The sequence below is a fragment of the Dioscorea cayenensis genome, chromosome 10 (genome assembly GCF_009730915.1).
Source record: "Dioscorea cayenensis subsp. rotundata cultivar TDr96_F1 chromosome 10, TDr96_F1_v2_PseudoChromosome.rev07_lg8_w22 25.fasta, whole genome shotgun sequence".
Classification (NCBI taxonomy): Eukaryota; Viridiplantae; Streptophyta; class Magnoliopsida; order Dioscoreales; family Dioscoreaceae; genus Dioscorea; species Dioscorea cayenensis.
The window spans coordinates 3,353,823-3,496,627 of record NC_052480.1 but is presented as its reverse complement, the minus strand read 5'-3'; the positions used below and the strand labels follow the sequence as shown (position 1 = coordinate 3,496,627).

General features: G+C 33.1%; 16 protein-coding genes and 2 non-coding genes across 25 annotated transcripts; 5 read left to right on the top strand and 13 right to left on the bottom strand.

Annotated features, from left to right (window-relative positions):
- Positions 1 to 7,745: 7,745 nt before the first annotated feature.
- On the bottom strand, positions 7,746 to 9,239 carry LOC120270093 (acidic endochitinase-like). The gene is made up of 2 exons (XM_039277106.1): positions 8,761 to 9,239; positions 7,746 to 8,347 (listed from the first exon to the last, which is right to left on the bottom strand). Exons 1-2 carry the CDS (start codon positions 9,179 to 9,181, stop codon positions 7,908 to 7,910), a joined length of 861 nt encoding a protein of 286 aa, XP_039133040.1. The 5' UTR covers positions 9,182 to 9,239; the 3' UTR covers positions 7,746 to 7,907.
- A 15,337-nt stretch (positions 9,240 to 24,576) lies between these two features.
- Positions 24,577 to 25,647, top strand: LOC120270097 (endochitinase EP3-like). The gene is made up of 2 exons (XM_039277110.1): positions 24,577 to 24,979; positions 25,088 to 25,647. Exons 1-2 carry the CDS (start codon positions 24,607 to 24,609, stop codon positions 25,501 to 25,503), a joined length of 789 nt encoding a protein of 262 aa, XP_039133044.1. The 5' UTR covers positions 24,577 to 24,606; the 3' UTR covers positions 25,504 to 25,647.
- A 4,017-nt stretch (positions 25,648 to 29,664) lies between these two features.
- On the bottom strand, positions 29,665 to 34,108 carry LOC120270089 (probable membrane-associated 30 kDa protein, chloroplastic). Of its 2 annotated transcripts, XM_039277102.1 has the most exons (12): positions 33,874 to 34,108; positions 33,026 to 33,147; positions 32,816 to 32,926; positions 32,588 to 32,652; positions 32,418 to 32,499; positions 31,396 to 31,470; positions 30,988 to 31,058; positions 30,819 to 30,901; positions 30,466 to 30,530; positions 30,306 to 30,380; positions 29,945 to 30,086; positions 29,665 to 29,867 (listed from the first exon to the last, which is right to left on the bottom strand). In XM_039277102.1, exons 1-11 carry the CDS (start codon positions 33,998 to 34,000, stop codon positions 29,967 to 29,969), a joined length of 996 nt encoding a protein of 331 aa, XP_039133036.1. In that variant the 5' UTR covers positions 34,001 to 34,108; the 3' UTR covers positions 29,665 to 29,867; positions 29,945 to 29,966. The 2 variants fall into 2 exon arrangements, with proteins under 2 accessions (XP_039133036.1, XP_039133035.1); XM_039277101.1 differs by having other exon boundaries at positions 29,665 to 30,086.
- Positions 34,109 to 34,214: 106 nt separating this feature from the next.
- LOC120270098 (protein TIC 20-II, chloroplastic) lies at positions 34,215 to 35,017 on the top strand. Its single transcript, XM_039277111.1, has one exon. It carries the CDS (start codon positions 34,318 to 34,320, stop codon positions 35,002 to 35,004), a length of 687 nt encoding a protein of 228 aa, XP_039133045.1. The 5' UTR covers positions 34,215 to 34,317; the 3' UTR covers positions 35,005 to 35,017.
- Positions 35,018 to 36,171: 1,154 nt separating this feature from the next.
- LOC120270101 lies at positions 36,172 to 36,842 on the bottom strand. Its single transcript, XM_039277114.1, has one exon. It carries the CDS (start codon positions 36,828 to 36,830, stop codon positions 36,339 to 36,341), a length of 492 nt encoding a protein of 163 aa, XP_039133048.1. The 5' UTR covers positions 36,831 to 36,842; the 3' UTR covers positions 36,172 to 36,338.
- An 800-nt stretch (positions 36,843 to 37,642) lies between these two features.
- LOC120270083 (TBC1 domain family member 22B-like) lies at positions 37,643 to 43,291 on the bottom strand. Its single transcript, XM_039277091.1, has 10 exons — positions 43,059 to 43,291; positions 42,376 to 42,532; positions 42,116 to 42,299; positions 41,635 to 41,705; positions 40,740 to 40,877; positions 40,551 to 40,642; positions 39,298 to 39,569; positions 38,736 to 38,821; positions 38,554 to 38,655; positions 37,643 to 38,026 (listed from the first exon to the last, which is right to left on the bottom strand). Exons 1-10 carry the CDS (start codon positions 43,202 to 43,204, stop codon positions 37,865 to 37,867), a joined length of 1,410 nt encoding a protein of 469 aa, XP_039133025.1. The 5' UTR covers positions 43,205 to 43,291; the 3' UTR covers positions 37,643 to 37,864.
- A 630-nt stretch (positions 43,292 to 43,921) lies between these two features.
- On the bottom strand, positions 43,922 to 47,245 carry LOC120270086 (F-box protein SKIP16). Its single transcript, XM_039277095.1, has 5 exons — positions 46,979 to 47,245; positions 45,776 to 46,492; positions 44,684 to 44,893; positions 44,356 to 44,462; positions 43,922 to 44,209 (listed from the first exon to the last, which is right to left on the bottom strand). The coding sequence occupies exons 1-5, from the start codon at positions 47,168 to 47,170 to the stop codon at positions 44,131 to 44,133; spliced, it is 1,305 nt and encodes a 434-aa protein (XP_039133029.1). The 5' UTR covers positions 47,171 to 47,245; the 3' UTR covers positions 43,922 to 44,130.
- Positions 47,246 to 60,378: 13,133 nt separating this feature from the next.
- On the top strand, positions 60,379 to 64,450 carry LOC120270099. 2 transcript variants are annotated; one of them, XM_039277113.1, is made up of 6 exons: positions 60,379 to 60,533; positions 61,148 to 61,243; positions 61,427 to 61,532; positions 63,092 to 63,173; positions 64,014 to 64,087; positions 64,245 to 64,450. In XM_039277113.1, the coding sequence occupies exons 2-6, from the start codon at positions 61,167 to 61,169 to the stop codon at positions 64,344 to 64,346; spliced, it is 441 nt and encodes a 146-aa protein (XP_039133047.1). In that variant the 5' UTR covers positions 60,379 to 60,533; positions 61,148 to 61,166; the 3' UTR covers positions 64,347 to 64,450. The 2 variants fall into 2 exon arrangements, with proteins under 2 accessions (XP_039133047.1, XP_039133046.1); XM_039277112.1 differs by having other exon boundaries at positions 64,014 to 64,450.
- On the top strand, positions 60,489 to 60,620 carry LOC120271399. Its single transcript, XR_005540009.1, has one exon. It is a non-coding gene; the product is annotated as a small nucleolar RNA snoR86 (small nucleolar RNA).
- Positions 64,451 to 65,600: 1,150 nt separating the features above from the next.
- Positions 65,601 to 70,252, bottom strand: LOC120270085 (calreticulin-3-like). Its single transcript, XM_039277094.1, has 14 exons — positions 70,086 to 70,252; positions 69,292 to 69,399; positions 68,973 to 69,165; positions 68,386 to 68,644; positions 68,218 to 68,274; positions 68,078 to 68,125; positions 67,806 to 67,892; positions 67,659 to 67,716; positions 66,800 to 66,867; positions 66,590 to 66,685; positions 66,449 to 66,505; positions 66,242 to 66,343; positions 66,011 to 66,043; positions 65,601 to 65,921 (listed from the first exon to the last, which is right to left on the bottom strand). Exons 1-14 carry the CDS (start codon positions 70,219 to 70,221, stop codon positions 65,910 to 65,912), a joined length of 1,314 nt encoding a protein of 437 aa, XP_039133028.1. The 5' UTR covers positions 70,222 to 70,252; the 3' UTR covers positions 65,601 to 65,909.
- Positions 70,253 to 80,386: 10,134 nt separating this feature from the next.
- LOC120270091 (dehydrogenase/reductase SDR family member 7) lies at positions 80,387 to 84,963 on the top strand. Its single transcript, XM_039277103.1, has 12 exons — positions 80,387 to 80,570; positions 80,695 to 80,750; positions 80,880 to 80,913; positions 81,675 to 81,773; positions 81,869 to 82,017; positions 82,292 to 82,330; positions 82,406 to 82,498; positions 82,589 to 82,687; positions 82,991 to 83,092; positions 84,041 to 84,124; positions 84,276 to 84,341; positions 84,619 to 84,963. Exons 1-12 carry the CDS (start codon positions 80,495 to 80,497, stop codon positions 84,706 to 84,708), a joined length of 987 nt encoding a protein of 328 aa, XP_039133037.1. The 5' UTR covers positions 80,387 to 80,494; the 3' UTR covers positions 84,709 to 84,963.
- Positions 84,964 to 85,157: 194 nt separating this feature from the next.
- On the bottom strand, positions 85,158 to 86,922 carry LOC120270102 (60S ribosomal protein L38-like). The gene is made up of 3 exons (XM_039277115.1): positions 86,844 to 86,922; positions 86,001 to 86,184; positions 85,158 to 85,373 (listed from the first exon to the last, which is right to left on the bottom strand). The coding sequence occupies exons 1-3, from the start codon at positions 86,844 to 86,846 to the stop codon at positions 85,351 to 85,353; spliced, it is 210 nt and encodes a 69-aa protein (XP_039133049.1). The 5' UTR covers positions 86,847 to 86,922; the 3' UTR covers positions 85,158 to 85,350.
- Positions 86,923 to 91,066: 4,144 nt separating this feature from the next.
- LOC120270087 (protein SHORT-ROOT-like) lies at positions 91,067 to 92,619 on the bottom strand. 2 transcript variants are annotated; one of them, XM_039277098.1, is made up of 2 exons: positions 92,333 to 92,619; positions 91,067 to 92,242 (listed from the first exon to the last, which is right to left on the bottom strand). In XM_039277098.1, exons 1-2 carry the CDS (start codon positions 92,550 to 92,552, stop codon positions 91,257 to 91,259), a joined length of 1,206 nt encoding a protein of 401 aa, XP_039133032.1. In that variant the 5' UTR covers positions 92,553 to 92,619; the 3' UTR covers positions 91,067 to 91,256. The 2 variants fall into 2 exon arrangements, with proteins under 2 accessions (XP_039133032.1, XP_039133031.1); XM_039277097.1 differs by having other exon boundaries at positions 91,067 to 92,619.
- Positions 92,620 to 99,258: 6,639 nt separating this feature from the next.
- On the bottom strand, positions 99,259 to 104,969 carry LOC120270088. Of its 2 annotated transcripts, XM_039277099.1 has the most exons (10): positions 104,786 to 104,969; positions 104,561 to 104,707; positions 104,277 to 104,486; positions 103,472 to 103,714; positions 102,913 to 103,015; positions 102,661 to 102,726; positions 101,397 to 101,475; positions 100,494 to 100,567; positions 100,178 to 100,236; positions 99,259 to 99,570 (listed from the first exon to the last, which is right to left on the bottom strand). In XM_039277099.1, exons 2-10 carry the CDS (start codon positions 104,605 to 104,607, stop codon positions 99,447 to 99,449), a joined length of 1,005 nt encoding a protein of 334 aa, XP_039133033.1. In that variant the 5' UTR covers positions 104,608 to 104,707; positions 104,786 to 104,969; the 3' UTR covers positions 99,259 to 99,446. The 2 variants fall into 2 exon arrangements, with proteins under 2 accessions (XP_039133033.1, XP_039133034.1); XM_039277100.1 differs by having other exon boundaries at positions 101,415 to 101,475; positions 104,561 to 104,969.
- Positions 104,970 to 108,628: 3,659 nt separating this feature from the next.
- On the bottom strand, positions 108,629 to 109,676 carry LOC120270096 (endochitinase EP3-like). The gene is made up of 2 exons (XM_039277109.1): positions 109,286 to 109,676; positions 108,629 to 109,208 (listed from the first exon to the last, which is right to left on the bottom strand). Exons 1-2 carry the CDS (start codon positions 109,656 to 109,658, stop codon positions 108,793 to 108,795), a joined length of 789 nt encoding a protein of 262 aa, XP_039133043.1. The 5' UTR covers positions 109,659 to 109,676; the 3' UTR covers positions 108,629 to 108,792.
- Positions 109,677 to 115,970: 6,294 nt separating this feature from the next.
- Positions 115,971 to 120,324, bottom strand: LOC120269942. Of its 4 annotated transcripts, none has more exons than XM_039276923.1 (6): positions 120,167 to 120,324; positions 119,681 to 119,786; positions 118,068 to 118,128; positions 117,196 to 117,269; positions 116,876 to 116,943; positions 115,971 to 116,135 (listed from the first exon to the last, which is right to left on the bottom strand). In XM_039276923.1, exons 1-6 carry the CDS (start codon positions 120,289 to 120,291, stop codon positions 116,114 to 116,116), a joined length of 456 nt encoding a protein of 151 aa, XP_039132857.1. In that variant the 5' UTR covers positions 120,292 to 120,324; the 3' UTR covers positions 115,971 to 116,113. The 4 variants fall into 4 exon arrangements, with proteins under 4 accessions (XP_039132857.1, XP_039132858.1, XP_039132859.1 ...); XM_039276924.1 differs by lacking the exon at positions 115,971 to 116,135 and adding an exon at positions 116,651 to 116,689; XM_039276925.1 differs by lacking the exon at positions 115,971 to 116,135 and adding an exon at positions 117,880 to 117,947 and having other exon boundaries at positions 116,927 to 116,943; positions 118,050 to 118,128.
- Positions 120,325 to 133,723: 13,399 nt separating this feature from the next.
- On the bottom strand, positions 133,724 to 133,855 carry LOC120271400. The gene has a single exon (XR_005540010.1). It is a non-coding gene; the product is annotated as a small nucleolar RNA snoR86 (small nucleolar RNA).
- A 679-nt stretch (positions 133,856 to 134,534) lies between these two features.
- On the bottom strand, positions 134,535 to 138,858 carry LOC120269943. Its single transcript, XM_039276927.1, has 6 exons — positions 138,711 to 138,858; positions 138,228 to 138,333; positions 136,526 to 136,589; positions 135,634 to 135,707; positions 135,287 to 135,354; positions 134,535 to 134,748 (listed from the first exon to the last, which is right to left on the bottom strand). Exons 1-6 carry the CDS (start codon positions 138,725 to 138,727, stop codon positions 134,727 to 134,729), a joined length of 351 nt encoding a protein of 116 aa, XP_039132861.1. The 5' UTR covers positions 138,728 to 138,858; the 3' UTR covers positions 134,535 to 134,726.
- Positions 138,859 to 142,805: the final 3,947 nt, after the last annotated feature.

Genomic DNA, 142,805 nt, shown 5'->3' with positions numbered 1-142,805 from the left:
AAGGGATTTAGTGTAAAATTGTTTTTAATTAAAAAAAACTAGTATGATCCATCCTAGTTTTAAAAATATAAATTTTAATATTAAAAAACTAGTGGGACCTGCCGATTTAAAAAAAATAAAATTTTAATATTAAAAAACCAGTGGAACCCACAGCTATTAAAAAAATTTTAAATTTAATATTAAAAAAATAAAAATGCCTAGTTTGGTAAATAATTCTAAAAATGCCTCTTCTAGTAATTAATTAAAAAAAAGCAATATTTTTTTAAAAAAAAGCCACAAAAATAATAAAATAAAATAAATCTTACCAATAAATTTTTATTGCCATTTGCCAACGTGTTTATCTTCACAGATTAACAATATACTCCCCTTACAAAATGGCTTATATTATACTACTCTGTGTGAGAAAATTTTAAATCAGCAAAAATAATCTTATATTATGTACAGTGGTAAATCTTGTTGGAAAAAATTTGGTTTGTTATTGGAGCATAAGCAGGAACGGGATGACAGAATAGGAAGACTGAGGCGTGCAAGAGCACTGTCCTTAAGAACAAATTCGCCTCCTTTTTGCAGTGCAATAGGAAACCACAGACGGCGTTGTTCTCCAGGATTCAACAGTCAGGTTCTCTGGTCGCGCACCAAAACAGAGAAACCAACGAGCGCTCAGATTTATGTTTAAGGGGAAAGAGGAAGAGGAAGAAAAAAAAAGTAAAGAGATGGATCAGGTTTTATTATTGGCGGACAGGCGGCAAGGCAGAGGGGCGCGGAAGACGAAGAGGTTCAGGAACGGCCGGTTCTCGAAGAGGCATGGCGACCGGAACTAAACACAGGGAAAAGGCGCAAAAAATTAAATATGATGAAAGGGGTAAAAAGGTAAAAACCCATTATGTGACTGCACCCACTAAATCAGGTGCATTCGTGTCCGCACCATGCGTCATGCGCCTGCGCATAAGAGAGCATAACCACTAAAGCAAAGTTAAAGAATAATAAATAGTACTATATATAAAGTGGATGAACTTCTTGTAGCTAGGTAATGTGGTACTAAATTTTTAGTAGAAATGTTTTGAAATAAATATGGGCCTAAAGTATATGGGCCCTCTAACAAATCTGATTATAAAAATAAAACCATTTCATAATAAAAATTTGTATGGTGTTTAGCTTCGACAATAATTAACTTATTTTGAAATTAAATTTTCTCTTTCTTAAAAAAAAAATTGTGTGGTCATGATTCACAATTAACATAAATTTAAAAATTAATATCATATAATTAATTCCAATAGAAAAAATATATATAATTTTAAATTTAAAAATTTTCAAATGTTTGTTCAACTATCTTTATCAAACAAGTCAATCAATCATCAATCACCATCAAACACTGCCATCATCATTATCAGGGGCAGGCCACTGGAAAAGCATCAATCTCGCATCCCACTGGCAGCCAATTAGATAGAAAAGCATAAAAATCCAAAATTAAATAGAAACTTATGTATTGAGGCAACCCCTTAAATTTGAAAAAGAATAGGCTCATTGAAATTCAATATAGTTTGGAAAGACGAGGGCCTTTTCATCTTCTCGATCAGAATGAGATTAAAACTAAGGGGAAAAAAAGAAAAAGAAAACGAAAAAGCTACGCGTCAAATTTCATCATCGAAACGTGCATTTGAGGGAGTTTAAAATATGTATGCGACCAAACGAATTCTGGCTCTGAATTGATGTGGCTATCTGGCATGGAGGATACTTACGAATCAGTAGACTATATTACAAGAGATAGGATACATAACTAATTTAAAAAAAAATCATATTTGATAAAATGAGCAAGCTGCAGGTAAAATTCAATTAAAGTTTTTATTTTTTTAACGAAAGCGACAAGTGCTATATATATCAGGGCGTGCGCACGATCTAGAATTAATTGTCTAACCTATGCATTCTCAGTCGGGAACGAGAGGTTTGGGCTACGAGGCCGCACTCACAACCCATGACTCATTAACATTATTGCTTCCAATGAGTTTTGAACTCGAGAACTTTTGAACATCTCATCTTTTTGTTCTGTAATAAGACCAAATAACGCTAAGCTATGAACCCTTTGGTAAAATTCAATTAAAGCTATAAAGCCATCTCTCGCCAAGGTTGCACTAACTCTGATTCATGGTTCCCATGAGTGCTACACTATCTAAAGTAATAATAGTTTACATAAATGCAAGGTTGATCCACGAAAATAAAAAAGTACTAGTACTAACTATTTATCAATTATCAAGCTGAATCAGAACAAGATTGATGTACAAAGCTAAAACTGAATTAAAAGCTAAAACAAACACAGAAAATTGGTAAAGATACCATAATTAAGCATAGAAAGGAGGCATCCAGACAATGAATCCCTTAGGATGTTTAGTGAAGATCTATACTAGAATATCATACTATTTTCAAGTTAATTGGACCGCAAGTATTCCTAAATTATGTCTACCCCTTTCTCAAGATGATGAGCAACTGATCACCTACCAAGCTAGGTCGGAATATCTTCCTTATTTATATATATGATTGTATGAACACTCTATGAGCACTGTAAAATGAATTAACCCGGACTTCCTAAATCACACTAATCCCTTTCTTAAGCCAATTAGTGATTAATCCCCTACCAAACCAATGTTCGGAATCTCTTCCCTACTTAGGCACAATATGATTGCATAAACCTTGGTGAAATCTGAAGATAAGGTAATCCTCACAAGAGAAATGAGACACTCAGACCTCTACTCCTAAGTCTATGTTCAATTCCCTTCAATTGTAGTAAACATATGTATAGTGATTTCTTAATCCCCTGCACATATATTAAGCATAAAATCGAACCCCCTCTATAAGGAATTCATAACATTTAAACACATAATTAAATTATTCACAATCAAAATAAACTCAAATATATACCCGATATCCAAAGTTTAATACAAGATTACATCTTAGGGTTCCTCAATGTCTGAATGCCCTAGGACGTCTAGCTCCCCATATAACAAAAAGGTGCGGAATGTGATAAAAAGGAATACAAATGACATCAAAAACATAATTAATTAGAGCCCCCTTGTACTCCATGATTCTTCCTCCTCCTAGATGCAAATATCTTCTCCAACTAGCCACCAAATGAATTGACTCTATATCGGAGTCTTCAATATCCAAGGGAGATTATCAAAATCTTGTCCAAGGGTTGTTGGAAAACCATAAAAACACTCCTTAAAACCTTGGCATAAACCATGACAGGACGCTAGAGAAAGGCATGGAAGAAGTCCCCTCCATTCCCTTGTGTGTACCGTTTTAATTTATTGTCTAGGTATTGGGTGATTACCTGAAGTCAAACACATGAATGTGTGTCAGGGTGTGTAGTCCTTTGTGAACCAAAACCCTTTAAAGCCCTAGGATTACACAGCTTTGAACCCCACTTACATGGGGCCGTGTGGATTTTATACTGGATATATAATGAGTGCATGAAATACATATTTTGCATACTATAAACTTGTGCACTTAGCTTGTATTTTAGCATTAATTTCTCTATATTTGTACTATGTTGTGTATTTTTATGTTAAACGAGCAGGTAATTAGATACTTGTTATAATAATGATGAAAATTAGAGCGAATCGAGCATCAAAGCACAATTCTAAAGAAGAGCACATGTCACGCCCCGAACCCAGCTCTATGGACCTGGGACGCCGACAAACGGCCGTACACCTACAAGGCCGAAACCATGTAGGCATACAAGGCCTCAAAACCTGATCCAAAACAGAACAAAGAATCAAACTCAGTGGATTGCAAAAACCAATATAAACTTATACAAATAAAACATAGCCACACAAAAAAAAACGGGACTTAATACATGCTAATACTCGACGATTGCCTAACGATCCCTGCTAAGCTATCCGCCACTCAACTCTACTCTTGATCTGAAAAGATATTAAACAATAAATTATGAGCTTTACAGCCCAGTAAGCACCCACTAAAAAATTATAGGGATCATTTGCAAAAATAAAAAATTATCAAAATCAAAATCAGAAATCAAATTTATTTCAAATAAACATAGATGTCAAAACCAAGCATATAGGTCCCCCAAACAACTATTGCCAAAACAAAATAACAGAACTCATATATTTATCCTCAGTGACCCGAGCCAGAATATCAGAACTCATAAGTTTACCCTCGGTGACCCGAGCCAGATTTATCAAAGGCCGTTATTCTTCACCGACGGAAAGCGGTGGGAAACTATAGTTTCTATATCAGAGTACATGTCGACACGGTCAGTGTTTAACCCGGCCCCAGTGACAGGGTTATTGCAAAGTTAGTTTGGGGACTACGAGTACTTTGTCAAAATATTTCATGTTCACAAAACAATAAACTATCAAAATTCATACTGGGCAAAATGCAAATAATTTGCAGTCACATGATCCCATTTTTATCATATGAAAATAATCCAGTTAATTGAATCCAAACATGAACAGATAATAAAGAAAAACACAATAGTAATTAATCAGAAAATAAATAAATATCTGGAATTCAAAAATTAAGTAATCCAAATGTAAATAAATAATTTAAACCTTTCAGATAATTATAATCCAAAATAAAATATCATTAACCGGAACTTTAAAATAATTTAAAATAATTCCAAAAATAATAATAAATAAATAATTCAAAATATAAATAAATACATAAAATCATTATTTTTCTCAAAATTTTCAGATGCTCAGAAAACTAAAGTATATACATATAATATGATTTATATGTAGGATACTTACCTGATTAACAACCAGATTTTTGAATTCTACACCAATCGAGTATTTCTTAGGAAGTCCAAATTTGGGAATAACCCATCAGAATTACAAGTAAACAAATTCTAAAATTCACACGAATGCAAAAACAAATCAAACACTAACAAAATTACCAAGGTCAAGACCAATAACCAACTCACCTACAAACCTTAAGATTAAAATCAGCGTAGCTTTGCAAATTCTAACCCAAATCAAAAATTTCAAACTTATGAGAAAACTAGGCATCTTCATCTAAAACATATCCAAACCTCACAATGATTTGAGACCTACATAATTTAAGCCACCAATATTAAAAATCATACTTATGTAAACCAACAGTTTCAGACATGCTTATTGCAATAAAAAAAATATCTCACAACATATAACTTCAAAAGTAATACAATCTTCATGATTATCAAAAATGGCCATAATTCTTCAGGTTATGCACAGAAATATCATCTGAGACACTTATACCAATATGGCTATATCTCACAAACTACAGATGCATAAAATCTGAAAATTTTCAGGTAATTAGGTAACATCAAAATATATAACTTTGTTATATTACTCTTCTCCAAATTCCATTTACAAGACTATCAAATTGTCTAAGAAAACGTAATGTTCTCTGCAGAAATAGTATTGAGCACACCTATAGAAATCTGCTCATATCTCACAATTTACATGGCTAAAAATTCTGAAATTTTGCAGAGTCAAATATAACATCGCCCTATATAACTTTATTATATAAATATAAATCTAAAACAGAACCTACAATTACGAAAATAATCAAAAACTGTTCAAGGGCTGAACAGAAATCCTGTCCGCATCACCTGCGTATAAAAATTTATAATTTGCAGGATACTACTCCAAAAATTCTAAAATTTCGTAGTAAGCTAAACAAGATCTCGATCTACAATTTTTCTATTCTGATCTCTTCCAAATTCCATCTCTAGATCTTCGAAATAAATTAGAGATCTCTACTGTGCTAACAGGGACTTTCTTAATTTTATCCTCAAACTAAAATCAAATCAATTCTCACCAAACCCTAACCCTAACTAGTAACATGTCACAAACAAGCATAAGAAAGAGCAATAATAAAAACTCAGAACCTTACCTCAACAATAACAGTGAAATGAAATCCGTGACAATGAGACCCTTCTCCCGTCCTCGTCGCTGACACCACCCGCAAAAAGGAAGAGAAAGAGACGAGGCAAGTCTCTCTCTCTCTCTCTCTCTCTCTCTCTCTCTCTCTCTCTCTCCCCCTATGATCTAAAACCCAAAAAAAAACTGAAGAGACGGCTAGGGTTTTGAAACTAAACAAAAACAAAATCAATGGCTAAGACTGAAAGTAAAACCAACAGCTAGGATTAAGAGATAAAAGCAATGGCTAGGATTTGATTAAGGGGTGGGGCTCACAGCACAACTGCCAGATCACAGGCTTGCTTAAGGCACACTAATCACTAGTAAAAAGAAATTAAAGAGCACACTCATAGCACATTTACTCTAATCAGAGCACGACAGTACTTAAAGAGTACGGGGGTATGCTTTGGCCATGCTGATTGTTGGGAATCCAAAATCATGAAGATTCGAGTCCCGAGTGAAGCCAATAAAGAGCATAGCTAAATAATCCCCTCTAAAACACTTGAAAGCCCTATATATATACCTTTTTGCTTATAGGAACTTCTTACGAGCATAACCCTGAGTTGTATGGAACTAGAGCTGCAAAAACTCGACCCTTATAGCTAGTTGTAAAGTCACTTATGGGTGTAAGACGACCTGTAACATCTTCTAACTGGGTGCTTCTGTCTGGTGCTTGCAACCATGCTTACAGGCATAAACCCAGCCATTGAACTCCACTGCTTGGTCATTACGACCATGCATACAAGCGTAAGACCTGCCAGTATCCTTCTCTATCTTGCTCTTTTGCTCTGGCTTACGTCTGTAAGTCCACTCGAAAGCTCTTCTGTTTGGAACTTATGACCAAAAATAAACCGTAAGTCTGGCCAAAATTTCCTTGTCTTGGGTCTTCAATCTCTTCAGCCTTATGGGGGCAATAAATTTGTATAACTATCTTAAATGCCTTGAATTGCATCAAAATATCCTAAAACTCTTCCCTCATGGCCCATACACTCCATTAGTGCCCTAATTATGAAAAAATCAATAATTTAAGCATCAGTTGTCCAACAATCATCGAACAATCATGCCAAGTATAAAAAATAATAGCAACAAGATAAGCACACTCAAGCATTTATTAAAGCGCAACCGCAAGCTAGATCAATAAGCACAAATTAATACCTTCACCTTATGTGGGCTTTGGAGTTCAATCTATTTCACTTTTTCCCTGAAATGAACACCCTACACAAGAGAAACCATGCTGATAGACCACGTGACCATTAGCTAAATGAACTTTAAATATGTAATATAAAGGTAATAATGCTTTATTCTCTTAAATAGAAAGATCAAAGTGATGGATAGACTGATAGTACAACCAATAATACAACCAAGGCGTCATTTTGTGATAATCTTTGAGATGAGTTACAAACTCTTGTTTTTTTTAGAAATACAAGCATATCCTATAAAAATAAGGACTGTTATATATATATATATATATAGATATATATCACAATAAAATGCTTAATAACATTAGTCATATATTAAATTTCATCCATCATATATTAATTCCACTTATAATTTTTTTTTTTTAAAAAAAAAGAAAAATCCTCTCAATTATCACTAGTCTTTTACTAGTTAATTTTTATTGAAAAATGTTACTAACATAGTATGACAACCTCAATTATTGTTGCAAAAGGAAGTTGAGTTAAAACTTTCATATGAAGGTGGTCAATAAAATGACAATATAGTTAAATAAGAAAATAAAATAAAAATAAAAATAACATAAATATATATTTTTAGCACATTTAAATATCAATTGCTATTTCTGCAATAAAAATAAAAACGCACTCAGTCCCCTTTAAAAAAAAATTAAAATAAAACACAGTCATTCTACATAAAGATATTTATTCACCATCGGCATTTATTTAGGGATGTAAATACACAATACGAAACTCACACTAGTGCATCTCATCAACCACCGATCTAGTAACATACATACGTGCACGTGCATGCACGCACTTATTTACTAAAAGCCAAAGTTCTAGTGAGACAAGTGAGATCATTTCCAGGGGACACACCAAGGTGGGCACAATAGGACTTATAATATTCCACACGCGCCATCATCTGGGCTGGGTTGCCGCCGTCACACTCAAGGCCGCCGTTGATGATTCTGATGGTGGCTCCGAAGCCCTGGCCGGAAATTATGGCGTTGTGCACCCCTCTCTTCATCCAAAACCAAAGAGAAGTCTTGAAGGAGATGACCGGGTCGCGGGCAACAATGTCCGGATCATTTAAGCCGTCGAAGCCGATATCCTGCCCGGCGGGGATGTAGTTGTAGTTCCATGAGAGCTGCAGAGGCCCACGTCCGAAGTACTTCTTGTTAGGATTGCATGGATACTCTTGGCTTTCTTGGCAGTAGTTGTAAGCTTGTCCATTGATTTCTTCTATGTAACAGAAATCTATGAAACAGAAAATAGTAACCAACCCTTTAACATCTCATCTCTCATATTATATATATATATAAATCATGAACTATATATATATATGACCGCATTGACCGGTAATCTAGGGATATCCACATATTATTTAATTGTTGTAATCATCATAAACAGTATAACGTTGTAATCATCATAAACAGTGCAAAACATGTTCTATAATATTTTACAGTAATTATAAATAATAAAAAATATATAATATTTATATAAACAAACCGTAATAAATAATGATCCAATAACTATAAGTAAAATGTTCCTAAATAACAGTAATCTAGGGACACCCACAATATTTCCATTATATATATATACATACATTATAGATATAGTAGAGATGCATGCAAGCATGTACGCATGGATGAATAAAAAAACGTACGTACGTCCAGTTTCATGGGTGACATGGGCAAAGTAAGCAGCAATCTCTCTCTTTCTGTCATCGTCGGTGCAGGTGGTGCCAAAGTCAGGGAATGAGGAAGCGGCTTCAAGGAATGCAGACCGGCTGTAGAAGCCGTTACCGGCGCAATCGGCACTGGCTTGCGATGTAATTCCATCCAGAAATTCCTGAGTTACAATATCACTTACTGTTAAAGTGCCAGTACCTTCGCAGGAAGTTTCGCAAGGACCTGCTTGGCATCCAGGTCCACAGTAGTCGTAGCCGTTGCCACAGTAGCCCCACTGGCTGCAGCAATAGATGGTGAGGTCGCAGTCGCAGTTTTGCGCCTTAGCAGAGCTAGAAAATAAGCCGGAGAGAACTCCGGCCAGGAGGAGAGTTTCAAGGATTTTTATTGTAAATGCATGCATGGTTTATTGCGGTTAAATATTTCTACTAATTTTTGGTTGTGGAGATTTCCAAGTGAAGATGGGAGGGTATTTATAGATGCATTAATTAATGCTGAGTTCATCCTTTGCTGGCAGGGTCATTAATTTGCAAAGCTGGAAAGTAAGACACAGAACGCATTAACTGATTAAAGAGCTGTGTGTGAGGCTTGTTTTCTTCTCATTGATGTTATCAAGGCTAGACTAGACATTGATGAGACGTTTGTACGAGATGCACGTGGCTATGAAGAAAATCGAGATTGGATGTCGAAGACTAAGGTGTATGGGAGCTTAATATCAAAGAGATTATGTATTTAAGAGCAACTCCAACCTAACGCTGAATATAACGTTTCTTAGCAATATTGGGGCAGAATTTGGTCCAATCCGGCGCTAATTCTGTAGCAGCATTAATTCTTTTTTTTATTATTTTTTTATTTTTTTCAGTTTTCATTTTGATTTTTTTTCTCTTTTTTTCAGTTTTATTTTTTGTTTTTTTATTTTCAGTTTTATTTTTTGTTTTTTTCATTTATTTTTTTTATCTTTATCGGTTTTTCAGTTTTAATTTTTCATTAATTATTTTTTAATTTTTTAAGATTATTATTTATCCTTTTTTATCCTTTTTGAATTCACATAAAAACAACACCATTTTTTCATTCATAACACACATACAGAAAGAACACAAAACTTGCTTGTTCCTTTCATAACTTTTTTTAAAAAAAATAAAAAAACAGGGAAAGACAATTTTAATTTAAAATAAACACTATAAATTATTTTCAGTTTTTTACCGAACGTCTATTAAGATTTCATTTAATCTAAATCTTATTACACAAATTCAACATAATTTAATTAATAACTATCTTTAAAAAATCATATATTATTATTTATTAGTGACCTCAACAAGATCTAATAATACCGGCTGACATTTTAAGGAGAATAAAAAACCTCAAACCAACCAAAACCATAAATAATAATTTAACGACTTTCATATTTTTTAAAAAAATATAAAATTTTGACAAATTTAGATTCCTATAAATCTCAAACCAAACCAAATTACCTTGTGAACCCAAATAAATGGAATATCATAAAGTGTTGGAGGATCATGAATCATGATAAACACAATTACATATTTATTGAATTATTTAAAAATTAGTTTGAGTTTGAGTTAGTTTATTAATTTAATTTAATTTTATTAGGGGGGCCAATAATTTTTATATGGTTTATGACTTTATATACAACATTTTCTATATATGCAAACTTTGTGAATGCAAATGATGAGAGTCTGGTGTGTCTAATTAATTTGGAGAGTGGTACTATGTTCGCTAATCTATCATGATTCAAAGAGTTTGTCTCATCGGGTGCTTGTTTTTTATCAATTTATAATTATATATTTAATAAAATTATTTGTTTTCTTCCCATTTTTTTTATTTATCCTTTACCTTTGAACAAGAATAAATATAACCCACATATCTCAAGTTTTTTTTTTCAAACATAGAGTGCATCTAAAAAAAATTTAGTAGCTAAAATGTGGAGCAATTTTTTCAATCTTAACTTTTTCTGTTTTGATCTGTTATGAAAATATCCACACTTTCAAATAAACAATATATATTACATATATATATATATATATATAAACAAATAAAAGTATATGTTTAAAAAACATATGAATATTCCGACAATTTACTTAGTCATTGGACTTCCATCTGTTTTTTGCTTTATTGGAGGAATGGATTTGATTTTAACTAGTAGAAGTTGTAAAAGCAAATTGACAGGCATCGGAAAGGTTTATGTATTTAGATTAAGGAGAAGTCAGATAAATAATAAAATGTTAAATGAAAATTTTAAAAAATTTCCAATAACACTGCCATCAATAATTTTTTCACAATAATAAAAATAAATCACCATAGGGGCGGAGCTAGAAAAATTTTTTAGGGGGGCCAAAATTTTTTAAAAAGGAATAAATATTTTTTTAGAAGATAAGTAGGAAGGCGGCAAATTAATAACAGTTTTTTTCATAAATATATATATATATATATATATATATATATATATATATATATATATATATATATATATATATATTAATAATATGTATACTAATTTATAAAAAATCAAGTTTTCAACTAATAAATTTTTAAAAAATATATTTTTTGTTACTATGTAACCAATTTATTAAATGTCAAAAGACTAAAGAAAATAAAATTGTACAAATATATTTAAAAAATAGAATATTTATAGACTATATAATTAATTTACGAAAAAACCGACTAACCAAATAATAGATTTTTGCCAAATATATATATATATATATATATATATATATATATATATATATATATATATATATATATATATATATATATATATATATATATAATTAAAAAAAATAAAAATAAAAATAAAAAGCCAAAACCAGGTGGCTATGCACCCTTAGCTTCGCCCCTCACGGCATGGCTACGCATTAAGATAAACAATTACATAAAAAATCACATCAAATTAAATAACTCTTATGACAAACATTTGGGCCATTTAACCAAGTAGCCCCTTTTTTTTTTTTATTAAACTAAATGGCCCTAAATGGCCGTAGGACCATCATATCACTCATGTGGGTGATGTGATATGCTGACTGAGTGCTGACTCAGCGCTGATGTGGCATTTTTAAATAAAAATCTTGATTTTTTTTCATTTTAACCCCTGAATTGTTTTATAATTAATAAGTTGGCTTATTCTTGGGTTTTTTTAACCAATTTTTTTTAAAAAAAATTTATTAAACTTTTAAAATTTATTAAACTTTTAAATAAATTTTTTTAAAAATTTATAAGTGTGATTTTTAATTTAAATCCCTTATTTGTTTTATAATTAACAAATTATCTTTTTTCTTTGATTATTTAACCCAAATTTTATTTTAAAAAAATTATGTTAATTTATTTAATAAATTAAAAAAGTACATAATTTTTTTAAAATAAAATTTGGGTTAAATAATCAAAGAGAAAAGATAATTTGTTAATTATAAAACAAATAAGGGATTTAAATTAAAAAAACACACTTATATATTTTTAAAAAATTTATTTAAAAGTTTAATAAATTTTAAAAGTTTAATAAAATTTTTTAAAAAAAATTTGGTTAAAAAAACCCAAGAATAAGCCAACTTATTGATTATAAAATAATTCAGGGGTTAAAATGAAAAAAATCAAGATTTTTTATTTAAAAATGCAACATCAGTGCTGAGTCAGCGCCCAGTCAGCATATCACATCACCCACATGAGTGATATGATGGTCCTAGGGCCATTTTGATAATTAAAATGGCCCTAGGGCCATTTGGTTTAATAAAAAAAAAAGGGGGGCTACTTGGTTAAATGGCCCCAAACATTTGGATTATTTTTTTTATTTTTTATTTTTTGTTAACGTAGGATAGGATGTGAATCTAATTGACACGCCAACAATCACCAATTTAAATATAAGTTAGCATGTGCGTTATTTGGAGGAAGACTGAGACTAGATTTGTCTGAGCCGTCCATGAAAATGATATATATGTTAAACTAAAAATGAGTAAACAAATAAGAGGCCCTCAAAGAAATTTATAAAGTTTAATGAATGTACTAATAGTCATAAAGTTTGTTTGTTTCTTCCCAAAGTAAACCTAATTTCCATTATTGCTTGCTTCATCATGACAGGGTCTTTTCATTATTGCTTATGTTTTTGGAGTCTATCCTAACTCCTAAGCAAAAGCTCATATTGAATTAAAAATTTTAATTTGAGTTAAAATTTTAACTTTTCTGAGATGATGTCTCCATAAGTCCTCATCTGTTTGTTTAACAATGCCTAATAATTTTGTCACATAACCTTGCACTGAATCTGAATTCATATATATAGAATTAAGAATTTTAATTCGAGTTAAATTTTAACTTGTCTGAGATGCTGTCTCCTTAAGTCCTCATCTGGTTAACAATGCCTAATAACATTGTCACATAATAACCTTGCACTGAATCTGATCAATTCTTGATGTATATGTATAGTGTTTCAAACTCTTGGCAGAAAGTCTTGCCGAACCTTGGAACTTGGTTTGAAGGATTGTCGACCAAGCTTGCTTGCTTGAATGTTGTTGCTCCTGCGATGCGTGAGAGCACCGAGTCATGATCCAGCCTGCTTAATGAGAACAACGTTTTTAAGTCCCGCTTTTTATTCTCCTTCACTCGGTTCACATCGTCTGATTCTGAGTAGCCGTTCTCCCCCAAATCCCATAAGTCTTGAGACTTAAATAAAGCCCTCATTTTGATACTCCAATGCTCATAGTCATAGCATTCTTTAGTGAATATCGGTAATGCTGGTTGTGAGACACTCACAGAGTTGATATTGGACGTCATGGGACAAAGATGGAATTTAATTTAAAAGCTCTGATATCACTATTGTAACTCAAATAAGTATCAAGAGGTGCAAGAGGTGTATATTTTCTAGAGAGAGATGAAGACCATCACTTCTATATTCTCATAACATCCATTACTATCATACACTATCATATAAGAACACCACGTTAAGACGTACTAGAGTCTAGAACAACTAAGTGAACTAACTAAAAAAACCAGCCACTAACATTCAACATTCAAAGTTATAAACTAAGCATCTTGTGTCTATTTCGGGCTAGTATGTTATAGTATTTTGTTGGGCTGAGAATCCTGCGTTGAGTCTCACTCGACGTCGTTTGTTCTTCCACTTCTCGTGGAGTTTTGTTGGTCTTTGGTTGGCGTTTGCGCCCGGTTTGTATCCCTTCCTTTTTATTTAATGGTAGTGGTTTATCCACCTTTTCAAAAAAAAAAAAAATAATAAAAATAAAAATAAAAAAATAAACTAAGCATCTTTTAACACTTATCAAGCAAAAGCTCAATGAGCGTTTAATGTTCAAATGCCTCATAAAAAGTGCGCTTTTTAGTGATTCACGGTGTTTTTTTAAGGAGGTTAGTGTATAATTTTTTTATACTATGCAAATTACAAAATTATCCAAATTTTATTATTAATGTAATTTAATTAATATGTAATCAAAGTGTTCTTTTTCTTTACAACGTTTTGTTCTTTTTTTGTTAAGAAGGAGGTTAGTGTATTTTTTTTTTAATTTTTATACTATGCAAATTACAAAATTATCCAAATTTTATTATTAATGTAATTTAATTAATATGTAATTAAAGTAATATAATTTAATTTAAATTAACTTGTTTCTTATTTCTTCATCAATTAGATAAATTACTTTTAATTTTGATAGCAACAAAAAATTAAATAATTTTTTAAAAAAATACTATTTTATAGAATTTCATATATATTTTTTAAATATTTAAATAACTTATTTTAAAAATATAAATTTTTATTATATAATCTAATTATTTTATTAAATAATAAAATATTTTTATTAGATAAACATATTGATAATTAAATTTATATGGTGAATAATTGAAATAATTATGGATTCTATCCTATAATAATTATAAGAGATAGTTTAATAAATAAAAATTTAATGGATTGATTATGTAGTTAAAGAGACCCTACCTCACACTTTGCCACTAGTCAAATTAGAACTCCTCGGAGACTGCCACATAAGCGGCTTCTAGTTACTTTCAACAAGCAGCTCATCTCTCACATAATATATATATTTATTCACACATATAAATATTGTTGAGATGGATGTCTGCATGTATGCATGAATGAGAAAATGAACTCGTACGCCACGTCCCGTTTCATGGGTGACATGCATGGGGCAAATTGAATTAAGCAGCAATCTCTCTCTTTCTGTCATGGTCGGTGCAGGTGATGCCAAAGTCAGTGTATGCGGAATCTGCTTCAAGGAATGCAGACCGGCTGTAGAAGCCACTGCCAGGTCCTTCGCAGGGAGTTTTGTATGAAGGACTGGCTTGGCATCCAGTCCACAGTGTTAATCTTATTATTGCATTTAGGATCTTATGTTATTTATGTATTACGTTTAGGTATTATTGCATTTATGCATTTAAATTTACAGTCATGACCTTTCTAATTTTATAAATTGCATTTGTATTTAAAATTATGTGAAGATTATGTTTAGATAAATTTGTTAGTTTGAATCTGTTTAGTTTCTTGGTGGCTAAGCAATTTAGTTTGAATTCAATTATCAATATCAATATAAAAATATAGAAAAGACTTAAATTGGTTGACTCTGTCATATATATATATATATATATATATATATATATATATATATATATATATATATTTAGTGTTTTTTTTGTATGTTTTTCTCTGATTATCCTAACAAGTAGTCATAGCATTAGACCCACTTGCTGCAGCAATAGATGGTGAGGCCGGTCACAGTCACAGTTTTGCGCCTTAGCAGAGCTAGAAAATAATTAAGCCGTAGAGAACTCCGGTGATGACTAGAGCTTCAAGGAACATTATTATAAATGCATGCATGGTTTATTGTTACTATTTTTTTTTTTTAAAATCCAGTTTGAAATGAAAATCGGAAGGTATATATAGGCCTTCTTTGGGTTGGCTTCTCAAAAAAGTACTTTTTTTAAGTTTAGTAAGGGCATGTATGGGTTGGCTTTTTTAAAGCCCAGAAGTGCTTTTTTATAAAAAAAGCACTTCTTGGTTTTAAAAATCATGTTTGTGTTGGCTTTTGGGAAAAAGCTGAAGCTGTGAAAAAAGCTGAAATACAGCTTTTTTCATAAGCTGCTCAACTGGTGCTTTTGAGAAAAGCACTTTTCAAAAGCTGTTTTGCGGGTTGTAAAATTACTAAATTGCCCATGTTCTTTTCTAACATTTCCCTATCTCTAGCCCTAAGTTGCTATTATAATCATAATACATTAAGTTATAATAATAATAACAATAATAATAATGATAATTAATAATTATTATTATTACAATCATAATACATTAAGTTCTAATAATAATAATAATGATGATAATTAATAATTATTATTATAATCATAATACATTAATAATAACACTCAAAATAATAATAATAATAATAATGATAATTATTACTTATTATTATTTTGTTCATAATATATTAAGTTATTATTATAATAATTATTATTATTAACAATGTATAATAGTAATTTAATAAAAACTTAATGAATGCCCATTTTAGTAATTTCTCACCCCTAAAAGCACTTTTAAAAATCTACATCCAAACAATTCACACATATAAAAGTGCTTTTGCATTAGCTTACCCAAACATAAAACATTAAAAAGCACTTAACTTACTCTCCAAAGCACTTAAAAAAAAAGTGCTTCTACAACTTAACAAAAAAGCACTTTTTTTTAAAAGCCATCCCAAACAAGCCCTAAAAGTACTTCTGGAAAAAGTGCTTTTCTAGAGTAAGTTAAGCACTTTTTTATATTTTGTGTTTGTATTAGCTTTGCTGTAAAAGTAAAAACTGTAAAAATAATCTAAAAAACAGTTTTTTTAAAAAGCTGCTTATAACTAACTTATTAAAAAAAAACTGTTACAATTTCTGCTTTTACAAAAAAAAGCAATACAAACAACTTTTTTTGAACCCAGAAGTGCTTAACTTATAAAAAAAACACTTTTGGGTTTTCCAAAAGCTGATCCAAACAAGCCCATAGATGGATTGCATATATAGCATTATTATATACTTCAATCTGTATATCTATAGCTCTTTGCTGAGTCATTTGCTGAGTCATTTTTTCATTGATGTTATCGATTGAGAGGTTGAGGCTTAGGCTGGAGATTGATGAGATAGCAAGGATGGCCTTAAAATTACAAAGGTTTGATCAGATCGTTCAAGACCTCATAAATGTAGGACCTAAATAAACCCACAAACATTTTCTTAGCAGACATCGCACCCTGAAAACACATATATATTAAGACGCATTGGCGAGCTAGAAAATTTATAAAATAGGGACAATATACAAATATAATATTATCATCTATATATATATATATATATATAATATTTAACAATTACAGGTAATACAATATAAAAAAATCAATTAAAATCCATCAGCACAAAAAAATTATATTAAAAATTTTATATTTAAAAAAAAATACCCAAACAACTGAAGTTTAAAATTAATTTTAATGTTTAATTTAATTTTTTGATGTAGCTCGAAAGGTGAGATGAAAAATTTTACTTTTTTAAGATTTTAATTTTTAATCAAAAAGAGTGTGAGGTGCCATGGTAATCCTATTTGTATAGTTTGATCAATAAAAAAGCTATAAATTTTCAAAAGTGAAGAAGCAAAACCGTAGTCTTTGTTTTAGATTTTTTAAAGATAAAAAGAAAAAAAAAGACCAAAAAAATTGCCAAACCTAGAATATAGGTCCTTTAAAACTTTAACATTTATAAAATGACCTATATACTTCCCATAAAAAAAAAAATTAAATATTATATATTTAATCTCTATTTTTCAATTTAATAAGGTCAATTTAATAATTTTTTTTAAAAAAATATACATACAAAATTGTTGTAGATATTTTTAAAATTTTTTGTGGGGTCAATTGACCCCACGCAAAATGCATGTAACTCCGATCATGTTAAGACGGAAAATTCATGGAAGCTCTAACAACATGAAGAATAACACACACAAAAACTCTATTCTATTCTCTAGAAAACAAAAGCAATAAAACTAACAAAATAATTAGACTAGCTTTGATGAGTCACACCCAAAATAATTAGTCTTTCACTGCCTTGAACTAACTCCATCTCAAATCTTCTAATCTTAGCCATTCATCTTCTTTCTCATCACTTCACCAAGCTTGCCTAGAACTTAAACTACAGACTCTGATAAACTTCATCTCAGCCGTCCATCTAGCCTCTCTGAACTTCGAACAGTCTTGCCTAACTTTAAAACACCTACAATTACCAAACTGCCCTCCATTCATCAGAACACTTCACAGCCTTTCAAACACTGCAGAACACTTCACACCTTCCTAGAAATCAACTATGAACTGCATCCATCTACCACAATCTTCCTTTCAATCACATCTCAACAATTAATAAGGTTTAAATAATGCTGGAATAGGAGTGAGGACAGCTAGGGAGACGAGCCTGATCTAGGGTTGAAGCCATATTGGGGAAGAGTCACAGGGAGGTTGCATCCACCACCGTCCGTAGCGCGTATGCTCTATGGATACAGGATCTCACCACCTTAACCTTTGAATCCTACAAGAAGAATGACAATGGAGTAGTTCACCATTTAATTGTGGGAAGAAATCCTCCCAAAGAGATACAGTACCGGTAAGAGGGGAGAGAAAAAGCGAACACTCTCGAAAAGTTTTCATCCAAAGTTGTCTTTACAGACACATAACAAATTACTTAAAGTACGTACCCACTACGTTGGGAACCCAAACAAAAGTAAACATAGTCAACTAATACATGTTCTAAGCTAATTAGAGACTTAATGATACATAACATCAATGTTAGATAATCTTGTCACATTGAGTAAGTTATGTTAGCCTGCATGTAGGAGGAAGTGTGTTTGAATTAGTCAAAGTAGGAGTCAGTTAGTTAGTGATCCACTTTTATTGGATTAGTGGCGTAGGTTGTAAGGAGTGGTTTCCCTCCTACATGTACTGTGAATTTGTTATAACAAAGACATCAGTTCTCATAAAGCGTTAAGTGGTCAAAAGGAAATCTCTTCCCTATCTATAATAGAGCATAAAAGTTTGTTTGTTTTACATTTGGTCTCAGAGCCTTGCGTATGCCAAAGATAATGCCACAAAACAGAAGCACCGCCAGGGATGATGATGAGGTTACCATGACAGCGCTAACGAGGGAGAACACCGGTGTCTTTCTCCACTATCCGATGCTGTCCAAAACGGACTATGCAATGTGGATGATAAAGATGCGCATGTACCTACAAGCACAAGGCGTGTGGGACTCCATCCAGCTGGGGACTGATGTGGATACAAGGAAGGACAAGATGGCACTCACCGCCATCTATGAAGCTATTCCAAATAAGAATCTTCTTCTTATAACAGAGAAGGAGATGGCCAAGGAGGCTTGGGAGGCTCAAAAGACGAAGTACGAGGGTGCAAATTGAGTGAAGCAGGCGAAGCTCCAAACTCTAAAGAGTGAGTTTGAGATTCTCCGCATGAAAGAAGCGGAAACGATTGACAACTTCACAGGAAGGCTGACAGCCATAATCAGTAAGTCCACTGGCCTTGGCGGAAAGATCGAAGAAAGCACCATCGTTAAGAAGTTCTTGCGTGCTATCCCCAACAAATTCCTACCCATTGTAACGTTGATCGAGCAATTTGCCGACTTAACGACGATGACATTGGAGGAGGCAATTGGTCGCCTCAAGACCTACCAAGAGAGAATTCGTGGTGCTGGTGGCGATGAGGATGAACAACTTCTACTCACAAAGACAGAGTGGAAGGCACGCTGGAAAGACTCCAGTGATGGCTCATCATCAAATATGTCCAAGGGATGTGGCAAAGGTACCAGATGTGAGCGCGGCCACGGCCGCGGCATTGGTCATAGAGAGGAGTATTATGATGGAGAGCATGTTGAGGAGAAGAAGAAGCTTGACAAGACGAAGATCAAGTGTTTTAATTGTGGTATCAGTGGACACTACTCAAGAGACTGTCACAAGCCGCGGCGAGAGCGTCACAATCATGTGCATCTTACATAGGCTCAGAATGATGAGCCCACGTTGTTGATGGCGAAGGTTTGCAACCTTACGGAGGCTACGAAGGTCCAGACCAGGAACATCATGCTCAACGAGGTTCACACACAAGTACACCTTGACTGTACAGAAGAGTACCATGATGACGCATGGTATTTGGACATCGGGGTGAGCAACCACATGTCCGAGTGCAAGGCAATCTTAACTGAACTAGATTCTAACATAAAGGGCTCAATGAAGTTTGGAGACAACTCTGTTGTCGATATTTGTGGGCGCAGAACAGTGTTGTTCATGTGTCACAATGGCGAGCACCGTGTATTGACGGATGTCTACTGTATTCCAAGGCTTTGCAATAACATAGTGAGTCTTGAGTAGCTTGACAAAAACGGTTCCCAGGTGCTTATCAAGGATGGTACGCTGTTGATCCGCGACCACCAATGACAACTTTGGCCAAGGTGAGAAGAACCAAGAATCGCTTGTATGTGCTTAATCTAGTTTTGGTACAACCTGTGTGTTAGCAGCTAGATGCAATGAAGATACGTGGCGATGGCATGCACGCTACAAACATATGAATTTTCAAGCTCTCCATAAGCTGGTGCAACATGGCATGGTCCGTGGGCTACCACAGATTAATCAGGTGGATCAAATCTAAGATGGTTGCCTTGTCGGCAAGCAAAAACGAGCTCCATTCCCACAGAAGGCAAACTATCGCGCAAAGAACATGTTGGACCTGGTACATGGCGACTTGTGCGGGCCCATCACGCCAACCACACCAGGAGGCAAGAAGTATTTCCCGCTCTTGGTGGATGATCTCAGCCGTTACATGTGGGTGACACTGCTAGAGTCTAAAGACAAGGCAGCGGCGGCCATCAAGTAGTTCCATGCGAAAATTGAGCTAGAAGCTGGCCGCAAGTTGAAAGCCCTTCGTATCGATCGCGGAGGCAAGTTCACATCTACGGAGTTTGGTAAGCACTGCACGGACCAGGGCCTTAAGCACTATCTTATAGTGCCATACTCACCACAACAGAATGGTGTCGTCGAGAGGCGAAATCAAACAGTAGTTGCAATGGCCGGTAGCCTACTTAAATCCAAGGGGATACCAGGAAAGTTTTGGGGTGAGGCTGTCACGACGGCGGTATACATCCTCAACCGAGCTCCAACCCGCAGCGTTAATGACAAGACGCCTATCGAGGCATGGTACGGGAGACGTCCGAATGTACACTACTTCCGTACATTTGGATGCATTAGACATGTGAAGATGATGAAGCCAAACCTGAAGAAACTGGATAACAGGAGCATGCCCATGGTGCTTATTGGCTACGAGCCCGGCTCTAAGGTAAATCGAATGTATGATCCAGTCGGCGTAAGGGTAAATGTGACCCGTAATGTTGTGTTCGACGAGGAGGCAAAATGGGAGTGGGATGTATTAATGGGTGATGAAGAACTGACTGCTCGTGGTGAAATATTCATAGTAGAGTATACTTCCCATTCTATCGCACGTGGTGGTCATGATGACATGCCAACACATGGGAGTAACGAAGATCCAGTACTTGCTACTCCACTGATGGTGACGCCAACTTCACCAAGTGGCGTTGAATTTGTGATGTACTCCACTAAGCGACATTCTACCTCGGATGGTGCATTGACACGGCACCGCATGTTGGCGAACATCTGCGAGAACACATCCGAGGTTGAGCACAAGTACGATGGCTTGTGTCTCATGGCAGCTGAAGAACCTGGGAGTTTTGCAAAAGAAGAAAAACACAAGTGCTGGCGACAAGCGATGCAAGACGAAATTAATAAAATCCATTGAGGAAAATAAGACTTGGCATCTCACCAATCTGCCGAGTGGATGTCGACCTATAGGCCTAAAATGGGTTTACAAAATCAAGAAGGACTCACATGGTGCTGTGGTGAAGCATAAGGCACGGCTCGTCGCAAAAGGGTACGTACAATGGCAAGGTGTGGATTTTGAGGAAGTATTTGCTCTGGTTGTTTGTCCGGAAACGGTGCGACTGCTCATAGCATTGGCAGCTCATGAAGGTTGGGAAGTGCATCACATGAATGTTAAATCGGCATTTCTTAATAGTGTTCTTGAAGAAGAAGTCTATGTAGCCCAACCACCCAGTTCCGTGGACGAGAACAATAAGCAAAAGGTATTGAAACTCAAAAAAACACTCTATGGCCTACGTTAAGCCCCTAGAGCATGGAACTCGAAGCTTGACAATAGTCTCATGTCACTAGGGTTTGAGAAGAGTCCATTGGCCGGAGCATACTGTGTACAAAAGAGGTATTGGTCATCTAGTTTACTTGTGGGTGTGTACGTCGATGATTTTATTATCACATGATCACATCCTCAAGAAATCAACAAATTCAAGGAGGAGATGAAGAAATTATTCAACATGGGCATAGAGGTGCAACAGATTAACGACGGTATCACCTTGAATCAGTCGACCTATGCATTGAAGATTTTGGAGAGGTGTCGCATGGTTGGCTGCAACCAATGCCAAGTTCCTACGGAATCAAAGCTCAAGTTAAGTAAAGTAAGTACCAGTCCTCCAACGGATGCCACGTTCTATAGAAGTGTCGTGGGAAGCCTGAGATACCTGGTACATACACGCCCGGACATTGCTTACTCGGTTAGTATGTGAGTCGTTTCATGGAGGCTCCAACCACTGAGCACCTAGCAGCCGTGAAACACATTCTGCTGTACATATGTGCTACTCGAAATATGGGCTGCTACTATGAAAAGAGGAGTGAAGAAGAACCACAACTGCAGCATGCCATGAAATGTCAATGACCGCAAGAGCACAACAGGTGTGTTGTATCTGCTCAGGAGGAGTCCTATCAGTTGGCAATCGTAGAAGCAAAAGGTGGTGGCAATGTCAACCTGCGAGGCAGAGTACATTGCTGCCACACCTGCAGCATGCCAAGGAATTTGGCTTGGACGTCTACTCGGTGAGTTGTTGAAGAAGGAGCTCAGGAGTGTCACACTCAAAATGGACAACAAGTCAGCTATATCCTTATGTTAGAACCTTGTTTTCCATGACCGAAGTAAACCCATCGATACCCGCTATCATTTCATTAGGGAGTGCGTTGAAGGAGGCAAGATTGCGGTTAAGTATATCAGCTCAAATGATCAACTTGCTGATATTCTAACAAAATCACTCTGGTGTGTCAAGTTCCTGGAGATGCGTAAGAAGATTGGGCTGATGGAAGTCAAGCAAATGCAACAAGATTTTAGATAATCTTGTCACATTGAGTATGTTAGTTATGTTAGTATGTATGTAGGAGGAAGTGTGCTTGAATTAGTCAAAGTAAGAGTCAATTAGTTATCCACTTTTATTGGATCAGTGGCGTAAGTTGTAAGGAGTGGCCGTTTCTCTCCTATATGTACTGTGAGTTTGTTATAACAAAGACATAATTTCTCATAAAGCGTTAAGTGTTCAAAAGGAAATCTCTTCCCTGTCTATAACAAAGCATAAAAGTTTGTCCGTTTTACATTACCTAAGAAAAGGAGATGCAGGAATTCAGTAAAACTGGAAGCCTAACTCCTTCTTCATCAAACAACAATATTTTTTGATAGAAAACTCCAATTAAGATGATATCTACGGCGTTGGAGACTAGACATTCAGAGCATCCTATACTTGGCTTTACATGGCCTGCTACTGCATTATAAAATAATTCTGACTGACTAAGAAGGTGCCCTAGGCAAGGCTTTGCAACAACGGTCTGAACCATTAAGTTGTAAATATAAAGACTATCGCAATGAGCTTAATTGGTGTGGCCCTGGGAAATTATCTTACTTGTTAGATATTCAAAGAATTGTGAAATCAGTAATTAATAATGCATATGGAATTTATGTTTTCATTTTGTTGCAACTATCAATTCATTGCTAAACAAAACATTGGCTGAATTGTCTCATTGTACCCTTTGTGTGAGATTTAATTATTTGATAATGTAATTAAAAATTTTCAATATATTGATAAATATGTATAGTTAATAATTTTAAAATAAAATTTAATTTAAATAATATTAATTAAATTAAATTTTGATTATAAAACTGATATTATTTAAAAGAAATAGATTGAAGTTTGGTGGGTTTGCCTCTTGGTTTATTGGCATCACACCCCTCACATAGGGTGTTCATTTCGAGAAGGACCCAAAATTGAACATCAAAATAAACTAAAATAAAGTGATCAAGGCACATATATATTGAGATATTAAGTCCACACCTATACATTTCTGTGACTATCCTTAAATTTAAGTGTGTTTATTACCTATTTATTAAAAAAAATATACATGATTAGTCATGCATGGTAGTCTTTAAAGGTGATCTATGAGGAAGAAAATATCAATTTTTCTTCACCATAGGTTGACAGCTCAACCACACAAGGATTTCACACACATAGATCAAAAGTATACCATCGGTTTAATAAAGAAACAAAATTCATATATGATGATCGATCACAGCAGCGTATGAAAAGAAGATTATACAACATGGAATGATCATGTATGAACACAACTTCTTCAATTCTTTACTTGTGGTCATGCATATTCCACCATGTAAGTTCCGGGAAAACAACCCTAAAGTGTAAAGGACTCTCGCCTTTCCCTTACTTTCTTCACAAGAGAAAGAATCAATGAAACTTCCCCCTTCTAATTAGCAAGTCAAGAGTCAAGAGTCAAAGCGTCAACGTAATAATCACAACCCTTCACCATTTTCATCCATAAATACCCACCCATTTCTCATCAAACTCCTCACAACAACAAGATCAAAGCTAAGAAATTAAATAATGGCACCATCCATCCAAACCTTCATGCAAGCTCTCCTAATATTAATGGCCGGAGCTCTGCTCATTGTCACAGCCCAGAACTGCGGCTGTGCGAGCAACTTGTGCTGCAGCCAGTACGGCTTTTGCGGCACAGGAGAGGCCTACTGCGGCTATAAGTGCCAACGAGGGCCATGCTACACCCCCACCGGCAACGTAGGTGACATTGTCACTGACTCATTCTTTAATGGCATCGCCCAGTGCAAACAGTTCTACACTCGCTCTGCCTTCCTTCAAGCTGCTGCTAAATACCCATACTTCGGTCGTAGTGGGACCATTGATGACAAGAAAAGGGAGATCGCTGCTTATTTCGCTCATGTCACCCAAGAAACTGGACGTAAGTTGATTATATATATATATATATATTTATTATATTTTTAAATATATGTATATATATATAAATACTGAAAAGAAGAATATTTATATGGTTGAACTTTGTTCACAGACATGTGTCTCATTGAAGAAAACAACGGTGCAAGCAAAGACTACTGTGACAGAACAAAGACGCAGTACCCATGCAATCCAAACAAGAAGTATTACGGACGTGGGCCACTTCAATTGACGTGGAACTACAACTATGGTCCCGCCGGAGGAGACATCGGTTTTGATGGCCTGAACCAGCCGGAGAAGGTGGCCAATGATGTGGTGGTCTCTTTCAAGAGCTCACTTTGGTATTGGATGACTAACAACGCGCACAGGCACATGGTCGTCGACCAAGATTTTGGAGCCACCATCCGAGCCATCAATGGCAAATATGAGTGTGATGGTGGGAACACGGCCGCCGTTAATTCTCGGGTTGGGTACTATAAAGACTATTGCAACAGGCTTGGTGTGGATCCAGGGAATCATCTTACTTGTTAGATGTGATTGAGTGTGGCTTTAATCACTGAGTGAGTTAGTGGGTCTTGTGTTATGGTTGTGGTTTTATTTTAATAAGTTGACGCTTTGGTCCTCTCTATATGTACTTGTTTTGAGTGGAAATTAATAAAGCATATTTTAATAAAATAATTATTTTTGTGTTGATTTTTCTTTTTAATAATTGGGCATTTGGTCCACTATGAAAAGTATAATTTGGAAAAAATTCATAGTCATGTTTAAAATTGGTTGGATACAATAATATTGAGTACCCACTCCCCAATTGTAAGTGCAGATTTATAATTCAATTCTCATGTTAATTGTGTAAATATGTATTTATGAACTTATATTTTTGTGCGCATACCCTTATGATAATTGTGCCTATCACATTGTGTTTATTAAAAAAAATTGATTTGACACTACAATAAACCATATATATTGGGTTTTAGAAGTGTTTATTTGCTAATTTACTTTTTACAAAAAATTAATAATAGAAGAAAAAATTACAAAAAATTCAACATATATATAGTCATGTTTAGGAAGAATTTAGAATAAAATATCACCTTCATTGTTTGCCATACACAAACATAACCAGACAGGGTTTCAATTTCTTTTGCTTGTGTCTTTTGTTTACTTCCAAGTCAGGCTTCACAAAGACAAAATGTGTGGAAACGTTGAAATTCTTTTACCTAATTTTCCAATTCATATAAAAAAGCAAATGTCCTTCTCTCTGATTAAAAAAAAAAAAACATTATTCACATTTCTAAAACTTATACGAGAGAAAGAATTACCAAACAGAACAATATGTTCCCTTTAATTCTGTTTGAACACAACTAAAAATTCTCTGGCATGTGCATGTCTGCTGACTTTGTGGTAGGAAGGAAAAAATAACTCTTAATTTTTTTTTGACAAAAAAAAAAAAATTCTTAAGTTGATATATTCGGACCTATATACATATATTTTTTATTGGTTTCCTTAATCTAAATTAACAAAAAAAAATTATCTATAATTTTAAGGAAAATTTTCACATATATATACCCATAAGAATGTGTATATGATTTTCTTTTTTTTAAAAAAATAATATTTATCTATACTTAAACCTCACAAAATAACAAAATTTATATATATAATTTTATAATTTAAATTTAATATTAAAAATTTTAAAGAAAAAATCAGTTAATTTTTTCATAGCTCTTTTAAGGAGAGTAAACTTTAAAAAAATATACTAAAGTAGAATTATTTTTTAAATTTATCTCATAAATTAATATAAATTAAAATACTCTTAACAATCACATATAGTGATGCATCTTAATTAATTGCATCTCCACATAAGTGTACATTTAAAGGACAAATCGTTGGTTGTGGTTTATGTGTATAAAAATGGCAAATATTTTTGGAAATAAATAACCAATACATTAGATATACTTTCATAATTATTTTTTTTTACTATTTATTTTTTAATAAATTTATGGTTTATCCATCATATTAATAATAATAATTTTTTACAATAAAATGTGTCAAATCCCAAAGTTTGTTTCATTTTTCTGTAAAAAAATCATGAAATATATTTATATTCAAAAATAAAAAAAAATTCATAGCTTTTTATCTGACTGTCCAACCGCATAGCGTAACACTTTATAATAACTCTGTCAATAAATCCATTAATTTTTAAAAAAATCTTATAATTATGGAATATCCATATTATATATGTTGAAGGGAGGCGAAATCAAACTAATGTCAAAGTACAAATATAAAAAAAAAAATACGTTAAAAAAATATAATAAATAATATAGCTACCAAACTCATTAATATATATATATATATATATATATATATATATATATATATATATATATATATATATATATATATATATATGTATTTCTGATAATTTTTTCCACCCAAGATGATGGTTCACCTTTAATTAATTTAGTGCCTTAAAAAGAAGAATGCTAAGTTAGTCCCCCTATTAATGTATTAAACAGTCATATATAGATGGAAAATAAATATTCCATTATAAACAACAAGAACACAAGTCAAAGAAGAGAATTGTCCTTCGTTTGAAAAACATGCATAATTAATAAATTTGATTCCTACAAACAAATCCAAACTCTAAATTTAGTTTCTTTACTCCAAATGTTTCTTTTAATAAAGAACTAATCAAAGTTGGTGAAGCATTAGAAACAAAACTCTCAACATTAATTCAACAACATGATCAACATTCAACAACAGCATTTAAAACATTGTTTATATAAATGATTGTACATAAGAATCAAAGAACAATTTGAACATAAAATCAAACAAAGATCAAAAAGAAAAAAATAAATAAAGAAAAAAGTTTCACTCTAACAAATATAATATATTCTATGATCATGTATCTATATATCTCTCTAAATATATTTATTACTTGACAAGAAACTAATGACCAGGGCCTTTAGGACTTGGCCCTGCAGGTAACCTTTCCATCCATGACACCATTGTAGACCTTGCCTTCTCAAAGAGATCAGTAGGATAAGCAAGATGAAAGCTTGAGCCATCAAAGCAATCAGCCGGTAACCGGTTCGAAACATCGCTTTCGTCGTTGGAGATCTCCGGCGTCGATCTCACCGCATGGGCTACATGCAAACATGCAAGAGAAATGAAGATGATGAGGATGAATGAGATAACAAAGTTTGGTGATCTCCAAGGACTCATGGTTTGAGAACTTTTTTGGTGTTGTTTTTAGGGTTTGAATGGAGAAGAGGAGGGTGTGAGGACTAGTGTTTATATAGAGTTTGAGAGTGGTGGCATTTCTGTAATTTTGGTGATTGTAAGGGTTGAATATTGAGTTGACTGCGGGATTATTGTGCAAGCGCCGAGTACTAGTCTGCCACCTTTTTAGTATTTCGAAATGACTAAAATGCCCTTAGAGAAAGGTCTGGTCTATTTGAGCCTAATCCTTTGAAGAGTTCCGGTCTAACTTTTTTTAATGACTTTTGTTAGTGGATTAGTTAGTTAATTAGATAAGTAACTATAACTTTTTTTAGTTGCTAATCAAATAGGGTGCACATGATTCAAAACTTGTTATTTATTTATTTATTTATTTTATATTTTTAAGAGATGCAAATCTAGCTAACCCTAAATCATGGTAGGGTTTTGAGCGAACTTCATCAATTTCCATGAATTCTATTTACTAGCTTTGCATGGAAGAATGAGGACCATCCAAGAATTAAAAAAAAATATATATATATATATAGTTATAGAATTTGGTTGGTGGAGTTTGCTTGAAGTTGAAGGATAACAAAGAATGGACTTCAAAACCTTGAAAATGGTGGAGCACATGAGTAAATCTTGAAAGTGGAGACTAGGTTTTTGCCTTGTCCCTTTCTCAAATAAAATTTTAAAGAAAGATCATTATTTAATCATTAATTTAAAATAATAATAATAATAATAATCTATTTATACATGCAAGGGCATTTTGGGCAATTTAATTATTTGAAAAAGCTTAATAACTAGTCAAAATTTTCACAAGATGCATGACGAAAACATGGTAACCTACAAATGCTTAAGTTAAAACATGCTGAGGACCAACACATGGATTTTGTGTATGTTAACCAAAAGTCAAATACCACGTTTACATGGTCAACCTGTTTGACCAGTCAAATGCCAGTTGCTTGTTGATCAGGGTTAGGTGGTGTTGTTTGGCTTCTTGTTCTTCATGTTCATCAATAATTCATTAAGTATGAAACAAAAGTTACTAATTGATAACATAATCACATCAAATTAACAATTAATTGAGTTCCAACTGCTCTGGTTCTCTTGATTAATATTAATTGCAAACAAACACCATAATTCATAACTCACAAGAGATTCAACTTAAAAACAAAGAATTTTTCTGAAACTTAATAATGATTTAGAACACAAAGAACATGCCTCTGAATCACAACCAAGATTTATTTCAAGCAGGGACGGAACCAGGACTTGATAGTAAGGGGGGCTGAAGCCTAAAGGCAAAACAAAAAAATAAAAAGTAAAAAAATAGTCTAACAAAATAATTATTTTAAATGAAGAATAATGGGCTAATATAACCAAAATTTAAATAGACATATTAAAAAAATATAAAATGTGAAAAAAATGCTCCAAGTGGGATTTGAACTTGGGTAGATCAAGAAGAGATCACATACCCTATGAATAATCCACTAACCACTCAAGCACACCCACATTTCACATTTTTATGTGTCCAGATATTGTATTTTACATGAAATTAAGTATAGAAAAATCGAAAACCACAAAATCTTATATTGTAGGTTGACAGAAGCACATACACTATAAAGTATATACACAAACAAAGACTTGATACGCTGCCATGTGTTTCCCTTCACAATAAATCACTGCATCAAGAGAAACATTGAGTTTAGGTAGATCTTCATTTTTTTTTTTTTAAGGATAAGTACTTAAGTTGAAGTACTTTGAGGGATAAGATTGGCAGCCTAATATTCTTTAGCCTTGCTCCGGAGTTCATTGAGTTCCTTCTCAATCTCCATATCTCGGAAAGAAAATGAGGCATTTGAACTGCTTGCCGCTGCGCTGCTGGCCGGGAGCTCGCCTTTCTATTTAGAGAACATATATATGGTGAAACTCAGTCTTGATTCGGTGCATAAGTCAAATATGTTTGCAGAGGAGAGTTTACAATCTAATGGATAAAGATTTGTGCTGAATAAAAATGGAATGACATTATATCAAAAGGAATTGTGAAATTACTTGAGCTCTCAGGTTTACTTAAAACAGTCATGAAAGAATAAGCTGAGCAGGATATGATTAGGACATACCAGAGAGCTCCCTGAAATCTCCTTTCTCAGTTTTGCAAGATCATCATCCACTGATGATGTCTCAAGCAATGCAAACTGCAAATAACAGTGATTTGAATAAAAAATCATGCACCTTCTGTATCATACTCTAGAATCAATATGGAAGAAATGAATCACCTACCTTTCCTTCTAGATCATCAGTTGTTAACTGATTGAGAGCCTCTGCTTGAGATTCCATAGCCATAACTGTTTACAGGAAAAATTTGATAACTAAGGCTCAAAGCATATTTTCTTACAAGCATTGCAACTTCATGCTGAAGGCTGTCCTACATCCTTGGACTAAAACATGCAAAGAACTCAACCAATTGAGCAAAAGGAAGCTTGTATTTCCTGGCCTAGTGATAATGTGGATCTAGTTTGCCACTAATTTAACCATTTTATCTAACATGTGATCCTTAACTAGGAAAATTCATAACATAGGTTTTGGAATCATTTTTTGATTAGATATTCTACATGGAAGAGGAAAACCCAAACCTTTTTCCTCCATCTTTTCAAATGCTGAAAGGGCACTGCTTGTATTGACATTTCCCAACATCTCGTTCACTTTTGTTGCAGTTCTACACCAAAGAAAATTTTGCATTTCGCATTTTAGGAAATGAATAATAAGTTAAAGCAAAAATTATGGTCGCAGAAGGTCACAGACTTTGCTGACTGAGCACGAGCTTTCAGAGTATCTTTCTTTGACCTGGCCTCTTGTATCTTGCTCTCCAAAAGCTGTTAAAAAATTTCAGGAATATAAACCACAGCATAATTAATGACTCTCATTTGAAACCTCCACATAAAAATAGAAACAAAATTAATAACAATGAGTTTGACAAACACATGTACAGTTGGAACTCTGAATGAAAGATTGGAATTAGAAGTGACATCCTCAGAGAGATGAAAAGAAATGTTCTCATAGAAGAGAAAAAAATGATGCATGTAGTAAATACCATTAGTTCTATTATGTCCAAACCATAATTTAGGAGACAACAAGGCCCACGCACTAGACACAATGAGGAAGTGGGACTATATGAATATATGAGAACCATATTAGAGGCAATGGACTTACCCGAGTATTGGACACGAGATTCTCAACCACACCTTTCTGTTGATCCAACTGAGATTTCAAAGAGGCTGCATTATCCTGAGATAAATGAGAAGTTCAAGTAAATATATAATAGTTATAACTTTTGACTTTTGACTCCGCATTTCACAAAAGTAAACCTAATAAATATGTTTCTAAAAGAGCAAATCACAGGTAATGTAGTAATTTTCAAATAAATGTGTTATCATCAAATGACTATATATAACATAGGATTTTTGGATATTTTGCATTCAAATGATTTAGTTGCTATTTCCTTGATCTTAGAAATAATACACTTTCCAAGTAAGGTTGAGTTAAGGCAAATAGCAAATGAATCTTCCATTCTATCTCCAACTGAGGCAGAAGCACCTTGTGTCCCAAATTATGCACTTCCTCTATCTCAAGTAATGGATCATGAAAAGTTGCGCTCAAAGGTCTAACATGAAAAGTAAGCTCAATGGATGTCTTGACAATATATTCAAGTAACTGACTAAGTTACAAACTATACCTGTGAACTAGCATCAGTTGTATGCTCAGAAAAACACATTTTTCATAATTATGCAGATAAAAGTGAATTTGCTTCATACTAAGAAGAAAATGTCTATCAAAACCAAAAGAAAATGGTTATGAACTCAATTTCAGGCTTAGATGTTACTCTCAACTATTTTAAAGGCCAACAGGCAGCTATAGATATTACTCAGGTTAGGTATACGGGCAAGGCTGTTTAATGTCCAGTATGAGTACATTCCCACCAAAAATAAAAAATAAAAAAATGAAACTCGGTTGGGCAAACTGCACATTCAGGCCATTAAATTTTAGAAGATCATGTAAAAGTTCCCTTTCAAAAGCACAATAACAATCCCAGGTCTGCCTTTGGGACATTAAAATATCCAAACAAACAGAAGTGATACAAATTACATCTATCGCATCAAATAATATAAAAAAGGTCAATAAAAATGGTCAAGAATCAATTTGCTAGCTTACCAAAATTTCAAGGAGATACCTACAGCATAAGATTTTCGCCTTTTGAGTGCCTCACGAGCAAGATCCTCATCTCCTTTTCCTAGAGCAAGTTGAGCCCTACGATACCTGCATTGACAACTGAACTAGTAAGCACACAATAAAGGCAAGAACATTAGGATCAGTAAATAGTTCTGCGTTTCTAAGATTCTATTACCAGTCCTCAGAAGCTTGTTGGGCAGCTTTATACTTGTTCTCCATTCGCTTTTGAGATGCTAAAACCTTGAACATAAAATTAGAGATCAAAAAACTTCTTTTAGAAGATGAATTATGATAAAATTCCAAGGATAATCATTTTACTATGAACACACAAACAAGGGTGTGGTGGAAGGGTGGTCAGCAAATATGTTTAACGAAAGCATAAGTAAAAGCTAGAGATATATACCTGTGCTGTGGCTTGACGCATCTTAGTCAAGTCATCATTCATTTCCTGTACAGCTTGTTCCAAGATTTTCTCTGGATCTTCCAGTGAACTCACAAGTGCATTTGCATACGACTAATTATACAAATCAGTAACATTAAAAATACAAAAAGAATGAAATGACCAATAATAATATATCAACTTCATTCATGAATTATATTTCACAAAACTTACTTTAATAACCCTAGCAAATCGATCAAATAAATTCATTTGAGTACCAAGAGCTCCACCACGCCCACCACATCTCAATCTATTAGAGGTAGATAGCTTTATCCCTTTTGTTTTAAGACCCCCAACTGCCAAGGATACAGATATCACACACAGATTAAGGTTATGCAATGCAGCTCTCTGATATTAGACAAGCAAAACATTGTGGTTGGTTGATGAATAAAAACATTTAGAGAAGAGCATTCAAGAAATAAACAATCAAAAGAGTGAAGGAATTGAATGTTTAACGCTATCCAAACGGGCATCCTATGGCCTACAAGGTAACATCAGCAGTTTTCTTGCAGATAAATGAGATAAAAAAATTTCTTAAGATTAGACAAATTTTAAGAATTTCAAAAAGGAAGCTGATCATAACATATATTTGCAAAAATGCATAAATGAAACTATACAACATTTACCACACTATAATCAAGTCTAATATAAAAAAAGGAGAAACCTTTTATCATTTAAAAAGAAGAATAAGAAGAAGAAACAATCTTTTACTCAATTAGTCCTCACCAAAAAAAAAATTACTTACATAAAACTTTATAACATTTTCCACCGAAAAAAAAAAACAGAATCATTTACTCAAATTACTCCCCACCAGCACAATATAAATTCGATTACCATAATCAATAGAGCAAAATCTTACTAACTAAGTAAACCTAGACTGCAATAAATACAAGAAAAGTATAAAATCTGGTCCATTCGCTGAAAAAAAAAACACTACAATTCAATCCAAAATATAAAAAATTCGCGATCACAACAAGAAAAAAAAGGATAAACTGCAAAGAAATCGAAATCGATCATTATACCACCGCCATTGAGAAAAGAGGTCCCAAGGGATCGCCCAGTGACCGAAACCCGCCTCGATTGAGCTTCCAAACAACAAGAAGGTGTGGGCGCCAAGTTCAACCCATTAGCAGAAGCCTTCATCGCCATTGTTGAGCAAAAAATCCACTTCCAAGATCGCAAAGAATTCAACCAAAACCCCCTCCGAGAATAAAAAAAAAAAAGAAGGGTTTTTTTGGCTAATTTCTCGTCCCCAAAATCCAGGTTGAACAAGAAGCACAAAAACGTCTCCTTTTATCCACGAGAAAGAAGATCCCACGATGAGAACCACTAATTCTACGGTTGTGATTAAAGAATCCTCCACATCGAACGGTTTACAATCACTATATCTGAAGAACTACTGTAAAATTTCAGAAAAACCCCTTTAAAATGTACTAATAATTAACAAAAAAACTTTAGGGTCTTGGATGCAAATAACCTCTTCAAAACCCTTGCACTTCTCTGCCTCGCCATTCACCTTCGAATCCCCAAAGCTCTCATCAATGGCGGCGACCCTCATTCTCCACCGCGTCTCACCGCTTCCCCTTCTCCGCCACCACCGCCCCTCCCCATCACTCACCATCAATCTCCCTCTCCGATCACCGCCGAGTACCACTCCTCTTCCCCGGATCTCAATGTCCTACCGCTCCGCCGTTCCCGCCACCGATCGCTTGATCTCCACCGCCTCCTACGCCCTCCCCTTCTTCAACTCACTCCACTACGGCCGCTTCCTCTTCACCCGCTTACCCATTCTCGCCACCGCCCTCAACCCCATCCTCCCTCTCATCGCCGCCTACCGCTCCATCCCCTACGCCGCCTTCGTCGCCTTCTTCGCTCTTTACCTCGGCGTTGTCCGCAACCCTCAGTTCAGCCGCTACGTCCGCTTCAACGCGATGCAAGCCGTGGTGCTGGACGTGCTCTTGGCTTTGCCGTCGCTCATCCAGCGAGTGTTCGGCGTGCCGACGAGAGGGGTCGGCTTCCAGGTGCTGGAGATTGGGTATAGCTCTCTCTTCGTGTTCAGTTCCGTGTGCTTCGTTTACGGCTTGATTAGCTGCGTTCTCGGGAAGACGCCTTACCTGCCGTTCGTCGCCGCCGCCGCTGATCGCCAGCTCTGATGAGGTTGATGATCTTTTTATCCTTCTGAATTGTTCGAGTTGTTTCTCTATATAAATTAGAGTGCATTTTCTCCCCCAAAAAAAAAAATTTGAAAGAAAAAGAAAATTCATAAATTTATTTTTCTGTGATGTTTTGAAATTAGAAAATAGAAGAGAGGTTTTTAATTCAAACGACTATTTAGTCTATTGGCATCGGGTCCCTTGCGTAGGGTGTTTGTCTCGAGTGTCGAGTGTGGCTCCTCGAGTTTGATCCCCGTCTCGTGTAAGGTGAGGGTACGGTTTAGTGGTGAGCGTTGCTTCTCTACGTGTTTGTCTCTAGGTTCCGGTGCTTGTCGTCTTTCTCAAAACAAAAAGAGGTTTTTTTTTTTTTTTTAAATGTGGAGTTTGGGTTTCATTTATCCTATAATTATTATTTGTAAGGTCGTTTTGTATCTACAAAGTGCAAAATGCTGCTATTTAACTAATGAGTTAGATTTTTGAGAAATGATAATATTCAAATATATAAATTGTTACATTTATATTAATTTTTATTTAAATACTCAATTTATTTAGTGAGGAGGTTTAAAATAATTTTTTAGATATTAAAATAATCACATCATGCAGGGGAAGATCGAGGGTGTTTACTTTCTCTTACGTGTGAGTTATTTCTTATTTCTTCTCAAATGTGTGGTTATTTCTTCTCAAGAGGTGGTTAGGATATAAATAAAAATATTTTTTTTTTATAAATTAATGATAAATATATATTATTTTTTTTACATTGTGTTTAAGAATGTCTCATTTTAAATATAAACAAGATAAAACCACTAAATTATGTTTTAATTTATTAAATAAAATATTATTGTGTTTGTTAAGATTAAGATTTAATGACCTGTTCTTATTATATAATAATAAATTTAAGGTAAATGAATGATATTTTGAAACAGGTTTAAAATTATAATTTTACTTATTAATTAATAAATTAATGAGGTAAGTTAATTTTACCCTTTTTTTCTTATTTTGTTAACAAATTTCTATTTATATGTTATTTAATAATTTTTTAATGGTTCGATTGCTTAAATAAAATAAAAGAATAAAAAGTTCAGTTTTAATTATACAATTTTTTTTATAAAATTAATTAAAAAAAAAACAGATACAGAAATACACACCAATTACAATAGATTAGCATATAATAGGGAGAACAACTCAAAATCTCTTAATCACATATACGAGTAATTACCGTACACCAACTATTATGATTTCTTTTTAATTTTCTAGAAATATATGATAAAATATAACATTCAAATTATATATAAAAGAAAAAAAAAAAAAGGGTCCAGAATAATATATAGAGTTTTTTAGGACAAGTTAAGATAGACAGCGGCGACAACCCCAACGGCGTAGACTCCGATGATCCTCCCAACAAACCCAGCTCCGGCGTGGCTCGCGATACCAACTCCGGCTATGCCCGCTGCGCCGATAGGCACCCCCTTGATCACCGTCGAGCTGGCACCACACACCACTGCATCCTGGAACAGCTCCAGCGCGAAAGAACGGAACTGGTTTGGATAGAGATCTTCCCATCCGCCGTGCGGATCCAGCCGGTGTAGCGCTGCATCGACCTGGGCTTGGCTTGGGGGTGAAGAAACCCAACGGTGGATGAGGGGGACGGTGGTGGAGAGTGTGGTGTGGAGGTGAACGGCGGCGTCAAGGAGCTGGTAGCGGCGGAGGCCGGAGAAAGCGTGCTGGGCTTTGGACTGGCAATCGGCGTAGATGGAATTGCAGGCGGCGGTGAAGGCCGGAGAAGAAATGAGGGTTTTGTTGATCCGTTTCGAAACGAAGAGACCCATGGAAAGATGACTTTGTATGGGTCTTTAGTGGGGGTTGGGGGTGGGAGTGGGAGTGGGGTATTTTTGTACATTTCAATTTTTGAGTTTTGCTTGGGTATCCAGACAAAAATAGATATTTGTTGTTGAATATCATATATTTATATTTATATAAAAGTTAATTTAAAAAAAAACCTTCATTTTCTTACTCTATATATATTACTAAATATGAACAAAACGACCACTTTTTAGTGTCATGCAATTAATCTTTCAATGTACCTATGTCCTCATTTTGTATGTGCTAAATTTTAAATCTTATTATAAAATTTTAAGGGAAATGAACAATCTTCTATAAAAAATCTAATATTAATAAATCAAGAGATTATTAAGTCAAGAGATCATTGATGATTCAACATAATTTTAAATTAAATTTAACAAATTAAAATGCATAATAAAAATAACATAAAACCAAATATTATCTCATTTTGATCTATCACCACTAAATCCCTTATTTAGAAATATTCATGTCCTTACTGAAAAAGTAAAGTGAATTTAAATCTCAACTCACACAATCTGAAATACACAAATGAATGATGAATTGAGAAATTAATTCTTTACCAGTGTATGCCCTTCCAAAAAGTCATACTTGTTAGTATAATCCACAAATTAAAAAAAAAAAACACGAAGGGAAAATAAAAAAACAAACAAACAAACAGTCAATGATTGATAGAATAATTACTGTTAATATCAAACAAGAGAGCATCCTCCATTCAATGACTATCATGGCTCAAAACCAATTTTTGTATATACAGTCCTCTAAAAGCAAAAATCAAACATATACAAATAAGAATATATTCAAATATGAAGATTTTGGTGGCAGGTTATCTATTTTCTTTCATTTGGTAGATACATTCATATTTCTCTCACATCTCCCCAGAGTTAACACAAGTGCAGTATACATATGGAGATATATTAAACAAGCAGGAATTCATTGTTTAGTTAAATAAAAAACAAAAATAAAAGGAAAAAAAATAAAAAATAAAAAATAAGAAACTTGATTAGCTGGCAAGGTGGCTTGGAGATCTATTAAACATAGCATGCCACATGTAGGCTCTTGATAAGACCATCTCCAATTCATGGTGAGTCCAGTTCTCTGTAGGAAGGTGTTGAAGGAACATGACCATCTCTTGAAATTCAAGCTTTTGGAGCTTATCTGACCACTGGATAAAGTTGGTAACATCATCAGATTTTTTTTAAAAAAAATAATCATTGAACCCGAAGAAATAACTCGATAAAGTAGTGCAATAACTTGGAAGATGATGAAATGAAGCTTTAATAAACAACATCATAGTTTTCATCTTTAATCATGAAGACACAATTCAACCTGAGCATTCTCTGTTTTTCAAGAATGTATGCCAATTCTCTTGGATGGATCTCTCAATAATAGTCCTAAGAAGATGATTTAGTAATTTCTGGTAGAATTACTTGAGTGGATTTCATAAACAAAGGTATTCCTATCTAACAAATTACTATCGGAAAAATATATGGTCATTGTTCCCAACCAAAGCCATAAGTAAAATTCTTCATTAGAGCTATTCGGATTGAGCATCACAAGATAAAGTATAGAAAAGAAAAACTAGACAACAGAGAACTGTCTAGATAACCAATCTAAATTTATCAAGTTTATGTTATTCCATACGTCAGCTATGAAATTTTGTAGTAAATAATAGAGAAAGAGACAACTCACTGTCAGTAGAAAACTGGCACATATATAGACAAGGAAATCCGGCAATGAGTCACCTTCAGCAAGATAAGTATCCCATAAACGCGTAACCAGATGGAAAGGGATCTACAAAGTTATGAAACACACTTTAGCTTTATCTGTTAACATTCAAAAGCCTCACACTTCTAAATTTACTTAATGACTACCTCACGATTTAAGAGACAATTGAACCAACGAAAAGCAAACTGAAGAAACTCCAGCCCTTGCTCCTCCATGTGTCTGGAAACCGGTTCTTGCAAAAAAATAAAATATAAAATAAGTCAATGTTTGAATTTGCAGAAGCATGAGACTAATTAATTGAACAGAAAGGCATAGCAAATCAAATATTAATATTGCATGTGCAATTCAGGGAGCCAGAAGAGCAGGAATAAAATAAAATAATGATTTTTATGCTTCCAGGAAATCTAGTGTAAACATAAAATAAAAATAATGATTTTGCACGACGAGAATTTGATCTAAGCAAAGTGGCAGGTGAAGCATAAACGAAAGAACTTTCTACAGTTTTTAAGTTACACAATGGCCTTCAATCGTGATTATAATTACTTTATTTTTCACAAAGCAACTCAATTGAAAGGTGAACCCCCTTCATTCATGTGCATGGTCCGTGTGATAGTCAAATGGAAAAAATGAAAGATATAAATGTTAACTGCAATATGTTGCTATAACATAAGTATTGGAAAATTCATTTACAAATAATTAAAATGATACCATCTATCCGTCGAACCAGCTCTTTCAATTTGAAAACAAGCCGCTGAATTCCAGGTTGAGCAAATGTATAGTGATCTTGCATACCATCAAGAAGTTTTGAGAGGCACCAATAGCAGTCAGCTTCTACACAAGAGATAACTTCTCCAGATAAATCTGAAATTGACCAATTTTCCATGTTTCCATCTAGATATTCTGATAAAAATACTATTAGAAATGGTGTAACAAGATCATTTATTCCTTGGACATATCCACTTGCTGGATGGCGAATAGCCCTGAAAAGAGTTTTAGGGGCATTTAATCATGAAGGAAAAGCTAAAAAGTTGTTCTAAAGAGATCTTTAGATAGAAATTTGAGTTGCAGAAGCAGCACAATTATATGAATGGGTCAGAATCAAATATATTCATAAATTGAAGTACAAAGCCAATGTTTTGTTTACAGGTAAACCACATTCTCAGGGTTTTTCTTTATTAACAATTATACATATGCATGAATATTTTCAAAAATATGCTTAGACTATATGTTAATGACTCCTGGCATCGAGAGTACTAAATATTCAGGCACAAGTTTTACAATTCCCAGTTGGATTTGTTCAATGGTTCACATAACAAGTGGAAACAGTATGCAAACCCTTTAATCATAAAAATGCAAATGTTAAGTGCAGTAAAGTAGAAGTAGAAGAATGATCTAACAATATTCCTGACCAATAAATAGCTACCATAGAATGACTCCCTGTAAAGAACCTTCATCATACATTACACATTTAACTAACAAAATTGAAAAGTTATAACCACAACTATATAGGAAGGGCTCTGCGTGGTAACAAGATTTTCATCTAAGTTTCCATGTCAAGAAAAATTGTAAATTCAGGAAAATTCACAAATGTCCTACGTACCCATTTGTTAGAGTATTGTTGGTTAATACCTCAAGATTTAAGCTACTTACAAACAAGTATCTACATTGCCCTCTATCTGGAATGAGGCAAAGCTGAAAGAGGATAAAGCTGGTGTCTATCATTTGATACAAGGGTAGATATACCTTACAGCACAATTCACAAATTAAAGAACCAATTGAGATCATATCCTAGGTAACACATAAAAATTGAATAATCAATGAAAGTAATTTTATAATATTTGAACTGGTATGAACAATTCTGAACATATCTCTTCAGGCAAATAAGTATTCAAAATAGAACCTTTTCAGGCATAAATATAATAATAAATAAAATAAAAATAAAATAAAATAAAATGCAAGACCATGTATAGAGGATGCGCTCCAAGGACTTTTGAACTTGTTCTTGCTGAAAGAAAGTAACATCAGGCACAGTCCTTGGGCAGTCGATGGCAATCTGACAACCAAATCCAACAAGATGCAAAGTTAAAAACAGACAGTATGGCTTGGATGCAAAGAGAAAAAAATGGTTGACAACTCCACTCTTTAAATACCTGTCGAAGCATGTTGATCTCGTCATCGGAACGCTCACTTTGAGGAATCTCGTAATACTGAGAAACACAGTCAAGATATTCCAGCCGTTTCCTTCTTAAAGCTCCCTCTCTTCGATCTGAATTAGGTGATGCATACCCCTGTTGTCAGCTAACACTTAAATTACAAAAAAAACAGTAAAAAATCTATAATCGATCAATGTTAGCAAAGTTTTGTAAAGAAACAGAACCAAGGAATGCCTATTGATCATTCCAGTGAAGTTGGGCTATACATTGCTCAAAAGTAAGGACACATACCAAAAAGAGAATTATATATCAAGAAATGAATCAGAGCTAGAAATAAAGCTTTCAGAAAACATATCCAAGCCATTATCAGCATAAATTCTACATGCTTTTTCCTTAAAATCGCATTATGTTAAAAAGAAGATATGTCCTTTCGATCTTAAATTTTGAGATAACAAAGATGAGGGAAATATAGCAGTAATGAAGCAATACAACAATATCTCTTTCTTCCTGAAAAATTGCAGTATGACTGCTTGAAAATAACATCAACCACCAATCTATACTCCACTCAACTCACTGCATGAAGGGTTAGTCTCCAAACTTTTGGGAATCCATATATTTTTAAAAATTAGTAAATCCACAAATAGGGTATAAAACGTTTTCCTGTCTATTGAAAATTACTGGGACAATCCAAGCACCTACTGCATGAAAATGAGACACTGTTGGAACCCTATAGCAACTGATAACCATGCTACCAAGAAGAAACAAAATGAGAATGAACCAATCATGCTAGCCAACAAGTACTAACTTCCAGTACAACTTTAATATTAATATGAACAAAGCAATTTATAATAGCCATAAATAGTACATAAATCATCATCAAGAGGTCATTTACCAATAGAAGCCTCCATACATTAGGGCGCATATATGGTGGGGCACCACTCCAAGCCAATTCTCGCAATTTTTCTGAAAGAAATTGAACATCATTAATGCAGGACACAGAAAAACAAAATGCACGTAGGCTAGTAGCCATAAACTTAGTTTAGACCTGTACTAATAACATGAATGACGTTAGCAAAAAACCCGACCTTGAAAGTTAGCACTTAACAACCTAATCAATGCAAATTATGAACATAAAAACATGTGACCAGTATAGAAAATGGTGTCTTATATATTAATACGCCTTTATGCTGTTTTTGAGCGATTGAGGTTTCCATTTTTGTTATGGCATCATCATCTAAAGCTGCGGGCTTCACCTTTCCAGTCTCTTATAGGCAAAAATTGTAATGAGAAAATTTTATTGGCAACAAAATTAAAAAAAAAGATCTATAGATTATGTAACAAAAATGAGTAAGTTGCTAGCATGAAAAGTTTACCCAATACGACAGAATTAGCAGACAACTCCTTTGTAAATTTCGCAACCCTGGCAGAATCCGTTGCTCTAGCTCCAGAAACTGATTGCTGAGCATCTGGGGATAAGCACTTGCCCTTTGGTGGTATTGATTGAGATTTCTGAAGGCTTGAATTTCTTACTGTGTTGCCTGAAATTTGAAATTCCACCTGTATTTTAAGCCCTTCAGTTCTTTTACTCAAAACCTAAATGCATATTGTTTAATACAAGTACCATTAATGTTACCTCAGAAGAATTATCTGAATGATAACTTGGGTCAAGATCATTTTCAAAGGTGCTTTTCTCAAATTCTTCACTATGCTCATGTGAAGTAGACACATTTGAGGGCTCATATTTTCGAGTGAGCATAACTTTCCCTGGAAATGTACGACCTTTAAGTAACCTGGATAAAGAAACTAAATTATAAGATATAAATAATGAAGAAGTGTGATACAAGCACGCATCTGTCCACACAATTAAATCAGGAGAGTAGAAAAAATAATTATGATCATGTCAAACATTTTAACTAAAATATTTTTACATGTACAGGCATCAATATAAAGTTAGATTGATTGTTCATCAGAAGTACAAAATTAAACTAATGAACTTCAAGAAGACACAACAACAAAGCCTGAAAATAGACAAATTAAAGCTTTTTTTTAGCCACATATGAATCATTTTGCGCTTCTAAGTGCAATCTTATACTCACTAATACCAGATCTACTAATGAAATTCCAACATAACTCGAATCAGCAAAAATAAACACATCTATCCATCTAATAACATCAGAAACAATCACATTAACCACATAAGCACTCAATCCCAGGCGACAACATAGCAAAACCAAAAAGAAGCAATCCAAAATTTCCAATCCAAGATCTGAAAAGCACTAATCCAAGAGCAAGAGAAAGAGAAGATCAAGTACAAACCCCTGGACACTCTTGAGTGTCTGGTTGAACCGCCATTCAAGATTAGGGCTTCCACTGCTACTTCCGGCATGGATCTCGCGCCTCCTTCCCTCATCCCCGTTTCCGCCATCTCCGGCACCTTCTCCGGCGCCGGCGCCGCTCCTCATGGCTCCTCTCACGGTCGTTTGACGACCATTTGCGTCGCTCTTTCTTCCTCTTTTCAACGCCAAGAGAGAAAGCAAGCGTTAGCTGAAAGTCTGCTCTAAAGTTGGTACTTTCGCAGATAACCCCTCGTTTTATAAAAGAATTGCTTCATTTTCATAAATGTCCCTCCAAATATTTTTATTTAGTACAATAACGGCTCAATTGCATTTACATTTTCATGATCATGATTGTATTTCTTCTCAGCACTTTATGAAATATTAAATCTTTAACCATTTTGTTTTGTTAAAAAAAAATATGTATAATTATTGGCAAATTATTTATTGAGGATATGTGAAACCATGAAAGTATATTTTTAATTTATAAATACATGTGAAACCAGTGAGTGCCCAAAAATTTGAATAAATTTCGTCTGCTTCAAAGTTGTTCAAACACTTAAGTCCTAAAATCAATTGAAAAGAGTTGCAACTTGGAAAGACCTTTTTTAAAAATTCAAATTTCCCAAAAAATCCACAACCAAATTAATCAATTCTTCATACATGAATTGATACATTGGAATACTTGCTAAATCACTCAAATAAAATGAACATTAACAAAATTGCACAACCTCGCAGTATTTCTGTTAATCTGTGTACACCATGGAAATCATACAGAACTGTCGAAACTCTTGCAGAAAAAATTTCTCATCATACATAAATGAGTTGTATAAAAGTTAATAATCATTCAACACAAAAGATATCAATGATTGATAGAAATACAGGTAGCATTTATACAATCTAAACCAAATAGTCATTGATTTATTGAGCAGCAATTTTGAATCAACAGCAAAGCCAGACACCCCCTTTTATGACAAAGCAGGACTCAAGGACAAGAAAACTAGAAATAAATAAATACATAAATAATTACATAAGTGAGCCACTTCACATGATGATTAAAAGATATACTCCGGCACCTCAAGGTGAAACCTTGCTACCTGCACCTTAAATTGCCTGCCTTCGGGTTTTGTCAACCTATAATCCAAGAACTAAATTAATACATGACAAGGAGATGAAATGATGAAGACAAAGAGTAGTGTGAAAATTGATAATGAATGCCACAACTAATATTGTTGTTCGGTAATTCAAATAACAGTCATATTCCGGTTAATTAGGCATACCTGCCAGGAACAAATGTAAATGATCCTTCAACAAAACCAGGTGATGCTGGCAAAGGTGTGCAACTTTCATATACAAATTCATCTCCATTTGGGAGCAAGAGAGGGTACTGCAACAATCAAAACAAAAGAAGAATATATATATATAAGCTTTTAAACGAATCTTGTCTTAGGCTGGGAAAAGAATGCATTTAGATAGAAAGCATATAAAAGCTGCAGGAAGCAAGCATTGCTGCAACTATTAAGCAATGTTCTAAATGGTACATGAAAAATTACTCCCAAAAACTAACATAGGTATCAAATGGAAACATCCAGGTAGCAAAACATTTACCTTCCCTATCACTCCCTCTCCGTTCACATCAGCTACAACATCATCCTTAGATTTGATAATCCAATGCCGTGAATAAAGTTGGCAAGATTGGTAGTACACGCCATCCAGTAAACATCCCTCAGGCTGGAGGGACATACGAATTGAGTATGCATAGCAGTAATCTCCAGTAGCACTGGAAACTTCAGGAACAAGAACACTAGATGCCCGAACCTAAAGAATCCAAATTGAAACCCACCTAAATTAATTAAACAGTTCAACAAAATGATAGGCAGCATACCTGTTATCTGTGATGGGATTATCTAATTATCAAGATAATACAGATGCCAATGACAAAGTCACTGCATTTCTAGAAACAGCACTTCATTCAGTAAACATCTAAAAAAAACTGATGTCAAATAAGATCAATAAAGTAATAAGGAAACTGCATGTGATTTCTCATATTTCATGATGGCAAACCTGGCAGAACTGGAACAGCATTAATAACTTATTAGTTAATTTTACTATTTATTATACCAACCTTAACCTTAACTAATGAAAAGTGATTATAATGGTAGGAAGTAGATCAGATTCGGTTCCTATAAGTAAAAAAACAACGAATCAGCTAAAATCTAAAATAGTGCCTGAGCCTCAAAAGTAGGATGCGCCTCTGAAGTTCGAAATCCAAATTGAAGGTAAAGACAAGGAGGGATAATAAAAGCATCTCTATGTACTAAAAGAAGGGTGCAATACATGACATGTTGACCAGTTGAAATCCAAGCGAAACCATTGTACTGTATTATCAAAGGAGGGCTAATAAAGGCATTGCTATACGCCAAAAGAAGGATTCAATACATGACCCGTTGATTAGTTAAAATCCAAGTGAAACTACCGTACAGCATTATAAAAGGAGGGGATAACAAAGGCATCCATACATGCTAAAAGAAGAATTCGATACATGATCCATTGATTAGCTGAAATTCAAGTGAAACCATTGGAATGCAATATAAAAAAAATGGAGTTGAAATTATTAAAAAGCATCAGGCACTCCAATGTCAAAAATCCATAATAACTAATATCAATGCAAGGCAAGGCCAGGAGATACGAAATTCATACCTTAACACCATTAGTGATGGCCACAGAACAGGAAGGAGGTTCTTCTGGAAACAAATTGATAACTCGAGCTTTCCTAAATTTACGTACTTGAATCATACCACTATGCAAGCGTCTGGAATACTCCTCTAGCCACAACAATAATGCATCTTGTGGTACATCCCTGGTGTCATCAACCCTTGGCCTAATCAAGGTGTGAGGTACACATGGAAATGCTTCTCCATTAATAGATACATTATTAGAGCCGACATACAGTTGCCCATCAACAGAATCAAGGAAAAACCACTTCTCAGCGTAGTATGAAGCTGCCACAATAATACGCTTGGATTTGACTGAACCAAGTGCTGCTTCAAATTCTCTAGTTTCAACAACAACACGGTCAAGAGGTAACAGGTGCACATTGACCACATGGTCATAGAACTCATAACCTCCAATAATGCCTAAAGGCGCCAAACGCCTGTGCTCGGAAGTATCTCGAGGTACAGTTCCTTGACCATCACAAAACCGGTATAAAAGTCTCATTGCCATCGGTAATTTCAACTCAAGTGTATCTTCCACTAGTTTTAGTTCAGCTTCAGAAGCACCTTTCCTCAATGTATCCTTGGCCTCTGGAAAGTTTGTAGCTAACCAACTACTAATCCCTTCCCAACATTGTTTAGTCCTCTTCACCAGAGGCAATGGGTACATACCAAAAGATTCATTCCATAGCTCATAAGTCGCCTGTACATTAGCATAAAAAAATAAACTGAGCATTTGTGGATTTGTATATATATACACAAGGATCACATGAACCTAAAAAAATGGCATCGAACGAGTTCACTAGCATCTTATTCATTGCTTTTCTATCTTATTTTCTCTATGTTATCAATAACAATAAAACATTTTCCTGTCTTCTTATACCTCCTTTTCTTCCACTCCCCCTCAAACCAAACACACCCACAAAGAGCTAAGGATTTCACCAAAATTCCAGGTAATCTTGAAGGGCAGGAACCAAAAAGCCTGGTTTTTGAAACATTCAATTTCCTAAAAATTTAATCTTTCAAAAAACCGACATTCATCTACATCAAAAATCCTCAAAAATCAAATACCCTAACACCAACTCAACCAAGCAAGATCTCATTAACTATTTTTTGTTTCCCAAATTTAAAACCAATTCAACACATATCAATGGACAAAGAGACCTAGAAAATCGATCACGATCGATACCTTGAAAGACAAGCAGGCTTCTCCATTAGGAGCGACAAGAGAAGAAACGCCAAAGTCGCGAGCGCAGAAGCGGCGCCAAAGGGAATCATCGAAGGCGCAAGAGCGCAGTCTAGTGCTGACGCAGGCAACCATTACTACATCGCGAGCGTCGAGCTTCTCTAAGATCGCATCGAGGACGACGAGGCCCTCCATGGCGTCCACCACCACCGCTCCCTCTCACCACTGTTCTCGATCTCTCGCAGTTCTCCGCTCTGGTTTTCGCGATTCCTCGCTACTAACTCGTTGAATGCAGTGGAATGTTTCAAGACGGTAAAATGGGTATGTCAAGGTGGAATCTTATTTCCAAGGACTGTGAGAGAATGTTATTTTTTTTTCCCTTCTAAAATTGAAATTGCATAACAGATTAACAGGGGATAAGGGGATAGTTACGTTCAACCAAATTAATAAATTTTTTAAAGGTCATTAAGCCACTATAACTAGTATTAATACTGTTTATTTACTGTTTATGGACCCATTGCGAAGGATATCATTTTTTTTTCTTTATAGTTGTGTGGGCTCCTTTCTTTCCACCCGGCCTTTAATTAGGATTATGACCGGTTAAAAAACATGGATCACAAATCAAAAAATTTTTATATTTTGAGACGATTGTGGGTTCATGACTCCTATTAGAGGTGACCCTAATATTAATCTACCCGAACAATGTCGTGGGAACCTCCGATTAAGAAACAAGTGTGAATGAGAAGTAACTGAGTAAACATAATAATTTTTTTTATTAATTTCAAAGATACATGTGAACACATGATCATAAACAAGAATACAAGAGTAAGAGAAATATTATCTAAAAGAGCTTAACAAAAGATTTTTTTTAAAAAAAAAAGAGCTATTTCTATCATGTTCTTCAAACTTTTTTTTCTTGGCTGGTGCTCTAAGCTCCTTCACTAAAAGCATGTCGGACGACCCTTTTTGGCTCTGTGGATGTGGCCCTCCTCGATTTCTTTTTCTTTATGTGGGTTTGTGTCTTGACACATAGCTTAGTTTAAGCTACGGCCACTCTACATTTACGAGTTGCCTACTTGGTCACGTTTGCTTCTTTTATCGCTAAAAACTTTGGCTCTTTGTGCTTGTAAAATCTCCAGCTCCTTGACTTGTGAAACTCCTCAAGTCTTCAACTTCTTGGTGTCTTGAAACTTCAGAGTTGCATTTGTCGCTTACATGAGACATTTAGGTCTTGACTCTTCAATGCTTTTGAGCCTCGACCATTGGATTGTTTAAGTTGTGACCCTCAACATGGTTAGGTCATTAACTTGACAATTTTTACTTTGCTTTTAAAAAAATGGATTTCAAGCGATAATTATGAACTTGATTTCCGTTTGTTAAGCCACAAATTGAGTTCTCTACTTCATTTTCACTAAAGAGACCTCATAATGAGCTTTAAGAAAATTTTTGTCAACTCCTTTTTTTATGAATGTTGGCGAGAGATATATTTTTTCTGTGAACTTTTCATTTTTTCCTTTCTCTTTTTTTTTACTCTTCTTTCCATTCCAAGAAATTTTTTTTTTTTTATTCTTCTTTTCATTTTACTTTTTTTACTCCAATGAGTGTCAAAAGACCTCAAAGTGAGCTTGAAGAGAGGATTTGATTTTTTTATAAAAAATTTCTCTTTACCCCAAAAGTGTCAAGACTTCAAAGTGAAATTAGAGAATTTAAAAAAAACTTCTCGTTGCCCCAATAAAGTCAAGACTTCAAGGTGGAATTAGAGAGAATTTTATGAAAATTTCTCGTTACCCCAAGAAAGTCAAGACTCGAGTTGGAATTAGAGAAATTTAAGAAAATCTCTCGTTACCCCAAGAAAGTCAAGACTTCAAGGTGGAATTAGAGAGAATTTTATGAAAAATTTCTCATTACCCCAAGAAAGTCAAGACTCAATGTGGAATTAGAGAAATTTAAGAAAATTTCTCGTTACCCCAAGAAAGTCAAGACCCAAGGCGGAATTAGAGAAAATTTTATAGGATTTTCCTAGAGAAGGCCCTGCAAAGAAAATTACCAAAATACCCCCACTCAAATTCATCCTTCATTCATTCATTTTTTCTTCCTTCATTTTTTCCTCCCTTTCATTTTTTTCATATTTTTTTCTCTTCCCTTTTTTCACTCACCCTTTCATTTTTTTTTCCATATTTTTCTTCTCTCTTCTCTTTTTTCACTCACTCTTTCATTTTTCCATATTTTTCTTCTCTCTTCTATTTTTTTCACTCACTCTTTCATTTTTCCATATTTTTTTTCCTCCCTTCTCTTTTTTTACTCACCCTTCCATTTTTTCCATATTTTTTCCCTTCTCCTTCTTTTAATCTTCTTTTTTTTTCTTCATTTTTTTTCTACTCATTCCTTACTTTTTCCCAGAAAAGCTTGTGAACTCTATCCTAGAATAAATCTGGAATTGTGATACAACAAGGGGATATGCGACGATAGTAAAGATAATCAATAGAAAACCATAGTCAACAAACATAAAAATTCTAAAACCACACATATTACCTTCACCATGGTCACTGTATTTGTTTTCACTGCCCTCAGAAACAACTTCTTGCTCTCTCTCTTTTCAGAATCCAATCTAGAATTTGAATTCTCCATGGATAAGATATAGGTCACTGTAGCAACAGTAGTTTTACTGTTGAAGAGCATGCTTGTAATTAGTAGGTTTGGTAAGTGTCATGTTTGTTACATGACAATTAGGTAAGTGTCTTGTTAGCTATAGTTAAGTTTGGTATATGTCTTGTTAGCTATAGTTGAGTTTGGTATGTGTCTTGTAACAAATAGATGAGTCTTGGAGCCTATATAAGGCCCCTTAGTTTGTAAGGTGTGGATATCCTTCACACACCAATCTTTGGTCATTCCTATCCCACATCCTTAGGGTCTCATCCCTTCCCTTGTATCCACATCCAAGGTTTATGCAATAAAGAAGTCCTTTCTTTGTGATTACATCTCTCTCTCTCTCTTTCATAGCTCTCGCATCCCATGCATCCCTCTCTCACTCTCTATAATTAGTATAAGCTTCCGCCCTAACCGTTACTTCACCCGGATGACCCGACAATCCGAGTAAGTTGAACGGCATCCCCAACATCCCCTTCGGCGTGGCTTCACCAGTGGTGTGATCTAGTGGTAGTATAAAAGAAAAAGGAAAATCATAAAAATGATATAGATGATCTATGTAAACAAGTAAAAAATATTCAATTAGGAACAAATCAAAAAATTAGAAAACCAACAACACCATTTAAAATTTGGACTAAGGAAGAATTATTAAAACCACTAGAATCTAGACTAAAATTTCCAAGAAATGAAACACTTACTTGAAACAACAGAATATTATAAAATACAATTAATAAAAATAAGATATTATCCTTCAGAAGAATTAAATACATATAATTACCAAAATAAAATAAAATATCAAAAACTATTATGGCTTAATGAAGTAGAAGAATATATAACAGAAAAATTAAATATTACAGAAAATGGATCAACAAAAGAAGAAAAAGAATCATTAAATAAATGGAAACAAATACTATCTCAAAAATTTGATAATATAGAAATTCAATATGTCTAGAGAAAACCAAGAAAATACAGAAGATAAAACTATAGTAAAAAATATGGATAATATTAGAAGATTATCTATTCTAAATCATTTTAAATATACAAATCAAATTAATAAACATCAGAAAAGAAAAGAAGTAACTTATACAATTGAAGAACAACAAAATAAAGCAAGAAGTATGAATGCAAAATTAATCCCAGGAGAAGAACTGTATAAATTTGGAATATTTGAAACAAAAACAAAAATATATGAACATTATGATGAAACAGAAATAAGTTGTACATGTGATGATAAACAAATTATATTAGACTTAATTTCAGAAGAATCATATGAAAAACTTATATCATCAGGTTATACATTAATTCATTTAGGATTACTAATGATAGGAGTAATAAGATTACACAGAAAAGGATTAGGAACAAGAATTTTAGTAAGTTTAGTAGATATCAGGCAACTTAAAAATATAACAAAAGCAACTATAGAATCTATGGAAGCAGATATGAATTGTGATCAACCAGATATAATTTATATGTCCCCAGACTTTGTAGTTCCTCTTGAAACATTTTATAAATATATAAAACTAGTAATAAATTCAAAAGGATACTCAATGATTAATAATATAGCAAACTCAATAATAACAAAAACATTTATTGTTTTTATAGGACAATTAACAAACAGCTGTAGAATTCAATACATCTTAACACCTAAGAGAATTAAATCATTATTAGAAAATCAAGGATTAAAAGGAATAGAAGGTAAATTTTACTCATCAGAAGAAATAGAAGAAATTGAATGGAACATTCAACCTATAGCCATCCCAATAACAACAAATAGACCAAGTAATGCAGAATTTTATGAACATACTGATGGCAGTACAAGTATAAGAATGATAGACTATAAAAATAAAGGAATGAAAATTGAAGAACTCCAAGAATAAAATGGAACTAATGTATACAACAAATCCAGAATTTATTGATCAACCATTAAAACCTTTAAGAAAGTATTTAAGCTATTTACCTACAAATTTAACAGATCAGATAAAACAAAGAAAAGCAATGTGGTTATTATGTGTTAAAGATTATATAATAATGAAACAATTTTATCAGATAAGCTCAGAAATTTTAATAGAAACTAAAACAGTAACATATGATAATCAAGGAAATTGGATATGGAATATAAAATATATACCAAGAAAAGAATTATATCCATTAGAACATCAACAAAGAACAATCAGAATAAAGAAATGGAAAGAATCCTTAGAAGAACAATTCAGATCTATTGAGAGTTGTTATACATGAAAAATTTAATAGATTCAACATATATAACCTTAATTGATGAATTAATTAGCAACTCGATCAATTAAATATACAATAAAAGAAAATAGAAATCTAAAAGAAGAACTAAAAGCAAGACAATGCATGTGGCTAAAAGAAGTTAAAAGATATATAACTATAAAAGATAGAATCAAGTATCAAGCTGAATCATTAATAGAAGTAAGATTGAAATCAAAAGAAAAAGATGAAAATGGTAAATCTATATGGAAACCAACAAAAATGAAATATAAAGATTTCCACCAAGATGAATATTTAAAAGATCAAAAAAAGACTAAGGAATTACAGATCAATATTAAGAGTAGAATATGATTCCATAAATATTTGTTATGAGTAAACAAACTTATAATTTAGATATAAATCCAAAATACCTATTAGGACAATATAATCAAATTGAAAATTTTGAAACAGGTAAACATAACTTTGAACCATTTAAAATAAACTATAAAACAAAGTGTGATAAATGCTATAGATTCCATATAACAAAACATAAAGTAACATGTTTAAAATGTGAATTATCATTATGTAGAAAATGTGTATTAGAGCTAAGTAATTTTACTTTTGAAGAACAAAAACTAGAAAAGCCAAATAATATATTAAAACCAGATAAAGATATAATAGAACAACTTCTAAAAAGAATAAAAACTTTAGAAGACGAAATTGATGACTTAAAAGAGAAATTAAGAAATGAAAAAGAAAAACAAAATAAAGGGAAACATATAATACATGAAGAAGAAAATCCAATATTACAAGATGACTAAGAAAAAAACTAAATAAGGAAAATGTCATAGAATTAGAAACAATGATAAAAGAATTAAAAAAAATTTAAAGATAAAATAATATTCAAATATCACATAACCCATTCTAGAAGCAAGATTGTAGATTCAAAACACTATAGATTTAATTACAAAAAGAAAAAGAAGAATGACTGGAGAAGAAGGTAAAATAAAAGAGAAAAAATTAACAATCTCTCAAAAAATTACAAAGATAGAGAAAAAAAATAAAAGAAATACAAGATAACATAAAACAATGGAAAATAGACAACTACTTAAAACAACAAACAATAAACCTCCCATCCTTACAACAAGAATCTAATTTCTGCTCATCTCCTTCTCTACATTTAGGAATAGAAGATTCACAACAACCAACTGAATCTCCAATAATTTTATCTCTTTGGGAAACATGTAATTCAAATATTACCCCATAGTTTGTCCATTCGCATTAGAGAAAACTGTGACTGCAAAACCAGCAGGTTCATATGCGTTTTCTTTAATTGTGGGAACTATGTAACCATAATCTTGAAAAGATAATAAACAAACAAAGGTTTGTTCATCTGAATAATAAGAGTTGTGGCTACAAAATAAGTAGGTCCATACGCGTCTTTTGTTATGGTGAAAATTAACCTGGTTATCTTTAAACATCAACAACATGCAAAGCATGTAAATTTATTTAAACTAACAAGTTTCTTTTTTACAGAAATGGCAGAGAAAATTATGGTAAACAACCACCCTTCCTTGACCCTCAATTGAATCTCCCAATCTTTCCTTCAACTACCACTTTAAAATTTAGAACACAAGCCAATCTCAACCTTTCTCAACAAATTATTCTTGACAACCTTTGGGCCAATAAACATGACCCAAAAACTCTTATCTCTTTATTCCACTCTCTAGCAAAATATTTTCATCAGACAAATGAAACAGTCCAAAATCCACCTCACTTGCCATTACCAGAAACATCAAATATAAAATTTTCTTTGAAACCCCAAACACTTGACTACATGGTAGAACAAGAAAAGAAAATCAAAGCATTGGAAGTTGAAATATCAAACAAAAATGAAGAAATTATTCTGATCAAAGCTCAACTTCAACAAATTACAAAAGAAGCTGAGGAAATTAAGAAAGTTATCATTGAAGAAAAAAGACAAAGAACATAGAAATTTGAACGGCATCCCCCTAGAATCCCCATGTCTAAAATTTATGGACAATTTATGCGATCCATTCATAGCCAAATGTAGCTGCAAAGCAAACTCCCCACTGTTCAAAATACTATCTTTTACTGTTTTTTTTATTCCATTAGACACCGAGAAAGCACACAAAGCATTCTTGGCCTTTTCAGCAACACATTTAGTAGCCACGACCTTCTTCAAAGCTATGCCCTTTGCTTTCATTGCAACCTCAGCCTTCTTCTCTGCATTCTTCACCAAATCCTCTAATGAAAGCCTTAAAAAATTTAATCACTAGGGCCAACTCTAGGGTTCTAAAACTTAAAGTTTAGGGACAGCACAGCGATTAACGCAGGTGAAAAAGTCCGGATCGAGTTCCCCTTTGAAACAAAGCTTCGCTGGTGCAGCACGCAAACCAGGTGCACTTGTCACTGGCATCGTTGGCAAGTACGAATTTCAATACAATCCTCAAGCTCCGATGGAAAGAAAGAAAAAAATCAGTAGGAGCAGCAAGACCCTGAGCCCATGATTCCGAAGCAGGAGCGGTAGAGTAGTACAACGCGCCACTGGCTGGGAAAAGGATGTAGCTAGTCGATATGACCATCGGAGAGGAAGCCATCACCGCAGCCATGGCAATAGAGGATGCCCGACAGGTCTCTCGTCTTCTTCATAGGTTGGCGCTTGGCTAGAACTGGAAGAGAGCACCGAGGAGGAGGAGATGAGGGGATTTCATGAAGCTTAGCATCAACATCATTGACGAAGGAACGAGTCTCGATTCGATCCGGATGCGCGGGTACCAGAGTTCGATTGCAATACTTCTTCTATTACTTCTTCTGGTTCTTCGAATATGAATCTGGATTCGAAGTCGGAGAGATTGAGAACCTTGCGCCTATGAGATCTGCCTACGTCTCCGGTGAGAAAAACACAGGGGAAGAGAGAGCAAGTTCTCGCCGACGGGGAAAAAACAGGGAAGAGAAAGAGAGAGAATTCTCGGAGACAGGGAAAAGAAAGAGAGAGCACGAACGAGAGAGAAAAATTCATCTCATGCACGTGCATGTATTTTTCCCTTTAAATGCATAAAAAGAAATTATATATATATATTATTTTGAGAGAGGAAGCATGAGGGAGAAAAGAGAAGGAATGCATGCATGGGCATACATGTGTCTCTCTTTAAATGCATAAAAAGAAATCATATTTTTAGAGAGAGAGAGAGCGCATGAGAAAAAGAGTAACGTATAGGTGCATGGGCTTGCTTTTTTTTTTTTTAATCAATACATGCATGAATTCAAAGAAAACATGCACAAAAATAAATGAATATACCACACAACACATGCAGGGCATTATGGCTTTGACTTATCAAACCTAAACCTATATGCATAGGCAACAATTTAATTTATTGACATGGAATAGCATGGCTCATGGGCTCTATCTATGCATGCATGGTGTAGTTTTTTTACTCTAATCATCTACCTTGTGATCAAATTCCAATTTCTTCTTTCACCCCACGAGTAATCAATCGTCTGTCCTATTTCCTTTTGACTTCCTCTTCTCGGCTCTTACTCTTTCTTCTTGTCTTCTTCTCTTTGTTCTTCTTCTTCTTCTTCTCTTCTTCTCCTCTCTCTATTTTTTCTGTCTCTCCTTTTTTTTTTTCTCAGTCCCCCTTCCTTTTTTTTCCCGAAATCCTCAACACCCCCCGAAGAATCTCCAACTCCCGGAAGTTTTTTTAAATTTTGAATTCAAAATTCCCGATTCTTATCCATAATCTCTGCCCTTTTTTTTACATATTTTTTTATTATTTTTTCATTAACATTTATTATTATTATTATTTTTTAATTTCCCTCCTTTTATATTTTATTTATTTATTTAATTTCCAACGACATTTTCAATATATATATATATATATATATATATATATATATATATATATTCTCTCTCCACTTTTTTATCATTATTATTTTTTATTTACCTCCCTACTTTTATTTGGAATAGGATAATGCTCCTTGTCTCTCTCTACTCTTATTTGAAGTAGGAGAATATGATTCATCATCATCATTCTTTTCATTTATCTTTTTTTTTTTATTTTAATTTGAAGTAGAATGCCAAATTCCTAATGGGATTAGGAATGAAAATTTTCTATATAAACAAGTTGCATGTTATTAAATCCATTAGGCGTTGTTAAATCACCATAACTGATACTAGTGTTGTTTATTCATTATTCGTGGATTCTTTATGGAAGGATGTGTGATCGAGTTAACAAATTCTTAAGGGTTGTTAAGTCAACATAGTTGGTGCACTACTGTGTCTTTCTGTCCTTAACACCCATTCTATAGCCGCACTTGTGCCTTTATTTAATAAATAAATAAATTAGTTATTAATCCCAATCAAACTGCATTCTATCACATTTCCGTATGTGCCATTGTTATTTTTAATAATCATTTTTTGATAATTTGGAAGGGAGTTGATATTCATTTTTGATACAAATTGTAACAAGAAAAAGAAAGGGAAAAGGGGATTAAAATATTATATTAGGTAATATATAAATGTTTAGTATTCAAATAATATATATATATATATATCTATACATACTATTAAAGTAGATGTATAATTTACTCCGAGAGCATTTCAAGGAACAATTTTAATTTATTTTAATAACATATAAGTTTTTATTTATATTACTTATAATATTAATAATTGAAAAATATTAATTACATATAATTATTTATGTAATAAATGTTTATAAGACCTTTGAAATCCAAGATATATAATAGTTTATATGGTAGGAGTTGTTTAATTATATTATTTTATATATGACATTGCTTCAAAACTCACAAAATTTTAAAAATTCCGATGCGAAGCCGGGGAAAATGCTTAGTACATATTATAAACATGACAAAATACCAAGGATGTGCACATGAAGTTAATTCCTCAACTCATATGTGATAAGATATGAATACTCTACGCTAAAAAGCTGATGTCATTAGAGCAAGTTGTCAATGACTATTAAAATGACTTTGATACAATAATATTTTGACTTAAAATAAAAAATAATTTGATAAGTAATAAAGAAGACATGAAAGTAAACTTTACAGTAAATTGGTGATCCAGCTTCCGGTGGCCTTATCACCCAATCAACCTCCATGAATAATGACCACAATTCCTCCGACAAAGGATCTGGTTTCTTCGGCTACTATACAACCTTCCCAAATACAGAATGCAGATATGCGGGCCTCCTGAGTCAATTGGTGTGCAGGTGCAGTCGTGGAAAAGTGACAATATCAACCATCACCGTAATTTGAGGATTGATAGAGATTAGGGCAGAGGATGAAGAAAGGGGGAGGAGTTCTCAGGGAGAGAAGGAGAAAAGGGAAAAGAGAAAATAGGGGGATTATGAGCTGGTGCTTATGTGGATAAGTAGCCTTTTTGGAATGCCCACTCACGCAGCTGACGTGGAGAGACATATGCCATGTCAACAAACCGATGTACACATTAGCAAATCCATGCTAGAATAGTCCTAGTGACCTGCCGTTGAAACAAAATTGAATTAATGTAGGCACTTTGTTACAAATTGAAATTAAGTGCTCAAGTTGCAACACGGCAAAAGTTAAATACCCACCTTAAAAAATTACCCTTACTTGTTAATTTAAAAATTTGGTGCAACATTAAATATTTTTTTTTAAAAAATTTGTCATTTATATTTAATGTACTTCTACAACTTCCAAAAAATTATATAAACTATACATTTTTAAAGCATATTTTAAATAAGGGTAACATTGGAAAATTAATATAAATTTTATAAATTTTATGTTACTAACTAATTTTAACAAACTTTTTAATTGATATGAATTATGTAAATTTACAAGTAAAAAAGAAACTGAGAGTATATAACAAGTGTGCATGTGAGTCAATAGTATAGATGTGAAAGAATTAAGAAAAAAAAATTGACGATTTATTACCTGATAAGGTTAATGAAATATAGGATCAATGAATGATTAAGATGTTTCAAGTGTGATTACAAATTTACAGTGAAGTTGTGCTTGTCCCTATGTGGCCATGTCAATGTATCACACAATGAATTGATAGTGCGAAAATCAATGATTCAATCATGGCATCTTCTTTCTTTACGTGTGAAAACAAATAATTAAGATGTTAATTTTTTTTTTTTTTTTTACTGGTAGGTGACAAGCGCTTTCAATTTAAGATATTGTCAAAGGAAAAGACAAGTATGGATGTGCACCAATTTTAGTGGCTTACAAATTTTATAGGAAAATTCTTTTGCCCTGCAACCTTTCCTGAATGAGTGAAATTACTATTTCTCCCATAGGGGACTCACATCCTGACTTGTGAAATAGTATTGATAAAAAGTATTGAGCAAGAGTGTATAGTGCATGAACATACATGAAAAATACTATTGAAGGAAGGATTCGAACCTTTGTCTTCCCCCTAAGCACTCCTGTGCCATACCTATGCCAAGGGTTTTTTTTATTTATTTCGTCTCAACTTTTGTTTCACTTCCATCCTTTTCAATTTATGTTTTTATTTTTTAGTTTACTTTTCTCATTCCCAATAAATTATCATTCCAACCAAATACTTTTTTCATTAGCATATCCTACCCATTCCTTCCCCCCTTCTTCATTATCTCATTCCCCCTCATTCCATTAAGGTAATCCAAACACACATAATATTAATGTCTGCTGCCTTAGGCTTGAAATGCTAGGAGTTTGGCTGGGATTAAAATTTTTAACTAAATTTTCTTAAATATTAAAGTTAAGTTGAAATTGGTGTAAATGGAAATACATTGTAAAAACATTATCAAGAAACTCGAATTAGAAACAAAATAGAACTCCAAATCCATGCAATCAAACAGTTTAATTAGACATGTGAAAGCATAATTCTGAAATCAAAATTTAGATAGGTGCATGCTTGTTTTTATTTGTATTTATTTTTACATATGAATTTCAAAATATAGGAACCAAATTTATGGCCCATTTAGAATCATCTCAATAAAAAAAAAAATTTACATTTAAAAGTGAGTACTAGATTAGTGTTTTCATAATTTTTTTTTTATACTTGTTTGTAAATTGTAAGTACGGGTTTTACATGAGGATATTAACAATCACCAACGTTTTCCAAGATATGCCAGCAACATAAATCCTTAGATTTAATGTCATGTTATAAAAAAATTTCTATATTTAGTTGTTAAAAAAAATTAACAATCAAATTAAATTAGTATTTAATCCAATTACAATTAAAAATTTAAAAGCACTTGTATTTTAAAACTTATAGTTTTGGCTGTATTTTTTTTTATAATAACTTTAGAAAACATAAAATTAAAACTACTTTTTATCCTCTTCATTTTCAATATTTTTAGCTATTTTTAATAATTTATCCAATATAATAAAGACACTATCAGTACCTTAGTCTTTTTTTGAATTAAAAAATTAAGCTTTTAAGAAAGCAATTTTTTTTCCTCTTCACCTTTCACCTTTCAAGCTATATCATAAAAATTTGATTACACTAATTAAAGATCAGTTTCAATTTTTAATTATTTGAGATAAATTTTTAAATATAAATTTTTGATGAAATTTCTTTTATTTTTATTTTGCTATTTGTATTTTTATATTTTTTAACCGTATATGTATATATGATTTTTTTTTTTGCATTATAGGTTATAATATTATTCTTATATGTTTTTATCCCACCTAATAAATTGTCTAGCTCCCCCACTGCTCTCCTCTTACAATTAAAAAAAAAAAGGCGGAGAGAATATTTGAAATAAAAACAATTTTTTAAAAAATATATATTTTTATAAATTTTATATTACTAACTATTTAACTTTTTTTTCAAATTTAGTTAAAGTTAACAGGAGCATTTTTTTCCGAAGGAGGATAAGCGGCTAAAATCATTTTGCTTGAAGGGTATTTCAGTCTTTTCACTTCGGAACCCCCTTCTAGTTCTCAGACTTTATGGTTTTCCTATGGAGTGATGATATTTTTACCGAATAGATTTATCGAATAGGTTTCTCAAATGACGTGGATACCCAACTTGTCATCCACATCCTCATCCACGTCATTATTTTTTTATATAAACTTCAAATTTGAACCTAAAATTTTTTTAAATACTTAAAATTAAAAAAAAATTATAAAACTATATCTAAAATCATAAAGCCAAATACTACAAAATCTATACTCTAAAAATCTAAAAATTTAAACCCTAAATAATAAATATTAAACCTTAAACCCTTAAACCCTAAATCATAAGCCCTCAACCCTAAATCATATGCCCTAAACCCTAAACTGGAAATCACAAGTTTGTGATTTCCAATTTAGGGTTTAGGGAGGGTTTTCGGTTTATCATGTTTATCTTTTACGATTAAATGTTTAAATTTAGAATTTAGATAATAAAAAAGTTATTTTTTTTAAAAAAAATAAAAAAATAATGACATGAATGCTGACATGGATCGGGAAACTTATTCGGGAAGTCGGTAAAAATATCATTACTTTTTCCTATAAATAGTGGAGAAAGACCGTCGCTTAACCCTTGAAATTGGCCGCCGAAGGTGAGAAGATCTCAACTCGTTATCTTGATTTCATTTGATCTCTTGCCTGTTTGATATGTCTTTATGATTGTTTTTGAGAAAATAAAGGCCAATTCGCAGAGCAAAGGCGCCTGATCAAAGTGGTGATAAACTTTGCATTGAAGGTTGGCAATATCAAAATCGATCTGCAATTCTCCGTGCCTCTCAAACTCTTTCAATTTTGATGATGGCCTCGAACAAATTGCTACACCATTATTTTATTTAAATTTTCCCTTTTTTTTGTGATTTTTTTTTTCTGGAGATCTTGTTACTTGTTTTCTTAATGTGGTTGTGTTTGTGAGATTGGTATGATTTTGGGTGCAAAAACGTAGTTTTGAAATATTTATATTTATATTTTTGTTTTAATGTAATTTTTATTTATTTCGTCTCAATATTTGTTTCACTTCGTTCCTTTTAAATTTCTGTTTTTATTTTTAATTTTTAGTTCGAACTTGTGAATGTAAGTTTAGTTAATGGTTAATTGATATAAATGTTTATGTCTGTTGCCTTAGGCTTGAAAGGCCAGGAGTTTGACTGGAATTAAAAATTTTAATTAGATTTTCTTTTATGATTATGTCTTTCATGTATCATTTATAAAATCATAAGACAAGACTATAAAGTAAAATATTTATCGAAATTAAATTAATCTTTAACTTTGTATTTGAATCTCTAAGATAAGCTTGCATAACATATATATATATATATATATATAACACCACATAATATTTTTGATCTGTAGATTAATAGAGGCAATAACGATGGCGACGGACGGTTTTCCTGCACATGGAGTGTGGACGACCGAGGAGGATAAGATCTTGAGGGAAGGTCTTGAAAGGTGATTGTTTTTTCTTTCTCCATTTCTGATTTGATTGTTTCTTAATAGACTTGAATTGTTTTCAGATGTGAAGTGAGTAGTTTTTGTTTGGAAGTGAATTCTTTTGATAGTGACTTAATTGAATTTAATAAGCTTTGATAAACAATATGTGAAATCTATTTTGGTGATCCTATGAATTTCTAGGCACAGGATGAAGGCTACTCTTGCTGCATGTAAGGAAATTGCAGCAGCATTGCCTAGAAAGACCATCGTCGATGTGGCTATGAGGTGTGAATGGCTGTTGGTGGCAGTAAGTATTGATGACTTGCTAGCACAATCTTTAGCATATGCTAATTCATGCTCACTGTACTCATTGATGCATATACGCAAGTAGTTCATCAAGCATTCACAAATTTGAGATAAATGACTTCAATGCTATGGACCTACCGATTTAATATTTGAGCATGGGGTTGTCAACTGTAAAGACATTTTGGAAAAATCCTACTGATTTGCCCAAATATGCTAATGCTGGAGTTTAAGGAAAAAACTGTATAATTCAGAAGATTTATTTCCCTTTTTCCTCCATTCTTGTGTATAGATTGTTTTGAAAATTCCTCTCCCAACACTTTGAATTTTGAAGGTCAATAGTTTGTTGCTCGTTTCATGCATCAAGTAGCAATTACTTTTTATTTTTTTGCATTTGTTTAATGGATGCTTGTAGGTAATATAGCATGATGAGGTTAATTCCTGTTGAGCTAAGAGAGATTTTCCTTAAGAATTGCCTACCATCGTTATAGTGTTGGACCACGTTACGTGAATATATGTAGTGTATCAATATTTGAGGAACCACCTTTTCCTCTCAATTGCACCAACCTGTCTTGCTTTTCTTTTGTTTACTGACAAAATAAAGCAAAAAGAGAACTAGAGATGGCCATTGCATTTCAGTAATAAATAGTGTCAAAAAGGTCAATTGATAATATTTTGGATGCACACATTTCTATTTGTAAAGAATTTTGTGTTTCTGAATGCTATATATCTAAAACTGCCCAGTGTAGTTGAGTCTCGTGGGGTAATGTTCGTTTCAAACTTTGATAATTTTATGGGGAAAGAAATAGAGAAAACTTAACTTGAGTTTGTTTCTTTGATATTTTGGCAACTCCTAAATATTAAATTCTGGATATCTTAGTGGCTTATACAGGTTTTTATTAGAGTGAAAATAAAATAAAATAAAATAAAGAACAATAGATGTCTGTAAATATGGACCTTGTTTTAAAATGTCTTTATCTTTGGTATCCTTGTCACAGATATTTGTCAACTCTTCCATGCATATATGTATATATATTTCTCATATTCTTTTTCTCTATGGAAGCTATAAGATTCATTAGGTAAAATATTATGGCATTGGCAATTGAAGTCTGCATTGTGTGCACAAGTTACTGGCTTACTGCTATCCTTAAAACCATGCTTGGGATTAGTCACTTGAATGTTTCAAACAAAATTTTGTCAGCTGGGCAGCCCAATTTGAAGAGATGGGAGCACTGGTAATGCAGAAGTTTGAAACCAAATCAATGACATCTATTGTTCTTCGTGTGCAAAACGCAACTATGTTCCAAGTTAATATGGCAACATACCATTCATTTGTTGAATCTATTGCGTCAACTAGAAACATTTATTTTGTGGAAACCATGCATGTGGATGATTCAACAGGGAAAATTGGATATTCTCGAAGAAATTGGTAGTTAACTGTTTTTTTAAATGTACTTGAAGTGATTTCAAAATCTTGCATTTTTGATGTTATAATAATGTTTTTCTTCTCAGAAATGTCAGCCACCTCTATTAAGTGATGAGAATTTGATCTTCTTGTTGCAGGGAAAAATCACAAGTCTCTTAGAATATCATGTGTCGCGGCCAGTAGGACACATGTCTAGTGATGGTATTAATACCGATAGAGGTTTGATGGTTTTCTTTCTTCCTTCCATCTGTTATATTTCAGTATAGTCAAGTGAACCATTCATATTTTTCATAATTAAAATAATGCCATATTTACCTAGCAGAGCAGAAAATTTCCTTTTATCGTCTATGTTCCCCTTCTAATTTTTTGAACATAATTTTTGTTTAACTTGTACCATCAGTCTCAGCCATTGTCAGGGTCTCAGATTTGATGAGGCTATTGATGTGGCCAAAAGAGATAACGGGGTATTTTTGATGTGGGGGACCGTTATTTTGATATTACATCTACAAGTCGGCCTCTTGTATAAAGAAAGAAATATAGTGAAGCTTAATTAAACTTTTTATAACTTAAATAGCTAAAAGCTATGAGTTCTAGTTCATGAAACAATTAATTCCGCATTATAATAAATTAGTAGTCTGTAAAACCAGTCCATTAATTCAGTTAATGGAGAAGAACTAAACAATAGCATCAACTAAGATAATTTATGTATGTGGTAGATAAATCAGAACAATGAAATTCGTAGATGGAGCTGATGTATGATTAGTTTCAATCTGAAAAATAATACTAAAGCATATGTGTCAAGCATCACTAAATTGATATGCATGTTGGTGAGGCATAGCTGAAGGCAGTGGGATCCTATTTTTCTGTTAAAAACGGGTAATACAAGGATTGTCTGGATAATGTTGGAAGACTTATGTATCACATTTCCCAGCGATGCATATACCAAGTATTGTGTTTGGAAGATGATGGATCCATAACAATCATTATCCATCTTAGGCTAGGAAACATTGCTTTTGCTACAAATTTTCTTTATTGTTATTCACTTTTAGTTGTTTTCAGATATTGGTGAGGTGAGAAGAAACCTCCTTGACTCAACTTCAAATATTCTCAAGGGAGTTGGTGAAAATCCCCAGGTGATCATCAATGAGATGTTTTTTATTGTCCATTGTTCTCATGGCATAGTTGAAAATGCACATGAGCCTGGGTTTCGAACAATCCCCAGGAGGTTTCGAACGATCGCCTGGGTCTGTGCACGTCTTGACTCTTGGTTTGTTTACTTTGTTAAAAAAGTTATGGTGCAAGGATGGCCGCCCGTACTGTCGTGGCGCCGTAGGATTGGTCCGTGGAAACAGTAAATATGATCCACTATGTGCATCTCCGCTGACATATTAAATAGGTGTAGGTACAGTTCTCCGACATGTTAACAGTTGCAATGCTAGAGACAGAAATATAGAAGTATAAGTGGGTATAAATTTATATAATCCATATTTTTTTTTTGTCCCTTTAATTCATCAACTGGAAGGATCAAAGGGGTCAAATTCGTCAATTAGAGAGACCAAAAAGACAAAAATGTGAAAATAGGAGAACCAAAAAGGCGGATTTTATATTAGAGGGATTCAAAGGGCGAAAAACGTAAAATAGAGAGACCATTTTGATATTTTAATCAGTTTTTGATAATTTGAAACGGAGCTAATATTCATTTTGGATACATATTATAACAAGAAAAAAAAGGGGAAAAGGGATTAAAATATTATATTAGGTAATATATAAATATTTGGTATTCAAATAATATATATATATTATAAACATAACAAAATATCAAGGATGTGCACATGAAATTAATTCCTCAACTCATATGTGATAAAATATGAATACTCTACGCTAAAAACCCGATGCCATTAGAGCAAGTTGTCAATGACTATTAAAATGACTTTAATACACTAATATTTTGACTTAAAATAAAAAAATAATTTGATAAGTAATAAAGAAGACATGAAAGTAGACTTTAAAGTACTCATTTTCTTGCACTTCTATAAATAAAAACTATTGACAAACTATTGAGATTTTTCATAGTATTATGAGAAATTTGAGATGAAGCAAGTGGAATTTTTTGGAGAAACATGTTTTTGGATTTGGTTTTGTTATGGTAGGTAACAAATTAAATATAATATAATCTGAAAAAAAAAATATAGCATAAAGTTTGAATTATCATAAAATACTATCTCCACGTCATTTGGTTTGATGTGTTATTTATATTGTTTTATTATTATGTATCTGTATTTGTCCTCCTTTTTTCTAATAAAATTATGTTTTATACATTTTTTATAAAATAAATAAATAGTATTTGGTATTTTATTTTCCCCTACTAAGAAAAATTAATTATAGTGAAGAACTTTTGCTTTGTACACCTTAAAACATTTTAAATTCATATTTATCTTATTTCTCAAGAAAATACACTACAAGATAATAACAAAATGTAGAAGGGGCTGCAGGTAATTATAGTGAAGAACCATGGGCTAAATGAAACATTACTTTTTAAATCATAGATAAACAGTTTCTAATCCCATGTATTACCAATAACTTATTAAAACCAAATTGAGCTGCAGAACAATCAATAACTTGATAGTTGACACTGAATGATCAATCTCTTGACCAACATTAATAACTACCTCCCAAATATTTTCATTCAATAAGCCACTTGCATTACACAAAGAAGCAGTTTGCATAAGGCAAGGAACTACATCATTATTCTCAGTAATACAGACAGAATGCTACAAAAGTTTAAAAACAAAAAAAAAACAAAAAAAATCCCAACAATTGCAAGCATGAACTGCAAAACTTCGGCACACTACTACTAGTACACTGCAGAAAAATATCTGATGCAGGAATTGATGAAGAACTGCAATTAAAGCTTTTATTGACGTGGATGGACTTGATAAAATGATGGATGACAGTTTACAATTCATCCTGAAAAGATGAAGAGGTATAATTCAATGGAAGAACAGGAATGAAAATATAATGGAACAAGACATAGCAGAAGGAACCTCAAAACTTACATGGTAATCATCAAAATATTCACGGTGGATACGCTGCATGTGTACAAGAATTCCAAGTTAGCAATGCATTGTGAATCAAAAATGACAGAAGGATGAACAATGAGATGATCATCAATAATCATAAACAGTCATTTGATAAACTTTCTAAATCTAGTAATCTGTTGGGAGTAGGAAACAATCAATTTGATGAGTGAAAAAGATGAAGCAATAGATAAGAATAAAAACTTATACCCTTCTGTACTTGTCTTTGTATCTGTCTCTATGACGGGAACGCCAGTCATGCCCTCTCTCTCGTCTCCTCCGCTCGCCTTCCTCCCTTGCCCGTCGAGCATCCTGTATGGAAATTGTCGCTTTATAAAGCTTAAGAAAGAAAGTCTTGCACAAAAAGTTTGGCTATGCTTTTTAAAGATAAAAGCTTGTGAAAGGTTTAATAATCACCTCTTCTTCCTGAGCTCGACGCACTTTCTCTGCTTCCTCAAAAGCCTCATTTTCAGCCTGAGATAGTTGTGCAAAGAAAGAATTGATTAAATATGATCACCTATTGGAAGGAAAAAGGCGAAAGGTGTTGTGCACACCCACCTCCCTGTTTTTCCCCCATGTTTCTTCTGCAACTTGTTTTGCATACTCTGGGTCATCACATATTAAAACATTGTCAAAAACTGCACCAGCTTTAACCTGCATCACATGCAATGGTCAGATTGGTGATTTTTGCGTTACATTATGCTGAAACAATAAGAATGGCAACCGACAAATAGCAATAAAAAGATATAAGCAGATCTAGAATATTACCTGCCATATTTCAAATCCGACATAATTAATAGGCTTCATTACATAGATATTAGGATCATCTTCAAACTCTGTCCAAAGTCCAAAGAAAAAAAATGAGCTGGTTATGTAAAACTTATATTAGTTACTGAGGAGAATTTCAGTACTGACTTGACAAGCCTCATCAATAAGCGATTTGAACAGAAATTGCCTTCATGGTTCAGGGGAACATAAACATAAACAAGAAAATAAAACAACGAATCAAATCTTGCCCTCCCTAAGAGGCAGTATGCTCCTATCAACCTCTTCTCGAATTAGATGAGATGACCCAAACTAATCTTGGATGAATGAACTCCACCCATCATTGTTACCATCCCTATTCTAATGCTATGTTCTCCAACAATAATTAGATGATATTAAAAAAATTTTAATTTGATCCATGTCACTCTTACACTATTTAGACAAGCTTTGGCCATTGTTGAGTGAGTGTGAGTGTGTGCATGTTGTGAATCATCTCATTTAGTAAATAACACTTGATAAACAAAGATAGGAAGTTTCTGTTAAGGAAAATGAATCACCAATAAATAGAAGGATCAAGAATTCAATCAATCCTAATATCAGATTCCAAAATCAGAAAAATACCTTATTTAGGTGGAGATAGTAAAATCCAGGTAATAGATATCTCGATGTTAATGACATCAATTTATACTTGTTAATCTATTTAGTGGGTGATAGTGAGTGAGATTCTTTTGTCAAGGAATCTAGTATCAGATGTTACAAGACTAATCTCTTTTAAAATATGACCACTAAAGACTAAACAAGTTATGGATTTGACTTGCCAATTGAAACATTCCATCTTTCCAAGTCATAATTCTTAGCTCACCTGGGTTGTCAATCCATGGGGTTTTCCATTTTCCCTGGTAATTTGGATTCTTGATCCTCTGCAATGTGCATGCAAAAACAAAAGACAATTAATTGGCTTAACAAAACTAGTTAACACTGCTGATCATCAAAACTCCCCGAAGCATACCTTGCGTTTCCATGGTCCCTTATAAGCTGGATTAGGAACCATTGGAGGTTTCCATGTACCATCTTCATCATCATCCCATGAATCAGGCTGATTAAAAGGCAATAAATTTTATTCAATGAAAAGATCTTGTTTTGCTTAGAAAGAATGAGAGTAATGACATATCCAATGGTCAAGCAGTGTGCAACCAAAATTTCTTATTGAAGGCAGCATGACAATATCTCAAAATACAGCTTTGCCCATGCCAGAAGTAATTGATAGAGCAATCAGCCTACCTTCTTAGCATTTGGATCAGGAATTTCAGCCGGAATTGAGTCATAACCCTGAAATTTATGGGAAAACTAGAAATTAAAACAAAATACTTCCAAACGTAACAAAATCATCTTAAATTGAAAAAAAAATTACACAATTTAACCTCTGGTTTGGCACCATTTGGGTCATCAATATGTTCTCTATCATCCCAGTCTTCAGGCTGCCATAAGAGAGAAGTAGATGGATATTAATGAATTAGAATACAGTGTACGAGTATGTAGGAAAAAAAAAATAGCAAGCTAAAAATGCAAAGATAGATCTACACTAGAACCTTCTTTGCAGTGACCTCCTTAATTCTTCTGGGAGGAAGAATATCCCAGTCAGTATAAATGCTTCCTGAATCTTTTTCTCTGTTATCAACTAGGATACTATATGATGCATCAGGCCTAAGAATAAATGTGTAAACATGAGTTAACTTGTCAGTTTCACATTCTAGATTCTTTTTGATAGGATAGTTTTGTCCCTGGTACGAAAGTATAACATGGAGCTTCTTTGTATCAGTGCCACATATATCAGGCCCAAACATTAAACTGCATGAAGAAGGAAAACACGAACATCAACAAGCAGGACGAAAATAGCACGTGATTGTATCAAAATGCAACAAATTATAAATAATAAATGGTACAAAAACGGGCACACTAGAGAACAAGACTTTGTAAACAATGATAGAGCAATGTGTGCATAGTGAAATGTTCATCTAGGAATAGTGTATCAGAAACTTCAATGTGAGAACGTACAATGTAAACAAAAAAAAGCTTGCGCTATATACAATTATTTATCAATGTTCATTATGCTAGAGAATTTTGCAGAGTATATGTTCATAAAATAAAGCAAATCAGCAGGAAAGACAATTCAGACCTGTATGGTGTATCACCACTGAATTTCTTCTGATTGACATAACCAGAAAGAAGCTTGATATAACCACCACCACATTCAATATCCTGCTCAAATTTAACAGAATATTGCAGCACTAATGTCCTGTTTTCATTACTAAATTCCGGAACCTTGGCACTTATGGCAAAATGTCTTGCATCTGGATATGTCTGAATTCCTAAAAATTTCACCCCAAGATAATAAAAATAATTCACCATCCATCAGCCTATCAATAAACTCAATCATAACTTTACAGGGACATTGAAATCAAAGGTACTACCCAGTATCCCTACTGGAATAATACCTTTATCATCTACATCGGCAGCCCATCTTCCTGCTGAATGCTTAAAGTTCCCAGCTTTTCCTTCACTCTTCTTCCAGTCCGATACAACCCAACGGCTCTCCCAATCATCTTTGATTTCCAAAGAAAAAGAGGCAACAGTATCCAAGTCAGACTAGAAACATAAAATAACTCATAAATTAAATTCTCTTTCATTGCTAAAAATTACAACTTTTGTAACAAGATTTCCACCATATAAACCACTATGCATCAATATGTCAGAAGCTTGTTCCTTCTCCAAAATAGACATAAAATGAGTCAAATTCCAATATAATTCAAATCTCAATTACTTGGAACCGCTGAGAATAAAAGGAACAGGGAAAAAAACACAAACATTTACCACAATAGAAGGCCGAAAAATTTACAAAATTTGAAAAAGAATCTGAGTATATGACCCCATTCAAATACAAAGGATGCATAAACTCCCATAAAACGAACCTTAATTAGAAGAAAAATCAAGATCAGAAGAAAAACAAACTCAATTGAAGACCAGAAATATAGAAGATTTCAAACAAAACTCTTACTACAAAACCCAATTTAACTAGAAATGATGCTCATGTTGCCATAAAAATGAACATTGATTAGGAGAAAAATAAAAAAAGTTGAAAACTTTAAACAAAAATCTAATTATATAACCCAATTCAAACACAAAGGATGCTCAAAACCCATAAAAAAGAACATTAATTAGGATAAAAAAAAAATCAAGAATCAAACAAACAAAAAAAGAGCTCAAACAGAATGATCCGAGAGGAAGATACCGTCAAATCGCTCCTCAAAGATGATCTCCGATACCGAGAGCTTAAGAAAGAATCCAAAAAGTAGAACTATCATCCGGAGCTCAAGCTTAAGCCTGAGCTTGAGCTGAAAGCCAGTGCTCATGGCTCCTTCCGCCATTCCTGGCCACAAAAATGGAAGGAGCTAAAGCGCGCGCGTCGGTTATAGAGGAAGGTTCAAGGGATAAAACCCTCCTTTTGAACCTTAATTGCATTAATGCCCCTGACATATTATTATTATTATTACGATCTGTGAAGGGGTGTTTTCGTTATTATCTTAAAATGAAGGGTTAAATTAGAAAAAGTCAACCCAGTTGACTGACTTTGGCGTTGCGGGAGGGAATTAAAGGAGACAACCTCACCAAGACTTGCAAGACTTTGATAATTCAAATTTCTTTCCACACCCTCGTTTTTTTTTAAAAAATTACGCATACCTTTTTTTTTAAAATTTGATTATAATATATTATATATATATATTATATAACACCCTCAATATTTTTTTTTTTTTAATAATAGACGACAAGCACCCTTTTTATATGAATATAAACAGTACCAAACAGTACTGGAACCCGGATGTACAATATATGTACAGTATGAAAATAGTATAAGAATCCCGGGTGAACAGTATATGAACAATACGGTGAACAGTGCTGTCGGAGGAGGGATTTGAACCAATGATCTCCCCCTTATATTTTGATGTCATACCATTGGACTATCCCATAGTTATCAAACCCGGACCGGCCCGGCGGTCGGACCGGTTGACCCGGTGACCCGGTGCTTCAACCGGTCCGGGTCTTTAATTAGACCGGTTATGCAATCAACCCGTTCTGACCCGCATTGACCCGCTTTGACCCGGTGGTTAGACCGGTTGACCCAGCGGTCGGACCGATTGACCCGGCGGTCAGACCAATTGACCCGGTTTGATTTGTAATTTCAATTTTGAACTTTGGTTATATATTGGATTGAGTTTGGTTTGATACTTTGATGATAAATTTAAACTTTTATTGTGAATTAGTATTGTTATGTATTGATATTATGTGAAGTTTGAGCTTTTTTCCTCTTTTCTACTACTTCCAAATCAAAGATTAGCAATTGTTTTGTATTTTTTTCCATCAAATTATTTATTTGATAACTAATAATTCATGGATATTATTATGATATATCATTATATAATTAAAAACTAATTTATAATTTTAAAAATAATATTTTAAAATATTTTTATTAACCCAGTATTAATCCAAATGACCCGACGGTTGAACCAATTGACCCGTGACCCAGAGCCTTGACCGGGTTAATGCCCGGGCCGGGTCTGATAACTATGGACTATCCAATGGTTGACACCCTCGATATTTTTAAAATTATGCATAACTCCTTGTTCAATTTTTCTTTTCTTATTTTGATTTTAACATATATATATATATATATATACTTATGTGTGAAATCTTATGATTTTTTTAAGTAAAAGAAATTAATTTCTTCGTAATTGCACTTAATTTTTATTTATTTTTAATAAATATGGACAACTTATAAACCTTTTATCATTCAATTGGGAGAAATTTGAACCCTCCACTTTAGACTTAAGAGAAAAATAAAATATTATTTTTTTATAGGAGTAGTTATTCTTTAAAATTATTATCATAGAAATAAACTTTAATACTGTTGAAAAGAGGAGAGTGGGTGGTTATTGTAATAATAATTTAAAATTTAACTATTAAAAATATAAAATGAATGGTGTTATACAACAGTAATGTTATGAAATATTTTTCTTTAATTGATATTTCATTCCACCCAAAAATGAAGGGTTTAAATTCGGTTTTGGTTCACAATTCTTTAGAAGTCGATGAGGTATTTGCACTTAGTGAAACTTTTAAAAAATTATAATTATATAAAATTATAATTGTTATATTTATACACATCGTTTATTTGTATTATAAAAGACCTAATTGATGAATTTCCTGGTTCCGCCACTCACCTCAACCATTATATTTTACCAAGAAATTATCTTCTGATATCTTGAGTTCAAATTTCAATGAAAGCACCAATTGTAACGGATGAATTTAATTCTCAACTAGGTTTATATCAAATTAAGAATCAACTCTTTAACTGAAAAACACTGATTTCAGTAATAAATCTCCACTGCAAACCATTCGTTCATTACTAGAACATGAATATAACATGAATATTATAATGATTTCTACTCAATCAACAGGAATTCAACCGATCTAATCAAGTTCTTCATCATCAATCCAAAATCAACCAAAAGTAATCAACTACTAACAGTCAAGCAAAATAGAGCTGGTAATTCTATATATACATATAGATCCAGCTTAGTACATATAGAAAAACAGTAAGATAATGGAAGGACACCTTCCTCTTGATTGATTCCGGCCACCGGAGACACTCACTAGAGCTCTCTACTGCTCAAATCCAAGCCTCAACTCTCTTCTCAATTCTCTAACTTCTTCTTCTTCCATCTTCCCTCTTTTTATATAGCCTGCCATTCTGCCAAGTAGGCATAACAAACTTCTAATAAAGTGTGCCCTCAGTTGTTGAATTGAATTTTAAAGATGATGCCGACTCATCATTAGGTGATTAGGTGACCTCCCGCGAAACTCTTCAAACTTGTTTGGCGCCTTTTCTTTCCCTCCCGCCAAACCTGCCAGAACAGATATTGAGAACTGAAGAAAGAATACAAAAACTAGAACTATCATCCGGAGCTCAAGCTTAAGCTTGAGCTTGAGCTGTGAGCCAGTGCTCAAGGCTCCTACCACCATTCTTCCTGGCCACAAGGATGGAAGAAGGGTGCGTTTGGTTAGGAAGTAGTCCACCGAAGTGGTGGAAGTCTTGAAGTGCCACTTCGGCTGGAGTGAAAGTTTCAGTTGAAGTGTCGGGTTCCATGTGTTTGGTTGAAAGGGGAAGTGTCAAATCATTAACTACTTTTTTTGTTTAGTTAGTGGAAGTTAAAATTTAGAAAATGATAGAAATGAACTTCTACTCATCACTTCATCATGGGTGAGGGTTCACTTTTTTTGTCATTTGTTGGATTGAGAACTATAATTATTTGAAATTATAATTTTTAAAAAAATATTTTTTTATAAACAATAAAAAAATAATTAAATAATTAAAAAAACAATAACATATAAAAAAAGAAAAAGATAAAAAAACTTAAAAACAATAAAAATATTTTTTATAACAAAAAAAAATAATTAATTAATCAAAAAAGAAACAATAGCAGATAAAAATAAAAGATAAAAAAAATAAAATAAAAGATAAAAAATGATAAAAACGATAAAAGATAAAAAAATAAAAGATTAAAAAAATAAAAAATAAATCATAAAAAAATAAAATAAATAAAATGGGTGATTTTAATCACCCATGTGCAACCACGTGGCGAAAGTGAAACACCGAAGTCCCACTTCGGCCAAAATTTTCCCGAAGTCAGAGTGAAGTGGAAGGTTTTGGAAGTGACCACTTCCGTACTTCGGCCTCCACTTCAGTGAACCAAACAAGTGAAAGTGTCATATCAACTCCCACTTCCGTCACTTCGATCTCCACTTCGGTGAACCAAACACGCCCTAAAGCGCGCGCTTTGTTTGTAGAGGAAGGTTCAAGAGATAAAACCTTATTTAGAACTTTGGCTTTGCTCGGATATAATGAGGTGAAGGAGGGTTTTGTAAAGTATGGTAGAGTAGGGTAAAATTAGGTAAAAGAATGTTTTAAATTATACCTTATTTGGATTGAAGACAAGATAAAATGAAGGTTATTAAATCTTCTAGTGTTTGGATTGAAAGTAATAGAAAATAAGATTTATATTAATATTATTAAAATGCCCTTCAAGTTATAAATTATATTTTATGCTAATTTTATACCTATAATATTATTATTTTTAAATTAAATGTTTTTATTTGACAATTTATAATATTTAACTATTTTATTCCAATGCCTGGAACAACCAAAATCTAAATTATTATAAAAGGCATGTATGCAATTATTTTCAAATTCAATAAAAGTAATTTTGTTTTGGAAAATATTCAACCTTTCAAAAACCCCCGATTTGGAGGTTGAAAACTGAGTTAAATGGAAGTTTTTCAACCCTCCATTTAACCCCAAATACCCTAATCTTCATTTTACCCTGCTTCTAAACATGAGTTGGTCCGTAACCCTATCCCCAAAAACCCCTAAACAACTCCTCCCAAGCAAGCCATTAATTGCATTAATGGCCCTAACGTATTATTATTATAATTATTATTTGTAAAGGGGTATTATCGTTATTATATTAAAATGAAGGGGTAAATTGAAAATAGTCAACCCAGGTGACGGACTTTGGCATCGCGGGGACCTCGCCAAGACTTGCAATACTTTGAAAATTCAAATTTCTTTCCACACCCTCGGTTTTTTAAAAATTATGCATAACTCCTTGTTCAATTTTTCTTTTGTTATTTTATTTTAATATATATATATATATATATGTTCATACTTATCTTATGTGTGAAATGTTATGATTTTTTTAAGTTAAAAAAAATTAATTTCTTCGTAATTGCACTTAATTTTTATTTATTTTAATAAATATTAATAAATTATAAATCCTTTATCATTCAGTTGAGAGGAATGTGAACCCTCGACTTTGGATTTGAGATAAAAATAAAATATTATTTTTTTTATAAGAGTAATTATTCTCTAAAATTATTATCATAGAAATAAACTTTAATATAGTTGAAAAGAGGACAGTGGGTGGTTATTAGAATAATAATTTAAAATTTAATTATTAAAAATATAAAATGAATTGTAATACCCTGAACCTGTGGATAACTGTTAGAAAATATACTCAGGGTATTACTATAGTGGTAGTAAGATTTTTCTACAGATTAATCTTGTTGAGAAACCCCAAGTGAAAAGAATAAGGACCTAAGTGTAAAAGTTTTTAAAAGATTTTGGGTTAAAGAATAAATGAAAAGGATGGACATGAAATGTTTATGGAAACCGAGGACTGAAAGGTAAGATGGAAGGGATCTTTTTGAAATGTTGTTTTATAATCCAGGGATCATTGGATAATTTGAAAGGACCTTTTGAGAATACTATTTCATGATTCAAGGACCATTTGGGAGTTTTTCAGGGACTGTTTTGTAAGAAATTATCTTTTGAGGGACTAAAAGTGAATTTCGGCTGAAAACTTAAGTTGGAGAAAAACTCTAGATTTTTGATGGTTCATCTTCTTCTCCCTTCATCCGCTACGATGAACCCTGAGAAGAAAAATTTGAAGAAATGGGAAGAAATTGGAGGTTTTAAGGAGAGGGACTTGGAGATCGTTGGAGTGAAACTCACGGAGGGATGGCTTAGCTTGGTAAGAGGCTTCAGTATTGTTTTTTTAGCATGTATATGTATGCATGTATATATATGTATTTATGGTTGGATTTGATGAAAATGTTGATGAATTTGAAGAAATATTAATGAGAATGATGAGGGTGTTGTTTTGAGATGAAATTTGTGTCGAAAAAACCTTGTATCCATGATAAATCAAAGATGAGATTGCCGGAATTACTGTAGCAATTACTGTAGCACCGAGATTAGGGTTTAGTTTAGTTAATTAAGTTGATGATGATGATGATTAAGGTGTTAATGATGATGGTTAGATTGAATTGGTTGGGTTTAACCAAATTAAAATTGGTTGAGTTGAATTGGTTTGGTTGAGTTGGGTTTGATCAAATCATGTTGAGATGGTTTGGGTTTGGTTCAATTGATTTGGGTTAAGGATTTTGGACTGAACCAAGTTGGTTCAATAGATTTTGTATAAGAATTGAGTTGGTTCAAGGCTGGTTCAGTGAAATTGAGTTTGGTTCAGTGAATTGAGGTTGGTTCATAATAGTCTAACCCAAATTGAGTTGGCTTAATTGTAATTGGAGACCAATTTGGTTATACAAGGTCAGGTTTGAACCGATTGGAGTGAGTGGGCCAATTAGAGAGTCGGGTTATTGATTTCTTGTATTTTTCTATTGGGATAAATTATGTTTTTTTAGTTGTATTTATTTATTTTTTTATTATGTTATCCTACTAGGTGTTGATTAGGCTTGGGAGGAGTTCCAGGTCTAGCAAGGAACTCAAGGACACCAGGTGAGTTGGTAGTGGCTATTATTGTAAATAATTGATTAATTATTATTATTTTGAAATAATTGTTTAATGGCTAGTATTTTGGAAATAAATGTTTAAGTATTTCATTTTATCATGTTTGATTCCATATATAGTTGAAATATACGTATATTTGTTTGCCATTGATGGTCATGATAACCGTATTGATACATTCGTTTTGTATAATTATACGTATTTGTGAATAGTAAAAATACATGTATATGTGATTTAATTATTCGGTTCATGTATTTATTTTTTGATGGGTATATATGATTTGATTTGGAGTGATTTGCGAAACCATGTGAGCATATTAAAGATGTTTTATCGGCATTGTTAGTAGAATTGGTTTTCATTCTCGGTATAGGAATGGTATCGATGGATCCCGGGCTTTTACTTGGCATTATGCATTGTTATACTTTTGGCATTGGCTTTGTGAAAAAAATAATGGTTATTTCAGTGATGTGAATACTTGTCCCGGAAAAGGATCCCGTGTTATGATTTATACGAGATGGTATTATTGCTTTGTATTTACTTGATGGTTTTTGATGGTGACGGGCTAAGGCCCCGACTCATGCGATGAGTGGGTCCCCACGGGCCGACCCTTTAGAGGTGGCGTGGTGGACCCGGGTGTTGATTACTACGAGGGCCGTTCGGGTGGGAGCGTAGAGCCCTCGATCGGATATTCATCGGAGTAGCCGGGGTCACCGACCGGTGAACCGAAATAGGTCAGCGATAGGGACATGAGTTCCTTGACGGCTCGAACCTAGCCGCAGCCACGGCAAGGGTTTAGAGAGTTTTCTAGACCATGTTATCTTTCGGGTGAGTGTTGGGTATTGCTTTATTTTTTGAATTTGAGATTTATGTTATTTTTTTGAATTGTGATGAGGCAGTCTCTCACAAAATTTGTGTTCTCGAGAAAAATCAAATTGATGTTGATCTATGTTGAATTTATGTTTCAAAAGTTCTTTAAAAAAATGTATTTTTGCTAGAATTCGGTATTTTTGGAAAAGTTGGAAAAATTATTTGAGAAGTTGGTATTTATATACTATATATATCATGTATTTAAGTATTTGAAATTATTAAGCCACTCACCGACCAACTGAATGTCTTTGTCAGAGTGCAGGGAGCGGGGACCCTAGATTGCCTCGATTGAGTATAGCGCTAGTCGTGGGTTGAGTCCAAGATTGCAGTGGGTCCCATATCTTTCTTTCTATTTATTGGTGTCGTGATCTCTGTAGCGGTTGATCCCGCATAATTTGAGTTATCAGTATTCGTGGTATTTATGTATTTGAACCCGTAGTTGGTGTGAAGTTGTAGAATTGTGATTTGTAGATCCGATTTTGTTTAAAAGCGGGTGTCGGGCTTTCGGTTAAAAGAGAATTTTAACTGATGGGTGCCACATTTACCTCAGTAGAAGGGGTGGGTGTGACATGAATGGTGTTATACAACAGGAAATATTATATTTCTCATTAATTGATATTTCATTCCACTCAAAAATGAAGGGTTTAAATCCGGTTTTGGTTCACAATTCTTTAAAAAAAAAATTGATGTGGTATTTGCACTTAGTGATACTTTTAAAAAATGAATTATGACAAAATTGATAAAATTTTTGTTCCAGAGCATGAACTTTTCATATTAATAAATAAATAAATAAAGCAAGACTTTTTCTAGATGGCTTTAATTTGAAAAGAAAGAGATGATGTTCTGTGTTCTCAACTTTTTATGAATTTTTGAGAAATGGTGGACCAACAAAGAATTTTCTACTTTTCATTGAGAGAAATTTTATTTGAATAGACTGTTTGACAGCTCTCCACTACAATTATGACATCTGAGTTGGAATATAATTTTGAGTCTTTCTTATTTATTCTAACTTTATGTATACAAAGTGCATTAAAGTGTAATAACTACCAACAGGGTCTTTGGTCTAAAAACACCTGCCTCCATAGGTATAGTTTATGGGTGGTTATTATTTATATTCAAAATGGATTAAATATAAAGGTGTTAAAGATCTCTGGCTGGCAGTGTGAGTTTGTAATCCACTCCTCATGCCAGTCAATGAAAGCCCATGGGCCTTACTCTGGGTAGAGGCTTTATACAAATAACTAGAAGATTAATATATTATTTTCAAACATATGTTTTCTATTCTATATTATCTCCAACAAGACCACGCAGAAGTCCTTAAAAAAAGATATTTTCAGAAAAAATATATCATGCAAATTTTTTTTAAAAAAAAATGTGGAAGGCCATTGGCTACATTAGGGGCATGCACAAACGTAATTGTAGAGTCACTAATTCAATACATCTTGTTGTCTTATCCTTGCATCTTTTTAGCAAAAAACACAAACACATTATTTGAGCCGAGCCGTTCGTGAGTAGCTCGGTCTTCGGCTCGATAAAGGCTCGTTCGTGTTTAGCTCATATTGTAAACGAGTCAAGCTTGAACATCATTTTCAAGCTCGATTAATAAACGAGCCAAGCTTGAGCAGCCAAAAGCTCGGCTCGTTTTGGCTCGTGAACACAGCTCATGACCAAGCTCATGAACAAGCTCGTTTATAAGCTCGATTGTGAGCTCGTTTATATATATATATATATATTACATTATATATATATATATGTTTATGTATATGTATATTAAGGTGTATATGTGACTATGTCATTGTTGTCAATTTAAGTTACACATATAAGGCTATAAACTACCATTCAATGGCTAAGCTCATTAAAAGCTCAGGTCAACTAGTTCATTAAGTTAAATGAGCTCATAAGATAAACGAGCCAAGCTTGAACACTACCAAACTCGGCTCATTAAATCTTGTGAAGAACTCGTTTATTGTATAATTAAAAGCTCGTTTATAATATCATTTACAATTTTATCTGTAACAATCATTAATATAATCAAACTCAAATCGAGTTGAGTCACACTTGATAATGATTCATTAAATAAGTTTACTAAATAAAAAAATAAAATATAAAAAAATAGTCAAGCCTTAATCAAGTTAGCTAGCTAAGTCTAAGCTTCGAATTTTCTTAACAAGTTGAGCTCGAGCATGAAGCTCGAAAGAAGCTCGATTAGAGCTCGAGCTCGGTTAAAATAGTAACGAGCCAAGCTTGAACATAAAAAATGAAGCTCGAAGAAAGCTCGGCTCGAGTTCAAGCTCGATTAAATAGTAATGAGCCAAGCTTGAACAAGGCAAAGCTCGGCTCGGCTCAGCTCGTTTACAACCCTATATATATATAGTAAAAACATGAATAACCTACGCAGAACCTAATGCTAATAGACCAAGTTGTTGGCACTATCGATCTAACAAAAAAAATAATAATTTTTTATAAAAATGATTAATATCAATAAATATTTAATTTTTATTTATATTATTACTATTTTTTATAAAATGTGAACAAAACATTCGACATAGGAGTACACAAATATAAAATTACTATTTCAACACACTTGTGAGATTTGATTTCATCTCTCAATAAAGACATGAATACCACTCATTGTAAATAGACAAAAAAATAATTGATTTATTAATATTAATTAAACAAAATTTTAATCAGTGAATTTTCTCTTAAATCAAATCCTTATCCCGAACCGAATCTGTCCGAATGGTCTTCTTCATTAATATACTTAAACAAGTGCTTATCATCCTAATTTTTAAAAAAATGTGAAAGGCCATTGGCCACAATAAGGGCATGCATAGATGTGACAGTAAAAAAAACATGAACAATCTACTCAGAACCTGATGCTAATAAGCCAAGTCTTTGTCACTATATAGATCTACAAAAACTTTAATAATTTTTTATAAAAATGGTTGATATCAGTAAATAATTAGTTTTTATTTATATTATTGTTATTTTATAAAATATGAAAAAAAAGGTACAAAAGCATAAAATTACTATTTTTAACACACTAGTAATATTTAATCATGTCTCCTCGGTAAAGACATGAATACCACTCAGTGAAAATAAAAAAAAATCATTGATTTAAAAATATTAATTAAAAAAGGTTTAATCAGCTTAAATAAGAATATTCCTTTAAACAAGATTCTTTTATAAATCTAATCTAATCCTTCTTCCGAACCGAATCCGTCGGTGGGTCTTTTTTCGTTAATATATTTAAACAAGTGCTTATCGGCCTAATTTTGTTTTTTTTTTTCTATTTAAAATTTAAAAAACAAATCCTAATTCCCTTCTATGCATTCCAAACTGGCGAGCTAAGCGAGACACAAAGTCCACAGCTTCTCTGATTGCAATCCATCCAGGGAAAACGAAGGAAGATGATGATCTTGTTTCTCAGTTTGATCTTTCTCGCGGCGATCGTTGTGTTTATCTTCAAATTCGCTACCTCGGATGGTGATTCTTCGATACCCAGGCTCATGTGCTATTCAAGAGCCTTATTGTTATTTTTAAACTAGTTATTTATCGATTTTTGTGATGAATTTTGTGTATCTTTGATCCATTTTGTGGGATTTTTTAGGTGATTTTACACTGCTGTCGAAAGGTCCTGCCAAGCGTGAAGAAGTGCAAGGCAAGGTTGGTTATCTACTCGATTAGCCAAAAGTTTTGATTTTTTTGTATGAATTTTGGAGTGATGTGCTTTTCTTTGGCAGCGAATTGGAATGGTATACTTTAATTAGTAATAGAGTTAAATTTGGTTGTTAGGTGGTGTGGATTACTGGAGCAAGCCGTGGAATTGGTAAGTAGCTTGAATTCTTTCTGTGGTTGTGGTTGAATGGCTCTTTAGAGAAGACAAGGTGGGATTTTGATTTGTATATAAACTTGTATTGAGTTTTTTAGAATTTGTTTTCGATGAGTTTTTAGTACTAGTTTATTTTTCCTTGATAGTTTCCAACTGGAATGGTTTATAGCATGGACTCACTGTTCAAATGATTTTGGATGAAAAACAGCATGTGGTTGTAATTGTAGTGTTTTTAGGTGCTGACATTAACTTCAATGCTCTGAATGCGTTTAACATTTTTGAGAACTGAGCTCCTTTGATTTGTTGACGCATGTTACTATACCTTGCCTGAATTGGTGAAGCTGCATTTGTGGGAAATTGATCATTGAATAATATTGGAGACATGAACTCCTTGATGAACTAGTGTTTTACTTTTCTTTTTAAGAAATGAAGGTGTAGCCTTTGTTATGCCAGGTCTGTTTTTAAGGTGCAGATTTTATCCCTTAATGCCTTTTTTTAAAATATTTAATCTCTTATGCTTGATTTATTCTAAAGGATACCCTTAAATTTGTATGATCTTTGTTATAATGATTTCCCTGAATGATTCTACTATCTCTATGTTATGGTCTTTACTAATCAATGAGCTCTATGGTGGTGTTTGTACATTTTTTTGGGTTAAGATTTAACCATGTTGTATTTTCCCTAGAATGTACTGCTCTTAAGCTCTTTTGAATCTCTGATGGTTGAAGATGCATGAGACATTTGTCTTGGATTTTTAGGAGAGATTCTTGCCAAGCAGTTCGCAAGTTTGGGAGCAAAACTGATTCTCTCTGCTCGCAATGAGGCAGAGCTTGTGCGTGTCAAAAATGAAATATCTAGTGAGTATTTTGAGATAAGAACAGCATGTGAGTTTCAGTTTTATGCATGTGAACATGCAGCTGAACTTGTATATATCTTTACACATTTGGAATAGGCAGTCATCCTTCTGTTGGAGTTGAAGTATTGCCTTTGGATTTGGGATCTGATGAGGATTTAGTCAGAAAAGCAGTTGAGAAGGCAGAGTCCTTTTTTGGTGGTGCTGGTGTGCATTATATGGTTCACAATGCTGCATTGGAACGTCCTGTAGGAGACTTCCCTTTCTCACTTCATAACTATTGTTGCAACTTAACATTTGGCATATCTATTATCTTATTCATTTTATTGAGTAACTTAGTTATTAGTCATTCTTATGGTGACTCCAATTCTGATGAAATTAAAATTCATGGGTTAATCAGAAATTAAATGATTCACAGTGTTGCATCAAATATACATCAATTGAAATTAAAGATAACCATGGTTGGAAACTAAGATACTACTCTATTCTACTGTCTCCATCTTGTTGTTTATGGAACTGCAGAAACGAAGGGCATTGGATGAACCTGTGGAAAAACTTGAGGTACCTCATTACCACTGCAATTATTTGCCTTTGTTTTCCCAGAAAGGTAACAATTTCAGATGCATTCATTACTAGGCTACCTTGAAGATAAATGTATTGGGAACAATTACTCTTACTCATCTTCTTGCTCCACACATGCTGAAAAGAGGGCGTGGCGCTTTTGTTGTGGTATGTTTGCTGATTGACCTTTCTTTTATGATAGTTGGGCAATAATGGATGAAACTCTCCAAACCATTGCTAATGGCATGTTTAACACAGATGAGTAGTGCTGCAGGAAAGTGTCCTGCACCTGGTCAAGCCATATATTCTGCTTCTAAGCATGCTCTCAATGGATATTTTCACACTTTACGCTCTGAGGTACTAACTTCTCCTTCAGATGCTTAATACCGGTCATTTCAGAATTTGTTTGCTTAATGATAATGATGATGATGATGACAACGACGACGATATTATTATTATTATTAATTCTTCCACAGCTCAGTACATTGTAATATGTTGTTGTACCATAAAAGGCTGGTATCATTAAGCCAAAGCTACAGTCATATTCCACATCTTATGCAGACTGTTTCTTCACACCAATTTCATTGTTAGTAGATCTACTTAGCAGTAGTTCATCAATTTTATGCACCTTTACATGGAAAAATATTTTGTTGTTTGCAGCTCTACCAAAAAGGAATTGCTGTTACTGTTGTTTGTCCTGGACCAATAGAGACATCAAAAGTTTCTGAAGTGAGCTCATCTGGTCAAAAAGGTTCTTCTGAGGTAAGATCATTATGATGATGATAATATAATAATTATGATGATGATGAAATAGGAAAGTTATCTTTTTAATATAGAAGAGGTTTCTTTTCTATAAATAAATTAATAATGTTTTTCTTTTAGCGGGGTATGTGCTCATGCTCATTAGTTCCTAAGAACACTTGTCATGTTGTTGATGATGATATAGGAAAGGTTTCTTATCTATAAAAAAATAAATAAATAATGTTTTTGTTTAGAGGGGTATGTGCTCATGCTCATTAGTTGCTAAGAACATTTGTCATGTTGAAATCGCTTATGGACAATTAGAGAAATTGAATTGGTAAATACCTGAGATTATAGTGGAAAGATTTCCCGTTTAATTTGTAAATATCTGAAATTATATAAGAAAGGTTTCTGTTTTATAAATAAATAAATAATGTTTTTCTTTTAGAGGGGTGTGTGCTCATGCTCATTAGTTGCTGAGAACACTTGTCATGTTGAAATTGCTTGTGGACAAATAGAGATATTGAATTGGTAAATACCTGAGATTATATAGGAAAGGTTTTTTTTAATAAAAAAATAAATAAATAATGTTTTTCTTTTTAGAGGGGTATATGCTCATGCTCATTAGTTGCTAAGAACACTTGTCATGTTGAAATTGGCACGAAGGGTATGTGCTCATGCTCATTAGTTGCTGAGAACACTTGCCATGTTGAAATCGGCACTTAAGCTTGCTCTTGGCTTCTATGTTATTTTTAATCAAATATTAGTTTCCCCGAGACATGTTAAAAACAATTGAGACTCTACCATTTGATTCCACTATTGGGAAAAGCATCTTAACTTGGAATTTAGCTATGTTGTTTTTTCCATGTCATCACAGCTGTTCAGATAATTACCCATATATAAGCTTATTACCTTACTGGTAAACTAATTCATTCTCTTTGTCTTGTAAACTTTTCATTTCTTCATCAGAAACGTGTGTCATCAGAACGGTGCGCAGAGCTTACAATAGTTGCAGCTACTCACGGACTGAAGGAAGCTTGGATATCATATCAGGTTTTTCTCTTGCATTATCAGGAATTATATATCCTCCAAACAACACAGATGACCTTTATGGCCATTATTAGAATTGTTATCAGATCATAGTTATTTTGAAATATACTTTCAGACAATTTCTCACAACCTTGCAAAATTGTTCTTCCTGCAGCCTGTATTGTTCATCATGTACCTTGTGCAATACATGCCAACCATTAGTTATTGGTTTATGGACAAGGTATCCCCCTTTACTCATCTAGTATTTGCATTTTTGGACAATATAGAACTAGCTCATTTCACCTAACCTGCGCAATTAGTAGCCACACTTAATCTCTTTTATCAAACATCCATTAAAAGCAAACTGTTATATATATATATATATATATGTGTGTCCGTGTGTGTGAACAAATCACGGATTTTACCCCTCGACATTTGAGCTGGGAGAGAAATGAAATATTCTACTGTTCATTTGAGCTATCACTAATGCTAATACTATTGGTGTGATATTCTTTTAGATCGGTCAAAATCGTTTGGATGCAGCGGCAGCCAAGGGTAATATGTATAGCTGGAAGTTGTTCTTTGGTCAGAAAAAGAAATCGACTTAGTTCGACTGTGTAACTGCTCAAGTACTCATATTGAACTCTTCTTGTGGAATTTAGAAGGTTCAGCTTTGTTTCAATTTATTTTCAGACTATTATTGGCAGCTTAAAACACCAAGTTATTACCTACAGGTTAGCATCTGAGGATCAATAATATATGTATCACATGACTCTGGTAATTGTACATTTCCAAGTTATCCATTTGAATGATTGATCTGAATGTATGCGTAACACAATTTGAAGTGATATTTTTGACAAGAATGGACTGATTCTTGGCATCTGTGAGAGAATGTAATTTTTGTAGAAAACCCAATAATTTTTAAAATTGATTTTATTTTTCTGAGGGTATTTGCCACTTCTGCATAAATCATCCTGACTTTGTTAAAATTGCAACCTTTTGAACATCAATATATGAATGAGGTTAAATAAATACCAACACAAGTTTCTATTTAAGGTGGCAATTAAATGGCTGGAAAACCTAATAATCATCAAAATTCATGGATGTGCTCATACATCAAGAGAAACAACCAGAATAGAAATGTCTTCCAAATAAGATAATTCAATCTATTACAAAAACTCACATACTCAAGAAAAACAAAAGCTGCTTAAAAATTCTCATGAAACAAACTGCAGGAGAGGTGATCTTGTTTACACATCTTGGACACTCAAGCCTGCAAAAAAACATTTAAGCAGTCAATCCACATGAGTTTTACCTCAGAGGAACAAGTAATCTGACTAATAAATGCATCAAATTAAGAAACAGATATCCATCAAATGATGGTGTAATCTAATACAAATAATCTCAGTAGAACTGGGACAATAGCAATCTCAAATGGAAGGTATTTTAGCACGTTATATAATATCCAATGACATAAATTATAAAGGGGATTTATGCAAAGAACGAAAAAGCAAAAAAAATTACTTCAGCGCCGCAGCAACTTAAATAAATTTAAAGTACGGCTCTGACGTAATTCTGCAAAATTGAGGGGATTCCAAGCAACAAAAGAAAGCCCCGAGAATTTTATAGATTGGTGGGAATTCAGGTTATAATATGGTGAGTGTGGACATAAACAAGTCAAGTTGTTTATATTCAAGATGTTGATCTGAAAATGAATATATGAGAAGTACAACATACACATATAGAAACTCACTACAATTGAATAAAGAACCAAAGCTGCATAAGAAATATTGTGACACTAAAGGTGTGTTTCTTAAGCCATTTCGCAATTAGATTTGTGTGTAATGAATGATGAACTAATAGCAACAAGTAAGTAACTACTAAATGATTCAGTACAAACCAGGAGGAAGAGATTGCTTCAATTTGTCAGCCTTCTCAGGATCAAACACACACAGTGTGTACAGATACTTAGAGCATCGAACCTTGAACTTGATGACATCTTTACTTTTCTTGATCTTCACTGATCGAGCATCTTTCCTCCTTGCAGTAAGAAGGAAATCCTTGATCTCGTGAATCTGCTTCGGCTGCAAACAGCAAGAATGAAGCTCTAAGTAATACGGTCTACTTTTCAAACTTCAAAAGTCATTCTACAATATCCTTGCTAATCCAATGCAACATTTGTCACAGACATAGATTCTTATAATAAATACAAAAAACACAACTTGAAGAATAACTCCACCACTTAAGCTTTGCAGATGATAAAAAACACCAACAAACCAAGCTTCATTCTAGATGCATACATTTGCAATCATGATCGAATAAATACTTATGAAACAACACAACCAAATACTTCTATCTAAATGCTTGATAAAAATATATCCATGAAGTTGATGAATTATCCCATATGCTTATCAAGCAACTAAAACCTAAAAAACAGTATTTTATACATCATTGGACAAATTTTAAAGCTCATCTCTTTCTTTAATATGAGAAATCTACAACTCAATATAAAGAAACATGAAAAATGTAAAAAGAAAATCACATAAATACAAACAAAGAACCAATCCTGAGATTATGCCATTCTAAGATGCAATATTCCGAAAACTAAATCGAATTTACAAACACTAGTCGATATACATCCATACTTCGAGATAGCATACAAAAGATATATCAAGGAATTCACAGAGTTGGAAATTGAATCGAAAACGATGAGGAAAAACTAATTCAAAACGAGAAAAGGCACCATTTCGGCGGATTTCTTTGGCCCGAGTTCTCGATGCAACGCCGCTCTGCAAAACCCTAACCTTGGAATGTTGCTGCTCTTTTATACCTAAGAGAGATTATGCATACAAGCCCTTCTATTTTATTAAAATAATATATTTAGATTTTGTGATGGGCCTTTGAAAGTCTAGGCTCGGCCCACTTTGGCTCACTTAAAGGACAGCTTACAAAATCAGATGGTGATGTTAGTGGGCTAAAAATATTAATAATTGCTAATTTATAATTATTTTTTAAGAAAACTAGCCATTATTTTTAATATAAAAAAGGTTTACAAAGCTAATGATCTCTTGATTTATTGGCATTACCCCTGTGAAAAGCGAGTTCGAATCTCAGCTCACGTAGAGTGAGGGCACATGTGTGTGAAGTTCGGTTTTATTAAAAAAAATAAATTATGATTTTTTTTTAAATTCTTTTTAAATATGTAAAACAATATAAAATCAAAATTAAAAGAAAATTTGTCCATATCATCCCTCCAATTTTATCACTTGATCAAAAAAATCCCTGAACTATTTTATATCACCAAAAAGTCCTTTCTTTTTCTGACACCATTTCCTTGTTTATTTTCTAATACTTTTGTTAGAAATGCCCTCAGCGATTTTAATAGAAAACACAAAATAATAAACAACAAACTAAGAGATCAACAACAAATATTAAATAAAAATGTTACATTTTAATTAAAAACTTGTATAGTTACACGTAAACACATAATGTTAAATAAAAAAATATAATAAATAAACGGAAAGTACATTTTGTAAATATGATAAAATTAGATTTATAAATAAAATAAATTAATGCACGGACTGAAAAATAAGTAAACTGAAAAAAAAAGAGACTATAGAGAAAATTGAAATTAAAATGTTAGAGAGACTGACTAATAAATAAGTTTTTCAAATTAAAATATTGATTTGCCAATTTTTTCCGCCTATTTTGGAAGGTTTTAGACCTATATTTGAGTGGTACAAAATGGTGGCAAAAAAAAAAGGCTGTACATTAATAAAAAAACGAAGCTAACTCACTTAATTCATAGAAGAAATGTTGTCATTTAGCAAAGTTTAAAACGTATTATTTACTTTGATAATATATTTGATTTATTAAAATATATTTTATAAATTATTTTTAATTGTGAGCAAACTGGCTATAATTCTAAAAGTTATAATCTTTGGTACTATTAAATATACATATTTAGTCCTATTCTTTATTATGTTAACTTATGTCATCCAATTTCTTTTCTCCTATCTGTATATTAAATTATTCTTATCTTAATAATTTGAATTATATGAGGGTAGCCTTATGAAGATAATATATCATTTTGGGATAATGATGGAATATTATATAATTACTAAACTACAATAAAAATGCATTAATTATATTTTTTTTTTTTTTGTGTGTGTGTGTGGTACTATGAAAAGTATGCTTCAAGATTCTGAATTTCAGTACTACCACATCAAAGAAAAAACTATATTTATATATAGAAATGTTCCTGAAATGGTTTTGCAGACTATCCATTTCATCCTAAATGAAGTTTTTAACACAAATAAGACAACTACATGTAAGATTTTCAATGTTTTGATTGAATTATAAATAAGTTTTTCTTTTTTTTTTCTGCAAGTAAAGATGGTTATATCAATAAAAAAATATAAACACTAGTTGTTCACATGATGTAGAGACACCAAATGGAAAGATGTTATAGAAGTAAGAAATCCTCTATGGAAAAAAACCAATCTCTGATAAGATATTTAGAGATACGTAAGCTAGATTCAAAGTTAGATATCTCAAAGACATCAATAGATTTAATGTTTGATGCTCAACAATTTGAGATAATGATGATAGAAACATACCAATGAAAGGTCATAAAGCCAAGCAAATAAGTTTCAATGTCATGTCCCACTCATCAATTAGAGAATTCACTTGATTAAAGAGCTTTGAAGAACAATACGGACGTGAATGTGTAGGAGAACAAGAGGACAAGATGTTGAGAGGGACATGTAGAAATTGGAAAACAATTGAAAATTGATGACAAATTTGCATTATAAATTCCCAAAAATATATATGCATATATACACCCTTAAGATGTATATATTACAGACTTAGCTGATAATTCCTGAAGGAGCGACCAGTTGAGCATTTCAGTCGTACCACATCACAACAACCACCTCAGGAGTGATTCCTCCACCTGACAGCACGAGTAGACCTTTGTCTCCGTTTGATAGATTTTGCCAATTCGGCTATGTGTTTTGTTTTCTCTTATTTATTTTTTTTTTATGGTTGCTAATTTTCTATGTTCCTTGTTTCTGTCTGGTGCGTTTTTGTTGTTCTGTTTTGTTCCAGCTTGTATTGTTTTCAGTTTACTTTAATCTAACATTGGATTCATTTGGAAAATAATAAATTATTTTGGATTTTTCATTCTATCAATTAATTTAATTAATTTTGATTTGAATTTGATCTACAAATATAATATGTTTTATTTGTATTCAGAAAGTTGAACTTATGAGAAGGGAGGACAATGAATTAGATGACGCATCAAAAAGTAGTCTTATTCGTACATAAAACATTGAACAAATGAGAAGGGAAGAAGATAAAATTAGATGATCCATGCATCTAGTTTGGCGAAGTTTTTATTTTGATACCTAGATGTGGCAAAAACTCCTTATACAATTAATGTTAGGCAAAATCATTTTGTCATTAAATGTAGTTTATTTTTATTAAAGTAACCAATAGTTTCATGTTCAATAATTTTTTTTTAATAAAAATAAATAAATCAAAATTTATTGAAAAAAAAAGTACAAAGAACCAACAAGGAAAATAAGACAAACAAGAAAAAGAGGGGAAAAACAGGCAACTCTCAAAGTAAAAACAGAGATTCATCACCATTGGTTATGCAAATATAAAAATTCAAGCAAACGGGGAACACATAGTGCAGAAGAATGCTAACATCAGATGAGAAGACGAAGTCCGCCTAAAGGTGACAAAGTCTACTCATGTTGGATAATTTTATAAATATGAACTAGAACATTAAAGCCGGGGAATTTCTATCATCAACTTATGTCTATTAGATTAAATAGAATACAAATAATATAATTAGCTTCCATATATCTAATATAGTATTTTAAGTCTTTCGATTGAATTGAGTCAAAATAATATGATTGATTTGTATTTAACAACTTAATTATATCTATATAGAACATTCACAACGTAAGAAGAATGATACCACCATTTGTGAAATTTCCTTAATTTCCACCAAGGAGTGATTAAGTCCGTATATTTTGTGCATTCGTATGCTTTTAATTAACATCTAGATGTATATATATATTTTGTATATATATTTTGATCAATGAAATCTCAGGATATTCACTTCATCAAATATTTGTGTATAATGCTCATGATATCACAATTTGTTGGAACATGGATGGAAGATCATGTTAGGAAACATGAACCTGTGATCAAGAGTTATACATGTTTCTCTTTTTTCTGTTATTTCTTCAGTGATATATCCTGTCCTACAAGCAAATCTCTCTCTCTCTTTTCTGAACACTTGATATCATATCAAGGCTTCCCTAGTGGGCTACAAAAGCGATTGATCAACAAGAAAAAAGTTGGAAAAAGCATTCTAATAATTCACAAATGCAGGTTTAGAAATAGTGTTTGGAGTTCTTTGAAATCCCATGCAGTATTTTTATAATTTTAAGTAAGAACTTAATCACTCACTCAAACTATACACAAGCTTATCTTCTTGTTCTTTTGTGCTTGTCTTTAAGACTAGGGAATTACTCATAAATTTTTATTCAAATATAAAGCTATGTGACATCTGAGATAAAGACCTCACTGCTTTGCTTCTACATTTTCAGAAATCCCTAGAAACTGTTATTAATCTTATAACAAGAAGAAGAGCTTGCCATTTGCCATTTAATGGACAGACAAACAACAAGAAGTAATGGCTCTGCTTTAATCAAATCTCTAAGAAAACCAGAGTGTTGTTCCCCACTAAAATGTGGGCCATGTTCAGTCAAGACACACTACTACTATGCCCATTTCTTTGTGTCAGATCAGTGGAACTTTTCATTCCTGTTAATCTATTCCTTTATCCATTTCCAATATACATTCATGCAGTTTATATATATATATATATATATGTCCCATCATATGAGTTTAGATGAAGTTAAAAAATTCATTGATGATAAATACTGAAGAAGTTAACAAATTGCATTGCATTGCATGCAAAATTAAACTGATCATCATGCATAGAGATTAATGAAGAGAAAGACAAACAAAACACTTAGGGAATTAAGAGCAAGAAGCAAAACAAATCCTATACCTGACAAAACTAGAATCTAGATTCAAAAACATATACAGTAGCTGAAATTTTCTTTTTTAGAATTCATGAGGGTTTCCAAGCTGAAGCCCAGACAACAGGTTCATCCTTCCATGTCAAGTAGAGACCAGTGGCATCAGTACCTTGAGCCGGCAAGAGTGCCCACCCTGCACGGTATCTCCGTAAGAGAGCCTTAACATCATCCACTCCATCGTCATTGAAGCTCATCGGAGAGAAGTCTCCGGTGAGCCTTTCACACCATTGACTCCCTTTCTCCCTCCTCTCACACTCTCCTCCTCCTTCTCCTTCACATGCCAATACACTTAGTATGCTCCTAGAACTCTCTCTTTCTAACATTAGCCTTTCATTGCTTGTTGGCACAAAGCTCTCTTCCAACATCTCAAAAAAGATACTATAAAACCTCAAGCATTCTTCAGAGCAAGCCATGAATTCATCCAAGTTGCTAGTGAAGTCTGCCTCCTCTTCCACCACAGTCACCACCTTCGGCCGAAGATGGTGAAGCATTCGGATAAACGGACTCCTCTCAATCACACTAACTTTCCGAAGAGCTCCGATGCAGTTCACGGCCACTGCCTCGTCGTCTCTAACACCGAAATCTTCCTCTTTGAGTTCCCCTAACCTTGAGAACCCACTCACCACATTGAACTCAAATGGCACACCCATTAACCTAGCAAACTTCTCCATCCTTTGTCCAATTTCCTTCATCACTGATCCTCCGGTGCCGGCGGTGACCACCACGGTTAGTCTCAAGTGCGGCGTGTCATCATTCCTCGTCGCCAAGGCTTCGAGCAACGTCGGCCACTGAGTGCAATAAGTACTACTTATATCTATAATATGAAGCTTGGCCTCTCCATCCATGGCTTCCAAGATGGCACCATTAGAAGCAACATGGCCAAAGGTTGTCCATGGACTAACTTCCTGGAACTTAAGTATTACCTTCCTTGCAGACTCAAAACTATGGCTTTTCTCAGCAACTGAAATCAAAGTCTTGTAACAGCGTTCTCCTGATTCAGTGGCTTTGCAAAAGAAAGCTTGCAAGAAATAGTAGGCTAGCTTTTGGTCACAGTCACCATAAGGGGAAGCAAGCTCATTCAACATCCAAAGGAAGTGATGGATCTTACCAGAGTCCTTCTCTGAGATAGCTTTTGCACACTCTTTCAGTAGCTTTTCAGCCCATTTCCCACTTGCACTTGGATCAATGGACTCCAGTGTTTGGCTTGTTGTTATTTGGTGTTGTTGATGGTGATGATTAGGGTTTTGCATGCTTTCTTGCTCATGAGAATATTGTCTTTGTGAGAGGGTGAGGTAGTGTAGTTCTTGTGCTTGGAGAGTGATGTCCATGTAAATGTTTTACATGAGAGAAGGAAAGAGAAAGAGAGAGAAAGAAATGAAGTGCAAACCAGACTTTATGGAGCAAAACCCTAAACTAAACAAAGTTTGTCTCATGCTAATGATCTAATATTGCCTAAGCTTATCAATTACAGTTGGAAAGTACTATCAAATTAATACTTAATGGGATATATCAACATCATCTTCATCATTCCACACCCTTGCCGGCTTTTTCTTCATTAATATAATCCATATAGTTTTCATAAGCAAAGTAACCATATATATATATATATATATATATACGTGTTAATTAAGTATTCACTCTAACACTGAGTAATTAACATATAAAAATCACTATCTAACAATTAAACTATCAGTGATGTACATACTTAAAACACTGGTAACCCATGAAGAGTAATCCAATTATAATTAAGGAGGTCTATATATATATATATAGGTAACACCAAATTATCACGCAAGGTAACAACTTTTTGTTCCATTTCAACTGGTTAGAATATTTCTACTTCTTTTTTATTAAAACATTAATTAGGACAAAAACAGTAATCAAGCTAAAGATTATATGTTGATCCTATGGCTTCCTTATTAGTTTTCTTTTCTCAATGATAGAGGTAGATAGCCATAGCCAAAACAAGAGACAAACACAAACCATATCATTCTTGGAATCATCTGAATATATACTTAGCAACCTCAAATTAATACAAAGAAATAGTTTAAGCAGAGGACTTTAAAAATGTTAATTAATTATAGAAGAAGAAGGCAACAAAACAATCAAAGGGTGATATATATTAGAAAGAAGATTTCTTATTATCCTTCTAGTGATGATTTAATTAGAAGAGGACAAGAGGCTGCAAGCTCTTTAGCTAGCTTCTCCCAATCATTGGAGATAAATGTCATGCCAAAGCCCCACTAATGTAAGGAAAAGCAGAAGCTCCTTGAGCTTTCATTGATTCCTTTTCATTCATCTACAGATTTATAACATAATGATCAAAAACCTTTCAAGTACCAAATTCTCTCTCTCTCCATTCCTCCCAAAAAAAAAAAAGAAAAAGAAGGCAACTTTAATTACTAAATAAATGACTTTTTATATACAAAACTATGCATAAAATCAAGTTGAGTACACTATACTGATCATCTGCAGAAGAAATAAAAGACCTGCCAAAGAATATCTTGCACATTTGAACCAATGCAGTTGATCTTTATTCTGTTGGATTAGACATTAAAGCATGCATGCATGCATCATGATTGAAACATATACATCTATGATGGATGAATTCAAGGAATGATCAAGAGCTGGCAAATAAAGCAAGGATGTTGGTGTCTGTTCCTACACCAGGCTAGCTAGCCTTTTATGCATGAGAGTACTGAGAGGGAACTTAAAAGCTAACAAGACATGTTAGTACTAGTTCCAAAGAGGCATGCTCAATTTTTCAGACATGTATGATGAGATTTGGAGTGTTGGATTTCATGAAAGTCTGGCCCCGGCTAAAGAAAAAGCTTGCCATCTTGTGGTTTCCTTTGCATGTAGGTGTGCACTTCTCCATCTTTAGATTGCTAGCTATTCTATAAAATATAAAACATGAACCTTTAGATTGCTAGCTAGCTATATTTTACAATAAACCATGAGGCATTTATTTGTGCTTTATATATATATATATATATATACTTTTAGAGTTCAAATATGGTGATTGTGTTTAGATAGAATTAATGTTATTGTCATATAATTGAGCTGGTGTACATATTTTTTTTCAGTATATATATAAATATATTGCCTACCAATGTTGTTGGTTGATGTGGCATTTTATGAGATATTTATTGTTGATACAATAAATTTGGTAATATCTAATAACATATCATTAATTTAATAAAAAATAAATGTGGCAGATGATATTGCATAAAAAAAATACCATGTGAAGGTGTGAGCTATATAAAGTGTCACATTTTAAAAAATTATAAAGGCTTTATATGGATGATAATAAACAATTCCAGCCAATCATAGAAATTATATGTTAAATATTTTGAAAATACAAGATATTACATCATATACATACACAAATGATGTATATAAAAGATACAATGGTTAGCTTTCCAAAAAAACATAAAAGAAAAAACAGTGAAAGCACTTTGGGAACAAAGAACAAGAAAGGCATCTAATCAAAATTTTTTCCTTCACACCTTTGCATGAAAGGTGCTTAACAGCTATAGTTTTGATAAACTTTATGAAAAAGGAGCTTATAATTAAATGAAAGAAGAATATGTGCACAGATACATCATGCATCCATGCATTTTATCTCCAACATCTACTGTTCCTAAAAGCACTTATAAACTGTTTATAATCATGATGGTTTAGAAGAGTAATACTATTGCTTCCATCGCAACTTATGATAATAATGATATTATTGTTTGAATTAGTTTTTAAAAAAACCTAGGAACGCTTTTATATAACTTAAGTATTTTTAGGTTCAAAAAAAATTATTTGTATTGACTTTTCTATAAAAACAGAAGTTGTAAAAAAAACTAAAAACAGCTTTTTTTCAAAAGCTGGTCTAAAAAAAACTAATACAAACACAAAATATAAAAAAAATACTTAACTTACTTTAGATAAGCACTTTTTTCTAAAAGCCTTTCTATTAAATTGAAAAATAAACTCTTTTTTGAGAAACCAATCCAAACAAAACCCGTATATATATAAATATATATAGAGAAATTAACTTAAATAAGCAAATAAAGATGCACATGCATTCTAGCAAAGGCAACACTCTAGAACAATATCAATATATATATATATATATACATATATAGATCACCATAGCAATCAAAACTCTTTCAACACAAATTCATGGTCTTTTTTGCATTATTATTTGGATCACCAGTAACATGTTGGTGGTGGTGTTTTTTTAATTATTATTAGTAATAATTTTGCCGTTGCATGATGCATTACATTGTTCCATTGTCATCTCTCATGCGTGGATCTCACTTTTTTTTACTATTCAGAAGGCATTATTCTTGATTGAATCAATAATTATTATAATATTCAGTTATGTATATAACTTCATTATATATGTTGAAGGAAGGACAACTTTATGATGGTATGTACACGCGTATCTATTGATTTAATAAATTTAAATGTCAAATTTGGTTTGTTACTATGTATAATTATTCCCCTATTGGTTAATAAAAAAGTTGAATTTTAACAAATAAAACTCTAATATACAAGGTCATATATATGTATTTTATAAAAAATAATCATAAAAAGGTTTATAGGGGATTCATAAAAGATTAGATATATTATAATTATCACTTTATGATTATAAAGTAGAAATACACTTCAATTTACTAGTTTTAATTTTATATTTCACTCAAAGCAATGGTATGATAATCAATATTCTCATATTTAATTTGGTACATTATATATATATATATATATATATATATATATATATATATGATCCCACAAGATTGGACATTATCACAGATCTTCTTGATAATGCTATTGATGTCTTCTTTTTGTAGACATTAAATGTTGCTTAACAGAGTAAACTAGGCCACCACCAAATTAATAATGTGAGAACAATGGATCCATAATTATAAGAAGAAATATTGAACACAAAATTAGAGAAAAGCTGGCTTAGCTCAGTGCAAGTGGTAAAGGCATTTAATTGCTTGTGTAAGGGTTAGGCATGGGTTCAAAACCCGGCACTAATAATACTCTTTATAATATTATTTATATATTATTTTTTAGCTTAAATATTGTTTATTGTATTGTATTAATTGTATTTATTTTTTATTATTATGGGTCATGATACAATATTATTTGATGTTAATCTTGAGTTATACACTAAAATGTTAACACAGTGAATTCAATCTTTGGCCAAAGTGTGAGAGATTTTTTTAGAATTTCCAAAGATTAGATTAATGTATGATCCCAGTTTGGAAGCATTGGACAAGACATGAATTTGACAAATATGCCCTTAGACAAATTTGAGACTACATATATACATTGTGAAATTCTAAGGTAAATATATACCCTTAAAAATAGTGTTATTTTTTCTTTAATTCACCTATTTCCTGAGAGCTATTAACTCTAAACTATTTTAACAAAATATTAAAAATCCTATATAAAAATAGATCTCTCTCACCAGTGTTTTTATTATATATATATATAAAGATTTGAATTTAAAACCACATATTTAATATTTAAATTAACCTCTATCAATTTTTTTTTGAATAATAGACAACAAGCGCCTTTTTTTATGAATAGAAACAGTACTAAACAGTACTGGAACCCGGATGTACAGTAGGAAAATAATATAGAAATCTCGGATAAACAGTGTATGAACAGTACGGGGAACAGTACTGTTGGGGGAGAGATTTGAACCCATGACCTTCCCTTACACTTTGATGTCATACCATTAACCTCTATCAATTAACTAATCATTATTGATAAAATTAAGATTTTCATACAATGATGTATATATACACCATTTTCAAGGTTATTGATATATATAAAAACAAATTAAGAAAAAGAAGAGTTTGATCAAGTTTTTTTCTCTCCCCAAACTATCACATTTTGTATAGATAAATATCAAATTATATGCTTGCATGAACTCATACGATAAGATTTTGTTGCCTTTTATATAAATAAATATCAAACTATATGTTTACACAGATTCATACAACAAAATTGTCTCCATATGTATAAACAAATATCAAATTATATGTTTACATAAATTCATACGATACAATTTTTTGAAAAAGGTGGATAAATCATCTGTTTATTTAAAAATAAGAAGAACACCATACGATACAATTTTGTCACCTATTGAATAGATAAATATTAAATCATATATTTACATGAATTCATATGATAAAATTTTGTCACATTTTATATAGATAAATGCCAAATTATATGTTTGCACAAATTCATATGACAACATTTTGTCATAATTTGACACCATTTATATAGATAAATATCAAATTATATGTTTGCACGAACTTATATGATATAATTTTTACTGTCATTTGTATAGATAAATATCAAATTATATATTTACAGAATTCATACTATACAATTTTGTCCTTGTTTGTCAAGTAAAGAAGAGGAAAATAAAATAAAATTTAAAATATTAAAAATATAATAAAAATAGAATGGGATAAATTGCTGTTATATTAAAATTTAAAAATATCAATATGAAGGGATTTGCCACACTTTGATGCAATGTAAAATAAAAAAAGAAATAAAAAATAAGAAGGAAAAATAAAAATATCAGAACAATTGAGGTGATTAGATTTTTTAAATATTATTTCAAGTTGACATTGGAAACATTTTATTAGAATTTAAAGATAAAAATATGTATTTAGCCTTGTGTTCTTTTAGAATATAAAATATATTGTCAATACGTATGAGAAATAAAAATTATGTATTTGTATCGATACAAATATTATCTATGCATTTACAAAATAATATATATAATATAAGTACGGAATAAAATGCTTTGATCTCAACATTAAATAAAACTAAAAAAAATCAATAAATTTGCATTCGAATTTAATTTAATTTAATTTTTTTTTCTTGTTATATTTTCATAACAAGAAAATATTAGAATAATAATATTGAACAAAATATTTCATTCTCAACCCAAAATGATAATAAATTATAAAACAAATTATATTTGGAAAAATCAATATAAAAATATTTCAATAATATTCAACATTATGTAAAAAAACACAAATCCATGTTTTGAGTTGGATTTTTCAATATTGTTTTAAATCTAAATTTAGTATTTTTAGAATCATATATATATATATATATATATATATATATATATATATATGAATAAAAATATGTATTTATGCTTGCATTGTAATAAATTTTGGGAGGAAGGATTATATAAACTAGTGACATCATCTCAAATTATATCCCTTTTCAATTAGAGATCACCACATTAAATCGATTAGGTATTTGAATGACGTGGATGGCATCGGGTTATCATTCATACCATTTGTTATTTTTTATAAATTTTAAATTCAAATTGTATAAATTTTTAAAATTTAAAAATTATAAACCATTATAAAACACTATTTAAAATCTTAAAATCTTAAACTCAAATACGATAAAATCTTTTACCCAAAATTCCTAGAATCCGAACCCTAAATCTTAAATCATAAAGCCTAAATTTTAAATTACAAACCTCTTATACCCAAAATTCTAAAAACTTAAACCCTAAATCCTAAATTTTAAACTCTAAACCTTCAATAGTAAAATACCAATGAGTTAAGAAAAAGGGATTTCCAGTTCACCGTTTAGAGGGTTTAGATGATAAAAAGAAATTAAATTTAAAAAAATAAAAATAAAAAATTTATGACATGGTAATTTCTAATTTGAAGCGATATAATCTTACATGGTGTCACAATTTTATTAAATCTTGGTTCCAAATTTTGGTGGATGAAATAATCAACATTTGCTTTATAAAAAAAAATTTCGGTATAGTTGCTTTTATAAATATTATTTATTAAATACTAAACAATGAAATAAGTTATTCAAATTTTTAATAAAAATAATATCTAAAATACAAGTAAAAAGTTAAACGGCCATCTTTTCCATCGGACCAACGCCACAAGGTATTACTTTATTTTCTTTAATTTTATTCTCAAGATGTTATTAAAACATATTAAATATACAAATAAAGAAAATCTTTGATCACTAAATTTGATACTAATCAATACCTGACGTGTGGACAAGCTGCACACAGTCCAACACATATTTTCATGTTCATAACAAACTAAATAAACATATTTTACCAAAAAAAATAAGAAAAGTTTATCTACATAATGGTCCAACACATACACATTCTTTTCTTTGTTTTTTTCCCATACACACACTTTCAATCACTTGTGTAATTTTTCACCGTGAGGTTTATTTAAACACTGGAGTATGAACTGCACAAGCTGGGCATTCAAATTCACAGGAAGTGGTGGCATTTTATTTTCTTTGTCCGGGATAACATTGATCCTGCAGGTGAAATTCCAACCAGGTTTAGAATTTTTATGAAATCCATCAAAGAGAGATTAATGTATAGATGAAAAGATTTGATCGCTAATTCTTAGCAACATGAACAATATTATAACTATAATAACTGAGGATGTAGATAACAATTGTTGAACAAGCACATCTACTCATCTTCTTGATTTCTAGATATATTGAAGGTTTGGCTTGTTACAAAGTTTCTCTTACAAGCAAATTGTTTTTCTGTTAGCAAAAGTAAGTACAACACTCTCAAATTAAATTTCAATTTAGTTTTGAGAAGAAAACAGGATTTCGGTATTGTATAGAAATTATAACTGTAGGTAGTCAAAGAATGCCGGAACTATTCTAGAGAAAATGTGGTCAAGTAAAAGGGAGCTAGAGGTCTTAATCTAACACTGCAAGATATTTTACAATCTATAAGATGAAAGATACAATTGAATCATTTAACTGTGACAGGTAAGTGGGACCAGAGGCATACTAACATGAACAAGACACACAAGACAGATTTTCAATCACAAACATATGCAATTCAATGAGGTTTCTTTGTACATGACAACAAGGAAAAATCTACCGGTGAAAAAGGCCTAATTACCTCAAAATTTCGAAAAGATTGTTCAATGCATGGTAGAGAAGTTCGATGTTTTCGCTTGCCTGCAAAGAAATAAAATCATCACTAAGCCATCCATGACCATACTATGTGCATTTTCTGACCAGAAAGTCCATATCCAAAAACACATAAATATAATAACATGGTTCAATATAACTGAAGTAAGATCTCCAAATTCAATTTAATTACAGATAATTCTAATTTTCAGAAATTTAACACACATTTAAGCATGATTTCTACATTTTTATTAGTAAATAAAACACATTGAAAGATGTTAAGAAAACATTTGATTGATGGTCACCTGAGAATTTTCACTGACTTTCTTGAAAATATCTTTATTCAAGTCAAAGAGCGTTCTTCTGATATCACCATTATCTGGAAAAAAAAAAAAAACCAAATAAAAGTGAATACAAGAAAAGCGAACTTGTAGCAAAAGCAGTCTCCCTGCCTAAGATATATAATGAATGTTCATCGATGGGTGAGTGAGGTAAGTGTGACTTACAACATTATTTACACAATCAGTAAATTACTCATTTTCAACTGAAAAATAGGATCCCACTGCATATCAATTTAGTGATGTTTGACACTTAAACTTTAATATATTTTTCAGATTGAAACTAATCATATATTAGTTCTATCTTCAAATTTCATTGTTTTGGTTTACATAAGGCATACACAAATTATCTTTGTTGATGCTATTGTTTTGTCCTTCATTAAATGAACTTCCAGGGTGATTTTACAGACTACTAATCCATTATAATGAGACATTAATTGTTTCATGAATTAGAACTCATAGCTTTTAGCTGATTTAAGTTGCAAAAGAAAATTTTAATTAAGCTTCACCATATACCATATATCTTTCTTCACACAAGAGACTGACTAATAGATGTGTCTTTTTGCTAATCAGAATGCTCAATACAAGATGTGAGATATCAAAATCAATGGTCCCATATATTAGAAGTACCCTCTTTAATTTTTTGGCCACATCAATAACTTCATCAAATCTAAAACCCAGACAATGTCTGAGACTAATGATACAAACTAAACAAAAATTATGCCCAGAAGATTAGGAGGGGAATTGAGATGAGATAAGGAAATTTTCTACAAGGTAAATATGGCATTATTTCAATTATGAAAAAATATGCATGGTTCACTCGACTATACTTGGATATAATGGATGATAGGACAAATAAAACTATCAAACCTCCACGTATAACATTACCATCGCCGGGCATGTGTGGCATTTGCAATGCATGAGAATTTGACGGATATATGATCCTTTCCTGCAACAAAAAAATTAAATTATAGTCAAGCTTTCATAGAGTTGACTAACAATATTAAAAAGGAAAACAATAATCTTGTCACACTAGAAATTAAAGATTATGAAATCATTTGAAGAATAAATACATAAATAGTAGTGAACTATCATTTTCTTCAAGAATATCAAACACTTCCTCAGTTGATTCATTCAGGAGCATGGATTTCACAAAAAAAAAAAATGATTCTAGTTGAAGTAGATTTAACGCATGAAATGTCTATTGCCATGTTAATTGAAATGTGGTAGCATTTTTTATGCAGACTGAAACCAGATCTTTACTTTTATAGCCTTTTAATTAGTTTTATTAATGTTTTATTTTATTTATTTTAATTTTGTTTAATCTTAGGGGTCTCTTTGCATTTTTGGGTTTTTTAGGGTTTCCATTATTATAAATGCTTGTACTTTGAAACTAGGAAGGGATCGAAAAATTTTCCATAAAAAATCTAAGTTTTCTCATTCTAGTGATCGGTGTATCCGCTGCGTCAATTTTACACGTGATGAACAATAGATGCCATTGATTTTGCTTCAAACTTCTGCATTACCAGTGCTCCCATCTCTTTTCAAATTGGCCTGGCCAGCTGACAATTTTGTTTGAAATGTCCAACAGACTCATCCCAAGCATGGTTTTAGGCATATCAGTAACTTGTGCACACAGTGCTGAAAGACTCCAAATTACCAAAGCCATAATATTTTTCCCTAATGAAACTTATAGCTTACAGGGAGAAAAAGCCAAATGACAATATATACATTCATACATACTTACATACAGATATATATATATATATATATATATATTTTTTGAAGGAGTTAACAAATATCTCTGATGAACATACCAAAGATAGAGACATTTAAGAGCAAACTTTAAATTTACACACATCTGTGGGTAATAAATACTATATCTAGCAAAGATCCATATAAGCCATTAAGATATCTTGAACTTAGAATTTATGAGTTGCCAAAATATCAAAGAAACAAACTAGACAAAGTTATCTCTATTTCTTTCTCCATCAAATTATCAAAGTTCAAAATGATCCTCACACCATGAAACTCAACTTCACTCGGCAGTTTTAGATATAATGCATGCAGAAACACAAAAATCTTCAGAAACAACAACACAGAAACTTGTGAATCCAAAATATAATCAACTCACCTTTTTATTATTGTTTATTATTGAATTATGGCAGCCATCTCTAATTCTCTTTCTCCTTTCTTTTCTCTGTAAACAGAAGTAAGACAAATTAGCAAATGCACAATTAAAAGAAAGAGGTGCTTCCTCAACAACTGATTATACTAAACAGATTCAAGTAATTTCCACCACTCCAACAATGGTAAGGCATTCTTAGTACAGAAAGCATGAATTAGCATATTTTACAGGTAGAGCTAACAAGTCATCAATACTTACAGCCATCAACCATTTGAGCCTCAAGGCCACATCTCGAATTGTCTTTCGAGGCAATGCTGCCGCAATTTTGGCATATTTATCAACAATTGGATCTGTGCAGTACCTAAAAGTGCATAGGATCATTAAAATAGAATTTTCACCATATTGCTTATCAAAATAGAAATTCAAGTATCATGAATAGAAAAAACATAGATTTTTGCAAAATCACAAGGAACCAAACATTAATATTGTGCATTAATGTCAATCCACTGTCAGTACTAGGAAAGAACCGTAAATCACAAAACCATGAACCGGTTCTAGCAATCTAAAGAACTCATGAAACCTCAATAACACCTTAAATCACCACAACAAAAATCACCAATCATCCAATCTTACAAAAAAGCGATAACAAATGTAATAATTCATCACAAACAACTTTCCAAAAGCTTGGCCACTGATTAATTAATTCAGTATCAAAAGAATTCACTTCCAAGCAAACCCTAATCACTCCCCCAACTAAAAACAATCTAAGTCCATCAAGAAACAATCAAATCAAAAGGAAAACAAAAAAGATACTCACTTTTGGAGACCTTCCATGAAGATCCTATGCTCGTCTGGCGTCCACACCGTGAACTGCTGGGGCAGATGCTGCAAGCCTTGCCGCCCGCCCTCGCTGCTCCCTGCGATCGCCACGCCATTATAAACGTTTCCCATGGACGCATAGCCATATACTCCGTTCACCGGAATATCCCCACCGCCGGTGATGATCCCCTGAGGTCTGCATGGGTAGCCGCCCGTTGCCATCGATCTGAGCTCCGGCGTTCTTTTCCCGCTCAAAAACACAAAGCAAACGGAAAATTCCTGCTTTTATAAACCTCACACTCCAATATATTATATACTGTTTTTTATATTTATATACCCCTGCAAACATTCATAATTGTGTAAATATAGCTGTAGTATTTGTTATTTTTTTGCAAAACCATCCCCCAAAAGTACTTAATATACCAAATAAGGAAAGAGATTATTAATGTTCTTTGTGTCTGTACATGTAGACACATACATGCTTAGTGTTTTCTTTTTAAGGAAAAAAAACAGTTTGAGAAGGATTAGGATAAGCAGGAAGTGATTATCCATTAATACTTATCCTAATCCTTCTCAAAATGTTTTTATTTGAAAAAAAAATTAATTTTGTTATATTAATAAAAATCTTAAATTAATAATCTTAAAAGGATTAGGATTGGGATTAGGATTAGGATTAGGATTAGGATGATGTAGCTATGCCTATGCACACAGAAAATGAATAGCAGAAGCAATGACTAGCAAGCAACAATGTGGACTAAAAACAGAATTCATTGACAGAATACTAGAATATCTCCCAATCAAACCTTGGAGTTGGCGCAGAAGAGGCCGAAGACACCGTTGTGACAGTGCTCACCGTCGGTGTTGGCGGTGAAAACAGCCGGTCTAAGAAATCCAAGGTTGCTGTTTGCTGCTGCTGGATTTGCAATTGCTGCTGCTGCTGCTGCTGCTTCTTTTGTTGCTCTGCATTGCTATTGATCTTAAGAACATCAAGTCTTTCAGCATACTTCTGAACTCTTCTCTCACATGCAAATAACACGGTGTTTCAGAACATTGAAATCCAAATCAAAGAAAGAGTTGTGAATTCAACCTGCATTCCTCTCTGCTGCTTGGCTTCTCCATCAGCGGTGATGCCATCAAGCTTGATAAGCTGAACCATCAAAAGCTCAATCAAATTCAGCACGTCATTCTCCCCAACCTTCACTCCTTTACTCACAGCCGCGTCTAAAGCTGAGACCTGAAAAATCAAACAGACATTACAACAAGCATTTGATGGGCAAGCTTGTCGACTTCAAAACTGATATGGGAGATAGACTTAGCGGCCTTTTCCATCCTCGCACTCCTGTGCATCGCAAGGAAACGTTTGACTGAGCGGTGGAATCCTCCAACAACACAATCTTAGATCGGTCTTTCACACTGGTGATGTCGAGATACGCCGACGAATCCCGGTCTTTGCCTGGTCGAGATGGTAGTGGAGGCCAGTGCGCTTACGCTATTAAATTTTTAATTCAATTATATTGACAGTGTCATTCCTTTTCCAATTCCAATCTTTAAAAAAAAAAAAAAAGTGTATCGATTTATCTATACAAAATCATTAACACAGCACTTGTGCGTTATCAAAAATAAATATATTTTTTTTTACATCATAATAATAAGATATAATATCCTAATTGGTCCCTATACTTTTCTCTCTCTTCCCTTTTGGTCCCTCTACTTTCGAATCGCTCGATTAGTCGTCCCTACTTTTGAAAATGTAGTTAAAAAAATCTCTCCACTGGGTCTCTATTTTTTTAGAAATGTGCCCACTTAGTCCCTCTAGGGTGGGGACGTTTTAAAAAAATAAAAAGACCCGTTGGGGACGATTTTTAATTAAATGAGCATTTTCAAAGTAGGGAGGCCCGATCGAGAGCATTTTGCAGATGAGAGAGAAAGAGAGAGAAAAGTACATAGACTATTTTCGTGATTATACCTAATAATAATAATAATAATAATAATAATAATAAATCTTATGGTGTTCTATGTTAGCATAAAAGTTTAGTGAAATAAAAAAAATACTGTTTTTATTTGGAATAAATCATTATAAAAGAAAAAAAAATGTTACACATTTAGCCGTGCATTTTAATCCTATTTATAAATAATATTTTTAAAATTATATTTATAAGAAAATACTATGGGTGTTTGATTTATTCATAAGAACATTACAAGCGGTACAGTACAGGACAAATTGTTGAAGTACAATATAAATGCTTGTGCTATTCTATGTTTAATGTTTGTTGGACAACACAAATTTTTTTTGTTATTTAGTGTTTGATTTGCAAAATTATAGAGCTAAAATTTATAATTTTATTTTAATACCTTTGTTCTATATTAGTTTTACAATATAAGAACGTTCAACACAATATTTTTAAAAATCCAAAGATTTGATCCAAACAAAACATAATTTAAAAATACTTTCAATCCACAACCACCGAACTCCCATTAAAATCCTAATCTAAAAAAACAAATAAATAAATAATGTAATCACATTGTTTTTTTTGTAAATCAAACAAATAACAATATAAGTTGTTCTGATAATCTTGTGTATTAAATGGACCCTATATAATATATTAACAGTCCGTATTAAACTCTACTGACGAGTATAATTTGAAATATTTCTTTACTTATATATTCCTGCTCATTTTAAAAACTACTTGTTCATTTACTTATATAATGTAAATAGAAAAAATTTTAGTTCTAATTTTCCTTCCAAAATTTCTTGCGTGCAATTAAGAGCAAAAGTCAGAGAAAATAGAAAAATTTTCAAAACTTTCCTGTTTGCAGGCAAGTATTTTTTTAGTTAAAAGTTTTATTTTATAGAAAAATATTTGGTGTCACCATAATTCATTCTAGCCATTCTTTTTTAAAAACACACACAAACACAGCACACATTTTCAAAATCTAGGCAAAAGTTGTTCGTGCAGAATGAAAGCAACACAATATTGTAAATCACTTTCATGGTTCAAGTGCACCCAGACATTATTAGTCATTAGACTCATTACTCATTCGAGTTCTTTAACTCATCCTGATGCACTAATACAGTGTATATATTACTTGTACAATACTGAACAAATTTGGCAAGAAAACACCTTTCTGAACATATACCCACACACACAAACTAACACACAGAAGATCCATTAGCTAGTGTCTTTGTCAAAAAAGAAGATCCACTTACAAGTGCATCTGAACTCCGGGCTAAGAACTGCACTGGTTCATCATTCAAATTCACAAAAACTGGTGCATTTTCTTTGGTAACTCATTGCACATAAGTACATAACTCATCCTGCTGTACTGGCGGGAAGCACGTGATTGCTGCATGTTAAGCCCAGCAGAGGCAGCTGAGGAGCACGTGCAGTCTGTTATATGCCGGAGCCAAAGGAGAAGGGTAGACAATACAAGGATTTCGTTATTGGTATAAAATTGAAGGCAAGGAAGACAGGGTAGAAAAAGAAGGGAAAGTTTCTTGAGAACAGAGGCCGGCTCATTGAGCTCGGAGGTGGCCAGGAAGAGTTCTCTCTCTTCTCTGGAGGTTGTGCTTAATTTCTGTGGGTGAACTTAGTTTTACAATCTTATTAGTTGTCTATTTCTCTTTATGATGGAGTTTGTCTTATCACTAGTAGTTGGTTTTTTTAATAAGATTAGATCTCATTGTTGATTCAGACCTTTGATGAGAAACTCATTCTATTTGCCGTATTGTAAATGACCTTCCTAGTAATGAAGTTGTTTTTTTTTTCCTCCCCTATTCTCTGTTGAATTTTCAATGCAAGCATTACAGTGGAGCTTCTCTTGTGAATTTGGTAGTAGATCTAGAGTATATCTATTACATTTGCTCAGATCTATTAAATACGGTGACCATAGCTCCGGCCATAATTAGGAGATCGAGCTTGCATTGCATGAAGGTTTGGATGGATGGTTTCATTGTTTCTTTCTCTTGTGAAGACAGTAAAGGAAAGGCGAGAGCCCTTTATGATAAACACTATATAGAAACTAGAGATCGAAAGGAACAACTTTCGTATTCAAAGAATAAGCTAAAACACTCTCAATTTTTCTGGAAAATTCACACAAGTACATATCTATCATATATTATTAAACATCATAAGAAAGAACATCTTATATACTGTCAAAGTTCAGTAACTGAAACGAAATGGACTAGCTTAGTCACACAAACACACGTCAGACTCTTCTTAACCTCACCGCTTAACCAGCTTTCATGCCTCGAACTTACGACAAACGTCTTGATCATCAAATCACAGCCGTTCACTACAAACACAATCCATGGCTCTTTTTGTTGAGTTCAATCTCTCTAATTCTGGAACCAGAAAATATACTGGTTTCCTATTATATTCTAACATGTGTCACATGTGATGTTATTATATTTTTTATATTCTAACATGTGTCACATGTGATGTTATTATATTTTTTCTATTGTGATTGGGGACACGTGTTAAATTTTAATAGGCTGAAACTAGAGTATTCCCTGATTTCAGAACCAAGGGAGATGAGTTGCCTTTTTTTTTTTTGTTGCCTCGAATGTAAACATCCATATTTGATTGATGAAATCTGGACCACAATCACGAGACCAAACCTGATGCTAGATATGTTCTCCTGCCTCAACTTATGTATTCTCCTTGATCTTCCAATCCTGACCGTCCGATCTCTCCCTCCAAGCATCTAACGACTTCAACTACCATTTGAATGCTTGAAAAGACTCAGCTACCCTTCTGCTTCTAACTAATTCCACCAGAACACTGAATTACGGCAACCTTGCTTCTCTGTTTCATTATCTCTGAAATTCCCCCAACTTCAATCAATTCTAACACTTTACACGTTAGGGTTGTTTTGCCAGAACTTACAGGGTGGATGCATGATCACAATTAAGCAGATAATTGAAGAAGTTTTGCTCATACATGATCATTTCATGTTGTACATTCTTCTTTTCACACACTGCTCTGATCACTATATATAAATTTTGTTTCTTAATTAAACCAATGGTATACTTTTAATCTGTGTGTGTGAGAGAGATACTTGTTTCTTAATTAAACCGATGGCATATTGTAATGGTATCCATTACAATATACCTATTGAAATGGACCAAAGGCCTAACTAATAAAATAAAAAAATCAACACAAAAATACATAGTTTATTAAAATATGCTTTATTAATTTCCACTCAAAACAAGTATATATATATATATATATGAAGAGGACTAAAGCGTCAACTTATTAAATTAAAACCACAACCATAACACAAGACACACTTACTAATTATAGGGACGCTCAATCACGTCTAACAAGTAAGACGGTTTCCTGGATCCACACCAAGCCTGTTGCAATAGTCTTTATAGTACCCAACCCGAGAATTAACGGCGGCCGTGTTCCCACCATCACACTCATATTTGCCATTGATGGCTCGGATGGTGGCTCCAAAATCTTGGTCGACGACCATATGCCTGTGAGCGTTGTTAGTCATCCAATACCAAAGTGAGCTCTTGAAAGAGACCACCACATCATTGGCCACCGTCTCCGGCTGGTTCAGGCCATCAAATCCGATGTCTCCTCCGGCGGGACCATAGTTGTAGTTCCACGTCAATTGAAGTGGCCCACGTCCGTAATACTTCTTGTTTGGATTGCATGGGTACTGCGTCTCTGTTCTGTTGCAGTAGTCTTTGCTTGCACCGTTTGATTCTTCAATGAGACACATGTCTGTGAATACAGTTCAACCATATAAATATTCATCTTTTCAGTATTTATATATACATATATGTATATAATCAACTTACGCCCAGTTTCTTGGGTGACATGAGCGAAATAAGCAGCGATCTCCCTTTTCTTGTCATCAATGGTCCCACTACGACCGAAGTAGGGGTATTTAGCAGCAGCTTGAAGGAAGGCAGAGCGAGTGTAGAACTGTTTGCACTGAGCGATGCCATTAAAGAATGAGTCAGTGACAATGTCACCTATGTTGCCGGTGGGGGTGTAGCATGGCCCTCGTTGGCACTTATAGCCGCAGTAGGCCTCTCCTGTGCCGCAATAGCCGTACTGGCTGCAGCACTCGTTGCTCGCACAGCCGCAGTTCTGGGCTGTGACGGTGACCAGAGCTCCGGCCATTAATATTAGGAGAGCTTGCATGAAGGTTTGGATGGATGGTGCCATTGCTTAATTCCTTGGCTTTGATATGATCTTCTTATTGTGAGGAGGGGTTTTTATGGATGAATATATTGGAGGTTGTGATTATTACGTTGACTCGTGACTCGTGACTCATGACTCTTGACTTGCTGATTAGAATGGGCGAAGTTTCTTCGTTAGTTTCTTTCTTGTGAAGAAATTAAGTTCGGGAAAGGCGAGGGTGACCTACAGGTTTGGGTTGTTTTGCTCGAACTAAAAGGTAGTGATAACTGTATGGTAAATTTTTAATATATCATAAAACTTTGGTTGATTTTACTTTAGTCACTAAATTTTAATTTATATTAATTTGGTTATACAATATTAATTTAATTTTATTGAGTAATAAATCAAGAGATTTTGACCCACAAATGAATGTTGTAACTCTTTTTCGATGATATGGACACCTCTAATAGACTTAATAATGTATTATGGGATGACTGGTTTAAATTTTAAGACAGCTATGTAATCAATTGGGGGTTGAAATCCTTAATTTATTGTGTTTTGAAATCAAATTAAAGTTGAGTGACTAAATTAATGCAAATTGAAGTTCGGTGATTAAAGTAAAAATGACACAAAGTCTAGTGACCTAAAAAATAAATTTCTAAATATATTGAAAGTTTGGTTGTTCTAAAGAAATTTAATTAAATGAAAGGTATCTAGAGGTATTACAATCTATAAGATAAAAGATGCAATGCAATTGAATAATTTAACAAAAATAGACTAATAAGTGTGACCAGGGCATATTAATATGAAAAAACAAACTTTCGATCATGAACATATAAAATTCAATGAGGTTTCTTGACAAAGAATAATCTATATGTCAGTGAAATAGCCAAAATCTAATTTTGTATCTTTCTTGGTAGTGAGTGGTTCAACTATTGGAATCTTTTTTTTTTTTTTTTGGAAATAAACTATTGGAATCCTTACTCACAAAACTATGTCAAAATGACTAAATTTATAATTATAAGAAACTTATTGTGATGAGTTTTCATAGTTAAGATTAATAAAAATGGCCAGAGGGCACTTGAAAGCTATTGGAAAGAGATGCATCATCATCCAAACTTCCACCTAATTAACACCCAACTAAAACATTAATAACACTTCACGCAGGTAATAGAAAATTTTGAGTACATTGAAAATTCAATATCTTATATTCAAAGAAGGGCAACAAGAACCAATAGTGCTCATTTATCTTTCTGTTAGATATCAGTAAATAACCAATATTCATAAAGTAAATTTAAATTTCAGGGCAAGTAAAAGATTCAATGCATCAGTTGTCCTTGAATATCAATGCAATTCCCATGTGTAAAGCATGGTGAACTTTTGTAAAAAAACAATGGTTTCTTCTATGCAGTTATATATCAAACCTATTTATGTCTTTGTACTCTTGCCCATAAATATATCTGTGCCTTGCTTGATTGTAGAGGTGGGCACGGGCGTCCGGAAAACCGGCCCGGCCCGTCCCCGGCCCACCGGTTCAATGACCCGGCAACGGCCGGTTCATTGACCCGTAACAACAAATTGTAGCTCAAGTGGTTGGGTTTTTGCTATCCAAGTTCAAGATCATGTGTTCAAATCCTATGACCAACATTTACTTAGTATTAAAAAAAACAAACAATAATATTAAACTGGTTTGGAACCGGGTTTGACACGGCCCGCCGGGCCCAACCAGGTTCCAAACCGGGTTTTGACCCCGCGGCTGACCCGCCGGGTCACGGGTCAGGATAACCCCAACTCGTCACCGTTTGAACCCATGATCTTGAACTTGGATAGCAAAAACCCAACTACTTGAGCTACAATTTGTTTCTAATATTTATTTGAAAGAATTATATATAGATAGATGTAAGATATGGATCAAAATATTTTACATATATATTTAATTTATAAAAAATTAAGATTCCATATAATAAATTAAAAAATTATACAAATCAATTAGTAAAATATCAAAGTATCAAACAATAAATTTTCATAAATATTTTTTTTTAAAATTATTATTTTGTTAATCGTCTTTTGGCTCATAAGCACTAATTAAGTCCCTGCATATGCACACTCTTAAATTCTCTTAAATAGCGCACTCTTATTTGTCACATATATATTAGATTATTTTGTTTCAATTTATAAAATAAAAAATAAAATTACAAAAAATTGTTTTTAAATTATGTATATCAATTTATAAAAAAACATATTAGTAAAAAAAAGAATATATTTGAATAATAGTTCACACCATATTATTTTGATTTGTAACTTTTTTTCAATGACAACATGATAAGCACAATAATAACTCTATTGTTAGAGACCAAAGTAAAATCTAGAGCCAACCCTAATTATAATAAATAAATAAGTTGATGATAACTTCTATTTAAAATAAGAATACTACTTGATATATACATTTTGTTGCATTTAAAAAGATGTGCTAATAATTTAATTTGATAAATAAATAAATTTAAAATGTAGTTTTTTTTATCCTTTTAAAATTATTTTGATATGTCTTAAAAAAATTTTAAGTTATTATAAATTATTTTAAATTTTTTGTTGTTTGGGATTAAATTTTAAAAATATTTTGCAACTTCTTTATATTTATTTATGTTTTAAACTAAAACAAGAAAAATTTGTAGGCCAATTGGTTAATGTTATTTTCCATGTGAGAGGTCACCCCATCCATAACAATATTTTTTTGTTATTTACAAAAACCCAGCGGGTGCCCACCTCTACCTCTACTTGATTGTAAATAGATATAACTTTAACATTTTTTAATTATACAATATAATATATTAAAGGTTTGGTTTGTTACAAAATTTCTATTGAATTAAATTGTTTTTCTATTACCATACAACGCCCGTGCAATACCTTCAAGTTAATTTCAATATAATTTGATAAGAGAGCAAAGTTTTTGTCTGATTAGAAATTGTAATTGTAGGTCTTCAAAGAATGCTAGTGCCGTTCCAAAAAAATTACTATTCTAAAAAATCTAGTCAAATGAAAGGGATCTAGAGAAATTAATCCAACACTGCAAAATATTTTACAATGCAATGCAATTGAATCATATAACTATAACGGAAACAGATTCATAAGTGTGACCAAGGGCATATTAACATGAAAAGACAAACTTTTGATTATGAACATATGAAATTCAACGAGGTTTCTTGACAAAGAAAGAATCTATCAGTGAGAAAGGACTTTGAAAGTTTAGCAACATTCTTCTATATATGACAGAGAAGTTCGATGTTTTCCTTTATTTGCAAAAATCAAATAAAATCATCACCAAGCCATTTGTAGCCATGCTTTGTGAATTCTCTCACCGCAAAATCCATATCCAAAAACACACATATTCAAAATATAATTGTAACATTAAGAAATTGAGTTATAATTTTTTAGAAAGTTATTTTTTTTAAAACTTACCTTTTTAGTTCTTTGTTTTAAATTTTAACTATCAAGTCCCTTACTGTTTTTAAGTCAGTCTGTCCCTCAGCCATTTGTAGTCATGCTTTGTGCATTCTCTTGCCACAAGGTCCATATCCAAAAACACACATATTCAAAATATAATTGTAACATTAAGAAATTTAGTTATAATTTTTTAGATAGCTATTTTTTTCAAACTTACCCTTTTAATACCTTGTTTTAAATTTTAACTTTCAAGTCTCTTACTATTTTTAAGTCAATCTGTCCCCATCTTGAGGGTTTAGGGTTAAGTTTTAGGGATTAGGGGGACTAATGTGATTAAATTAATAAAGTAAACATACTAAAAAATTACAATTTAAAGTATATAGACTAAAAAAGTAAGTTTGGCAAAGTAGACAGACAAGAAATTATATCTAAAAATTTAACACACAAGTTAAACTTGATTCTTTTATTTACATTAGTAAATAAAGCACATTGGAAGATGTTAAGAAAACATTTGAATTATAGATGATCACTTGATGATTTTCACCAACTTTTTCAAGAATAACTTTAGTCGAGTTAATGTGCTTTCTTCTCACCTCAGCATCATCTGGAAAAAATAAAAAGTAAAAGTAAATACTCATAAAGCAAACTTGTAGCAAAAGCGATGTTTCCTACTCGGAAGTCTTTCAAATATAAAAACTAAAAAGATAAGTTTGGAAAAATAGATAAACTTTTTATGAAATTAAATTTAGAAATTTAACACACCTGATTCTTTCATTTTTATTAGTAAATAAAGCACATTGAATGATGTAAAGAAAACATTTGAATTAATGTGCTTTCTTCTCACCTCAGCATCATTTAGAAAAAATAAAAATTAAAAGTGAATACTAATAAAGCAAACTTGTAGCAAAAGCGATGTTTCCTACTCGGAAGTCTTTCAAATATAAAAACTAAAAAGATAAGTTTGGAAAAATAGATAAACTTTTTATGAAATTAAATTTAGAAATTTAACACACCTGATTCTTTCATTTTTATTAGTAAATAAAGCACATTGAATGATGTAAAGAAAACATTTGAATTATTGATGATCACTTGATGATTTTCACCAACTTTCTCAAAGATAACTTTAGTCGAGTTAATGAGGTTTCTTCTCACCTCAGCATCATCTGAAGAGAAAAAAAAAAGAAAAAAAAAAGAAGTATTCCCATGTTAGCAAACATTATTAGAAAAAAACCCTCATCAAGGTTTCATACAATTAGTTAACATTATTAAAAAGGAAGACAACAATATGTTACACTAGAAATGGAAGTGACAAAATATAAAATGCACTTAATAGAAAGAGGTGCTCTCTCAAAAACTGTTTATGCTAAACAGATTCAAGTAATGAGATCCATCAGTCCAAAACAATGGTGGGCATATTAATACATGCTAAATCAATTTTGTTATGGTTAGGAATAGCAGTTTCAAAAAAGTCATTATAGTTATATGATGACCCATGCTCAAATTAATATTATAATGGTAGACTCATGGAATGGAGTCAATTTATATAAAATTTATGAATGCATGATGAATTATTTGTATATATAGGCTTGTAAGTCATCAATACCACATTTTGTATTGTTTTTGCAGCAATAATGCTGCAATTTTTCAATATTTCTGAATATCAGGATCATGTGATACTTAGAAATTTATAAGAAAATCAAAACATATTTCATATGTTGCTTATCATAACAAAAATCCATGTATCATGACCAGATAGTGTCCATCTTTTGCAAAATCACAAGAAACCAATAGTTAATGATGTTCATCAATGTATCCACTGTCAATACTAAGCAAAAATCATAAAGCACAAAACTATGCATCGGTTCTAGAAAACTACAGAACTCATGAACCTCATTGCTTCTAAAATCACAACAAGAAGTCCTCCAATCACACAATAACCAACAAGAACCATAATAATCTATCACAAACAACTTGCTAACAACATAACCACTAACCAATCTAGGTAAAATCAGAAGAACTCTTATGCAAGAAAAGCCCAATCACTCTCCATGGAACCAATAAAAAAAAAACTTTCCAAGATCTTATCATCTTTGGCCGTCCATAAGATGACTATCACATCAATGGCCAGTCAGCATATGCGTGCTGACTGACTGGGTATTTTAAAATATTTTTTTAGTTTAACCCTCATCTCTTTTATAATTATTTAAATATCTTTTTTAACCCAATATTTTAAAAAAATTATTATTAAAATAAAAAAAATTATTTGAAATTAGAATTATTATTATTAACATGAGAATTGATAAGTATAAAGAGATTAGTCAAAAATCAAACATTTATCCATTGAGGCATTTAAATTACACGAGTAAAATTTTAGATTTTTTAAATTATATAGTCATGCTTAATAAACAATTTTTAGTTGAAAGCCAGAGATTAAAAAGAAAATGAAATTACTATCATAGCCTTATTTTTGTCCTATTTAGTTGCAACTATTTTTTTCAATTAAAAGTTTTAATTTATGGAAAAATATTTAGTGCATCCATGAGAGCCTTTCTTGATTTAGATGAGGTAGGCATAGTGAATTAATCAGCTGGTGACAATTACAATTCAAGGATTCGAAACTGATTTTGTTTTACTCCCTAAATTTAGAAATTCATATACAAAAATACATACAAATAAAAACAATAACATGCATATCTAAATTTTAATTTAATCTCCCTGTGTTTTCATGATTATTTTGATAATCCTAAAACAATTTTTACTAAAAATACAAGACAAACTTAAGTTAAGTAAGAATTAAAAAATAAAAAGAGAACATTATTGAGAAAGATTTGTTATCTTCATCGTCAATTTTCAACCATGCCATGAGAACATTGGACAATAAAAGACTTGTTTTTTTTTTGGAAATTGGCAAAAACAACAACAACGTATATCTACAAGTGGATTTGAACAAGTAATCCCTATTGTGATAATGCACCATAAGATCAATTGGAACTCCGGCCTACGTAAACTGCGCAAGTCACTTATTCAAATTCACATGACGTGGTGGCATTTTTCTCTGCTCACTTTTGGGCACCATTAGTCCTGCAGTGAAATTCCAACCATGTTCAGAATTCATGTGAAATCTATCAGAAAAAAATTAATGCATCAAACAAAATTTTTCCTTATCAACATGAACAATGTTGAAAGTATAATCACTATTGGCAAGAGAGCACATCTCCTTATCGATTTCTAGATTTCTAAATATATTGAAGCCTTGGTACAAAACTTCTCTTACAAGTAAATTGTTTTTTTTTTTCCCTGTTAGCAGAAGTAAGTGAAGCGCCATCAAGTTAATTTCATTTTAGTTTGAGAAAAAAAAAGCAGAATTTCTGTCTTGTTTGGAAATTATAATTGCAGGTAGTCAAAATATGTCAGCATGGTACCAACGACCTTTGGGTCTATTGGTACACGGGTCGACGATAGAGCTCTCACCGAGTGGTGAGAGTTCGATTCTCGGCTGAGGGCACATTTCTGGGAGTTGTGAATAGTGGTTGTGTATGGGTGATTCCAGCGCCCATGTGAGCGCGGCCCCATCCCCATTTATTCCAGCGAGGGCATGCGCGTCACTGGGTCTTTAGTGGGTTCGCCCCGCTCCTCTTTCCCAAAAATATGTCAGCATGGTCAAATGAAAGGGATCTAGATAGAAGATACCATTGAATCATTTAAATGGAACAGACTATAAGATGGGTGTTAACATGAAAAAGAAGCACAAGACAGACATTCAATCATGAGCATATGCAAATCAATGAGGTTCCTTTATTCAATGATAAAGAATAATCTACCAGTAATACTCCATAAATTTGACAATATTCTTCAATGCACAGTAGAGAAGTTCCATGTTTTCGTTTGTCTGCAAAAACATCACAAAGACATCTATGACCATGCTATGTGCATTATCTCGCCAGAAAGTCCATATCCAAAAACACACAAATATAATGACACAATTCAATATGATTAAAGTCAAAAAAGATCTTAAAGGATTTCAATTTAATTCCTAGACATGATTGTAACTTACAGAACTAATACAAACATTTAAGCCTGATTTCTGTTAGTAAATAAAGCATATTAAAAGATGTTATGAAAACATTTGATTGATGATTACCTGGGGATTTTCACGAACTTTCTTCAGAATATCTTCAGTTGAGTCAAGGAGGTTTCTTCTCGCCTCACCATTGTCTGAAAACAAATAAAAGTGAATAATAAAGCAAATTTGTAGCAAAAGCAATGTTTCCTAAAATAAGATGGACAATTATTGTTATGGATCCATCCCCTTCCAAACACAAAATACTCAGTATATGCATCGCTGGGAAATGTGATGTATAAGCGTGTCTTCCAACATTATCCAGACAAGCCTTGTATTACTCATTTTTAACAGAAAAATAGGATCCCACTGCCTTCAGCTATGCTTCACAAACGTGCATATCAATTTAGTGATGCTTGACACCTATGTTTTAGTATACTTTTCAGATTGAAACTAATCATATATCAGCCCATCTTCGAATTTCATTGTTCTGATTTACCTACTGCATACATAAATTATATTAGTTGATGCTATTGTTTAGTTCTTCAAGTGAATTTATGGAGCGGTTTGACAAACTACTAATCTATTATAATGAGGAATTAAGTATTTTATGAACTAGAACTAATAGCTTTTAGCTATTTAAGTTATAAGAGAAAAATTTAATTGAGCTTCACTATATTTCTTTCTTTATACAAGAGACTCTCTTGCAGATGTGTTGTTTGATTATCAAAATAATGATACCCTACATCAAAAATACCCGTTTACCTTTTTTGCCCGCATCAATAACCTCATCAAATCTAAGACCCATGTCTGAGACGAGAAAAGAAAATTTTCTGCCAAATAAATATGATATTATTTTAATTATGAAAAATATGAATGGTTCACTTGATTATATTGGAATATAATGGATGGAAGGAAGAAGAAAACCATCAAACCTCTATCTGCATTAATACCTTCACTAGACATTGCTAATGGCCGCAACATGTGATAATTTGAGAGATCTGTGATTTTTTCCTGCAACAAGAAGATCAAATTCTCATCACTTTATAGTTGGCTGACATTTCTGAGAAGAAAAACAACAATATTATAACATCATAAATGCATGCAAGATTTTGAAATCACTTCAAGTATATTTTTTTTTACAAAAAAAAAAACAGTTAACTATCATTTTCTTTGAGAATATCCAATTTTCCCAGTCAGGTGCATGGTTTCCACAAAATAAATGTTTCTAGCTGACATAACAGTTTGAAAGGTCTGTTGCCATGTTAACTTCAAACGTGGTAGCATTTTGCACATGATGAACAATAGATGCCATTGATTTGGTTTCAAACTTCTTCATTACCAGTGCTCCCATCTCTTCAAATTGGGTTGCCCAGTTGACAAAATTTTGTTTGAAACATCCAAGTGACTCATCCCAAGAATGGTTTTAAGCATAGCAGTAAGCCAGTAACTTGTGCACACAATTCAGACTTCAATTGCCAAGGCCATAATATTTTACCTAATGAATCTTATACCTTACGTAGAGAAAAAGAATATGAGAAATATATATACATATATGCATGAAAGAGTTGACAAATATCTGTGATGAGGATACCAAAGATAAAGACATTTTAAAGCAAGGTCCATATTTACAGACATCTATTGGTCTTTATTTTATTTTATTTTATTTTTCTCTCTACTAAAGACCTGTATAAGTCACTAAGATATCCAGAACTTAATATTTAGGAGTTGCCAAAATATCGAAGAAACAAACTCAAGTTAAGTTTTCTTTCTTTCCCCATCAAACTATCAAAGTTTGAAATGAACATTACACCATGTGACTCAACTACACTGGGCAGTTTTAGATATATAGCACGCAGAAACACAAAATCTTTACAAATAGAAATGTGTGCATCCAAAATATGATCAACTAACCTTTTTGACACAATTTATTATTGAAATGCAATGGCCATCTCTAGTTTTCTTTTTGCTTTCTTTTGTTAGTAAACAAAACAAAAGCAAGACAAGTTAGTGCAATTGAGAGAAAAAGGTGGTTTCTCAAAAATTGTTTACGCTAAACATATTCAAGTAACATGGTCCAACACTACAACAATGGTAGGCTATTCTTAGTTCAGTTTACATAAAATCTCACTTAGCTATACAGGATGCTATGTTATCTACAAGCATCCATTAAACAAATATTAAAAAATAAAAAGTAATTGTTACTCAATACATAAAAAGAGCAACAAACTATTGACCTTCAAAACAACCTATACACAAGAATGGAGGAAAAAGGGAAATAAATCTTTTGAATTATACAGTTTTCTCCATAAACTCCATCATTAGCATATTTGGGCATGCTAAGTCAACTTAACATAGTTAGCAAATCAGTGGGATTTTTCCAAAATGTCTTTACAGTTGACATTCCCCCATGCTCAAATATTAAATCGGTAGGCTCATAGAATGGAAGTCATCTATGTCAAATTTGTGAATGCTTGATGAACTATTTGCACATATGCAGCCATGAGTACAGTGAGCATGAATTAGCATAGGCTAAAAGCAGAGCTAGCAAGTCATCAATACTTACTGCCACCAACAACCATTCACACCTCAGGCCCACATCGAGGATTGTCTTTCTAGGCAATGCTGCTGCAATTTCCTCACATGCGGCAAGAGTGGGATTCTGGTAGTGCCTAGAAATTTATAAGATCATCAAAATAGATTTCACATATTGCTCATCAAAGCTTATTAAATTCAAGTAGCATGACCAGAAAAGACATCCGTTTTCGCAAAATCATGAGGAAACAACAGTTAATGTAAATTGTTCATTAATGTATCAACCACAGCCAGCACCAGTCATGAATCATAAATCACAAAACCATGGTTCGGTTCTAACACTCATAAACCTCATCACCCCTTAAATCATTACAATAAAACCAGTACCAATCATCACACAAACATCAACTTGCCAACATCTTGATTTTTAATCACTCCACATCTAAAAACAAGTAGTCTATTAAGAAACAAACAAGAAAACATTCAAATCCAAAAGGGAGAAAGAAAAAACAATCACTTTTCGAGACCTTCCCTCAAGATCTCATCCTCCTCGGTCGTCCACACTACTCCGTGTGCCGGAATACCACCACCTCCAGCGGCGGTTCCAGGTTGAGGTCTCGATGGATCACCGCTCGTCGCCATTATTTTCCCCGCTCAAAACACAGAAAATAAGAAAGTTCTTTCCTCTATTCTCTACTATAAAGTGAGAAAAAAAAATTATTCCAAAATAACTATTATGGCATTTATTTATTTATTTATAATTTTACTTATTTTTAATTTTATAAATCAAATAAACGAAAAGAGCTAAATAAATAATCCCAATACCCAAAAAAATATATTTTTATAAAATTGGCAGTTTAATACTCATTTTTATTATATATTTTTAAAAATTTAATGTCATTTATAATTTTTATACAAAGATTTATAACCTTATCGTATAGATTCAAATATGTCATTAATGATAAGATTAATAAAGATCAAGATTTTATTTTTATAATCTTATGTTATAGTCTTATAAATAAGGTATAATACCCTAGTTGGTTCCTCTACTCTTCTCTCTCTTTCCTTTTGGTCCCTCTACTCAGAAATACTCCCGATTAGTCCCTCTACTTTTGAAAATGTGCCCACTTAGTTAAAATTGCTCCCAACCAGTTCCTCTACTTTTAGAAATGTGCCCACTTAGTCCTTCTAAGTGGACACATTTTTAAAAGTAGAGGGACTGATTGGGAGCATTTTTAACTAAGTAGCACATTTTAAAAAATAGAGGGACTAGTCGGGAGCATTTTTGAATAGAGGGACCAAAAGTGAAGAGAGAGAAAAGTACAGGGACTATTTTGGTGATTATACCTATAAATAACTAGTCTTACACCCGTGGGAGCGATACATTAAAGGCATATTCATAACTATATTTTAGATATAATACCCTAGTTGGTCCCTCTACTTTTCTCTCTCTTCCCTTTTGGTCCCTCTACTCAGAAATGCTCCCGACTAGTCCCTCTACTTTTGAAAATGTGCACACTTAGTTAAAAATGCTCCCAACCAGTCCCTCTACTTTTAGAAATGTGCCCACTTAGAGGGACTAAGTGGGCACATTTCTAAAAGTAGAGGGACTGGTTGGGAGCATTTTTAACTAAGTGAGCACATTTTCAAAAGTAGAGGGACTAGTCGGAAGTATTTTTTAATAGAGGGACCAAAAGAGAAGAAAAAGAAAAGTACAGGGACTATTTTGTAGATAGATTTTAGGCTGTATTTGATTATCTTTTTTTTCTAGAAAAATTTTCCACGGTCATTTTCTAGCTAAATAGTCTGTTTGCCAAAATTTTTTTTTTCACTTTTCCAGGAAAAACGTAAGGTTATGTGAAAAAATAACATACAATTGAAATATTTAAAATAAATTTTCTTTTAAAATTTAAAAGAAATTTTTTTTCTTTTTTTTTAAAAATTTTTTTTAAAAAAATAAATTATATATCTTGATAATATTTTAAATAAATTTATCCAAATCAGTGAACAGATCTCGCAACGTTTTGATGGTAAGATTCAATTCCACTTTATAATTTTAAAATAACTTTTTAAAAAAAATTAAAAGAAAAGTTTTTTCTTTTCTTTTTAATTTTTTTAAAAAAATAAATTATATAAGTTGATAATATTTTAAATAAATTTATAACAGATCTCGCGACGTTTTGATGATTAATTTTAATAGTTTTTAAAAAAATTTCCATGAAAAATGTGAATTTTTTCGAGGGAAAACTGATGCAATCATACGAGGTTTTTTCCATGGAGAGATAAGAGCAATCAAACAACAAAATCTGATTTTTTTTTTTTTATTTTCTAGCTAGAAAATAATCCTAATCAAACGACTTTTTTTTATTTTCCATATAAAATTTTTCTATGGAAAAATATTCCATGGAATTTTTTTTTTCCAGTCATTTTCCATGTTGGCAATCAAACACAATCTTAAAGTAAGTCAGTAAGATACTTGGATGGTTTTGCCGATCAATAAAAAAACTTTAAAATAAACAACTTTTAATTTATCTTTTCATTTATCATATTAATGGTAATATATTTTTATAATAACATAGTTTTATGCTCTTTTTCTTCTCGACTTGAAAAGGCTCTTTTTCTCTGCTCGAAAAGGCTTTTATTATCATATGGTAATTTTTATCGACTCTGCTTTTTCTTCCTCCGGCTCCTGTTATTTTTGTTTTTTTTTTTAATTCATTTTTTGCGAGACTATTATCAATTTTTTCTATGCAGTTTTTTAACTTGTACTGTTTTTCTTTATTTTTTTTAAGGGAAAATTACTGTTCACCCCTCGTAATTTTCAAAACTTCCCAAAAACCCCCTCCTACTTTTACACACCACGGACAGCCCTTCCGTTAGTGTTTAACTTCCCTTTTACCCCCTACCGTTCACTTCAAATGGGTCCATGTTGTGAAATCCCATTTTTGGCCCCGAAAAATGGTGGGAAAGGAAAGCGCCAAATCACATCGTGTTCAACCTTTTGAAGGGCTTTTCGCTTGGTTTCTGATAGACAATGCCAAGGAGTTACATTACATCTTGTTATTCTCCTCATTATCATACCCGAAATATATAAATCGGTTTCTCGAGCAGAAAATGAAATTGATTTCCATCGGATTGGTCGAGTGCACTTCATCTTCGAAATGAGTCGTAGTCGATTTTTATTGTCGAGGCGAGCATGTGCCATTGTCGTCTTCTCGTTTATGGTTGTAAAGTTGTATTACTGACGAGAAGAGCGATGATTACGACGAGTTCATTTCGTTGTAAAGTTCTTCTCGTTTATGGTTATCTATTTGTATATTTTTAAATAATGTTTAACTATTTGCTATTATCCGTTTAAATATTTTTACTAATATGTTTAATAATTGTCATATCCGTTTAATACTTCCCATCTCCGTTTAACATTATCTTTACATGTATAACTATTCATAAAGCGTGTAAATTCTCAAAGTCTCTGCGTAAAAGCGGTGATCTTTTTCGTTTGATCTGAATTGTTGGCATGTGGCGCGTGGCGGTGGCGAGGTTATGGTATCCCGTGCGTAGAATTAATGGCGGCATTAATTCTTATGCGCGTAATATACATTCCCGAACACCCGTTCGTTCTCATCGATCGATGTCGGCGACTGTGCGTTTAACTTTTTTCTCGGATCTGAAGAGTCGACCGCTTGTGGACTTCACACCATAAATAACCGGGAAGAACCCTCCCCATGGACTGACCACTCCTCGTCGTCCTCATCATCCTCCTCCTCCTCCTCCTCCTCCTCTTCCTCCTCTTCCCATGGACAACCACTCTATCCCGAAAGGATGTTTCGTGAGCCTTCTTCCTTATCTTGAGAATCGATTAGCCGTAATCACCGAACTAGTTAAACTATCTTTTTCTCACCTGAGCCGAAGTCCTCTCATAATGCACGAATCACGGAGGATTCTCCAGTGATGGATGACGGGAAAGCAATTAAGAGAGCATTTCGACTTGGGTATGAAAAAGAAAGTTTTCACGTATTGCGTGATTGCGGAGGATTCTCTAGAGGAGGAGATCGTGAAACATCCTTTTAAGACGAGGGTTGACATTTACCACTGAGACTTTTACGTTAACGTTTAAGAAAAATGGCGTCGGGTGTACTAGCTATTACGTTACGTGTTTAACTATCGGGATCGATCGTTTAAGTCCTACCACTGACACATTGATTAATAGTCGTTTTTCATGAATGTGTGTTGTTTAACCTTTTTAATGTTGTATGCGTTTTGCGGGTTCAAGTTGATGCGCTTGTTATCTGACGCCGTGAGCATTCGAATGTCTGAGACACTTGTTTCGATTATCACGAGGGTCGAGTCGTGAGTGTCCAAAAGTCCGAGCGGACGTTGTAAATGTTGTAAATGTTGTAAATCTTTGTAAATGTTGTAAATGTTGTAAATCTTTGTAAATGTTGTAAAATGTTGTAAATCTTTTATAAATAAAAGCGAAACAATCGTGTTGTATGTGAACTTCGAAATTTAAACAGGAGACCTAGTAAAAAAACAATGTGGGAAACAAAAAGGCGTCATTGTAAACAATAGAAAAAGTTAAACAATACTCGAGTTACTCTTTAAACAACGACAACGGTGTTTAAGAAAAATACGTAAATATGTTTAAAGCAGTGACCCGGGAGGTACCCATCTAGCAGCAGCGTTGTCGATGAAAAGCATTCAATTTAAACAATAACATATTATTTACATGATATAGACTTTTAGTTAAAGCAGGTTAACCGTTATTTTAAACACTATATGTATCTGTTTAAACATAAAAAGCTTGACGTTTACACAGAGACTCATGTTGAGTTGAGAACTTTCATTCGAACGATGACAACATGTCTTCCTCGCGACAATGACATATATTTCCCTTTTTGCCCTTGGGATGGAGGGAAAAATACCGCCCAATCACATCACGTCTAATCTAACTTCTATGCATACAACTGTGCACTTTTTTGTTTGCGATTCGACTGCTTTGTTTGTACTTTTACATCTTCTACTTCTTCTTCGTCGTCTTCGTTTTGTTCTTCATTTCATTTGGTTTTGTATCGATTTGGTTTTCGACCGATATATTATGGAGAGTTTTTGTGGTATTGCTAGATTCAACGGGGAGGGAAGAGTGCTAATGTTCACGGCTCAGACTTCTTGGGAATTGGTGTTAGCTGAGATATGTGAGCGATGGGGTCTCGAAGTTTCTCTTGTCAGGGTTAAGTTCATCACACCAGATGGATATAAAACGGTTTGCCCAATAGAAAACGATGTTGACTTCCATCGGATGTGTCACGTCCACTCCATCTTCAAATGTGCTGTAGTTGATCTTGTCGTCGAGACAGAAAATGTGCCATTGCCGAATCCTAATGAAAACGAGGTTTACTCGTTGTAAGTTCCTTTTCTTTTAATTATTTCAGTTGTCTGGGGTCATTATTGTTTAAATATGTCCGTCACTGGTTAACATATTGTACTAGTCCTTTACGTTATTAGTTAATTGTTTAAGTATTTAATTTAACGTTTAACTATTGTCATTATCGCTTAAACATTATATTCTCCGCTTAACATATTGATCTTTTCATTTGACTGAAGTGTTGGCAGGAATTCAGATTCTGCGAGTGCTCCCATTCATCCCCATGGTGACCCTGACGGTGTGGGATGTCTTCCTTCCTCGTCAGATCATTCTGAAGTGTTGTCGTTGGATATTGGTCAACGTTTTGACGGTGTCAAACATTTCAGGGATGTACTTCGAAATCATGCAATCAAAAGGAATTTTGACTTCAAATTCATAAAGAACGAAAAACATCGGGTGACTGTGGAATGCGCTGCCGATGGTTGTCGTTGGCGCCTTCATGCATCAAAAGAGTATAACAAAAATACTTTCAGAATCAAGACAATCAACCCGTCACACACTTGCGGTGGTGGCATAGGTTCGGCGTCACATCCGAAAGCGTCCAAAAAATGGGTTAGCGCACGAGTGATTCAGAAGCTCAAGGACCGTCCCTTGTACAAGGCCATCGACATTCGGGAAGGACATGTTGCGGGAACATGGTGTCCACATACCATACAAGCGAGGCTTGGTTGGGAAAAAGAGCATGCCCGGGTGGTCCTCGACGCAGCGATGACATCTCCAGCTATGATCTGTTTGCTTTGGTATGTGGATAAAGGTGGGTCGAGACAAATCCCGCGGCGTTGCGATCGTGGAGAGAGACGGTGATCGTTTTAAAGCGTGCATTCTTTTCTTTCGGCAGCGTGTATTGTGGGATTCAAGAGGGCTTGCGGGCCGTCTTTGCTTTCTCGATGGTACCCACCTCCTTGGAAAAATATCGGGGTACACTCATCGGGTGCCAGCAGGGGAAAGATGGTAACAATGGTTTTTTTCCACGTCGCCTTCGGTATAGTCGACAACGAGACCGATGCCAATTGGACTTGGTTCATATCTAAGTTGGGCGATGCCTTATACGAGGGTGGAGATTATCATGAGATAATTACCTTCGTGTCGGACGAGTCCAAGGGCCTTGTGAGCGCAATTGCGAGAGTCTTCCCTTCTTCGCCACATGCGTCATCTGCCTTCGACATTTGGAGGCCAATTTTATGAAAAGCCAATGTCGGACTTGGGAAGGCATTGAGGGAGGAGTGCTTTCGGTCTATATGCTTCCGCATTGCGTGGGCATCCACGGCTAAAGATTTCGATGATACCGTGAATGAACTGCAGGCCATATCACCCGAAGCTCATCATTGGTTGATTAATAAATCGGATATGGCACATTGGTCGAATTATCTGTTCGGAGGTGATCGTTGGGGTGAGATGTATTCGAACGTCGTGGAGTCGTTCAATGCTTGGATCAAGGAAGCTCGTCATTTACCCGGTGACGAAAAATGGTCGACTCCATAAGGTCTGCGAATGTTGATTTACACTTAACATTTAGTATTACCCTTTAAACATTCTCAATCTTTGTTTAATTACACTTTTTCCGACTTTAAATATTAATAATTTCGTTTATTTAATTACAATAATGTTTAAACATGTTGATGAATTATTTAACCATCACCGTCTTTGTTTAACCTTATTTGCGAGTTCGAGTTGATGCGCATGTTATGTAACCCGGCGTGAGCAAGCGACCAAATGGGAGACCCTACTTATGCCCGACATACATTCGAAGTTAGAGATCATTGTTGAGGGACGTACCCGAAATCTTCGTGTTGGTCGTTGTGTCGATGATCGTTACGAGTGATCGACCAATCGCAGCAACTCCGTGGATCTCGCCATCGAGAACTTGTTCGCGTCGAAGGTGGCAAGTTTATGGTATCCCTTGCAAACATGCTTGCGCAGCAATAATGCAGACAGACACCAACGTACATCGATTTATGAGCGGGTACTTCACCGTCGACAATTACAAACTGGCATACAAGGAAGCTATATTCCCCATACCCGACGATGACAGGCCTTCGAGACGGAAATCGTGAGCTTCGTTCTGACGCACTGCTGACTAGAAGGCGACTGGGCGGCCTAGAGCGAAAGAGGATCGAGTCGCGAGCGTTTGATGTCCACGAGTTACATTGCAGTGCCGCCGAGGATCCGGTCACGATCGAGCGATCTTGTAATGAAACGTCGCCGACTAGGCATTGTTAATAAACCGAGCGATGACAGGGAAACATTGTGTATTTATAACGAATTGAATGTATTTACACGGAGACATTGTTATTTTTAAACGGATACATCTGTAATTTGAAATATTTCAAGCTGATGTTTAAACGATATATGGTATATTTAAACAATGAAACGGAAATGTACACAACTACAACGTAAATTAAACAATGAAATGAAAGCTCGAATGAAATTTAACCTCGCCTTACAATTGAAAAACAAACAAAATTTACATTGAGATATACAAGTCATGTTCTTTCGAAAACAAAAAAACAATGAATTGAATTGTGTATTGATGGGCAACTTTCCGTATTTAGTTAAACAATAAGTGCATTCATTTAAACAGAGAAAGTGTTATTTTAAACGGGTACACCGTAATTTGAAATATTTAAAACTGATGTTTAAACGATATATACTATATTTATACAATGAAAGTGAAATGTACACAATCACAACGTAAATTAAACAATGAAATAAAAACCGAATGGAATTTAACCCGCTTTTACAATTCAAAAACAAACAAAATTTACATTAAGATATACAAGTCATGTTCTTGAACACGAAAACAATGAATTGAATTTGTCCAGATTTACATTTGAAAACAAAATTGACGATCGGATATACTAAGACATGTTATTCAAAACAATTTAACCCAGCTTGTGACGACCCCCTTTGTCATGGACGCCTTACGCTCTCCCTCCTTAAGTATCGCGGGTAACATACCGTAATCCCGAGGTAAGGAACGTCCCTGTCTGCGGTGGCCGTAACTTCTCACCCCACGGTAATTGCTCGATAAACCGCATGAGCGTAGGCGGCGCAATTGGCGCTTCCTTGTTTTTGGCGTGGGGTTTCGTGTCGTGCACGAGCGGGTACTTTCGTGCAGCCGACTCGCCAAACTCCATATCGGCACGAAAGGTCGAATAGATTCATCTGTCGAGATATGCAAGTCGAGATTAGAATACCGATTTAAATACCAAAGCAGATATTAATAGGACATAATTAAAGAACTTACCATGTCCAACGCGTCCTTATCGTACCCCGGACATGAAGAATAATGCATATACTCTTGTTTATCATTGTCCGGGGACGACCGACATGGAAGTGGCCATTCATGATTATCGGAGGATGACAATTTGAACTTCATGCGAGTCTGCACGGCATCCCCGATCATAGCCATAATCATGTGTCATGTCGTCGTCCCCGCTTTGACATAAAGCAGCAAGCTGATCCGATGATGGAGCGCGCTTCTTGTAAGGATATGGCTCTTTGCTCGGCGACTTTTGTATTATGCATACAGGCGTCCATCACATCATCGATGACCATCTCCTTCCCCTCAGCGCAGTGTATAACCTCGTCAGCGTGTGGTCTGCGACGTCGTTCTTCCACACGATGCGGTCTTGAGGTTAAACGATAACTGGATATTAGAAGACCATATTGTAAATATTTAAATGATATTATCAATTGTTACATGATATTATATATAATTAAAGCGGTAAGGCGAAAACTTAAATGATAACATAATGGTATTAAACACTATTAGGTAATAGTTAAACACTATGAGAAACTCTTTAAACAATATCATAAAAAGCGTTACACTTACCCGTCCAGTAGAGCGGTTGAGGAAGATCCTCATCAACTCCTGCTCGTATTTGTTAAAACGACTCGAGCCAACCCATTTCTTCTTCTTGAATAAAAAGCTTTCCGAGCAGTCGGTCCAATTTTTTTGATTGGCCTTGATCATCTCTCGTTGCTTTCGGTCGGGGTCTTCATCGACATCTTCCTTCGATCGCGGGGAGCGATGGCGGCAAGCATCAGCTGCAGAACACGTCCTTACATTGTTGTTCTTGTTGTGGGATTGTGTCCCGGCTCGATCTTGAGGGACGACGGCGACGAGCATCAACCGCAGACACTTCCTTACATGGTTCTTGTTGTGGTGGGATTGTGTCCTGCTTGGGCTGCGTCATGCCGGCCACGCCACGCAACGGATTCGACGATCTTCTCAACCGTGGCCATGACAACGACGATCATTGGGAGACACACCCTTAACTTGTTCTTGACCTTGGGGATTGTGTCCATCTTTGATCGCCATGATCTCGGCACAGGTTCCACCGGGTCGGCGATTTCATCGAGAAGAGAGTCAGCGACCTTCTCAACCTGCGCAGCGGCCACATCATCTCTGATGTCCTCCAGCCGTCGTAGCCATGTCATCAACGGCGCAGACTCGATATGACGATCGACCGCCGATGGTGTTGCTATTGTTTCATCGTCGGCACGCGGTGGAGACGAGGCGATTGTTCTCCTCTTTTTCGCAAGTCTCTTCGAATGTGGCCGCCTTTGGAACGACCTTCCGATGATGTCGTCGTCGCTAAATTCCGACGCCTCGTTCGTCCGGGTGCTTTCGGTTCTTTTCGAGGGATGGCGCGACCGATTTGTGAAACGTCCCTTCCAGCGCCTCCACGAGCGGCAAGCCGAGGAAACTTCGATCGTCAATATCTCGCATGACTGCGTAAGAGTTGCTGGTGACATCTTCGCCCTAATGTTACGTGGTGCATCTGCCACGGTCGGAGGGCTGCCAGTGGTCGGGGGGCATCGTTGTCGTGGTAGGGGGTTGTTGCAATCTGCCGGGGTAGGGGAGGGCTTCTCGGCGTCGATGAATGCGTCTTGGCGTGGTGGGGTGGAAGTAGGGAGAACGGGCGTCCAGCGCAGCGATAGAGGTCGCCTCTCATCCCGCCTTCGAGCAAGTGGTTCGGGAGCAATGGCATCCATCCGCTCGGTTGGGCGCCAACAAATATTTCTTCTTCGACGATTCACGGGAACCATTTCAGAAACTAACATATGTAAACCAAACAATTTCAGATGAGATCATTCATTTTAAACTATAAAAAAACTATATATTTAAAGCGTTATAGAATATAATTAAAGCGGAGAACAAAAATATTTAAAGCGGTTATGAATAATAGTTAAAGCGGTAAATACTAAAGTTAAACGCTAAATAAAAATGTTTAAACATTAAAGACTTATGTTGAGACATTGTCCATGATTTATTACCTCTTTTTCCATCGAGCGATGACAAGCTCGTTTTCTACCGTCGCTTGCTTCGGGTAAGTACTTTCACCGTAGACACAGCATCCTTGGGATCTTCGAAAGCGGACTTTCTTCCCGTTCCGGTCATCTCGTAAAAACCAGGGACGTTAAGCCGACCGAGCAACCCTTAATGTACCATGTGTTAGTCTTCTTCCCGTAGCGATCTATCTTGCACTCCGGGCGGCCGCTGGAATATCCTCCATAAGCCACTTGATGCGTCGCTGCGCCCATGCGTGATCGCCCCATGGGCTGGTAGATCATCGACGTAATCAACGATCCGAGTTCGAACCGAGCATGATGTATTTGGGAAGAGGGACTGTCCCCGTGAGGTACACCATCGGGAGTTTGACAAAATTATCTTCTTCTCCCTCATGCCGAACAAGTTGCACCGAGGTGCTCTTGATGGAGTCTCCGTGCTCTCGTGGGTCTTTGATAGATCACGGCCTTCGACGCGGACCTGGTTTTCTTCTTACGAAGACCACTCGCGTCGCCGTCATCAGCGCTGAGACCAAGAACGAGGCCACATCTTGAGGTCTCGAAACTCGGCGAGCTTTCCCCGATCCCGAATTTATTAGTGCGACCATCGTACTTTTGCAAAAAGAGAATCAAGAAGGGCCCTCTCTTGGTATATGGCTTCCAGCTCGATGAACGCCGCAAGACGGTGTCCTTCGAATAATCTCCCAGATGTAGGGGTCGTGTTAACTTTCAATTCACTAAGGTCTCCACAACCGGTGTCAAATAGCAACACCCATTAACTAGGTTGACCGCTAGTAATCACAAGCCCTGCAGTATTGACAAAAAGTTTAAGCGGAAATATAAGGTTTTTAAACGGTAAACTCTCGGTTATCAAACGGAGATATAAAATGTTAAGCAGAGACCCATTTTGTTAAACAGAGACGAGAATACTTAAACAGAGACAACAAATGTTAAACTCAGTAACATCTCATTTCTTAAACGTCAACCCTCATTTGTAAAAGCAGCAACCATATCAAACGAAGCGGGAAATGTACATTATAAATATTACACAAATCATAATAATCGAAAAAAACTATTTCGATAGGTGATATCATCTGAAAATGCAAAACAAAACAAAACCCTAGCCGAGAAATCTCCCTGCAGACTAACAAAAACCCCAGTAGAAATCCCCTGCGGACTTCAATATCTTCCAACAAAAAAGCAGAGCACAAAAGCAAAAACCGAAAAAAATCTTTCTTTAGAATGTAGCAGCTAACATAAAAACCATACTCAATACCTTAGATTGCAAGCGATGAAATGCCAACTAGTTGCATGGGGACTTCTCCTTCGAGATACCGGTGGAAAGGGAAAAGGCGATGAAATGCTAATTACGGAGGCTTCGCGGAGAGACAACTTCGGAGACGACTGAAATGGAAAAAGTCGAAGACGTGAGTTGAGAAAAAGCAATTAAACGGCTCCAATAAATTCGTCTCTTGGGGTTACCCTACGGAAAACCCCCCACTTCCTCTCAAATCGCCGAGATGGCTGCAGCCACGACTCCCCATGCAAGGGCATTTTCGTCCAAAAAATTTGAAACTCACTCCGTTCACATCCGTTACAGGGTTTGGGGGTTTGAAAAACATAGACTTTAAAAGGAGGGGGTTTTTGGGGATTGCAAAACTAACGGGGTGTTTTTGGCAATTTTACAAACTTAAAGGGTTTTTTTGGCAATTTCCACTTTTTTTAAATAAAATCATGATTTATCTATTTTATAAATAATAATAATAATAGTAATAATAGTAATAATAATACCGGCATTGGGAAATCAGGTTGCAGCTATTAGTGATATTCACAATAGAAACGTTGAAATCTTTTACACAAGTCGGCAATAGCATCTAGTCACAAAAAAAAACCTAATGTCTTAAGAGATTAGATCGTTCAAGATATCAGACCATCACTTCGTAAATATTTTGAGTGGGTACTATACTATAGTTAAATTTCACTTTGAACATCAAACTTCAATTTGTATCATTTCAGTTATCAAACTTTGGTTTCACTGGACGAGTACCAAGAGGTTTCTGGGAGGAATTTGATGATCTTGTTGCCAGAATTGCCTTGTCCATAGCAATTAACGAAGTCATCTACTAATGTGTGTATGCCACATCATCAACAATGTCCATGTTACCACCTATTATGTACACGAGGACATCATTGAATTGCATAATAGGTGACTATATTGACATCGTTGACAATGCAATTCTCGTAGCATCGCCATTAAATTTCTCTAAAAAATCTCTTAGTACCGGCTCAATGAAACCAAATTGAAATTGGATAACCGAAATGATACAAATTAAAGTTTGATGCTCAAAGTGAAAATTGACCATAGTACAGTACCCACTCAAGATATATACCCGACCATCACTATATTGATTTAACCACTAGATTTGAATCTATTTAACTATTTTAAATAATATTTTAATAATTAATTTAATTTAATAAATTCAAATAGTATAACTAATAAAATTTTTAATTCCAGCCAAACTCATGCCCTGTCAAGCCAAAAAAAACGGCATACAAAAAATTGATAATAGTCTCTCACCAGAAAAAAAAAATTGATACAAATAATTTTTTTCGGTACAAATAATATTGTGTTTTAACTTTTAATTTTCTTTTTTTTCTTAATATCAATTTAGCCATTAATTAAACCAATATTATTTGTTTTAATCAGTATTAATAAATCAAAACCACAAAAATACACCAATTCATTCAAAAAAAAAAATTCAGATCCAAACACTTAAATTAGCAACTTTGTACCCAAAAAAAAGTAAAGTAAAAATTACAAGTAACGACAGAAATGGAAAGCAATAGAAGTGAAACAAATAGAGACGAAATAAATAAATAAATATAATATTAAACCAAAAAATAACAATAAAAATCTCTCAAAAACTATGTTTTTGCTCCCGATATCATAATCAATCTCACAAACATAACCACATTAATTAAACCAATAATATTTATTAATAAATCAAAACCACAAAAACACACCAATTCATTCAAAAAAATTCCAGATCCAAACACTTAAATTAGCACCTTTGCACCGAAAAAAAAAATAAAACTAAAAATAAAAAATAAAAAAACAAAAATTGAAAACAATAGAACTGAAACAAACGCTGAGACGAAATAAATAAAAATAACATTAAACCAAAAATAAATAAATAAGGATAAAAATCTCTCAATAGCTACGTTTTTGCTGCCAAAATCATAATCAATCTCACAAACACAACCACATTAAGAAAAACAAGAAACAATACCTCCAGAGAAAAGAAAAAAGATCAAAAAAAAAAAAAAGGAAAAATTTAAATAAAATAAAAGAATGGTGTAGCAATTTGTTCGAGGCCATCATCAAAATAGAAAGAGTTTGAGAGGCACGGAGAATTGCAGATCGATTTTGATATCGCCAACCTTCAATGCAAAGATTATCACCACTTTGATCAGGCGCCTTTGCTCTGCAAATTGGCTTTCTTTTTTTTTTTTCATCAAAAACAATCATAAAAAAAGATCAAACAAACAAGAGATCAAATGAAATCAAGAGAACGACTTGAGACCTTCTCAACTTTGCCTTTTCTTCCTCACCTTTGGGCGGCCAACTTCAGAGATTTATAGGAAAACCCTAAATCTCAGAATTAGGGATTGCCAAAATGAAAAGACTGCAATACCCTTCAAGACAAATGATTTTACATACTTACCCTCTTCTTAAAAAAATACTCCATCTTTTTTATTTATCTATTTTAACTAGATTAATGAAATCAGTTAGAGTTACTTTTTCAACCAAAAAAATTCAGTTAATAATCATATATATATATATATATATATATATATATATATATATATATATATATATATGTATATTATTTTTTTAAATTAACCTTATTTATATATGTATATTATTTTTTTAAATTAACCTTATTTAAAATACTCCCTTCAATGTTTTTAATTAATTTAGTTGGATAAAAAAAATTTGTTATAATAATTGATAATTTATAATTTATAAAAAAATTATTAATTTTTAAAAATTATCTTTTTTTAAAATATGATTTAATAAAATACATATTTGAATATGATTAGTTGGAAGTTGTAGAAATACTTTAAATTTGAATTAATGCTTCATAAATTTTCAACCATTCCATGAGAACATTGGACAATAAAAGACTTGTTTTTTATTGGAAATTCGAAAAAAAAAACTAATGTATATCTGCAAGAGAATTTGAACAAGTAATCCCTACTGTGATAATGCACCATAAGATGAATTGGAACTCTGGCCAACATAAACTACGCAAGTCACTTATTCAACTTCACATGAAGTGGCATTTTTCTCCGCTCACTTTTGGGCACCATTAGTCCTGCAGCGAAATTCCAACCATGTTCAGAATTCATGTGAAATTTATCAGAAAAAAATTAATGTATCAAACAAAAGTTTTTCTTACCAACATGAACAATGTTGAAAGTATAATCACTAAGGATGCACATCAATATTGGCAAGAGAGCACATCTCCTAATCGATTTCTAGATTTCTAAATATATTGAAGCCTTGGTACAAAACTTCTCTTACAAGTAAATTTGTTTTTTTTTTTTTCTGTTAGCAGAAATAAGTGAAGCGCCATCAAGTTAATTTCATTTTAGTTTGAGAAAAAAGCAGAATTTCTGTCTTGTTTGGAAATTATAATTGCAGGTAGTCAAAATATGTCAGCATGGTCAAATGAAAGGGATCTGAATAGAGGTATTAATCCAACACTACAAGATGGAAGATACAATTGAATCATTTAAATGGAACAGACCAAGACGAGTGTTAACATGAAAAAGAAGCACACGACAGACATTCAATCATGAGCATATGCAATTCAATGAGGTTCCTTTATTCAATGATAAAGAATAATTTACCAGTAATACTCCATAAATTTGACAATATTCTTCAATGCACTGTAGAGAAGTTCCATGTTTTCGTTTGTCTGCAAAAAAAAATAAAAATAAAAAAAATAAAAAATCATCACAAAGCCATCTATGACCATGATATGTGCATTATCTTGCCAGAAAGTCCATATCCAAAAACACACAAGTATAATGACACAATTCAGTACGATTAAAGTAAAAAACGATCTCAAAAGATTTCAATTTAATTCCCAGACATGATTGTAACTTTCAGAACTATAAAACACATTTAAACCTGATTTCTGTTAGTAAATAAAGCATATTAAAAGATGTTATGAAAACATTTGATTGATGAATACCTGGGGATTTTCACGAACTTTCTTCAGAATATCTTCAGTTGAGTCAAGGAGGTTTCTTCTCGCCTCACAATTATCTGAAAACAAATAAAAGTGAATAATAAAGCACATTTGTAGTAAAAGCAATGTTTCCTAGTCTAGGATGGACAATGATTGTTATGGATCCATCCCCTTCCAAACACAAAATAATCAGTATATGCATCGCTAGGGAAATGTGATGTACAAGTGTCTTCCAACATTATCCAGACAATCCTTGTATACAATCCTTGTATTACTCAATTTTAACAGAAAAATAGGATCCCACTGCCTTCAGCTATGCTTCACAAACGTGCATATCAATTTAGTGATGCTTAACACCTATGCTTTAGTATACTTTTCAGATTGAAACTAATCATATATCGGCCCCATCTTCGAATTTCATTGTTCTGATTTACCTACCACATACATAAATTAACTTAGTTGATGCTATTGTTTAGTTCTTCTCCATTAAGTGAATTTATGGAGCGGTTTTACAGACTACTAATCTATTAAAATGAGGAATTAGTTATTTCATGAACTAGAACTAATAGCTTTTAGCTATTTAAGTTATAAGAGAAAAGTTTAATTAAGCTTCACTATATTTCTTTCTTTATACAAGAGACTGTCTTGTAGATGTGCTGTTTGATTATCAAAATAATGATACCCTACATAAAAAAAAAACCCTTTATCTTTTTTGGCCGCATCAATAACCTCATCAAATCTAAGACCCATGTCTGACATGAGAAAAGAAAATTTTCTGCCAGATAAATATGACATTATTTTAATTATGAAAAATATGAATGGTTCACTTGATTATATTGGAATATAATGGATGGAAGGAAGAAGAAAACCATCAAACCTCTATCTATATTAATACCTTCGCTAGACATGTGTGCTAATGGCCGCACCATATGATAATTTGAGAGAGTTTTTATTTTTTTCTGCAACAAGAAGAACAAATCCTCATTACTTTATAGAGTTGGCTGACATTTCTGAGAAGAAAAACAACAATATTATTACGTCATAAATGCATGCAAGATTTTGAAATCACTTCAAGTATGTTTTTTTACAAAAAAAAAAATAATTAACTATCATTTTCTTTGAGAATATTCAATTTTCCCAGTCAGGCGCATGGTTTCCACAAAATAAATGTTTCTAGCTGACGTAACAAATTGAAAGGTCTGTTGCCATGTTAATTTCAAAGGTGGTAGCATTTTGCACATGATGGACAATAGAAGCCAATGATTTGGTTTCAAACTTCTTCATTACCAGTGCTCCCATCTCTTCAAATTGGGTTGCCCAGTTGACAAAATTTTGTTTGAAACATCGAAGTGACTCATCCCAAGCATGGTTTTAAGCATAGCAGCAAGCCAGTAACTTGTGCACACAATTCAGACTTCAATTGCCAAGGCCATAATATTTTACCTAATGAAACTTATAGCTTATGTAGAGACAGAGAAATATATATACATATATGCATGGAAGAGTTGACAAATATCTGTGACGAGGATACCAAAGATAAAGACATTTTAAAGCAAAGGTCCATATTTACAGACATCTATTGGTCTTTGATTTTCTTTTTTTTTCTTTTTTTTTCTCCCTACTAAAGACCTGTATAAGTCACTAAGATATCCAGAACTTTAATATTTAGGAGTTGTCAAAATATCGAAGAAACAAACTCAAGTTAAGTTTTCTCTATTTGATTCCCCATCAAATTATCAAATTTTGAAATGAACATTACACCATGAGACTCAACTACACTGGGCAGTTTTAAATATATAGCACGCAGAAACACAAAAATCTTTACAAATAGAAATGTGTGCATCCAAAATATGATCAACCAACCTTTTTGACACAATTTATTATTGAAATGCAATGGCCATCTCTAGTTCTCTTTTTGCTTTCTTTTGTTAGTAAACAAAACAAAAGCAAGACAAGTTAGTGCAATTGAGAGAAAAAGGTGGTTTCTCAAAAATTGTTTACACTAAACGTATTCAAGTAACATACAAACATGGTCCAACACTATAACCATGGTAGGCCATTCTTAGTTCAGTTTACAGAAAATCTCTCTTAGCTCTACAGGAATTAACCTCATCGTGCTAGGTTATCTACAAGCATCCATTAAACAAAAAAAATAAAAAATAAAAAGTAATTGCTACTTGATGCATAAAAAGAACAACAAACTATTGGCCTTCAAAATTCAAAGTTCAGCGTTAATGTAGATACTCTTTGGGAAAGAGGAATTTTCAAAACAACTTATACACAGGAATGGAGGAAAAAGGGAAATAAATCTTTTGAATTATACAGTTTTTTCCTTAAACTCCAGCATTAGCATATTTGGGCATATGCTAAGTCAACTGACATGGTTATGCAAATAAATCAGTGGGATTGTTCCTAAATGTCTTTACAGTTGACATTCCCCCATGCTCAAATATTAAATCGGTAGGCTCATAGAATGGAAGTCATTTATGTCAAATTTGTGAATGCTTGATGAAATATTTGCATATATGCAGCCATGAGTACAGTGAGCATGAATTAGCATAGGCTAAAAGCAGAGCTAGCAAGTCATCAATACTTACTGCCACCAACAACCATTCACACCTCAGGCCCACATCGAGGATTGTCTTTCCAGGCAATGCTGCAGCAATTTCCTCACATGCGGCAAAAGTGGCCTTCTGGTTGTACCTAGAATTTATAAGATCATCAAAATAGATTCCACATATTGCTCATCAAAGCTTATTAAATTCAAGTAGCATGACCAGAAAAGACATCCATTTTCACAAAATCACGAGGAAACAACACTTAATGTAAATTGTTCATTAATGTACCAACTACAGCCAGCACCAGTCAAGAATCATAAATCACAAAACCATGGTTCGGTTCTAACAATTTACACGACTCATAAACCTCATCACCCCTTTCATTACAATAAAACCAGTACCAAACATCAACTTGCCAACATCTTGATTACTAATCACTCCACATCTAAAAACAATTCAAGTCTATTAAGAAACAAACAAGAAAACATTCACATCAAAAAGGAAGAAAGAAAAAACAATTACTTTTTGAACCCTATCATCAAGATCTTATCCTCCTCGGCCGTCCACACTACTCCGTGTGCCAACACCACCACCTCCAGCGGCGGTTCCAGGTTGAGGTCTCGATGGATCACCGCCCGTAGCCATCATTTTCCACGCTCAAAACACAGAAAATAAGAAAGTTCTCCCCTCTTTTCTCAATTTATTATCATTTTATCTGTGGCATTTATTTTTATTTTATTTTATTTTAAATTTTACTCATTTTTAATTTTGTAAATTATATAAACGAAAAGAGTTATATCAATAATCCCAACACCCAAAAAATATATTTTGTAAAATTGGTAGTTTAGGGTTGGTTTGGCATTATTACCAAATCTATAGATTTGTTGCCAAGTTTGACAAACTATTTTTGTTTTCAAAAATTTTGAAAACATCTATGTTTAAAAAAAAAAACACAATTTTTTTATGTTTTCCACTATTTTGAAAACGTTTTCAAAACATTAACCTAACACATTAAAGACATTAATTACTATCCTTTTCTTATAAGCATAGTTTAAACAAATGTTCCAAGATTTTCAACTTTTTTTTTTCTTCATAATTTTTTTCTTGTTTTTTCCTATCTCAAAATTTATTTTCTCCATTATTTTAGATTTATTTGTAATATTTTTAAGATAGTTAGGAAATTTAAAATAAAGATGGTTAGTGATTTGAGATTTTTCTTCTGAAATCTCCTTTCATTTTTTTTATTCCTAATTTTCACAAAAAAAAAATCTATATATATATATATATGATGTGTTCATGTTTTTGTCATTAATATAAATTTATAAAAAAATTTTACATCTCATTATTTTCATATTTTTTATAAAAATATATTACTAATATAAAAAATTATTAAAATTATATTAATATAATTTAAGAAAATAATACAAAATTTTCCAATTTTGTTTCCAAAAAATTGTTAAAAAAAAATAGAATAACAAACACAATACGACCCCTTAATAATCATTTTTATTTTAAATTTTTAAAAATTTAATATCATTTTTAATTTTTATACAAAGATATATAATCTTATCTTAAAGATTTAAATATATCATTAATGATAAGATTAATAAAGATCAAGATTTTATTTTTATAATCTTATAGTATAGTCTTATAAATAACTAGACTTACACCCTTTGGAGCGATACATGAAATCCATATTCATAATAATATTTTATACCTTATTCAATATATAGATTTTAGAGTAAGTCAGTAAGATACTTAGGTGGTTCTGTCGATCAATCAAAAACTTAAAATAAATAATTTTTAATTTATCTTTTCATTTATCATATTAATGGTAATATATTTTTATAATAATATAATTTTCTACTCCTCTTCTCTCTCGGAAACGGTTTTTATTATCAAATAATAATTTTTGCCGACCCAGTTTTTCCTTTTTTCTTTTTACTCACTTTTACTCTTTTAGTTAGAGACTATTGTTAACTTTTTCAATAGCTTGTATTTTTTTAAGTGAAAATTACCAAAAACCCATAACTTTACAATATTGCCAAAAACACCCCCCTTGGCAATCCCTAAAAACACCCTTCAAATCAAGATTGTCAGACCCAGCCCGAGCAATGACCCGGCTAAGCCCAGGGGTCAAGGATCAATGGGTTCGACCGGGTTGAACCGGGGTTGAACCGGGGTCAATAATTAAATATAAAAAATATTATAATAATTAATAATGAGCAAATATAATATTAAACCCATAATTATATTATAAAAACCTACTCAAATTTGATATTTAAATTGATAAATGACCTTATATACAATAGAGTTTTCTAATTATGTCATTTATTTTTACATTTTTTTAAATATTTATAAATTTTATATATTAATATATAATTATCGAACTTCTATCGGTGTTATTTATTTATTTGTTTGTTTATTGGTTGATTTGTTAAAAAAAATAAGAAATTTAATTCACTAATTCTTATATCTCAATTTAGTTTTTATTTTGTTTTAAATTTTCTTATATTTTTTATTTAATTAGAATACTTTAATTTTATATTTTTATAATAAAATTACACTCATTTATTGTTTTATATTCTTAATAAATTAAATTTTTAGAAAATATTTACATAACACATTAATATATTTTATTTTTAAATGTTAATTTTTGTTGGTATGTTTATGATATATATATATATATATAATTCTATTTATTGATTATGAATGATAAATTAATATTAATAAATATATACGATTTTGTGGTTTCTAATGAGAAAATAATAATAAATTATTAAATATTATAAAAAAAAATAAACATTATGACCTGATTGACCGGGCCGAGTCAACCGGTTCCCGGTTGAACCGCCCTGATCACCGGGTTAACACCGGGTTTTTTAATACCCGGGTCAATGGGGTATACCCGGGCCGGCCACATGGCCGGTTCTCGGTTTTTCCGGATGAACTGGCCGGGCCGGTCCGGGTCTGACAACCTTGCTTCAAACCCCCAGAAGTTGTAACCGGCTATAATAGAGTTACTTTTGAATTTTATGAACGAAATTGCCCCTCTCATAGGAAGTTGTGGCAGTGCAATTATGTGTCCGGTTTAAGAGGGAGTGTGGGGTTATTGTTTTAGGTAATCCCTAGAGACAACCATTAATGGCGCCGGTTATACTTTTTTTTTCTCTTTTTGCCTCTTCAACTTTTCTATTTCCAAAATTGTCTCTGCCTAGGCATCCTTGTCTCGAAGAAGAATTTCGCGTTCCGCCATTGTTCGGAGAAAAATTCCAACTAAAGTATTCGGTATTTCATCAACTCGCAGTCTAAGGAATTGAGCCGAGGTGGACGCCGTTGAAGAAGTTGTGCTTATGGTTTTTTTTTTAAAACAATTCTGTTAGAAAAAGAGATTTTTCGGTGTTGTTTTGTAGTTCTATTTTTATTGAATGATATTGAAGTCTGTAGAGAGATTCATCGGCTAGGGTTTTGTTTTGGTTTTCATTTTCGTCTGTGTACACGATCGAAAGAGATTTTTCGATTGTTATGCTGTGTAATGTTTACAATGTAGGCTTTCCCTTTGTGTTGATATGGTTACAGTTTTAAAATGAGGTTTCCGCTTAAGTAATGGGATTGTATTTAAACATTTGATATATCTGTGTTAACAATTGTTGTTTCTGTTTAAAATGTGAGTTTTCTGTTTAAATATTTATGTCTCTGTTTAAGAATTTAGTTTACCGTTTAAAAAAGTTTACTTTCTGCTTAAATTTGTCTGAATACTGTTTAATATATAGTTATTGTCGTAGGCTTGTGATTATGGCGGTCAACCTAGTTAATGGGTGATGCTACAGAGACGCCTGAGAGATAGTAAGTGCTTTGATAACTGGAGTTTTATAAATAGTGCTCTTTTAGTCGGGATTCTAACATCAAATTTTAAATCTCGAAGGACCTTGGCGAACCGACGACTCTAGCCTACCCCTTGTTCACGACACTAACACCCCAAGGCAGAAACGAGGAAGTGTCGACTGTGCCGTCTACATCATGCGATTTATCGAACAGCTGCTCGAAGATGAAAAACTACAGCTACCACAATCGAACGTCCCTTACTTGCGCTTAAAGTATGTTACCCGTATATTTAAGAAAGGGACTGCAGCCGACATCACTGAAAAAGGGGATTCGTCGACGGGGGAGAAAAAAGATTGATATATAATATTATACAATAGATTTACCGTGTAAATAACATTGTATATCATTTACATATCATAGTTTTTGTTTACATATCTTTGTCTCTGTTTAAATTCTTAGTTTTATGTTTATTTTTCGAAGTTAACGTTTAAATAAAAGTGTCTCCATGTTTAAAAAATCCTTGTTTTTGTTTAAATATCTTTGTTATTGTTTAAATATCATTGTCACTGTGTAAATTATTACAGTTTCTGTATAACTTTTTATTTATTTACAATACCATTTTTAATTCTCAAAATGTTTAAGTAAAATGTTTAAACGGCAATATCTCTGTTTAAATATCAAAAGTTGACACTCATGTAAGTTATTTTCTTTGTAAATAATTGTTTATTTACAATGCCTAGTCGGCGACAGTTTCATTGCAAGAACTACGGTTGAAAATGCCTTGAAAACGTT

Coding starts and splice junctions, on each gene's coding strand:
- LOC120270093 (XM_039277106.1), bottom strand. CDS start 9,181: ATGCATGCATTTACAATAAAAATCCTTGAAACTCTCCTCCTGGCCGGA. Junction 8,348..8,760: donor TGTCACCCATGAAACTGGAC/GTACGTACGTTT, acceptor TCTGTTTCATAG/ATTTCTGTTACATAGAAGAA.
- LOC120270097 (XM_039277110.1), top strand. CDS start 24,607: ATGGCACCATCCATCCAAACCTTCATGCAAGCTCTCCTAATATTAATG. Junction 24,980..25,087: donor TGTCACCCAAGAAACTGGAC/GTAAGTTGATTA, acceptor CTTTGTTCACAG/ACATGTGTCTCATTGAAGAA.
- LOC120270089 (XM_039277101.1), bottom strand. CDS start 34,000: ATGGCGATGAAGGCTTCTGCTAATGGGTTGAACTTGGCGCCCACACCT. Junction 32,927..33,025: donor GATTTGCTAGGGTTATTAAA/GTAAGTTTTGTG, acceptor TTGTATAATTAG/TCGTATGCAAATGCACTTGT. Junction 32,500..32,587: donor CAACAAGCTTCTGAGGACTG/GTAATAGAATCT, acceptor TTGTCAATGCAG/GTATCGTAGGGCTCAACTTG.
- LOC120270098 (XM_039277111.1), top strand. CDS start 34,318: ATGCAAATAACCTCTTCAAAACCCTTGCACTTCTCTGCCTCGCCATTC.
- LOC120270101 (XM_039277114.1), bottom strand. CDS start 36,830: ATGGGTCTCTTCGTTTCGAAACGGATCAACAAAACCCTCATTTCTTCT.
- LOC120270083 (XM_039277091.1), bottom strand. CDS start 43,204: ATGAGGAGCGGCGCCGGCGCCGGAGAAGGTGCCGGAGATGGCGGAAAC. Junction 42,533..43,058: donor ACACTCAAGAGTGTCCAGGG/GTTTGTACTTGA, acceptor TTCTTTATCCAG/GTTACTTAAAGGTCGTACAT. Junction 40,878..41,634: donor ATGTATGGAGGCTTCTATTG/GTAAATGACCTC, acceptor AGCTGACAACAG/GGGTATGCATCACCTAATTC.
- LOC120270086 (XM_039277095.1), bottom strand. CDS start 47,170: ATGGAGGGCCTCGTCGTCCTCGATGCGATCTTAGAGAAGCTCGACGCT. Junction 44,894..45,775: donor CCATCACTAATGGTGTTAAG/GTATGAATTTCG, acceptor TGGATTCTTTAG/GTTCGGGCATCTAGTGTTCT. Junction 44,210..44,355: donor TTTACATTTGTTCCTGGCAG/GTATGCCTAATT, acceptor CTTGGATTATAG/GTTGACAAAACCCGAAGGCA.
- LOC120270099 (XM_039277112.1), top strand. CDS start 61,167: ATGGCGACGGACGGTTTTCCTGCACATGGAGTGTGGACGACCGAGGAG. Junction 61,533..63,091: donor GTGAATGGCTGTTGGTGGCA/GTAAGTATTGAT, acceptor TTCTTGTTGCAG/GGAAAAATCACAAGTCTCTT. Junction 63,174..64,013: donor TGGTATTAATACCGATAGAG/GTTTGATGGTTT, acceptor AGTTGTTTTCAG/ATATTGGTGAGGTGAGAAGA.
- LOC120270085 (XM_039277094.1), bottom strand. CDS start 70,221: ATGGCGGAAGGAGCCATGAGCACTGGCTTTCAGCTCAAGCTCAGGCTT. Junction 69,400..70,085: donor CTTTGAGGAGCGATTTGACG/GTATCTTCCTCT, acceptor TGGAAATCAAAG/ATGATTGGGAGAGCCGTTGG. Junction 69,166..69,291: donor TGCCGATGTAGATGATAAAG/GTATTATTCCAG, acceptor TGAAATTTTTAG/GAATTCAGACATATCCAGAT.
- LOC120270091 (XM_039277103.1), top strand. CDS start 80,495: ATGATGATCTTGTTTCTCAGTTTGATCTTTCTCGCGGCGATCGTTGTG. Junction 80,751..80,879: donor GTGAAGAAGTGCAAGGCAAG/GTTGGTTATCTA, acceptor TTTGGTTGTTAG/GTGGTGTGGATTACTGGAGC. Junction 84,342..84,618: donor GTTATTGGTTTATGGACAAG/GTATCCCCCTTT, acceptor ATATTCTTTTAG/ATCGGTCAAAATCGTTTGGA.
- LOC120270102 (XM_039277115.1), bottom strand. Junction 85,374..86,000: donor GAAGCAATCTCTTCCTCCTG/GTTTGTACTGAA, acceptor GTTTTTTTGCAG/GCTTGAGTGTCCAAGATGTG.
- LOC120270087 (XM_039277097.1), bottom strand. CDS start 92,552: ATGGACATCACTCTCCAAGCACAAGAACTACACTACCTCACCCTCTCA.
- LOC120270088 (XM_039277099.1), bottom strand. CDS start 104,607: ATGGCATCACCGCTGATGGAGAAGCCAAGCAGCAGAGAGGAATGCAG. Junction 103,016..103,471: donor TTCATGGAAGGTCTCCAAAA/GTGAGTATCTTT, acceptor ATGCACTTTTAG/GTACTGCACAGATCCAATTG. Junction 102,727..102,912: donor GGCTCAAATGGTTGATGGCT/GTAAGTATTGAT, acceptor TTCTGTTTACAG/AGAAAAGAAAGGAGAAAGAG.
- LOC120270096 (XM_039277109.1), bottom strand. CDS start 109,658: ATGGCACCATCCATCCAAACCTTCATGCAAGCTCTCCTAATATTAATG. Junction 109,209..109,285: donor TGTCACCCAAGAAACTGGGC/GTAAGTTGATTA, acceptor CTGTATTCACAG/ACATGTGTCTCATTGAAGAA.
- LOC120269942 (XM_039276923.1), bottom strand. CDS start 120,291: ATGGCGACGAGCGGTGATCCATCGAGACCTCAACCTGGAACCGCCGCT. Junction 116,944..117,195: donor AAGTTCGTGAAAATCCCCAG/GTAATCATCAAT, acceptor ATGTTTTTGCAG/ACAAACGAAAACATGGAACT. Junction 116,136..116,875: donor AAATTTATGGAGTATTACTG/GTAGATTATTCT, acceptor ATTTCACTGCAG/GACTAATGGTGCCCAAAAGT.
- LOC120269943 (XM_039276927.1), bottom strand. Junction 135,708..136,525: donor AGCACACATGTCTAGCGAAG/GTATTAATATAG, acceptor ATTTGTTTTCAG/ATAATTGTGAGGCGAGAAGA. Junction 135,355..135,633: donor AAGTTCGTGAAAATCCCCAG/GTATTCATCAAT, acceptor TTTTTTTTGCAG/ACAAACGAAAACATGGAACT.